The sequence below is a fragment of the Cornus florida genome, unplaced genomic scaffold (assembly GCF_030987335.1).
Source record: "Cornus florida cultivar Cherokee Brave unplaced genomic scaffold, ASM3098733v1 CherokeeBrave_3.0.0_Hap2_Chr10, whole genome shotgun sequence".
Classification (NCBI taxonomy): Eukaryota; Viridiplantae; Streptophyta; class Magnoliopsida; order Cornales; family Cornaceae; genus Cornus; species Cornus florida.
Window position 1 is genome coordinate 96137493 of NW_026775580.1, and position 144179 is coordinate 96281671.

A 144179-nucleotide genomic window follows, 5' to 3' on the forward strand; every position below is an offset into this window, starting at 1 on the left:
TTCGAGCTGCTCATGGTTTACTGAGCAAGTGCTTTAGGAAATTTATGATTTAAATTGTGTCATAGTATTATGGAAAAATAAGCATGACAAGTATGATAACTTTTTGTTATGCTTAATGAGACCTTTGTTGCTAATTTCACAGTAACAGATCATGTAAAGTTTCTGGAGGTTGTGGAATGGTTTTGAATGAACATATTAAATTTGATATTGTAAATTTTATGCTCATAGTGGAACATAGGATGGATTAAATCTATTCTCTGTAATTTAAAATTATTGAAGAACCATGAATCAGTAGGGCAGACCAGCATGTTATATATATTTTGTATACCTGTAATGAATTCTGGTTGCCTGTGTTATGGACTGGTTGATAAATATTTTCATTGTTAATGTTATCAACTGCAGAATAGTTTGGAACAATTGGTAATTACAATTATTACCTGTGTTGTCAACTGTGGATGTTGGATTACATGCACCGGTATGGGACGGTGGCAAGCCTAAGTTTGGATTAGTTTCAAAATACTAAATCCTACCTACACGGAATAAGGGAATGGATATTAACATAAATCCTACTTATAATTGAGTCAAAGAAGCTGCACAAGCTGAATGACTACTTGGATTACTCGTAAGTTATGTTAAGTCAAAGAAGCTGCACAAGCTGAATGACTAACTGGACTTTGTATGGATGTGACGGACTTTAAATATATATATTATGGTACTGCGGTCTGAGCTTGAGTCTCAGAGTCGTCAGTTAGGGAGCGTATATGTAATAGGATGCGTAGCTGGATATGAAAGGTTGAGGTATACCCTGTTAGGTCTAGGTACTCATGCCCACCTTTGGGTACGTTTTCGCATGTTGCCTTTTGTTCAAGTTGAGACCCCCTCTGTAGTCTAGTGAGAGTTCTGTAGTGTGAATATACGTATGTAAAGACTATTAGCTATTGTTGAACTGCTTAGGATGTATATTCGTATCGAGTTTCTGCTTGGATTGTAGTAGGTTAGAACTTGTTTGTGGGCCTGGCCACTTTTATTTTTCAGGTACGCGACAATTCTAGACTTAGACCTGATCGTGCTGAGCAGAGACTACTACTCACTCTTCCGACAACGTGGACTCTCTTCGTAGTTTATTTTTGGATGTTTCTTTCAGTTATCGTTATTTCATTTTGGATTATTATTAGGGGTCCACTATAGATGGATTCCCGAGTTGTTTAAACTATTAGAGGTTTTTGGATTATTGGGATTTAAATATTTCTTTTAAAGAATTTTATTTCAGTTTCTTTCAGCTCATTATATTATTTCTTTAATCACTTTGTATTCCGTGTTCATTTTAACATATTAATTGTTTGATATCCCTCGGGTTTGGGTCTGGGCCTGATCAACCCGTGTCTCGGATCCGAGGGGTATCACAGTTGGTATCAGAGTACTCCAGGTTCAAGTGTCTCTAGGATGTTTCGTATAAGACTTCCGCGTAGCGTTTTCTCTTGATTAGAGCTTAAGTTTAAGATTCATTGTATTCCTTACGGTTCGTTTAGAAATGGTACTGATGTCTGTTCATTCTGTGTTAACAGATGGTTAACGCTAGGAGGGGACGGAACTTGCAAGGGAATAGGCAACAGAGGAGAGTGGCACGTAGGCAACAGGAATGCCTACAACGTCAGCAAATGGAGGAAGAGCAGTAAAGGCTTGGGTTACAGGATGATGATGGTCAGTTTCAGGAGGAGGTTCAGTGAACTCGGGATCAGGGAAGAGATCTAGAGTATCCTCCTCACATCAATGACCTCATTGCTCGGGCTATAGAAGTTGGGGTAATAACTGCATTTCGGAATCAACCTCAGGTACAGCCGGCACCGTTACCAGCACCGGTTGTTCAGACTGATACTTGGGAGAAGGCCAGGAGTTCTTTCACAAAGGGGAGCCCACCTGAGTTCTCAGGCTCCACCGATGCGAGAGCAGCTCACTAGTGGAAACAGGACATCGAGCAACATCTTCGCTTGGTTCAGTGCACGGAGGTTCAGAAGCAGATGTTTGGTACGTTCAAGCTAGTTGGGGATGCACTACAGTGGTGGGAGTCAGTTACTACCACAGAGGAGAGGATGGCATTGACTTACGATCAGTTCAGTGCACGCTTTGATGAAAAGTACTTTCCTTATGCAGTCAAGGCAGCTATGAAGACTGAGTTTCTAAATCTGCAGCAGGGGAATATGACAATGGCAGAGTATGAGCAGTAGTTCACACGCTTGTCTCTCTTTGCACCAGAGGAGGTGGATACAGAAGAGAAGAAGCGCAACAGTTTCGTTAAGGGACTAACGTGGTCTATCAAAAGAGCTATTACAGGTAGTCCAGCCTATACTACCCATGCTCAGGTGGTAGTCGCCGCTCTACAGCAGTATCAGTTGACTGTGGACATCAAACAGGCCAAGGGTGAGAAGTGGGGTGACAGAGACTCTGCTAACCAGTCAGCTGAGAAAGGGAATGGGAACGGACACCGACAGAATGACAAGGGCAGATTCCAGGGACAACAGCCTTGGAAGAAGCACAAAGGTGGTCTAGATGCTCCCAGGGATGTGGCACCTGTTCAGCGACAGCAAAATGGGGAACCACAGACAGGACAGGGTCAACCACAGGCTAACCGACAGAAGAGGCCATTTAGTTCTTTCCAGGGTAGTTGCTATACTTGTGGAGAGTATGGTCACACTTCCAAGCAGTGTCCTTGTGATACCCCTCGGATCCGAGACACGGGTTGATTAGGCCCAAGCCCAAACCCGAGGGAAATATCAAACAATTAATATGTAATACGAACACAGATGACAAAATAAATTTGATAAATAAGGTTTAAGCTGAAAGAAAACTAAATATAAAAACCTTTAATATTAAATATACTTAAATCCCAATAATCTAAAACCTCCATAAGTTAACAACTCGGGAATCCATCTCCAGTGGACCCCTAAAAACCAAACTGAAATGAAAATAAACTGAAGATAAAATCCAAATCAAATATCTGGAAAGAAGTCCTACATCGTCGGTAGAATGGAAGATCTTCTCTGCCTAGCACGAACAAGCTCAAGCCTGGAACTGACGTACACCTGGAAAATAGAAGTGGGTCAGGCCCACGAACAAGTTCTAACCTATTACAATCCAAGCAGAGACTCGATACGCATATACACTCTAACCAACTCAACAATAACTATATAAGTCGTGTATATATATATATATATATATATATATATATATATATATCCATACTATGGACTCTCGCTGGACTATGATATGGGTCTCAACCTGAGTAGAAGGCAACATGCAAAATGCACCTGAGTGGGCATGACTACCTAAGCCTAACAGGGTACACCACAACCAGCATAGCCAGCTACGTATCCTACTGCATATACGCTCCCTAACCGTCGACTCTGAGACTCAAGCTCATGTCACGGTACCATAATAATATATTTAAAATCCGTTCATAACAATCCATAATAAATCTAGGAAGTCGTTCAGCTTATTCAACTGCACAGACTTAACATAGATAACCAGTAATCCAGCTAGTCATTCAGCTTGTGCAGCTTCTTTGACTTAGCCTAAATATAAGTAGGATTTATTTTTAATCCATTCCCTTATTCTGTATAGGTAGGATATAGCAATTTTGAGCCAATCCAAACCTAGTATGTCACCATCCCATACCGGTGCATACAATCCAATCCATCCGGCAGTTAATAGAATAAATAAAAATATAACTATCAACCAATCCATACATTCCACAATTGACAATAAAACATTAAGTACAAATATCAATTGTTCCATATTAAGCATGATAAAATAATTGTCAATTAACAAGCTTAATCCGTACTACTCTGAAATGTCCACTAATTGATATTACAGGTTATATATGTAAACCAATTAATTCTAATCAACCATAACAGAATATAAATGTTCACAGGTTTATTTTTTAGTAATTCTGGAACATGACTAACTGCAAATCATCACTAAGAATTTTAATACCAAAGCTTAAACATCTTGCAGTTCCTCCCATCCAAACTGTAAACCAACTTAGGGCCAAATAAGCATACTAAACCATTTAAATCCACACGCTTATTTTATAACATTGGGATAGGTTTAATTGAGAATTTTATTGCTAAGAATTGCTATTCTAAGTGTTAAGCAATTCTGCATCCTTTCATAACAAAAACACAGTAAACTGATTAATTAAGCATTGTCCACTATCGCACTAAAACAAAGTTGTTTTATTTTGCATAAATCTTCTCTCAAGGATTTTAATCAAGCTTAGACCACCTCTAAACACCTCAGTATAGCTTCCAACAGAAACTGAAAATCCCAAAATCCAAATTCTGTAGCCCACACAGTCGCAGAAAAATTAAAAAACGCACACCCGAGGGAAGAGCCTGCTCCACCAAAAGAAGAGCCTGCTCTTCCCATCTTGGAGCCGGCTCTACTAGAAGAAGAGCCTGCTCCAAGACCCCTAGAGCCGGCTCTACTTAAAAGTAGAGCTTGCTCTTCGTCCGGAAGAGCCTGCTCTTTAAAATAGTGAGCCGTCTCTCTCTCTGTTCTTCATCGTTTTCAATTTCGGTGAGTTTCTGATGAACTGACCTTCATACCTAGGGTTCCTAAGTGTTTAAATCAGGTTCCAACTTATTCCAAAATCCACTAAATTCATTGTTCAGTTACTAAAATCAATTAAAGCATGAATTTTGCATCAAGAGTTTAATACGAGCAGTTTATGCTTTCCCGAACCCCAATTGTTTTAACACACCAAACTTGCAAACTAAATTAATTCCAGTGGTTCCCAACATGGTATAAAACTAATTAAAATCATTACTCATCAACTTATATGATTTAAAACAGAAATAACACAACAAAGAATTCAATACAAACATTAAACAACTTGAACACAAATCCAGTTTTAAGCATTTAAAACATGCAATCCAGTTCAGTTTTTAATTCTTATTAAATCCTGGAATTGTATCAGTCATGCAAAGAACACGAGCCTAAAGGAAAGAGATAGGTTTAGAACTTGCCTTTAGGTCTCAGTTTGAAACCTTGCACCGTTGCTTCCTAAATTCTCCGGCGAACTCCGACTACTGTAAGCCTTCCTCTGTTCTCTCTCTCTGCCTCCACCAACGTGTTTAAGTTCTAAAACCCTAGGTAAAACCTTAATGTATATATTTATAGGATTAAGGTTACCCTAATTCTAGTCCTAATACTAGACAGGAAACTAAGTCGGCTAAAGAAAAATAAAACAAAACCCTAAGTTCAATTAACGAAAAAATAGAAAAATAAAATACCATTTAATAATTAATTCAATTAATGAAAAATAGAAAAATAAAATACAATTTAATAACTAATTAATTAATTCACAAACCACCACTAAATAAATAAAAACAAATAAAGTCACACTTAATCAACAAATTTACAACTAAATAAATAAAAACACAATTTAAATAATTAAATAAATTCCAGAACTATCCTTGTTAAATTAGAGGTATTACAGTCCTACAACAAGACAGGGACAGAGACAAGGACAAGACAGCATGTGCAGCAGGGGCAGAGGGCGCCAATGCCTTTACCAGCTCCACAGGTTCCACGGATTCAAGGACAGACACATCTGGCTTTACCGGTACCATTACAGCCTCAGGGACAGGTACCGCAGCAGTTACATTATGGCAAGGTGTACAATCCTAAGCCACAGGATATGCAGGCACCTCAAGTTGTTGAGGGTAAGTTTCATATACATGGTTTTCATGGACGTGTTTTATTTAATACGGGTGCTACACACTCATTTGTAGCTAGGAATTTTGTTGCTTTGTCTGGGATGATGACTCGGGTATGTAGTAGACCTCAGGGTATTTCTACACCGTTAGGCGATACATCCATTCTTCATGAGAGTGATGGGCCTGTGACACTAGACATTGGCAGACTCAAATTTCTAGCCAATCTATTCGTCCTGGACATGCACATTTATGATGTGATACTTGGGATGGATTGGTTGTCTCACTACCGTGCCCAAGTTAATTGTTTTGATAGGTCTATTGTGTTTACCATACCTGATCAGGACATGTATGTCGTCGCTATGCCACATTCTAACTGGGTCATTAGCACTTATTTGTTCCATGTGGAGGAGGAAACGGAGGAGGGGACTACTGTATCATTGGAGAACATACCGATTGTACACAATTTCCTGGATGTATTTTAGGAGATTCCAGGGTTGCCACCTAGTCGCGAGATCGATTTTGTGATAGACTTAGCTCCAGGCACTGCACCTATTGCTAGGGCACCCTATAGGATGGCACCAGTGGAAATGCGTGAGCTGAGGGATCAGATTCAGTAACTACTCAGCCAAGGTTTCATTCGTCAGAGTACTTCACCCTGGGGAGCACCAGTGCTGTTTGTGAAGAAGAAGGATGGTTCGCTCCGCTTGTGTATAGATTACAGGGAGTTAAACAAGGTTACGGTTCGTAACAAGTATCATTTACCTAGGATTGATGACTTGTTTGATCAGTTGAAGGGAGCTACTTATTTCTCTAAGATTGATCTGCGTTCTGGGTATCATCAACCAGGTTAGGGAGCAGGATGTTCCTAAGACAGCGTTTCTCACGAGATATGGTTCTTATGAGTTTCGTGTCATGCTGTTTGGGACGACTAATGCACCTATAGTGTTCATGGATTTAATGAACAGAGTTTTTCGGGCTTATTTGGATCAGTTTGTCATTGTCTTTATTGATGGTATCTTGATTTATTCTAGGTCTATGGACGACCATGCTAGACATCTTCGCATAGTCTTGCAAATGCTTCATGAGCACCAGTTATATGCCAAGTTTGAGAAGTGTGAATTTTGGCAGCGGGAAGTGAAGTTTCTGGGTCACGTGGTGTCAGAAAGGGGGATAGCGGTTGATCCAGCCAAGGTTTCAGCTGTGGTAGAGTAGGGATAACCCATTTTGCCTACCGAGATTCGGAGTTTTCTCGATTTTGAGGGATATTATCGTCGGTTCATCCAGGGGTTCTCCAAGATAGCAGGACCACTCACTCATCTAACCAAGAAGGGTGTACAGTTCGTGTGGGATGAGCACTGTCAGCGAGCTTTTGATGAGCTGAAAAGGAACTTGACTTCTATACCGGTTCTGGCTACTCCACAGAGTGGGATAGAGTATCTTGTCTACACGGATGCTTCGTTGTAGGGTCTTAGATGTGTTCTGATGCAGGAGGAGCGACCGATTTCTTATGGATCTCGGAAGCTTAAGCCTCATGAGCTTAATTATCCAACACATGATTTGGAATTGGCAGCTGTGGCTTTTTTCTTACGTACTTGGAGGCATTATCTGTTGGGTGAGTCTTTCAGATTATTCAGCGATCACAAGAGTTTGCAGTATTTGTTCACTCAGCGGGAGCTGAATATGAGACAGCGCAGGTGGTTGGAGTTTATGAAAGACTATCATTTTTTTATACAGTATCATCCAGGGAAAGCGAATGTGGTGACGGATGCACTCAGTCGCCGACCTGTTGGTAGTCTTTCTGCTTTATTCACCACTGAGTGGAATGCTTTGAGGAATGTGGATGAGTTATCAGATGTTTTTATGGCTTGCATGGTGGTTACACCTTCTATCATTCGCAAGGTTCTGAAAGCTCAACTCACGGATCAGCAGTGCTTGGACAAGGTTGTAGAGATAGCTTATGAGGAAGTTCCATTTTACTATGTTGGGACTGATGGAGGCTTGAGGTATAAGGGACGCTTAGTAGTGCCTTCTGCTGATGATTTGAGGAAGGATGTGATGACTGAGACTCATCACTCTGAGTTTTCGGTTCATCCAGGAGGCGATAAGATGTATCAGGATATGAAGAGGCAGTTTTGGTGGGCTGGTATGAAGAGGGACATTGCTCTTTTTGTTTCTCAGCGTAGTACTTGTCAAATGGTCAAGATTAATCATCAAAGGCCGCCGGGAGCTCTACAGCTACTACCGATTTCGGAGTGGAAATGAGAGAGCATATCTATGGATTTTATGGAGGGATTGCCAAATTCTTTCAAGGGTTATAACTCCATTTGGGTCATTGTGGATAGGTTGACCAAATTAGCGCATTTCCTACCTATTTGCATTGACTACACCTCGGAGCAGTTGGCAAGGCTTTACATTTCAGAAATTGTGAAGCTACATGGTATTCCATTGTCTATTATATCAGACAGGTATTCGAGCTTTGTGTCTGGCTTTTGGAAGAGTTTTCAGCAGGCTTTGGGTATAGAATTGCACCTTAGCACTGCTTATCATCCTCAGACTGAGAGGGTGAACCAGATTATGGAGGATATGCTTCGGTCCTGTGTTCTTGACTTCAAGGGCCACTGGGAGGATTACTTACCGCTTGTGGAGTTTGCTTATAACAATAGTTTTCAGAAGACTATTGGGATGGCACCATTTGAGGCATCATACGGCCGACCGTGTCGATCGCCTGTTTGTTGGATGGAGGTTGGTGAGAGCAGATTCTTGGGTCCTGAGTTCATCAAGGATACTTTAGAGAAGATTGCTCTTATTCGAGATCGCATGCGTACTGCCCAAAGTAGGCAGAAGAGCTATGCTGATCGTCGCACTCGTGCTTTGGAGTTTAAGGTTGGAGATCAGGTTCTACTCAAAGTATCGCCTATGAAAGGTGTCATGCGCTTTGAGAAGAAAGGAAAGTTGTCACCGCGGTTTGTCGGTCCATTCATGATTACGGATCGAGTGGGAACTGTCGCTTATCGGTTGGCACTTCCGGATAACTTGGATCGCGTACACAACGTATTCCATGTTGAGGAAATTTTTACGAGATGAGGATCAGTATCAGCATATCGATATTGGGGAGATTGAGTTGCAGCCGGATGCAACTTATTTGGAGCCGCCGTGTCGTATTGTAGACCGATGGGATCAAATTCTTCGTAACAAGGTTATTCCTTTGGTCCGTGTTCAATGGAGTCATCACAATGAGGCTGAGTCCACTTGGGAACGGGAGGATGTCATTCATTCGCAGTTTCCTGAAATATTGGAAGAAGGTAAGAGCGAATTCCGAGAACGGAATTCCTTTTGTTAGAGGGGAAGAATGTAATACCCCCAATTTTAAAAGGATATTTCTGGTATTCTGGTATTTAATTTTTGATTTAATTGTCATTTTATTTGATTAATTGTTTACTTGTTTATGGTGTTGATTAAATGACATATATTTTGTTTAATTGTTAATTATTTATTTGTTAATTCTTTGCTTAATTGTTAATTATTTATTTGTTTTAATTATTTAATTAATTGTTAATTATTAATTATTTGTTAAGGGTTGTTTTATTTATTTATTTAATTCATTGTTATTATATTTCTTGTACTTATAAACTTACGTAAGTTCATATAGCCGACACTGTTTTAAACCTAGGTTGTTCAATGGGCCGAGTGAATTGTATTTGGGTTTAATTGAGCCTAGGGTTAGAGTGGTTTATAAATACTCATCTAAGGGATCTGTCTAGGGTTTTAGAGTACCATTACGACACAGTAAGGTTGTGAGAAGTTTTGGAGACGGTTGGGAGGAAACAGAGAGATAAACTAAGGTTTCGCCGGAGAATTTAGACGGGAAAGGCTAAAGGCAAGTTCTAACCTCATCTCTTTCCCTCTTACTCGTGTTCTTTACATGCCTAAGTAGTTCCAGGAAAACATTAAACGGATTTAATTAATTGAATTAATTAACTATACATGTTTAGAACTCTTTATATCAGTATGTATTGAAACTTGTTGTAAACTGCTTATTTTGTGTTCAACTGTGCAACTGCTCTTTTAAAGTACTGTTAATCAACGTATGAAGGGGGTAGATGGGTTTTCTCTGGTTAGATTTGAGCATAAACAAAGGTGTTAGAAGCTGTAACAGAGAGGGACGGAAGTAGTGCAGGCAAACGGAGACGAAACAAGCAGTCAGAGGAGAGGGGGAAGTGGAGGCGGCTCCAAAAGACCATGGAGCTGGCTCTACATGGTTAGGAGCTGGCTCTACCATAGTTTGGAGCTGGCTCAAGCATAGGTGGAGGTGGCTCCACCTTGTGGGAGCCTGCTCTCCTCGTGTGTTTTCCAGTTTTTGAGTTTTCTGTGGGTTCTGGGCTACTGCAGATGGATTTGTAAAGTTTTGGATTGGTTTATGGGTTGTTCTTGGGTGGTTTAGTCTAGTCTAAACTCATATTAATGTCTCAGAAACTATGGTAGTACAGAACATATCATTGGGAGCAAGTATAGGACATAGTAGGAGACCTTTCAGAAAGATGATGTTTTGGTGTGGAGGTGAATGATTCGAGCTGCTCATGGTTTACTGAGCAAGTGCTTTAGGAAATTTATGATTTAAATTGTGTCACAGTATTATGGAAAAATAAGTATGACAAGTATGATAACTTTTTGTTATGCTTAATGAGGCCTTTGTTGCTAATTTCATAGTAACGGATCTTGTAAAGTTTCTGGAGGTTGTGGAATGGTTTTGAATGAACATATTAAATTTGATATTGTAAATTTTATGCTCATAGTGGAACATAGGATGGATTATATCTATTCTCTATAATTTAAAATTATTGAAGAACCATGTATCAGTAGGGCTGACCAACATGTTATATATATTTTGTATACCTGTAATGAATTCTGGTTGCCTGTGTTATGGACAGGTTGATAAATATTTTCATTGTTAATGTTATCAACTGCAGAATAGTTTGGAACAGTTGGTAATTACAATTATTACCTGTGTTGTCAACTGTGGATGTTGGATTACATGCACCGGTATGGGACGGTGGCATGCCTATGTTTGGATTAGTTTCAAAATACTAAATCCTACCTACACGGAATAAGGGAATGGATATTAACATAAATCCTACTTATAATTGAGTCAAATAAGCTGCATAAGCTGAATGACTACTCGGATTACTCGTAAGTTATGTTAAGTCAAAGAAGCTGTACAAGCTGAATGACTAACTGGACTTTGTATGGATGGGACGGACTTTAAATATATATATTATGGTACTGCAGTCTGAGCTTGAGTCTCAGAGTCGTTGGTTAGGTAGCGTATATGCAATAGGATGCGTAACTGGATATGAGAGGTTGAGGTATACCTTGTTAGGTCTAGGTACTCATGCCCACCTTTGGGTGCATTTTCGCATGTTGCCTTCTATTTAGGTTGAGACCCTCTCCGTAGTCCAGTGAGAGTTTTGTAGTATGAATATACTTATGTAAGGACTATTAGCTATTGTTGAACTGCTTAGGATGTATATGCGTATCGAGTTTCTGTTTGGATTGTAGTAGGTTAGAACTTGTTCGTGGGCCTGACCTACTTCTATTTTTCAGGTACGCAACAATTCCAGACTTAGACCTGATCGTGCTGAGCAGAGACTACTACTCACTCTTCCGACGACGTATGACTCTCTTCGTAGTTTATTTTTGGATGTTCTTTCAGTTATCGTTATTTCATTTTGGATTATTATTAGGGGTCCACTAGAGATGGATTCCCGAGTTGTTTAAACTATTGGAGGTTTTTGGATTATTGGGATTTAAATATTTATTTTAAAGAATTTTATTTTAGTTTCTTTTAGCTCATTATATTATTTCTTTAATCACTTTGTATTCCGTGTTCGTTTTAACATATTAATTGTTTGATATCCCTCGGGTTTGGGCCTGGACCTGATCAACCCGTGTCTCAGATCCGAGGGGTATCACAACTTTGCATTTGGTTCCTTACAACTCCATGTTCCTTTTGTCTCATTTGCTTTCCATAGATGTGATCTTGAGTAATGGAATACTTGGAATTGACTTTATGATCTTCATTGAGGTCATCCTTTGAATGTGAATAATCTATAACACTCAATATAAACATTAGTCCTTAAACACCATTAATGGTTTGTTATCATCAAAACTTTTAGATTGTTCTTAGATGAAATCATTAAGGTCAACAATATATATCTATCTTTTATACTATGAAATTATATAGCCAAGTGTACTTTAGGGATTTTGGTAAAAATAGTAGCTGATGTCATTAATTTTCGTCGTTGACTGCCGTTGACTCTAACAGAAGAGAGGTCCGTGTAGGATATTTTCAAAAGTAAGGGAGGTCCAAGTAAATTCCCAAACAGGAGGGGATGTCCCTGTAATTATGGCAAACCATAGGGGAGGTTTGTATAAATTACCCTATATATATATATGGGTTAAGTGCAGAAAATACCCCTGAAGTATACTTACGGTGTATATCACACCCCTCGCGTGCAAAAAACACCCTCAAGTTTCAATTTGATGCAATTAAGTCCCCTGACACATTTAAAATTTAGGGTTAATTACAATGACACCCCCTGAGGTTTGTCATAATGACAATCATATACAAGTTAGCATTTTTTTTAATAATGACACCCCCTGTCAAAATTTTCAACCAAACAAGTCCTTAAAAGGTTGGAAAATACGATATTGCCTTTTAATATATAATTCATTTTAATAATATATATATATATATATATATATCTCAACTTGTAAAATAACAACATTGTCCACACTTATTAGGGTTTTCAAGCCCAGTCGTCCACCCATTCTCTTCCACTCTCTCTGTCGCCACCATCTGTCTTTAACCATAATCACAGCCACCATCTCTCTCACCCAACCCATGGCTACCATCTCGTCGGATTACATCACCTTTTACCACCACTACTTATCATAGCCACCACCACAATATCTAGGAAAAAATTCTCCTATCATTACCACGTGATTAATTGGTGAGACCGCCGCAACCAACAGCACTCCCAGTTGCCCAGTTCGCCGCCTGCCACTGCCATCACCATCTACAAATTCTTAACCGTCAACGAGTACAGATCCATCATTGGTTCCAAGTGCAACATTGTGTATGCCACATAATTTTGTAATTGTTATTTGAATCTTTCACTGGATTCAATGGTAGCTGTTGGGTTTTGCCGAAACTGTTCTCACTGGTTAATAAATTGCTGAAGTTTCTGGGCTCACACCGGCGACACATTGATGAGCTTTCTGGTCTCTCACAGTTATATATATATATCAATTTAGCAGCAACTCTCAAATCTATGTTGCGGTTGTCACCAGTTGGATTTGTCTTCACCGAACCCAGATGTGTTCTAAAGCTCTCACCGCGCTATGTGGACAATCACTAAAGTTATTGGGTTTTTTAGAACCCATGGTTGAGGTCACTGTAGCTCTATGCTCTCATCAAATTAAATAGATCTTCAGTCCTGTAACAATGGAAACTTCAGCTCCGATCAATCCTCAATTCGATCAGGCTTCTTTCCGGCGACAATTAAGACTACAGCTAGTCCGATTGATCTTCAATAACGGCTTTGGCTGACTTGGTTCTCTATATGGGTCTCATGTTGCCAAAGAGAATCAAGATAAAGGGTTCTGTTGTGTCTCTGTTTGATCTTTGGACCTGGTAATGTGGCGGCGCGGATGAGGCAGTGGTGCAAGAAGGAAGGGTGAGTATAATTTGAACTATTTAAAAGGGTAGTTTGGTCTAAGAAAAATAAATTTTAAAGATTAAAAAATAATTAATTCCATATTTCAAATAGGTCAAAGGTAGCAATGTCAATTCGCCATGTGTAGTGACTATTAGGGGTGTCTTTGTTAATTTTATTAAACCTGAGGGGTGTCATTGTTCAAAAATGCGTCAACTTGTTTATGACTGTAAATAAGATAAACTTCGGGGGATGTTATTGTAATTAACCCTAAAATTTAAATTGACCATATTACCCTTATTTAATAATTTTATAAAATATATAAAAATAAATTTTTTTTGTAAAAAGACCAAAAATGACACTATTCTTCCTGACCTAACAACCACAAAGACCCACTGTTAACCCATTTTCTCTTCTCTGCAAAATCATATACACATTATATTTGCTTTATAGTTTTCAATATCTGTTACTTGAAAAAGAAAGCCCAATTGCTCGTGCTAAATCGCCGCCGTCTAGTGTTGCAGTTTAGCCTTGACGGCCACATATTATTTCACCTTTTTCTAATTAAAAAGGTATTCGAACTCATAAAATTAATATCTTTCTCAATTTATTTTTGGTTATGATTATATTTTATCCGCGCTTCTGAAAGCAATTTATAAAGCATAAAAGGAAAATTTTGGTTGAATTTCTTGATATGAGCCAATTCTTATATATATTACAGACTTTCCAGAAAAAAAAAAAATAAATAAAACCCAAACCATCACCACCCATCACCGCCATCAACCCAAATGCCCGGTCCGAAGATCTGCAAATCAACCACCACCGAACTCGCGATTTTTTTACAAGTCTCTGTCCGTCGGTTCGACCATTGCTGTCGGAAATCACATCCCTCACCGGACCCATCAAGCTCACGGCCGATTCAGTTATTCCTTGCCTACCGTTCCTCTCACCGCCGAGCCCTCCCTTACTCGCCGGCTGCCGTTCCGCGCTCTCTACCGCGAATCGTCCTTGTCACCACCGCCCGCCGGATCCGTCCTTGCCAGATCCATCAGCGCCGAGCACCTCCTTGCATCGGTTCTACAGACCCGCTTGGGTCAAAACTAGTAAAACCATCCGACCGATTCATGCTCGTCGGTCTATTATGTCACTGAAAGGATAACGCAGTGGACTGATTCGTAGCTTAGAAGTCACCAAGAATGCTCAATTTCTCTGATGAACTTCGACGGGAAATTCTCGTTCCAATCGCGATAGGTTCATTGCCTTTGCGAGCATGACAGGAGATTTTGATTTTATGGTGTAAATCCAACTTTTTTCACCCCGATTCCATATTGAATTCACCTTTGGCTTGGAGCGTTGAGAACCGAGATTTCATATGGGGTACTGGTGAACCGAGAAAATAGAAGAAGATATTAGGAGTGGAAGGCAGCCTTTGGTTTGGCTTACCACCGAGCAAATAAAAAAGTCAAGATATTTGGGCTCCCCCTACCAGCCTACCCTATGTCATTGATGCTTGAAGCGGATGGATAAGTGGTGGAAACGGCGAGCACGGACGGCAAAGAATGATTGTAGTGAAGAGGGTGATTGCAGGAGCATTTTGGGAAGAATAAAAAGAGCAAAATGGGTATTAGAGAACTAATTTAAGACAGATTTTTGACAAAAGGATAATTTTGCACAATATTAAAAAATTAAGGGTGTTTATTGCACACTTTTTTAAATAGGGATAAAAGTACTACTAAAAGTATATTTTAGGATATTTTTCTACACTTACTCCATATATATATATATAGACAATCTGTCCCGATAAATTTAGTAAAAATATATATATTTTTTCTTTTTTGAATAATAAAATTTGAACTTATAGATCTCTCATCCATGCTATCGACATGAGATTGTAATTTTTGGTTTATTTCATAAATTATTATTGTTTGTTTGATTTTAAACCTTTAATCCACTTGTGCTCTTTGTTGAATGCACATTATATAATTAGTGATATAATTTTTGGTTTATTTCATTAAATATGAAGCATTATGAACATAATTTAACTTTATGTTTTAGCTTCAAGAAATTAAAATTATAATTTTGCTTCCGGGGGAAGCAAAAGCAAGAAACACTTCCTGGTGAACGGGCCCGCCCATGAGTTTTGTTTCATTACATGTTCTGTGATTTTTTTAACATATTGTCAAAATTCAAACACATTGGTTTCTTGAGTTCCCCATGAACATTCATTCCTTAAAAAAAAATTTAAAAAAAAAAAAAAATTGTTTATTTGAATTTAGAGAGAAAAATATGCATATAAACACTTTTCTAAAATTTTGCAAAATTACTTTCGAGTTAATACTGAAGATTAAAATGCTATTTCATAAATAAAAAAACCAACTCGATAATCTTATAAGCTTTACATCCTTTTTGTTGTATTTTTTTAAAATAAAATGTTTATTAAACAGGTGATGTGGGTGAAGATAGGACCAATGCAAGTTCCAAACTTCCAACTTTAATGGATCAAAATCGTCCTCACATCCTCTAAAATCTTATTTTTAAGTAAAATACAGTAACAGATATATATATATATATATATCACAATTTTTTACATCCATAATGTTATATACCGTACATACTTAAAAAATCATGCAAGATTACTTGATGACCTTATATAAAAATGAACATATAATGTGAATAATAAATTATTTTTCACGTATAACCAGTTTATGAAACCGATTACATTTTTTCAATTAGTTGCCTTAATTTGAATTATTTTATATCTATAAATCTATTAAAAACCAAAATTTATGATTTTAATAGTGATTATTAATTATGTATTATTATTATTATTATTTTATATTCTATTTAGAATTGTGTTTACTAAAATTCTATTTTATATTGCTTTATGAGAGGGACGAACAATTCCAATATATCGCAGTTGCAACGACTAGGCTTGGTTATTGGATACGTATAGTTACGTGTTCCAAGATTTAATTATTTCTATTGTCAATTTTTATGAGGAATCTTGTTAGTATATGATTACTCTTTTATCTTATTAACATAATATAAAAGAGAATAACATAATATAAAAGAGAATATTAACTCTTTTATCCTATTAACATAATATTAATTTGGGTTAATTACACCTACACTCCCTAACGTTTGTTTATATTTCATTTACACCCCCTCTACGTTTCATAATTCCACCTACCTCCCTTGAGATTTTAATTTATGTAGCAACTTACTCCCTGTTGTTAAGTAACTGACGGTGTTAGCATGAACAAATCAGTAGAAGGTCAATTTTACCCTTCCAATACTTAAAATGACATTTTTAACCTTATTGACCAATGCAAATTTATAAAATTACCTTTAATTGATCTCAGCCTACACCCATCTTCGATTCTTCTGCATCCAAACCTTCAGTACCACCATCCACAATCACCCTTTGTAAACAACATCACTAGCAGACCCAAGATCCAATTGAGAAAAAAAAAATAATAATAAATTTGGGAGAGCATAATGAAAATTGATGAAGTTGAAGGAGGTATCTAAGTCTTTAACCCAAAATCTAAATCTTGTGAGGAAGTTGTATCGGCAGCAACAAGATCGGACCCGATGGCGGCGCGTGACTGTCGGTGATAACCCAAACCAAGATAGTTCTGCTCGTTATAGCCAAGAGTTTTCAAGTTTCAACAAATGGATAACTCTTGGCCATGAGGTGCACAAGCTTGAAGATAAAGGTGGCGGCTGTTGTAGAGCCGATCCGGTGGAGGCGAATTTGGCAAAAGCAGGGAGGAGTTGGCGGTTTGTGAAGATGTTAATGGCGCCGGCGAAGAGGGAGATGGTTGGGTCCTATCCGGTTGTTGAAGATGACGGGCTGTGAGGATGTTGACGGCGGCGCCGGCGAAGAAGGAGATGGCTGGGTCCGATCCGACTGTTGAAGATGATGGGCTGTGAGGATGTTCATGGCGGCGCCGATGAAGAGGGAGATGGCTGGGTCTGATCCGGCTGTTGAAGATGACGGGTTGTGAGGATGTTGATGGCGGCACCAGTGAATAGGGAGATGGCTTACTGTGAGGATGTTGATGGCGCCGGCGAAAACTAAGTTCGAGGCTGTGATGTCCGGCAGCGGCGAAACTGAGTTCGGCGAGACGGATCCGGCTGAGCCAAGGCAATAAAAGAAGAGAGAAAAGATGTGAAGTTTCACACAGTGACTACAATAGTACAGACTATTGGGGTTCGGTGCTTCTCAATCATCCGGCAACATTCGATACAATGACGATGGATACGGAGACGAAGAAGGAGCTGATTGAAGATCTTGAGAGGTCATAAATGGGAAGGAGTATTACAGAAGAGTTGGGAGGGCTTGGAAGCGTGGGTATTTGTTGTATGGACCACTCGGTACAGGGAAGTCGAGTTTGGTTGTAGCCATGGCTAATTACTTGAAGTTTGATATATATGACTTGGACTTGAGAGAGGTTCAGTGCAATTCAGATCTGAGGAGGCTGTTGATCGGCACGACAAACCGGTCCATACTGGTAATCGAAGACATTGACTGCAATGTTGGGTTGCATTATCGAGATTTTGGGGATGGAACTCAGGATGATAAGATTACATTGTCCGGGTTACTCAACTTCATCGATGGATTGTGGTCGAGCTGTTGAAGATGGCGATGGCTGGATATTGGGGATGATAAGAGCTTATAGATTTTGATTTTTACTAAATTTAAGGAAATGTTAGCTTGGATTGAAAATTTCCTGTGGAGACATTTTATCGGTTTTCAGATCGACGATGTGCAACCATGGACGACACGGATTCTTATCATAGCCGCTGTCTTCCGTTGTGAGCTTCGGCTAACTGAAATGAACTTCACCGGACTTGGGATTGCCATCCGACTTGGGTGAAGCAATCTTCAACAAGTTACAAAGGTGAAGGGATCTCCGTCGTCTGACATGGTCACCAACATTTACATAATGTGTCTCTGTGTAGAGAGAGATAGAGGGCGTTTAAGTCTTTTTATTTAAGTTATAAATTTTAATATATAATTTATGGGCAAAAAAGTAAAATCACACATTTCTGTTAGAAAACTAAACTGTGGTTAATAACAGGGGATGTAGCTGAAATTATAAAACGTAGAGGGGGTCTACGTGAAATATAAGCAAATGTTAAGGCCCCGTTTGGGAAGTGTAGTGTGATGTAGTGTATACTGCTCTAGCCTAGAACAGAACAAGTGTTTTGTAGTGTGATGTTCTGGAATGAGAACAAAACATGTTTGGTGTTCCAAGTTTGCTCTACCGAATCATGAAACAAAAATATGTAGAACATGTTTGGTAATGTATCTTGTTCTAAGAAATATGAGAACAAAACATGTTTGGTTTTCCAAAGTGTAACCAAAATTAATTTGATAAATAAAATAATTAAATATGTTGGATTAAAAATGTTTTTAAATAATATTTTTTTTCAATACATTTTTTCTAACGTTATTGTATAAAGTTACAAAAAATAATTGTATTATGCCGGACATATTGTTCCTCCATTTATATTAATTTATTATAATAACCATATAAATAAATTAAAAAATTCCAAATATGGAATTGAAATAAAGTTTCAAAAGATCATAGTTTCATGAATTTTAATATATTACATACATGAGTATAAAAAATATTACAGCATTCGCCAACAGTCACAATAAAAGTTCATGAAATAAAATTAAACTTTCAATACAACATCATTTCTCAACAGCGGCAATAATAAACAACAACAACATGAGCAAAATCAACAAAAATATAGTTATAGTAAGACAACAACAACATTCTTAGATAATGTAGTTTTGCCGATTTTGTTGAGCTTGCATAACAGCAACTACATCCTCCAATTCTTCTTGCACATGACCGCCCACTTACAGACGTTGGTGCATGTCATCCAACCATATAAATGCACGATCTTGTGACTAAATTAGAAAAAAGAGTTGTACATTATCAAAATGCACCTGTAACACTAAGATGTATTTAAAATATTCTTATTAATGCAAAGAAAATTGTATACCTCCCAAGCTGGATATCTATAGAATGATCGTCCATAATTCTTAGATTTTCCAACCGTATAAAGAATCATGCGACCCCTCCCACATGCACAAGGTGGCCCATCACCCTTTATCTTATACATGACTGCATATGCAAACTATAAGACTGATCCAAAGAAGTTAATAAAAAAAGATAAAGTTAATCAAAATAGTTATTACAGTTATCCTGATTGTAAAAAAGAAAAACAATAAAGTAATTGTTACAGTTATGCAAATACTAACAAATGGAACAAGTATAAAGTAATTATTACAGTTATCCAAACATGGTAAACATGTAAATCCTATTTCAAGGGTGATGACTTGCATGCCATATAGTATCGGCAATATAATCGCGTACAATATCCATTGGTCACGAGCGAGACTGCGACACATTAGGTTGAACATCAACTTCATCATCTCCAAAACTTTCATCCATCATTGCCTCCATAGTTGCATCATTAAATATTGGATCCACATGCGCCTCCTTTCTTATAAAGTTATGAAGTGTGCAGCAAGCTAAAACAATAGCAACTTGAGCTTCAAACTTATAAGGGGGCATTTGCTTCAAGATGGGGAATCTCATTTTAAGCATCCCAAAACAACGCTCAATTATATTTCGTAATGACGAGTGCCTGTGATTATAAATTTTCTCTCTACCTTGCGGCTGCCAATGAGCTCTACGGTACTCTTGGAAGTGGTACCGTTGGCCCCTGTAGGGAGCCAAAAAACCCGTTGGTTGGCATACCCGGAGTCAACCAAATAATATTTCCCTGCCATTTTACAAACTATAAGACACGTTTGGGAACCATGATATTTAAAATAAGTATTGCAAAATTATTAGATAAATGACATTTACCTTCTAGAGGTATTGGGAAATGCAAATCCTCATTATTAATTGTCTCATTCAGTATCTTAGAATCATTAGCAGACCCCTCCCATCCAGCTACGACGTACATGAACATCATATCAAAATCACAAACAACCATTACATTTTGTGTGGTATCCCCCTTCCTACTACGAAATGGTATTTGTTGGTCCACAGGCACGTTCGCATGGACATGAGTTCCATCAATTGCCCCAACGCAACCCTTAAAAAAAGGGTGGTATTTTTTTGACTTCCTTATATGGTTAGGAACTTCGGTAAAATCTAGGGCGACAATAATCTGTTTCCCTAAATCACAGATTTTTTGTAAAACCGCATGGAAGTATTTTGAAATTGTATACGTAGAGTGTTGAAATCTTTCTGCGACCACACGATTCCTTTCATTATGAGCTAAAGTAAGCAAGAATATGCCAACTTGTTCATAAACACTTACACCTGTTGAGTCTTTCAACCCTAATGACTTAAGCTCCCCACACAACTTCAAAAAAATAGGGATGGACATCCTGAAATTTTCAAAACATCTATTTTCATGTCCATGCAATATCTCCATTATATATGCTTCCCCGGTTAAAAGAGAATTCCTACAAGGTTGTTTCTCGTAATGTTTCTTATAATAGTCCAACATACATGCCATTATGATGACACATTCATTTTCCTCATCACCATCATCATACAAGTCAATTATTGTCCTAATATCCATCTGTATAGTACAACATTTAACAAACATTATAAATTACAATAATCTCAAGCTTTGTTAAACAAAATAAAAATTATTAGGGCAAGGCAACAACTAAAATCAAAACAAACGAAATAGTTATATTGTCATTATACTGAAACCAAATAACATACCAACGAGTGTACTTAATATTACAATCACCCAAAGTCATAGCAAAAGATAATAACAAATAAAAGCGACACACAGAAAGTCATAATACGTAGTAATACAGTCATCCAAATTCATAATAAAACCAACATGCTAAGTCAAATTTCATTGATCCAACCAACCCTCTTTTCATCCGGAAGGTCATTAAGAAAGAAATCCCTCCAAAGTTCATCATTACGTAACATCTGGGTGACCTTAGCATATTGTTTCATATCAACGCTCTCCAACTTATTCAGAATGTAACAACATAATTTAAAATCACCCTTTGTCTTATCCGGAGAATTTACTTCAACCTGCCCAGCTTCCTGCCCTGTTTTCATATTAGATGATGAAGAAGCGACTATGGCCCTTTCAATTCGATCTGTTTTCTCTCTACTAGCCTCAATCATTTTCTCCATGACACGATCCATTGTGGAGGCAAAACTCTCTCTCCTTGGTTTCTTACCACGAGGGTCAGGAGAAGGACTGAACTCATGACCGCCTAACTCAGCAAAATCATCATTAAGGTCAAATGAGGTATGTGTGCCTTCATGGTGTGCGAGGGTTTGGTTGAGAATGGGTGGACTGTAGGAAGTATGGACATGTGCACCTGTAGCGTGTGTGCCTCCAAATACGGTTGTGAGCTTATCAAAATGATTGCATGGCTTCTTTCAATACTTACCATATTGGGAATTCACCTACAAATTATTAAATTACTATTAATATTAATTGAAGTATAATTTTTTGTAAAATCAACATAAATTTATTTAAAAAACTAACCTTGATCAATCTAGTCCATATTTCATTTTCAACTATAACCATGCCCGTCTCAGCATTGTATCCCACGCCTGTTTCTCCTAACAAACTCATAAAGGCTCTGTAGTCTACCCTCAGGTGGTTGAATTTGCTCTTAAGTTGTTTCAGTTCATAGTTCTTGCCTGTACGGCTAGTCATGCCTTTCTGTATATTTTTCCAATCATTTGGAGTAAAAATTGTGTTATTCCGATTACCGGCATAGACTTCTTCCTCCATACAGATGATGAAAGCTTCAAGATGGGAATCATCCCATACTAGTTTTCCATCATCGGTATTCTCTGTAAGGTCCTCTATTTCTGAGTCCATCACATTGTTAGCATTGATATCCATCTAATTACATAGTTTTAATAAAAATGTGTTAAAAGGGTCATTAACAACTGTAATCTTAGCCAATAACATCGTCTTAACTACACAATTATCATCACGCCATTAAATGAAAAAACAATTTGAGTTGTGATACTTACATAGTCCTATAATTAGACACATCCTATTATACTCACGTAAGTTGGGAATGATGTCATCGGATATACCATTTTTCTTTCATATTTATCTCAACATTAAAGCAAACATATATGCCTTTTTGTCTAGGCCGAGACTCGAACCTCAAGTTATACAACTACTCCAAAAGCAAAAAAAAAAAAAAATTGATCTTTCATTGTTAAAATGTATAAGATAGAATCCAAAAATATTATACAAGGGGTTAGATCTACGAATCATGTTTTTCATACTCCTTATTTCAATTCATTCCTTATTTTTAATCAAACATTTCTTTTTCCCCAGGTCTTCTATAGTTTTGTCTTTATGACCTCATCAAAAGTTTTACAATCATTAATCATATGTGTTATGTCCACTAATTAAGAATGGTAATTTTTTTTATTTTTGCGAGGTTGGTCCATGATAACATCTCATCTTTTATTGTCAGTCAGTAAATTCTTCTTACTAAAATAATGACACAATTGAACACACTCATTAGTCATTTCACACTTGTTTTGTTGAATGATATATAGATATATAGAGAGAGGAATATGTGTGGCTCAATTCAAGTAAAGAAGAGCATGAGGTCGCCTGATTAACGTGATATAATCACTGGAAGACAACAATTTTTTTTTATGAAGTATTCAAGTAAATTCAAAACAGGTATCAATCTGTGCCTATATATAATTAATTATATAATATGCATTCCAGACTAAAATATGTTATCAGTCAAAGCAACCCATGACTTGTCATATAGACATGGTCCAACCGGTTTGAACGCATGATATTTCTCAGTCCTATGTTTACATATTCAGTCAAAGAAAAATCTCATGGATTGAAATAAATAAATAAATAAATAGAGAAATTACAAAAAACAACTCAAAGATTTTTATAATCTGTTCCTTCAACAGTCCACTGGCAATTTTTTGAACATTCCACCACAAAATCGTCAACAAATCAGGCAACAAGCAAACAAAGTAAAGAGATACAAGCATTAAGGTCTAGCGAAGCCATAGTACACCATAAATACAGAGATACAATTGTGCATTCCTCAACAAATCAGGCAACAAGGTCTTCATAATTAATTCTTTTTTTCAAGCAAACAAAAAATTAACTCACTTGGTGTCGACGATGAAGGTAAATAGACCGAGAATCTGAGAGTGCAGTGAGCAGCGGTGTGAGGTTAGGTTCGCCGGAAAATGCAGAGGTCACAAAGGGGAATTTTATCTTCAGATCTGCATACACAGTGGAACACCGACAAGCCCGATCTTGATTATACATGTGACTAAATTTAGACAGAACACAATGACTCCATTTATGAAGAAGACGCATTTTGGGAACTCATCGGTGAGAAGAAGACGTTGCCGAGAAGCTTCGTATTTACATCAATGGTGTCGATTTCAACCCAAGATCTCGGAAAGCTTCAGTACCTCCCAAGGGTACACTGTGAATCACCTCAGTCGTAGAGAGAACCCTAGAACAAGATAGACTGAACAAGTATAAAGTGTTTTCAGTGTTCCAACCGGATGGGCTATTGTTCTCCATTCTACAATGAAAAGTAGGCCTTGCACAATTTGGGAACACTTTGGAACATGATTTTTTTGTTCCGGAAATTGGCCCAAAAACTGAATTTGTTCTACAACTGTTGGACACAATACAGCCCATACCAAACAACCAAGTTTGCTCAATAGTGCCCATTTACACTGTAGGGAAGCGCATAGAACAAGATGGAGCATGCCCCAAACAGGGCCTAAGGAATGTAGGTGGAATTAACCCTATTAATTTTTATGGGTAATCTTGTTAGTGTTATTCATGCCATTATTAACTCTTTTATCCTATTAACGGAATGTTAATTTTTATGGGAAATCTTGTTAGTGTTATTCGGGCCAGGCCCAACCAATAAGCAAGCACGTTGGTCTGGTGCGCTGATTGGCCCAATACATGACGGCTCAGTTTAAATATTTTTTCCTTTTACCTTCGTTTTTTTTTACCCGATAATTGGGCTTTGGCCTGCATTTTGATTAATCTTACTTTTACAGTTTTACTATGTAGTGGTAATTTTTTTTTCCTATAATTGGAAATTATCAAATTCACTGGAAAATTATTATTTTCACCTAAAGTAAATTTTCTTTGAGACCCGTTTCACGTGGGTTGTGGTCATGTGGTGGTGGTGTTCATACAATACCGGAAATAATTTTGAAATATATATTATCCAAGCTCAAAAAGTTAATGACAACATATAATCCCATAGCAAATAAAAGAATTACCAGAGATGATTTGGTCATGTATTTTGCAAATTCCAACACTGACGCCATTTACATTTAAATTTCACCACAAGTAGAAAGCGTAAGACGGGATGACAAGAAGTCTCAGAAAATTATAACAGCTACAATTGAATGAAATTAATAATTAATAAATTTAATATTTATTTTTTAGTATTACTCATGAAATTTTTAACAATCCCTCCACATGAATAAAAGACAAATGTAAACTAATAGCTAGTGGTGGTGAAAAGTCATGCATGCCAAAATATATTATATGATTTGGGATTACAAATTTGTTTACATGTCGAGTTGTGATTGGTTAAAACCATGCAGTCCCGCTGAAAGATAAAATTTCCAGAGCCCACAAAATTATTAGTACTAAATGCCAAACCTTATCAGTCCTGCGCAGAGCCGGCGGCAGGAACCATGTTTAAAGCCTTCAGTATAAAAACATGATTGAAGGCTTCTTCTTGGAGCTTCTCAAACCTGCAACCAGCAAAAAACTCACATATTAATCACACACAGGATTCGTAACAGAAAATGCCAGAACTAAAGCCTTTTCCCTCTTCGGTTCATCTACAACAGAACATTCTAAAAAGCCCAAATAGGAGGACTTAATAGTGGAGATTTATGGTTTGGAATAGAAATTGGTAGAGTTCAAAACGGGTCCAAAGGCCATTTACCAATGTCCCTCACCGGCTTCACCCAATGCGACCCTGTTAATCAATGATGCTAGGAGGGACAGGCTATGTAGGGTAATGGACATAACCTTCGACATTATTTACAGCATTTACTTTTACACAAAGCAAATATTGGTTCTTAACAAAAAAAATTAATAGTACAATAAATAAATAAATAAAAATTTAAAGAAAAAGAATAAGAATTAGTTGAAGCCGTCCAGAAAAATATATAGTTGCTTCCTTTAATAGAGAAAGAATGGGCACAAGAAAGAATCCAAACCAATTAGGATGTACAAGAAGGAAACTAAAAAACCAAAGCAAAAATAAACACTAAATCACAAACACAGTCCACAAATTTATTTATTTTTTGTTATGTTGTAATCATTAAATACATTGTAGTATGGTTATGGATAAATAATATGGCTGTCTTAAGCCTTCCTTTTCCATTTTTATTCCCCTCCACCCTATTTTCCTTACTCAAATGATCTAAAAGGAAATGCGTGCATATGTTTCTTGACTACTACGGGATTCATCAAAAGGGTGGTTTGTAAAGCAAATAATACGCTAAGTGACAAATTATTAAGGACTACCAGCAAAGTGCAAATAGTAAAACAACTCCACTATAGAACATGTCTCCCTTTTATATGTACATACACACATATATAGATCCCATGTAATAGAAAAAGAAAACAGGATTGAAAGAAATGATTAAAATTTGGTCAAAGCTGTGAGAAAAAATATATAGTTACTCATGTTAATAGAGAGAATGGGCACAAGAATCCAAGCCAATAAGGATGGGCAAGAAGAAAAACTAAACAATAAAAGCAAAAACAATCAATAATTCGCAAACAAATATACAGACTTTTTCTTTTCTCCCATTATTTTTATTATTAAACACAATGTACTATGGTTAGATACTTAGATAAATGATCTGGCTGCCTCAATTTTTTTTTTTTTTTTCCTTTCTTTCTCGTTTTATCTTCCTTTTGCTACCTAAGTCATCTAAATGGAATTGCATATATATATATTTCTTGACTGCTACGGGATTCATCAAAAGGTTGATTCATAATGAGAACTTTGCGCTAAAAAGTGACAAATTTTCATGACTAGCTGTAAATAGTGAACAATTTTCTGTTCGTAAAACAACTTCACTATAAAATTTGTCTCGGTTCTATATATACACATATTGACCAATAAGCTTTTTATTTGCCTTCTGCGTATTCAATGACATGAAAAAGCAAGGCCCAATACCCAAAGAGTACCTAACTGAGACTGCCTCCAAAAGTTGGGTTTATTTGATAAATGAATTTTCAACTTGTTGAATTTGAACAGCTAAATAATTTTAGGATTTCTTATCCATGAGAATGGAATAAACATTAATGCAAGGTATGATAGTACAGTTCAAGCCACCATTCAAGCTCATGTTCATTTTCTCAACCTTGATAGAACTATATAACCATTCTCTCTTGCCTCTTCATTCTGCTCTACCCTATAAGTTCACTTCAAAAACCGGTCTTGCCTAAAACCTATAGATCCCAACAAGAATTAGGTCTATAATCAGTTTTACCTTCTAACCCTGTGATCACTACACCTTTTGGAAAATTTTAAGTTTTTAACCCCTAAATGCAGAAAGATGAAAAGTGAATGGCTTAAGGTAAGGGCTTAACCAGAAAGAAAAAATAAATAAATAAAGTCAAAATATTACCTTCCTGACTTTGAAAAGTGCCCAGCACTGAATTCACACTTGAACAACAGCACATTATCATCAAGTTTCATCTCTCACAACTTTGCTACAAACTTAGCAGGTTCTGAATACAGAACACGTGAATCTGTTGCAACATAAAAGATATTAGAATGAAAACTATGAGAAGGAATTTTGCATCAGACATGAGAACAAAATGGTCCATCCTCCAATCTATTCACAATGCAAGTCACATTGCGAATCAGCATCCACTGTTCAATGGAGCCCACCAAGCAAACCTTCTGCCAAATTATTAAAAATATACAATAATATTGCCCCATGTTTACATTAATAAGAATAATATTGCCCCATTTATATTCTTCCCTCTGCACCATCTTATATTGGAAAGGGCACCCTCTACTAATATTGAAGAAACTAAAATACAAAAGCTTTTCAACTAACTTACCATTTAAACCAGTTTTAAAAAGAATGGTTGGATAATTTTGTGCTTTGATCTGCACAAAATAAAGATAGAGTACACTTTACAATCGCTAATAGCAGATTCAGGGTCAAATAAACTACAGAAATAAAAAATTACTTCAAATGGTGCCAATTTTGGCCACTATCAGCTTGCTGGTTTTTAGGAAACTCACAAAAGCAAAATTAAAGGAACGGAGTTACTTAATGCTCACATTATCAACAGGGGAGAATGACTTCATGTAGAAGTAAAACTCTTCTTTACGAGGATCACCCCATTCCTACAAGGCTACAACAATAAGAAGGAATAAGCTATCAATTTCTATAAATACTGAACTACAACTTCAAATGAAAAAGCATCAGGTTTACACACAGCCTCTGAAATAGCTTAAGATTTTGAACTAGGGACCAAGATGAGAATGTTAAGGTAGAAAATTGTTAAAAATCTCAAGAACTGGTTTGTAGGGCCTCAAACTTGGCTGATCCCATTCGAGGAGATATTACAAGTCAAAAAGTGAAAGATGACATTAAGGCTGCAACTTGGGCAGATTTGGTCGGGTTGATGTCGGACCCCGGACCAAGCAAAGTGTTGGACAAAAAATTATATTTCCTTTCATAAGTACAATGTTAGACTTCCTCTCATTTGGTTGGAAAATTTCATGCAAAGTGTGTTGCAATTTTTTAATTTTACCTTTTTTGTTGTTTTTGGTCAAAAAGAAAGTTGATTAAGGTTACAAGTGTTGATCAAATTATTTGTCATATTCAACTAATATTGGATGGTGATCACGAGGTGATTGCAATGGTTTTGTATTAAGGGTTGATTTTGACTTTGCTCGTACACATTAGAATAAGCTAAATTTTTGTAAGCTAAATCTAATTTGATTTAGTTTAAGATTGTTTTTGATATTTCTGAACACGTTGTTTTTAGTAAAAATAGTGTCTTATAAAGTTTTGAGTCGCTAAAATCTTGTTTATTACAAAATAGGACAAGCGGAAAAAAATTTCCTCCAATTTTCATGCAAAACAGTGAGTTATGCACAGTTTTATGCACTGATGAATAACACTCCAAAAGAATCACGCAATGGTAAACAACATCATGCACCATGCATACAGTAGCAGGATTCAAAAATTACAAAGTATTTGGAATAAATATTGGTTCTAGGATTAACGTGATGCTGTGTCCAGAACTCTTGAATGACACGAGGAAATGTAAGAATTATTTCAAATCAATAAGATATGCCTTCTTTTTAACCAAAAAAAAGAAAAGATATGCCTTCTTATATTTGTTTTTATAGTTTTAAAAGTAACTAGAGTATATGATGTAGAACAGCTCGCTCACGATTATCTGAGCATACATGACCATCGCAAATAAGGGAGGCTGAAAAGGTAAGAAGAGTAAAAGGAAATAAATAAGGAAAAGTCAAAAGAATCATCGCAAATCAGGGGAGGCTGAAAGGGTAAGGAGAATAGAAGAAAATAAATAAATAAGAAAAAATCAAAAGGAGATTTGGTGTAGTTGCCAGCAATAGGAAATATTATTCTCCATTACAAGATTTAAGGAGGATTCTACTCCATCAAATCTCAGATTTCCTCTTTAATATTATTTCACGCATGCTTTCTTTTTTTATTTTATTTTTGACTTGCCTATATAAAGGCAAGAGATGTAAGTATACAAACATCATCATTATCAATATAATTTCAATTTGTCTCTTGTGAGTGTGTTCTTTGTGAGTTCAAGGGTTTAACACTGTTCTTTATTGTTTCCGCTACGTTAGTTGGTATCAGAGCAAGGTTCCGAATCCAAGATTCGCTTTTGTTTTCGATGGCCGGTTCACGAGATGGAAGCAACGCCTCCAGCGACGGTGATCGTGATGGAGTAGCTCTTTTGAGGGCTGAGTTTACCAAGTTCCAGACCAACGTTAATCAAACCTTGCTTGATATGCATGAGACTATGCGTCAAGTATTGGCGAGATTGACAACGGTAGAACTTAACCGCGAGAACAGCAGGCTGCCCAACGACAGTGATCATGGACATCCTGCTAGTAATCGCAACCCAAACCCACCGAATAGGCAACTAGCCGATGAGGAAAATGTCGGTTTTGGTAACCACCTAGCCGTACAGGTGTTTGGAGATAATCGAGGTCAGTGGGAAATTGATGATTCCAAGGATCTTCGTATGAAGATTGACCTACCCACCTTTCAAGGTCATCTTCATATTGAAGAATTCTGGACTAGATTAGTGAAGTTGAACGTTTCTTTAACTATATGAAAATCCAGGAGGAGAAGCAAGTCAAACTCGTGGCTTATAAGTTGAAAGGCGGCGCATCAGCATAGTGGGATCAAGTGCAAACCCGTGCACGTGAGGGCAAGGATCCGGTATGTACATGGCTTAAGATGAAGAAGTTGATGAAAGCTCGATTTTTACCCCCTGATTACGAACAGGTCCTTTATCAAAAATATCAGTCCTGCACGCAGGGAAGTAGAACGATTGCTGAATATGCTGAAGAATTTTATCGGTTATCATCCCGTAACAACTTGGTGGAACCCGAATTTAGCATGGTGGCCCGTTTCAAAGGTGGGTTGCGATAGGATATTGAAGAGAAAATGGCGCTGTAACCGTTATTCAAACTGTCTGAGATTGTCACGACAGCAGAAAGAGCAGAATCGTTACTAAGGAAGTCAAAGAATCGGTCTCGTGGTTCATATAATACCCTACGTCCTACATATGACATGGGTAAACAGACCGCGGTAGCCCCTGTTCTAATGACGTGGCGAGGCATTGGAGATGGTCCAACAAAGGCTAAACCCGCAGCTCCTATAGGCCTTGCTGGAAGCGGAGCCCTAGGTGTGAATCCCTATGCATACCCAAGTATGGGCAAGTGTTTTTGATGTGGAGAACCTGGCAATAAATCCAACAATCGCCTCAAGTGACCGATAGTAAATCTGGTCGAGCACGAGAAAGGCGAGGGTGAGGAAGGCGAGTTCCTTACCTTTGAAGAAGAAGAGGTGACTGAAGGAGACAATGGCGAGTTATTGTCCCGCTTTTTAGTCATGAGGAGGTTGATGTTCACACCAAAGAAAGAGGAGCACCTGCAGCGCTATAATGTGTTCCGTACACATTGCACTGTCAACCATAAGGTATGTGACGTTATTATTGATAGCGGCAGTAGTGAGAACATTGTTTCCTTAACAATGGTTCGAAAATTAGGGCTTAGAACAGAGAAGCTGTAACGCCCCTAAACTGATACCAAATCAAAAAATAAAAATAAAAATAAATAAATAAATAAATAAAAATTCGGCATGACCTCCCCTAAAAAAGGTCCTACCACAACCTGTTCAAATGAAAAAAAAAATGCGATGACCTTTCAAGACCTATCCAACCTGTCCTAACACACAATACAAAAAAAAAAAATATAATACATTCCCCAATACCACAACATCAACAACATCCCCAAGTTAGCCCATCATCGTCATCCTATTCAACTTAAGCATTTACATAGTCTTGCATCCCTTCAAAATATCAACAAGAGTTATGATTTATAATACATGACCTTGTCTTGCAAAAATGAACACACGACATTTTAGTTTTGAGACTATACAAAAAAAAATGGGCTAAGATACAAAAGGTAACAAAATACAACTCCTAATCTTCTTCAAGCTTGCGAGGGATTTTCATCCGCCACTTCTTTCCCATTTCTTGAAAAAAAAAATTTAAATAAATGGGGTGAGCATATTGCTCAATAGGTGGCACCTAAGACACACCTCTTGTGTCCCCGTGAATTCATACAAAGAATAGAGTAATAGGAATCCGGGTCATACTATGTCGAAAAAGTACAACATCACATCCAAACTCAACATCAACAATACAATACAATGGAATGCAATGTGTGTCACATGTCGCTCCCCATTTTCAAAATCATTCATCTGTCACTTTCCAAACTGTTAATGTAACCCCCTTTGGTACCCCCGCAGCGCCGAGAGAAGGATTGGCTACTGTCCCTAGACCTTTGGTGACTCCGCAGCGTCATCGAGAGGCCTAAATAGCTCAACCACGCTAGGGCAATCTCCCCAATTCCCTCTAGGCTACACTAACCTACCGGCCCGTTGGTGACTCCGCAGCGACCGGGTTTTCTCAAAATTCTTTTTATCAAAAACTTATTTCCCAAAATTCCCTTTTTTTTGTTTTCAAAACATTTTCCCTTTTTCCTTCATGCCCAATGCCATGGATACATAATGCACACCCATTTTATACTATGGAAATTGAGGGAACTATCATTACACAATTAACATAGATCCATACAAATTTCCTGACAATTTATCAATCATCATAGTCATGGAAAATTCACATATCAAGTATGCTCTCCACATAAATTAACAATTACACATATATAGGCATAATTTTCTAATTCAACAATTGTATCACTTTCAAGGTAATTAATTTAAATAAGGCATGCTTTCCACATAACAAATTCTACCAAGTTACAAACACACAAGCATGTAAAATCAACATCTAAACATGTTTATTTCACAAATCCACATATACACATAAATATGAATCTCACATACAAAATCACATCATTTTAGAGGCAATCAACTTAATTAAACATGTTAATCATCAATTTAAACACATTTAACCACAATTAACAAGGAATAACTCACAAGGGAGCAAGAACACATGGATTAGGAACCCCTACCTCTTAGAATGCAAAAACCCTCAAAGTGGGTCTCAAAATTCGAACTCCAAAGGGTGCACGAAATCTGCAATTGCTGGTATGGATGTGTAGAGTTCGTCGTGGGCTTCGTTTTGCCTCAAACGGCACCTTAATCCGGCATGAAATGAGAAAGAAATCTTGTTTCAAAGATTGGTTGTCAAGTGGAAGAAAAAAGAGAAGAGAAACTGAGAGAGAAAAGAATTGGACGGGGAGAGAGAAAGAAATGAAGGGAAAATGGTCTCTAGACCATAAATTGGGTAGTGGTGGGTCCTACCACTATCCTTTGACCTTTCCTTTTTCCATTTGATTTAATTTACTCCACATATGACTACATAGTGCACCACCATGCAAATACTACATAAGTCGCATGAAATAAATGCACCAAAAACAATTGGACTCAACCAAAATCCCACCCGTAAAAGTGAAATAACCAAAATACCCTTGCGGCAACAAAATCCCAGAAAATTGAAAAAAGGCTGAAAATCGGAAACGTTACAATCTACCCTCCTTAAAGAGATTTCGTCCTCGAAATCTACCCTCCTTAAAGAAAGAGGCCCACAACCACACTCTTTCAGAGAACACCTCACAAAATCCCGGGATTAGGAATTCAACAACTATACTGCCTTTGACACCAACGCCAACAGGCAATCACACACTGCCGCCAGAAAACCCAATGATCACCACTCCCATGAGGGAACTCATCACTCACAACATCATGCACAAAACCCACTGAATCCTATACTCAACTTAAGACTAACACCGGTCTCCTCTACACTGCTACATAATACTTCAGAGTTTGAAGAAGAATAGTCACAAGACCCCGGAACATGAAGACATCCTATCACACTCATCCTTCTAAAGGGCAACTCAGACCCCAAATAAGAAACCTCATCCAATACATAATCAGACTCAAACCCAATCTACACGTCACTGTCCAACCAATACTCGTCATCCAACATACATCTATACTCCTACAAAATCATATAATGACCACTAATCACACTAGCCAATAACTATAATATTGGTCAACCTTAAGATAACTAAATGATGAATCCCCCAACAATTATTCAATCATGAGTCACCAAAACAATAAAATGTACTACTCTGTATTCTGAACACAAGTCCTCAAAACGAGATTCTCTATAATCAATGATTGTACTACTAACTTGTTATCAAACACCCAATACCACTAACACATTTCATCACTCAAGATAAATCAGGTAAGTCCACATTGCCACACCAACACAACATACAGTACCATACTCTTACTATCACTAACAAGTCGGAACGATCGTTGACCTTTGACCCGATATCGTGCCAAAGAAGGATTGATTCAGGAGAAATGGTTGGCCAGGCCATTCTCATCCTCAATCCGATCTCGACACAGACATCGTTCCTATCCTCAGGTCTAAAACTCAAACACAACCCCATATAGTCCACAAAACAACCACAAGATCCACTCTCTAATCAATCCATCGCTTTACAGAACCCCAACAACCATACAATCATAAACCTATCCTCCCCAATCATATCTCGATCACACAACCAATTACATTAATCGTCAACTAGCTCATAAGATCCCTGATCTCTTCATAACACCATACCACACAAATAACTCTCTAAGATCATTCAATTCAATTCTTACTTCTTCAAAACACCCAATATGACCGTCTCATACCTGAAACCTCAAAACAAGAGTCAGTTATCCATACTATTCTCCAATGGAATCCCATAATCATTTTCTAACTGTATAACACCCAAGCAATATGAACATTTATCCTTAAGTCACTACTAAAATCAATCACCTCTACAATCATCTGAATACATAAGTCATATCACATCACTTGATTATTCTCAAATTGCAATTCATGACACATTCCCTAGCTACCACCACGAATAACAAACATTAGAAATACAAACCTCATTTGGCAACTCATGCCTCAAATTCTACCTGTCAAAACCATCCTCAAAACAAGGACTACAAAACTAAAGGCTATACCTCCTTCCGTGGAAGTAAGTCGACCCCTTCAATCAAAACCTCAATCGACGAACTCTAACAGAGTAACACTCATTCGCGATTCCGTCCTTCCACGGACGCACACAACTCCTAGACAGAGACAAGACTCACAACAATTAACATGTGATGTTTCTGATTTTTTCAGCATTTTCATTTTTCCAATAATTTGTGGAGACAAGGGTATTTTTGTCTTTTCGCATGTTGTGTTCGGGATTGTGGTTGGGTTCATTTGCATTGTGCATTTTAATTTGTGTGGGTTGAGTAGTATTTTTATGTAGTGGTTCACTTGTGTGTGTATGTGATGTAAAATTAGAGCAAAAAGAAAATGGAAAATAAAATTGGAAATTGGAGGGACCCACCATTAACCACAAAGTGGTCTAGAGACCACATTTCTTCATTCTCATTCCTCTTTCCCGTAACTTTCTTCTCTCTCTCATTTCCATTTCTTTCTTCCTTCCATTTGAGAAGCAAACTTTGGATCTTGGTAACTTCTTCAATTCTTGGGGTTTTTAAGAGCCGTTTGAGGCAAAACGGAGAGCACGACAAGCTCTACGCGTGAGTAACATCAATTCCACCTTTGAGCCTCCCTAGGGAATTAGAAATTGAGACCCATCTTTAGGGTTTTGGTGCAAACTTGAGGTAGGGACCCTTTATTCATGATATTCTTGCTCTTTTGTGAATTTTATCTTCTTTGTGTAATAAATATGCTTAAATTGAGAATTAATTGTTTTAATGTTGTGTAAGTGATGTCTAGAGAATTTCACAATCTTGAATATGACTTATTCTATGTGAAAAGTATGTTTAGATGATGCTTTGTTTATTATGTTGATGACCTTTCTAGAAATGTTGAACATGATATATGTTTGATTGGGTGTTGTAATTCTTTAAATGCCATAATATTGAATGTATGGAATATATGTGCATACATGTATCATTGGGTTGCATGAAATGGGAGAAATTTGTTTCGAAATGAAATTGGGAATTTCGGGAAAGTGTTTTGGATAAAATGGTTTTATGCAAACCCGGTTGCTGCGGGGTTACCAACGGGCCGGAGGTTAATATAGCCTAGAGGGGACTAGGGAGTCGCCCTAGCATGGTTGAGCTAGCTGGGCCCCATAATGACGCCGTGGGGTTACCAAGGGTCAGGGACACTAGCCAATCCTCCTCTCGTGTCACAGCAGGGTCACTAAAGGGCGGGCTGTATTAATAGTTGAAAGTGATGATTTTGAGAATGAAAATAGGGAGTGACATTGGCATGCATTCGCATTCCACGGCATAACATTCTTTGTATTCTAATTTGGTTAGAATGATGTATTAATTCCCTATATTGCATGCTCCCTATTTCCCATTGGCCTATGCTTTGATTGGATTCACGGGGACACAAGACGCAAGTCTTAAGTGTCACCTACTGAGCATATAGCTCACCCTACTATATATTTTTTTTTTTTCAGGTCTTGGAAAAGAACCGGCGGATGCCAATCCACCTCAAAATTGAAAGTTGTTAGAAGATGATTTTTGCTATTTTGTATTCGGCCATTTCATGTATAATCATAGTTTTTGGAGAATGTAAATAAGTTTGCAAATGTTGGCCATTGAATAATGTAATTAAGTTTTATTCAAACATAAGCCTTTTGTGTACTTAAGTAACGTGTGGTGATTCATGTTGTTGATGGTTGTTGTAGTTTTATTTGATGTTAAAATGTAATTAACTTTTAATTACACTAAATCCTCTAGTGTATTTTAGTGACGTGTGGTAAATTATGTTAATAACGTGGTTGTTGTACTCGAATTTATTGTTGAAATGTATTAATTTTGCACGTAAGTGATGTGACGTGGGTGGTTGAACGATTAAAAGTTGGAGTACAGGGTCACACAGGACAGTGGAAAGTGGGAGTGAAGATTTTCTTGAACCAGTCGACGTTTAACCTAAACCGGTCGACCGGTATCTTCACAGTATGTTTGAGCAATTCACGTCCCAAACCAGTCGACGGGTATCCTTTGTAACTTATGTTCAGAACCAGTCGACTAGTATCCAAACCAGTTGACCGGTATCATGGCAGTGGGTTTTCCCACTGTTCATATCCCAAACCAGTCGACGTATAAGGAGTATACGTTGACCGGTTCTGCCTTTTCATGTAATTACCAATTTAAGTTCTTAAAATTACACTTTGGCATCATTTGAAGTTGAAATTAATTATTTTTATGACCCAATTAAATGTCGTAATTATATTTTTGCCCCAAAAGGACTATTTTACCCCGGACCTTATTTTAATTATTGTGTGATGCACGTAAATGACTATGACGTCCTTTGGGTCTTAATTTATTGAAATATAGCAAATTACCATCTTACCCTTTTTAGAACTCAACATTTTAATTTAACGTGAAATTACCGTTTCACCCTTGGACCTTTTTGGGTCGGGTTAGGACCCGTTTAATGATCTGGATCCATGAAGAGCTGGGTCGTTACATAACACCCTTGCCAAGACTAAAACAAACGGAAGAGTAACAAGCCCCGCTCTCACAAGAGACCAACAACTTGCACCTGTATGCACCCGACACCCTATTACACGTTACTCATCAACTGTCCAACCATGGACCCCCACTCGCTCCTGAGATGAAATGAACTTCCTATGCACTAGGAAAAGAACTGACTAGTAACACACAGAGAACTATGAACACCAATCTAGGCGACCTCACCACAAACAAACTGTCACACTCTATTAACACAAATGCCTCGCACACACTTCTCCGCAACACTACGCTAACCAAAACTAGCCAGATAAAAGCACCAACGCCCTTAATATACTAACAATAAGAAACATTGCTGTAAGTTGGACACCGCGTCCCCTCTTACCCGATAATCTCTAAATGAGAAACTCTGTGAAATATAACGACACCTTACTGTCCACTTCAACCATACCAACCCAGGCGACATTGCCTCGGTCATCGTACACACTGGATTCGTAACTTCAATCACAATAATCCACTGACTCCTCAAAAGAAAAAGTATTTATCTGGCAGCACCGCTCTTGCCGGCTCTAAGAACTAAGCCGTCCACAATCGCTTTAACTGGCGCACAATCTCATCATTAACCTGACAACGTACAATAACACTTCTAATTCTAATCCATCCTTGAATCATGCCTAAAACCATTATGCTCATCAATGCAAAATATCACGCCATAATGCCTCTACTGCCACTCATTCGAAACAACGGTTCAAACCTACCAACCCGCCAGACCATTAAGCCACCACTAAGCGACTTTTCCTCAAACATCCTTAAGACAATACCACTATAACAAAAGAATAAACATTACTCTCGATACTCCCCATAATGATCACTGCCTACTACTAGAAAGGAGCTTTAAAACTAATGAATCCTCAAAACAAAAATGAGCATAAAACCCAAAATACCTAACACCCAACTGTCACCTTAATACCATGAATGTTGCCATCAATCATTAACGCTCAACCGACCACCTAATCCACTCCCTCTAAGGCAATCCACGTGACTAAACAAGAAAACCTCATGTCCTAGGTTCAACATCATTACTATAACCATCACTATTTCCATTACTCGTTAGATCAAACACTTACCCAAAAGGAAACACCAATAAAATGCTAAAAATTAATGCAATTACATACATTTGACTACAGGAAGTCTCTCTGGTGATTCAACAGGTAAAACAACGAGGTTGACTATACAATCCTGAGTCTGCCATTTATGTGACTCTCCAAGCTGAACACCGATTTGTGATATTGAAGGTCGAGTCGGTCCTTACCCTGAACCTACCTCGCCAACTGGAATTCCACCTCTTTTGGGACAATCCTTCTTCCTATAATCAGGCTGACCACATTTAAAACAAACTCCAGAACTAGGCCGATCCCAAGGGCACTCTGCTCTCAAATGACCTATCTGCTTGCACTTATAGCAAGCCTTCTCAATCTTAGGGGATGTCTCCAGTGATGATGTAAAAACAATGGGGGAATGAAAAGAATCACCCTTTAACACCTTTCGTACATGACTTTTGGACAACATCTCCACTTCCTTAACCTGATTCCACAAATCCCTATCTCCTGATCCGTCCTTTCTCTATAACTGTACCATCGACCTCTGAGTTTCCATGACTACTGCACGTACAAAGTTTGTCGTAACCTCAACTAAATTCTTAACCAAAAGATTCCCTTTAAAGAGCTCGCCCTACTCCCCATCATTATCTGCTTCTCTACGTCTCTTAGGAGGCATGACTCTAAAATGGAAAGAAAAAAGATCAGTACAATACAATCATGCGGCCTTGACTGAAAGCTATGAACACCCTCACACAATAAAAACACCTAGCCATGAATATGAACTTGTTCTACCGTCGTGCTCTAAGCGCTTCACCAAATGCAACATGAAAATAAAAATGATTGCACACAAAATAACTCAATCCGCGAGCTAGAAACCCATGCAATAGTTCGACAAGAACCAACACCCAAATAACCTTGGAGCAACCGAGCTCCTCACCTTCTCAGGTCAAAACACACAACTATCCTATGCTTGACCGCATACATGCATAAAGGTACATAAGTATACATACAAGGCATACGCATATATATATAGCTGAAATAACACTTTTGACACGACCGTGTCCTATCACATAAGTTTAAACTACGAATTTACTAAATTATTATGTGAAATTAATTATCCCTTCTATTCTCATCATCGTTTCCCCATACTACACACTTGCACAATCCGCACTTACAACTCGCCATTAACATGCTCGTCGTACTTATCATCATATCAAAATCAACATGCTTTCAATCATTATCTTGGTAATAGTATACATTATTTTAAACACATAAACATGTGATCATATAAGCATGTAAACAAATAAACATGCTTCTTCAAATATCAAAACACACAACAAATGATCTCATACGGAAAGCAAACAACTTCCCATGTAATCCTACATAGGCCTCTACCCGTCGTCCTAAGGTTTTCGAACCATCGCTCTGATACCAAATTTGTAACGCCCCTAAACTGATACCCAAAAAAAAAAAAAAAAATCGGCATGACCTCCCCTAAAAAGGGTACTACCACAACTTGTTCAAATGAAAAAAATGCGATGGCCTTTCAAGACCTATCCAACATGTCCCAACACACAATACAAAAGAAATATAATACATTCCCCAATACCACAACATCAACAACCTCCCCAAGTTAGCCCATCACCGTCATCCCATTCAACTTAAGCATTTACATAGTCTTGCATCCCTTCAAAATATCAACAAGAGTTATGATTTATAATACATGACCTTGTCTTGCAAAAATGAACACACGACATTTTAGTTTTGAGACTATACAAAAAAAATGGGCTAAGATACAAAAGGTAACAAAATACAACTCCTAATCTTCTTCAAGCTTGCGGGGGATTTTCATCCGCCACTTCTTTCCCATTTCCTGAAAAAAAAGTTAAATAAATGGGGTCAGCATATTGCTCAGTAGCTGGCACCTAAGACACACCTCTTGTATCCCCGTGAATTCATACAAAGAATAGAGGGAATCGGGGTCATACTATGTCAGAAAAGTACAACATCACATCCAAACTTAACATCAACAATACAATACAATGGAATGCAATGCATGTCACATTTCGCTCCCTATTTTCAAAATCATTCATCTGTCACTTTCCAAACTGTTAATGTAACCCCCTTTGGTACCCCCACAGCGCCGAGAGAAGGATTGGCTACTGTCCCTAGACCTTTGGTGACTCCGCAGTGTCATCGAGGGGTCCAAATAGCTCAACCATGCTAGGGCAATCTCCCTAATTCCCTCTAGGCTACATTAACCTACCTGCCCGTTGGTGACTCCGCAACGACCGGGTTTTCTCAAAATTCTTTTTATTAAAAACTTATTTCCCAAAATTCCCTTTTTTTTGTTTTCAAAACATTTTCCTTTTTTCCTTCATGCCCAATGCCATGAATGCATAATGCACACCCATTTTATACTATGGAAATGGAGGGAACTATCATTACACAATTAACATAGATCCACACAAATTTCCTGACAATTTATTAATCATCATAGTCATGGAAAATTCACATATCAAGCATGCTCTCCACATAAATTAACAATTACACATATATAGGCATAATTTTCTAATTCAACAATTGTATCACTTTCAAGGTAATTAATTTAAATAAGGCATGCTTTCCACATAACAAATTTTACCAAGTTACAAACACACAAGCTTGTAAAATCAACATCTAAACATGTTTATTTCACAAATCCACATATACACATAAATATGAATCTCACATAAAAATCACATCATTTTAGAGGCAATCAATTTAATTAAACATCTTAATCATCAATTTAAACACATTTAACCACAATTAACAAGGAATAACTCACAAGGGAGCAAGAACACATGGGTTAGGAACCCCTACCTCTTAAAATGCAAAAACCCTCAAAGTAGGTCTCAAAATTCAAACTCCAAAGGGTGCACGAAATCTGCAATTGCTGGTATGGATGTGTAGAGTTCGTCGTGGGCTTCGTTTTGCCTCAAAAGACACCTTAATCCGGCATGAAATGAGAAAGAAATCTTGTTTCAAAGATTGGTTGTCAAGTGCAAGAAAAAAGAGAAGAGAAACTGAAAGAGAAAAGAATTGGACCAGGAGATAGAAAGAAATGAAGGGAAAATGGTCTCTAGACCATAAATTGGGCAGTGGTGGGTCCCACCACTATCCTTTGACTTTTCATTTTTCCATTTGATTTAATTTACTCCACATATGAATACATAGTGCACCACCATGCAAATACTACATAAGTCACATGAAAATAAATGCACCAAAAACAATTGGACTCAACCAAAATCCCACGCGTAAAAATGAAATGACCAAAATACCCTTGCGGCAACAAAATCCCAAAAAATTGAAAAAAGGCAAAAAATCGGAAACATTACAGAAACATCTCCATCCATACAAAATTGGATGGATCAAGAAAGGCTCATAAACGCGAGTAACTGAAACGTGCACCGTTCCATTCTCAATTGGGAAAACATATGTAAAGGAGGTGCGTTGTGATATAGTCGACATGGATGCATGCCATATGATATTAGGCAGACCATGGCAATTTGATGTCGATGCCACTCACCGTGGTAGAGACAATGTGTATATTCTATACAAGAATGGTCAAAAGATTGTTTTGGGTCCGATAAAAGAAGCCGAATTTCCCAAAGGAAATTTAATTATGTTGATCAACAGTCAGGAATTTATAGGCGAAGTAACAACTACCCTTAAAATCTTTGTTGTTATGTGCAAGGGGAAAGTAGTTAAACAACCTCATTTATAGTACCAGCAATAGTGCAGCCATTACTGCAGGAGTTTAGTGAGTTGGTGCCGGAAGACTTACCTGATAGTCTCCCTCCCATGAGGAACATTCAACACCACATTGACTTGGTGCCCAAGGCCAGCCTGCCAAATCTACCACATTACCGAATGAGTCCCAACGAGAGTCAGATCTTACAAGAGCAAGTGGAAGAGTTATTATGGAAAGGGTTGATTCAGGAGAGCATGAGCCCATATGCCATTCCGGCCTTACTAGTACCGAAGAAAGATGGTAGTTGGAGAATGTGCGTTGATAGTCGCGCAATTAACAGAATCACTGTCAAGTACAGATTTCCCATTCCACGGTTGGATGATATGCTGGATATGTTGGCGGGATCAAAAGTCTTCACCAAAGTGGACGTCAAGAGTGGATACCATCAGATCAGAATCCGCCCTGGGGATAAGTGGAAAACGGCGTTCAAAACAAAAGAAGGACTGTATGAGTGGTTAGTCATGCCATTTGGATTATCCAACACGCCAAGTACTTTCATGCGGTTGATGAATCAGGTACTCAAACCATTTATTGGTCGATTTGTAGTTGTTTATTTCAACGATATTCTGGTTTACAGTCAAACAGAGGCAGAACACCTTTTGCACTTGAGAGAGGTATTAACAGCTTTGAAGAAGAATAAACTGTTCATTAATCTGAAGAAATTTAGCTTTGTGACCCTAAGCCTAGTATTCCTCGGCTCTGTGGTTTGTAGTGATGGCATTCGGGTAGACGAGGAGAAGGTGAGGGCCATTTGAGAGTGGCCTACGCCGAAGAATGTGGGAGAAGTACACAGTTTCCATAGCTTAGCCACATTCTTCCGAAGGTTCATCAAGAACTTCAGTAATATTATGGCTCCCATCACAGAATGCATGAAGAAAGGAAAATTCCAATGGGAAAGGGATATGACGACCCAAACCTGGAGGTCCGAACCGTTAGCCGGGTCTTTGCTCGAACCCGAGGTCATCTACGTCAAACCTATCATTTCAAGCATCAAAACATCATCACTTCACTGGGTTCAAACTCCCAAACAATGCCATGGGTATTGAAACGCACAAGGTAACCAAAATCCCGGAAGAAGGATGAAGCCAACAGCACAATCTCATTTCGGTCGACCGAAGTGGAGCATCGGTCGTCCGAAGCTCTGTTTCGGTAGACCAAAATTGAGATGCCGAGAGCAACAAGATGGTTTGGTTAACCGAACCTCATTTCGGTCGACCGAAATGAAGATACCGAGAGTGAGAGATTTGTTTCGGTCGACCGATGCATCATTTCGGTCGACCGAAATGGCTTTCCTGGGCCCAAAATCTGAAGCTGAAGCACCGCAATTGCTGAATTGAATGATAGTTGAGATGGGAACCTGGGAATGAGTTGTACTCGACTTAAACGATTAAAAACATGCCATTCTATAATCATAAACTAAAGTACCAACACTTGATCCTACAAAACATCATTTGATTACAATTACATAAGGTTATACATCAAGGTTACATTGATCCCATTTACATCAAATGAAAGTTAAACCTCGTGTTTAAGTTACAAGGCCTAAGATGTCAATATAGTTACATTTCCAAAACATTGAATACACAAAAGTATGGCCGGATACAAAAGTGATAAAATGTTCTTCTAGTGACTCTCAAGCTTGCGGTGGATTATCATCTGCCGGCTCCTTTCCATGACCTAAAAAATATTAGATATGATGGGGTGAGCAATATGCTCAGTAAGTGGTGCCTAAGATGCACCTCTTGAATCCTCGTGAATCCAAACAAAGAATAGACCGATAGGAATCGGGGTCATACAATATCGGGAGGAATACAACATGGTTTTCCAATCTCAATATGAATAATATGATGCAATGGGGATGTAATGCATGTTGATGTCGCTCCCCATTTTCACATTTAAAACTTTCACTTTCAAACTATTAATGTAACCCCCTTTGGTGACCCCTGAACGCCGAGAGAAGGATTGGCTACTGTCCCTAGACCGTTGGTAACCCGCAGCGTCATCGAAGGGCCCAAACAGCTCAACCACGCTAGGGCGACTCCCTAGTTTTCTCTAGATTACATTAACCTACCGGCCCTTTGGTAACCCTACGGCAATCGGGTTTTTTCTCAAAACCAATTCAAAACAACTTCTCCCAAAAATCCCCTTTTCTTTATTCAAAACATTTCCCATCATGCAACCCAATGATTTACATGCATGACTCATACTTTTAATGCTTTTACAATGAGAGATTTTCACATCACACAATAAAGCATGCTTTCACACATCATTCATAGCATATAGACAACATAATATGCATAAATTCATCATATAAACATGTTTTTCACAAAACATAATCAGGTCAAGTCCTCATATACTCACATATATGCATTCAAGACATTTTAAGCTACAATTAACATAAATAAGCATGCTTAAACACAATTCAAGTAGACTAACTCACTAAGGTGCAAGAATATACGGATTAGGAAGCACCTACCTCAAGATTGGACAAAACCCTTGAAATGGGTTCCAAATTTCGAAATCCAAGGAGGGCACCAAAGCTGGAATTTCTGGTACTAGTGCGTAGAGCTTGTCGTGCTCTTCGTTTTGCCTCAAATGGCACCTTAATCCGGTAAGAATTGAGAGAGTAATCTTGACTCAAAGCTTGAAGCAAAAAAGGAAGAAAAATGAAGAAGAAATAGAGGAAGAAAGAAAATAACAAGGAGAGAGAGAAAGTGAGAGGGGATGTGGTCTTTAGACCACTTAAATCTTGGTAGTGGGTCCCTCCACTTCTAATTTTATTTTCTCTTTTCCTTTAAACTTCCATCTACACCACTTATAATTGCTACATAAATCACATGAAAATAAATGCACCAAAAACAATTGGACTCAACCAAAATCCCGCACGTAGAAATGAAATGACCAAAATACCCTTGCAGTAACAAAATTCCAGAAAAATGAAAATTGCTGAAAATCAAAAACATCACAATCTCCCCAACTTAAAAAGGATTTCGTCCCTGAAATCAAGCCATACCTAGGGAAGAAAACAACTCTGGGTACCTGGAGCGAACCTGATGTTCAAGCTCCCAAGAAGCTTCCTCGACTCCGTGGTGTCGTCAAAGAACCTTTACTAACTGCACTATTTTGCCCCTTCACACCTTTTGTCGTGTGTCAAGGATCTGCATTGGTCTCTCTTCATAGGAGACATCTTCATCAATGTCCACGTCAACCCAATCCAGAACATGAGATGGATCTGGTTCATACTTTCGTAGCATCGACACATGAAAAACATTGTGAACCTTATCCATCTGTGGTGGTAAAGTGAGTCTGTAGGCAACCTCTTCTACATGGTTCAGAATCTCGAACGGTCCAATGAAACGTGACGACAACTTGCCACTCTTTCCAAATCTCATCAATCCCTTCTGTGGAGAAACCCGTAGAAAAATATGGTCTCCGACCTCAAAAGATAGCGGTCGTCTCCGCTTATCTGCATAGCTCTTCTATCGACTCTGAGCTATGAGCAATCTCTGTCTAATCAGCTTAATCTTCTCAGTAGTCTCGAGTATAATGTCGGGTCCTAAGGTAGCTGTCTCGCCTACCTCAGTCCAACAAACTGGAGATCCTACATGGTCTGCTATACAATGCCTCAAATGGAGCCATCTCAATGCTTGCCTGATAACTGTTGTTGTAGGCAAACTCGATGAGTAGAATGTGATCCTCCCAACTGCCTCCCAAATCAAGCACACATGCCCGAAGCATATCTTCCAAGATCTGGATAGTACGTTCTGATTGGCCGTCCGTCTATGGATGGAATGGCGTACTAAGGTGCAACGCTGAACCAAACGCTGCTTGAAGTCCTTCCCAAAACTTCGAAGTAAACTTAGCATCCCTATCCGAGACAATGGTTACTGGAACTCCATGTAACCTTACAATCTCTTTTACATATAGAACACCAAGTACTTCTGCATCATCTGTTGCCTTAATAGGCAAAAAAGTGAGCTGTCTTGGTCAATCTGTCAACGATGACCCATACGGCTTCGTTACCTCTCCGTGACCTTGGAAGACCTGTCATACAATCTATAGCGACATGTTCCCATTTCCATTGCGCTACAGGCAATGGTTGCAACAACCCAGCCGGTTTTTGATGCTCGGCCTTCACCTGTTGATAGGTAAAGCATCTAGCCATAAACTGTGCAACATCCTTCTTCATCCCGTTCAACCAATACTGGCGCCTCAAATTGTGATACATCTTAGTACCACCTGGATGAACTGCAAAGCGAGAAGTGTGAAACTCCCTTAAGACGTCCTCCCAACAAACTATGGGAACCACTAACAAACCCCTGAACTGTAAACCCCCATCTGCATGCAAGGTCCAATCATTCACTATCTCACCATTAGAAATTAAAGCGTGGATGGCGTCTAAATCTGAGTCCTGTCTCTGTGACTCAATCACTCTTATAATGAGAGTAGGCTGAGCCACAAGACTAAACAGAAATGCCGACTTACTGCAACCATCGTTGTCGACACAATACAATCCCATCTCTGCCAGGTCATTAAGCATTTTCCACTTCCATTTGCCAAAGTTCCACGAGATTTCCGACTTAAGGCATCAGCTACTATATTTGCCTTGCCCGGATGATACTGCAAATCAAGATTATAATCCTCTAAGTACTCAACCCATCGTCCCTGCCTGTTGTTCAAGTCCTTTTAAGAGAAAAGGTACTTGAGACTCTTATGGTCTGAGAACACCTCGAATTTCTCACCATACAAGTAGTGTCTCCAACACTTCAAAGCAAACACGATTGCCGCTAACTCCAGATCATGAGTAGGGTAGTTGTACTCATGAGTCGTCAATTGCCGAGACCCATAAGCTACTACTCTACCATCTTACATCAACACACATCCCAAACCATCGTGTGAAGCATCACAATAAATCACATAACCCAAGCCATGCTCAGGTATCACAAACACTAGAGCCGTAGTCAACCTTGTCTTCAACTCTTGAAAGGATGACTCACAGGCTTCATTCCACACAAACTTGATCCCTTTCCGGGTCAAACGGGTCATAGGAGCTGCCAAACGGGAGAAATCCTTCACAAATCTTCGATAGTAACCCGCTAAACCAAGAAAACTGCGGATCTCAAACACATTCTTGGGTTGCTTCAAATTTAAAACTGCTTAACCTTTAATGGGTCCACTGACATTCCACCTTCTGAAATAACATGCTTCAAAAATTTCACCTCCTGTAACCAAAATTCACACTTCTTGTATTTGGCATACAATCGGTGTTCTCGCAAAATCTGTAAAACAGTACTCAAATGGACCTCATGCTCCTCCCAAGTCCGTGAGTACACAAGAATGTCATCCACGAAAACTACCACAAACTGGTCCAAGTAATCGTGAAAGACGCGGTTCATTAAGTCCATAAATGCCACTGGCGCATTAGTCAAGCCAAAAGGCATAACAAGGAACTCATAGTGTCCATACCGTGTACGGAATGCTGTCTTTGGGATATCCTCATCCCTTACCCGCAACTGATAATAGCCAGACCTCAAGTCAATCTTCGAGAAACAATTGGCTCCCCTCAACTGATCAAACAAATCATCTATCCTTGGCAAAGGATACTTGTTCTTGATGGTGACATGATTCAACTTCCGGTAGTCAATACACAACCTCAAAGAACCATATTTCTTCTTAGCGAACAAGACCGGTGCGCCCCACAGTGACACACTCGGTCGGATGAAACGTTTCATCCTTAAATCATCAAGCTGTTTCTTCAACTCTTCCAACTCAACTGGTGCCATACGATTCGGTGCCATAGAAATCGGCGCTGTATCTGGCATCAAGTCAATATTAAACTCCACTTCTCAGTGTAGAGGCAATTCTATCAAATCTTCTGGAAACACATCGAGAAAATTAAGAACTACTTTCGGATAGTCTTGTCCTACCACATCATCTTTTTTGGCTAAAAGGCTAGCCAAGAAGCAATCACCACGACTCCGTCCACGAATTCCATACAACGATGAAGGCTGGGAATCACTCCGATCTCCAACGAAAAAGAAACAGTCTCCCTCGGGAGTGCAAACTGTAACCCTTCCTTTGTAACAATTGATCGTGGCATGAAAGAAAGCTAACCAATCCATCTCGGTCGACGTATGGGAAGCCATACGTCGACTGGTTTGGAACGTATGCCATAATGACCCATTCTGCCAAGATACTGGTCGACGCATGGGAGGCCACACGTCGACCGGTTCTGGGAAATTTGCACTTCCACTTCCCACTGTCCAGTGATAAATCAATTACACCAACATTTGGTAATTAACCACCCCCGCTACTACATTCACGTACAAAATTAAATACATTTCAACACTAAATTGTAATAATAACAACCACGTTGTTAACGTAATTTGCCACACGTTACTTAAAATACACAAACTGATTTTGAGTGAGTAAAACTTAATTACATTCTCTCAAATAACCATATACACAATGAACCTCAATACAATACACATTGCAAAAATAATACACCTTGAGTTAGTACTTTACAAAATTAGGTTATTTTACAAAAGATAGGAAAAGAGGCATTTCTCTACTCCAAGCTAAGGCTAAATTGGATTATCGTCAGCTACTTCTTTTCCATGACCTGAAAAATGTAGAATGTGATGGGGTGAGCCATATGCTCAGTAGGTGACACTTAAGACACGTCTCTTGTGTCCCCGTGAATCCAACCAAAGAATAGGATAATAGGAATGGGGATCATACATTGTCGGAATAACACAACATAATAACAAGTCTCATTATAAATAATAGAACGTTATGGGATGCAATGCATGCCGATGTCGCTCCCCATTTTCAAAACCATCACTTTTAAAACGTTAATGTAACCCCCTTTGGTGACTCCGCAGCGCCGAGGGAAGGATTGGCTACTGTCCCTAGACCATTGGTGACTCCGCAGCGTCATCGTGGGGCCCAGATAGCTAAACCACGCTAAGGCAATCTCCCTAGTTCCCTCTAGGTTACATTAACCTACCGGCTCGTTGGTGACTCCACAGCGACCGGGTTTTATCAAAACACTTTTATCAATACATTCTATCCTAAAACTTCCCTTTTTCATTTCAAAATCAATTCTTCCCATTTCTTGCCCAATGTAAATGCATAAATGCATTTATGTCATGCCAATATTCATCATTTCACAATTAGCTCAATTAGCAAGACACAATTCATAAAATTTCTAAGGAAGCTACAACATGCTTTCATACAATAGCATCTAGCATGATAGGCATATAAAGAATCATCATATAGGCATACTCTTCACATAGACCATTTATCACACATAATTACACAAAATTTACAAGTATACATCACAACTAATTAATTGGCTAGAGACTATACACATTGAGCATGCTAAACAATCATTTAAGAGAGATTAACTCACAAAAGCACAAGAACTCATGGATTAAGAGCCCCTACCTAAGATCAAACCCCCTTTTTTTTTTTTTCACCATTACCAATCTCTAAGAGAAAGACTCATAGTGGAACAACGCATTCAGATCAAACCGGACTCAGAAGATTGTGCTATTCACCTCACCCTTGCTCACAATGCTGATACTTACCTAAGTCATAGGTGATAACTCACAGAATTAATACAACACAGAAGTGCGCATACTGAACAATTACATATTGAAACCATAACACCTATTCATGGATCACTTAAGTCAGCGTTACACACATATATCATATAAGCATGCGATCACATAAGCAAATTTACACGTAGACAGTTAAACAGGTAAGCAAGTAAACAAGTAAGCATGCTGCTTAAACATTTAAACACTTTAACATGTAACACATAGATAAGTAAACAATTTAGCATGCTTCTCCAAATATCAAAACACGTAACAAATAATCTTATAATTAATGCAAACAACTTCTCACATAATCCTACATAGGCCTCTACCCGTCGTCCTAAGGTTTTCGAACCATCGCTCTGATACCATTCTGTAACGACCCAGCTCCTCATGGATCCGGATCATTAAACGGGTCCAACCCAAAAACATCTAAGGGTAATAAGGTCATTTCACATTAAGTTTAAATATCAAAACCCAAAAAGGACAAGATGGTAATTTGCCACAATTCACTAAATTAAGACTCAAAGGGTATAATAGTCCTTTACTTGTACCACATAATAAATAAAATAAGGTTCGGGGCAATATAGTCTTTTGGGTGGTTGAAATATAATTATTTCATTTTGGTGGGTCATAAAATAATTACGTGTAACATCACTTGGGTGCTAAAGTGAAATTTTAAGAACTTAAAATTGTAATTACACATGTGACGTAAACCGACGTATATGCATCAAATTTTGACTAGTTTGGGTATGAACAGTGGTAATAACCACTGCCAAGATACCAGTCGACGTGTGGAAGCCACACGTCGACTGGTTTGGGACGTGATACCGGTCGGCGTATGGGAAGCCATGCGTCGACTGGTTTGGAACGTATACCATAATGACCCATTCTGCCAAGATACCGGTCGACGTATGGGAGGCCACACGTGGACCGGTTCTAGGAAATTTGCACTTCCACTTCCCACTGTCCAATGATAACTCAATTACACCAACATTTGGTAATTATCCACCCCAGCCACTATATTCACGTACAAAATTAAATACATTTCAACACTAAATTGTAATAATAACAACCACGTTGTTAACGTAATTTGCCACACGTTACTTAAAATACACAAACTGATTTTAAGTGAGTAAAACTTAATTACATTCTCTCAAATAACCATATACACAATGAACCTCAATACAACACACATTGCAAAAATAATACACCTTGAGTTAGTACTTTCCAAAATTAGGTTCTTTTACAAAAGATAGGAAAAGAGGCATTTCTCTACCCCAAGCTAAGGCTAAATTGGATTATCGTCAGCTACTTATTTTCTATGAGCTGAAAAATGTAGAATGTGATGGGGTGAGCAATATGCTTAGTAGGTGACACTTAAGACACGTCTCTTGTGTCCCCGTGAATCCAACCAAAGAATAGGACAATAGGAATGGGGATCATACATTGTCGGAATAACACAACATAACAACAAGTCTCATTATAAACAATAGAACGCTATGGGATGCAATGCATGCCGATATCACTCCCCATTTTCAAAACCATCACTTTCAAACCGTTAATATAACCCCCTTTGGTGACTCCGCAGCGCCGAGGGAAGGATTGGCTACTGTCTCTAGACCATTGGTGACTCCATAGCGTCATCATGGGGCCTAGATAGCTCAACCACGCTAGGACAATCTCCCTAGTTCCCTCTAGGTTACATTAACCTACCGGCTCGTTGGTGACTCCGCAGCTACCGGGTTTTATCAAAACACTTTCATCAATACATTCTATCCCAAAACTCCCCTTTTTCATTTCAAAATCAATTCTTCCCATTTCTTGCCCAATGTAAATGCATAAATGCATTTATGTCATGCCAATATTCATCATTTCACAATTAGCTCAAATTTAATTAGCAAGACACAATTCATAAAATTTTTAAGGAAGCTACAACATACTTTCATACAATATCATCTAGCATGATAGGCATATAAAGAATCATCATATAGGCATGTTATTCACTTAGACCATTTATCACACATAATTACACAAAATTTACAAGTATACATCACAACTAATCAATTGGCTAGAGACTATACACATTGAGCATGCTAAACAATCATTTAAGAGAGATTAACTCATAAAAGCACAAAAACTCATGGATTAAGAGCCCCTACCTCTTAATTGCGCAAAGTCCTCAAAATGGCCTAGATTTTTGAAGTTGCTAGGGAGATCCAAATCTGAAATTGTTGGTATCAATGCGTAGAGCTCATCTTGTTCTCCGTTTTACCTCAAACGGAACTTAAAACTTCCATGAATTGAGTGAGTAATCAAGATCCAAAGCTTGCTTCTCAATTTGAAAGAAAAAGGAAGAGGAAATGAGAGAGAGACAAAAGCCACGGGGAGAGAGAAAAATGGGTGAGAATTGTGGTCTTTAGACCACTTAGAGGTGTGAGTGGTGGGCCCCACAATTTTATTTTCTTTTCCCTTTTTCTTTATTCTTTCATTTTACACCTCATACACATAAATGCACCACATACAAATACCACTTAACCCACATAAATTAAAATGCACAAATGCAATTGGGCTCTACTACAATCCCCGCACGCAAGACATGAAAAGATGAAAATGCCCTTGCGGCGACAGAATCTCCGAAAAAATAAAAAATGCCAAAAATTGGAAACGTTACAAGCCGCAATCTTAGTCCTTCTAGATTTTGAGAAGCTATTTCAGGTAGATTGTGATATCTCAATAGTGGGAATCGGAGCAATTCTATCACAAGAAGGATGGCCAGTAGCGTTTTACAGTGAGAAGTTGAATGAAGCACGCAAGAAATGAACCACCTATGAGTTGGGATTCTATGCGGTGGTGCAAGCTTTGCATACATGGGAGTATTGTCTTATCTAGTGAGAGTTTGTGCTGTTTATAGATCACCAAGCACTGAAATCCATTAACAATCAAAACAGTGTCAATCAGATGCACGCGTGATGGGCGGCTTATATCCAGCGATTCACCTTCTCGCTAAAACACAAGTCCGGCCAACAGAACAAATTTGCAGATGCACTAAGTCAGAGAGCAGCTTTCTTAGTAACTATAAAGGCTAAAATCACAGGGTTCGAATGCCTGAAAGAGTTATATGAGGCTGACGAAGATTTTGGACAAGCCTGGGCGGCATGTAAAACGAGCCAATCCTTTAAAGGGTTGCACATGCAGGAAGGATTTCTCTTTAAGGGAAATCAGTTGTGTATTCCATGGAGATCTTTGCGGGAGCAAGTGGTTCGTGAATTGCATGGAGGAGGATTAGGAAGACATTTGGGGCGTGATAAGATGCGAGAACTGGTAGAAAAACGGTATTATTAGCCACAACTCAAGCGTGACGTGGAGAACCATGTGTGGTATTATCTGCCAAACTAATGAAGGCCAATCTCAGAATACTCGTCTTTACACACCGCTGCCTATTCCAGATGCTCCATGGGAGGATTTATCCATGGATTTTGTTCTAGGGTTGCCGAGGACGCAGCGAGGAGCAGACTCTGTTTTTGCAGTGGTCGATCTATTTTCCAAGATGTCCCATTTTATGGCATGCAAGAAGAAGAATGATGTAGTCCAAATGGCTAATCTGTTCTTTAAGGAGGTGGTTCGTTTACATGGGGTGTTGTGCCATTACCTCAGATCGTGACACCAAGTTTTTATCTCACTTTTGGCGGACTTTATGCAAGAGATTCGATACCTCTCTTAATTTCAGTAGCACCAGTCACCCCAAGACTGATGGCCAAACAGAGGTGGTGAATAGGACCCTTGGAAATCTAATTCGCTGTATTTCAGGAGAGAAACCAAAACAGTGGGATCTTGCTCTTGCCCAGGTAGAATTTGCTTACAATTGCATGGTTAATAGGTCTACTGGAAAATCCCCATTTGAGGTTGTGTATTGTTGTCCTCCAAAAGTTGCTTTGGATTTAGTATCCTTATCGAAGTTGTTGGGGAAGAGTGTTGCTGCAGAAAAAATGGCTGAGCACATTAAGACCATTCAGGAGAGTGTCAAGAAACATCTAGAGGAAACTTACGCCAAATACAAGGTTGCAGCTAACAAGAGACGAAGGAAAAGAGTATTTGAAGAAGGGGACCTGGTTATGGTGTATCTAAGAAAAGAGGGGTTTCTAGGGGGAACATACAACAAGTTGCAGGTCAAGAAATATGGTCCATACCAGATTCTAAACAAATTCAACGACAATGCCTATGTGATTGATTTACCTACTAACATGACCATTTCTTCTACCTTCAATGTGGCTGACATATATGAATATTATCCGCCAAATTCAAGTAACTCGGGGACGAGTTCTTTTTACGCAGGGAACACTGATGTAGAACAGCTCGCTCACGATTATCTGAGCATACAGGATCATCGCAAATCAAGGAGGTTGAAAAGGTAAGAAGAGTAGAAGGAAATAAATAAATAAGGAAAAGTCAAAAGAATCATCGCAAATCAGGGAGGCTGAAAGGGTAAGGAGAATAAAAGGAAATAAATAAATAAATAAAAGTCAAAAGGAGATTTGGCGTAGTTGCCAGCAATAGAAGATATTATTCTCCATTGCAAGGTTTAAGGAGGATTCTACTCCATCAAATCTTAGATCTCCCCTTTAATATTATTTCACGCATACTTTCTTTTTTTATTTTATTTTTGACTTGCCTATATAAAGGCAAGAGATGTAAGTCTACAAATATCATCATTATCAATATAATTTCAATTTCTCTCTTGTGAGTGTGTTCTTTGTGAGTTCAAGGGTTTAACCCTGTTCTTTATCGTTTCCACGACGTTAGTATAGAATAATTCAAAATAAAAAATTAAGCACACATGATATGCTTGAACTATTTGACAAAGTTTTACAAAGCATTATGGGCCTCGAAGTTTGCTTAGGTTACAAAAAATGACAATGAACTTTATCAAAACATGCCTCTGGTTAGGTTGAGCTAGGGTCCAACGACTCCAACCTGCTGGAGTTGCACACATAGTGACATCAACCATAACAAACTACTCTTCTAATATTTCTGCTATCTTTAAAATTTGAACAAATGCACTTACTACATGTAACCAGTCGGTTCTTCGCTGAGAAGATTATAGTTGGAGGGATAAGTGACGAATACACCAAACTATTGATCCGTCACTTGTATGGCAGGATTGCTGCCAAATACGACGGGATCAAATGTTGACACATATCTTCTCTTACAAAAGCAAAATTCATGATATTTTGTTTCCCTTTTTTTTGGGGGGGGGGGGAGGGGTGGCGTCTGTATATTTGATGAATATGTGGATTATCTGATAATAAATATGCAGACATATTTATATAATATGTATTTGCATATCTGAATCCAATCCTATAATATTGTTGGACATTTATCCAACCGTTCACCTTCAGCACATATCTGAATTCTAATAATGATATGTGGCTATATGCCTAGTCAAGGAAGCACACAGCAATGGCTTATGAATTCCCGCATCTACTTTGAACACTACTTAAATCCACTTCCCTGACAAACCTACAATCATAGGTACAGGACTTTTGGTTCAACTATTGTGAGCCACGAGCAGTAAGGGATCCATAATCTGGTGGCCCCTGCCAAAATGATGTCCGAGACCACAAGGTCACAAACATCAGATTATGACGATCTGATTCATATACACTTTTCCTTTTGGGCTGTAAAATGTGATGGAGGTCAGATTAATGAAGACTTCATTCTACCTATCAAACTTTAGCACCAATCCTCTACACAAATCTTCTGAATGGAAAACAAAATTTCAAGCCAATTCGCCACCAATGCAGTTCTGACTGTTTTTAAGGACAACAAGTTCAAGTGATTAAATTTAACAGAAAAAGAGATTACCTCCCACTCTGAAGGAGTAAGAGGAATAGTTGGATCAAGCATTGTAGTCAAAACACCAACGAATGGTACTTCGGCTATGGCAGCCTTGAATAAATCCGGTCGCATGTTAATAACAGCACCCATTAGCAATCCCCCCGCACTTCCTCCATTGATGCAAAGTTTTTCCTTAGAGCAGTATTTTTTCTCTATCAGATACTCTGCGCAAGCAATAAAATCTGTGAAAGTATTTTTCTTTTTCAAAAGTTTCCCATTTTCATACCACTGCCCCCCATTTCACCACCCCCACGAATGTGGGCAATTGCATAAATAAAGCCCCGGTCTAACAATGACAGCATTGACAAGCTGAAAGTGGGATCTGTGCAACTCTGTTGAAGAAAACAACATTAAAAGCAATATTAAAAGCATTCACCAAGTAATTTAAACAAGAATCCTGAAATACAAGCAAGACAAGAAGAAACGTTTGGGAAAACTAACCATTCAGAAATATATAACAAACTGAGCATGAAAAATATCTATGTTCTATCTTGAGAGGGAGTGTTGGGATTTAATATAATTGACAAAATAGTGGGGGCATTATTGTAATTATCAAAACTTTCATTCTTAATAATTTGAGAGAATAGGCAGAGGTAGAGCACAGTGTTCTTTGTTCTTTCTTTCGTTCTCCTTATTTCTCCTCTTCCATTTCTTCTTCTTCTTTTGCTTTTCTTCATCTGCAGCAATATTCTATAATTTGCTGGGAAAGCACCTTCTTATCCTTAATACTAATCTCCAGTCAAGTGTTTAAGCTGATGGTACTCTTACATTCCAGTAATTACATTGGAGTCTCTAGGGCAATTGTCATTTAGTGTTCACTTGATCATATGAGAATATAAGAGTGTCAAACACTTGCCCCAAAATTGAAAACTAATTGAAAAAACCGTAAATCAAGAGATCCAGGGCAATATCTACTAACAATCTATATCAAGTATCAAACAACACTTTAATACTGTTATAACTTCTTCTTTTATATATATATATAAATAATAAATAAAAAAAAAGCCTTGAAAAATCGAAATCTTACTGCCAAGATAAAAGGTTGGAGTGGTTTTAGTCAACGATTTAGGCTGAATTTTAGTGTTTTTTAAAATACGATTCACAAATCTAAGGTTTTAATTGAGTTTAGAGTTGATAGAGGGCTGTTATACACATAAAAGTTAAAAAAATGAGGACGAAATACTTCTGCTAGTTTAATAAGTCCACTGCGTACAATCACCCCAAGTCCCTACTGAGTCAAGAGTGTTTCTGCCTGTACATGTAGTAGTTTGATTCATAAATCACGTATCATCTTGTATGAACCATAACCATTAAAGTAGTAATGGATCAGACCCATCAAGCTTCACAAGATGTTTCTGATAAACAATTGATATAGGAATCTGAGTACCATCTGGAGCAGAGGCCCATTGCCTTTCAGTTGCATAATTTGAGGCATCAAACCCTGCCAACACCTGAGCCAAATATTAGAAAATTAAATAAATCCATATTCAATCATACATACCATAAAGAAAAGTAACGACAACAATATAGTTTAATAACCAGAGAAATAATTGTCACCAAATTGATAGGTATCAGTCTCAAATTTCATGCGCTATCTACTATCTGTAGAAGGAAAAATCTAGGGCATGGTGGCATAGCCATGCAGATACTTAGAAGACAAAAAAACAAAACAAAACAAAAAAGTGAAATTGATCTTCCAAAATTTATTGGACGTCTAACTGTAATTCAAAAATATTTCATTTGAAATCAAAAGTTTATATAAAACATAACTAACATTTCCCAAAAACTCCCCTTATCTGTTAGAAATAAAAAGTCAAGGATATGAGTCGTGTGTTGATTATATGCGTCGTGTTGGCAAATTTATTCTCAACAAAATATTTATTTACATTGGAAAGAAGAATGAAAGGTACATGAGTCATGTGTTGTCAAAATCCTACTTAAAACTGGTGTTGTAATGTGTCAAATGTGTTGTCATACAAGGATACTCATGCAAACATGGCAGACACAAAGTGCAAAGAATGTGGCGGAAAATTTAAGTTCTCAATCACGCATCTAGGTCAAAGGTAAATTGACCATAGAAGATCTATTTTTACTTAGTTTGATCTTGGTTGGGCTCATAAACATGTTTCAACAATGTTTTTGAAAAATAACCTTTCAAACCCTAAGTTTGATACATGGTTCAAAACTGATTTTAGAACTGGAAGCAGTGAGCGTCATTCATATGGTTGATCGATCGAGGTGCTTCCGGAATACATCAATCGATCAAGACGTTCCACGAAAAATTTCTTTCATAAACAGAATGCATTGATCAAAGTGTTTCTAGTAGAGTTGGATTGAAGGTTTGATCAATCGAACCTGTCAGATATGCAAAATACAATTTTGCAAGGATTTAACTACCTAAAACTTATGGACTTCTATATTGGCTATAAATATAGGGTTATGGTCAGTCTAGGTTAAGGTTGAGCATCTCTAATCATATAGACAAGAGAAAGTTCTTGAGAGGGAAAACTTTATGTTTTACTCAATTTAGGGTTCCTTAGAAGTATCATCATGTGATTAAGTATTCAGAAAGGAGAAGATTCGTTGATTTTATCCTATTCAGCCGAAAAGGCAAGCAATTACTGGAGAAGCGGATTCATAAGAAGTGGAGAGACTTTCAGGGGAAAACATTGGTGTCATGTTTATGAGCCCAACCAAGATCAAACTAAGTCAAGAGGTAACTAGGGTTCGAGGGTGAGTGAATTTTTAACCTAGTTTAAATCTATTTCTCATATAGTGGATTGTGTATGTCTGGACTAGATCCCGTGGTTTTCTCTTTTGGGGTTTCTACATAAAAGGTCATGTGGTGGAAGGAGGCGGGGGCGGCGGTGGAAGGCGACGGCAATGGCTGTGGAAGATGGCAGTAAGTGGTGGTGGGGAAGGCGGTGCTGGTGGTGGTAGTGAAAGGCGGTGGTGGTGGTGGTGGTGAAAGGATGTGAAGGTGGCGGTGGTGGAAGGCAGCGGAGGTGGTGGTGGTGAAAGGCGGCAGTGGTCTTGGAAGGTGGTGGAAGGCGGTGGCGGTGGCGGTGGCGGTGGAAGGCGGTGGCGGTGGTTTTGGACTTGGAACATGAGGATTTGGGGGGAACATGATTTTTTCACTATTATTTTACTTGGAAATGGAATTGGTCATTCCATTGATTGACATGTGGAATGGATTTTCATTCTTTTCCATTCCAAGGAATGACCTGGAATGGTCCCACTTTAATTTTCCTACCAAACAAAAGAATGGCTGGAATGGGCATTCCATTCTTTTTCATTTCTTCATACCAAATGCAATATAAAATCTATCTATCCTTGCTCATTTTCCAAGCATAGGTGAGAGTCCTGTGCGATTCATGTGTACGAGCAATGTCCTGATCTCCATCAGTAGTAACTAACTCTCTTTGACAAATAAAGAAGTTGAAAAGTATCCACAAATACGGGAAAGAGAATGTGCTAGATAATGAGGCCAAATACGACTGAACTACAATGCAGAGATGTAATATCAACTTACTGGTTGAATTTTCTTCAGAACTGAAATCCCTGTGTTCATATCATAATCGTATATTGAGTGGGGAGTCCTCATTGAGCTATAAGCAAACCGTAAAACGCTGGAAGAAAATTGTGATTCATATGGATCAGCTGAATATATGGTATCAATAAAATCAACAGACCGACACCTTGAAGGTTTTCAAGTGGTTCTCCAACAGCTGGAAGGCAATATATAGTTATTCTGGGCAGACCCATTTCACGCTCATTTACGGCAAGATGGTCATTAAAAAGTTGTACGTCCTGAATCTTTATGCTGGACAAAAACTTAAACTAATTAACTCATGACTGAAATGCCCCTCAAAGAAAAACCTTATGTGATGGTGACCAGAAAAGATACCACATTTCTCTACAAATTACTAAGAATGAATACAAATGTGCATTGAGTTTTGCAGAATGGCAACATCACGCAATACTTACAAGTTAGATGAACAGAGAATGGATGTGTAATTCAATCTGTCCTGATAATTCTTTTTCTTATAGAGAATTACTGGACTTAATTACAACAATCACAACAAAGACAAGCAAACAGAACAACTTTCAGACAGTGAGTTATATGGTTGTGCATTAAAACATACAACACGGATTTTGCCTAGTAAGTTACTAGTTTTCTTAAGGTCATTCCTCAGACAATGAGCTATATGGTGCTTAGGCAGATATGCTTTTCTCAAGATCATTCAATTAAAGCAATTGCATTCAAGAACAAACACTACAATTAGAGTTAGGATGAAGTTTGCCTTCAAGTTTAAGAGAACAAGTACAACAAGTGATCATTATACATAACAAAGCTTGCAAAATTACCATCAAATTATCATAACAGGTTCTCTATTTTTGTGTGCGCACAATTTCAGGTAATAAAATTTTCCCAGTTCTCACTTTTAGGTTGTTATCTACAGTGGAGAACCTAAACATATACACCTTTCCAACGTAAAGAAGAATAATTTGGTACTGGTTAGATAGGAATAAGATCTAAAATACACTTTGGACATATAGTAAATTCAATATTATCTGTGTCAATGATGAGTTGGTAAAAAATAATACTTCTTGAGATAAAAGACCAGAAGTCATCAAGTGTGGATTTGTTCCCAACATTCTTCACCAGTAAAAAATGTAAGCTAACTAAATCCAAACAGACTATCTGAGCTAAACATGTCTGAATAACTAATATAGAAACAGGCATAATTGGTGGACGCATGGTTGTCAAACATACCAGCCAAGCAAGACCTAAGTAAAATAGCTCAAATGTCCATTGGCTCATCAAACATATTTATTTCTCCATTCATTATATGACTTCCACTGTTTCAATATTCTTTAACATTTTTAAATTTGCCTCAGATGCACAAGGAATAATTTGAACGAATCCTCAATTAATTAAAGAACTGACCAGTTTAAAAGACGAAAGGTGAGTTACATTCCTCAGCAGTATACAAAACCAATAACGCATAACAGAGGCGGAGATTTCAAAAAACAGCAAAAGAGAAGATAGAAAAGAGGGGAGGAAAAATATAAGAAATGTTGAGGTTTTTAACCAGACTAGTGGCAAGAGGTTGGAGCTCCCTCGAGTCAGGACCACAGGAACAGAGAAAAAAAACTCTTTTAATTTGATCCACTGCTCCCTCCCTCTCTTTATTGGATCCACTGATCCTCCCTCCCTTCCTTGAGTCAGGACCTTAATGAGAAGAGTGAAGAACCTTTTCATTGGATTCAGTGATTCTTCCTTCCCTATCCCTCTATTGATTGGATCCACTTGTCCTCCCTTCCTCCCTCTCTCATGAGATACATAGTGTTGCGGTAGCCTCACAAGAAACAACAGTATTAAACGTAATCTAATTAGAAAAACAAGACAAACAGAGAGGTTAGGTTGAAGACCAAAACACAATAAAAAATAAGCATATCGTAAACACAATAAAAAAACAAGACAACAGTATTTTGATTGTTCTGATCCCAACCTATGTATCCATACCTGTTAAACGTAATCTAATTAGAAAAACAAGACAAACAGAGAGGTTAGGTTGAAGACCAAAACACAATAAAAAATAAGCATATCGTTTCTTTTGCAGATAAGCTGGACAAGCAGTATGGTATGATTCCTTGGTTTCATTACAACAAGTTAGTCAATAGGCTACAAGCTCAGGATGAGAGTGAAAATATTCGCCTCTCTGGTATTGCATGTTACCAATTATATATTATAATATCTTTTTCCCTTTAGGAAAAATGATTAACCAAATAAGAAAGGAAAAAATCAGCAGGATGGGGACAAAACCCAAGAAGAGCAGGAGAATATAAGAGGAGGGGGGAGGCATATGATGAAGAAGCATTTCAATATGAGTTTTACCATTACACCAACCAATGGCCCTTCATCTTCGCAATTTGGAAAGGCAAATATGAACAAGGGTACATAATTCAGATAAATACATAAACGGGACCATCATGAAATGAAGATGAATGTCATAAGAAGAGTATCTGCACTCAGCTCGAGAAGCCAAAAACTAAAAAAATTAGAAGTTTTCTTTATCTTGTGGTTAGAATGTTGAGGCAGGTGTTGTGCAGGTTGTTGTCAGTAAAATGAGCACATAACGGATTGTATTATCATTCAGTTCTCTAATTCACTTTAAGAGAACCAACCAAAGATCTCTGTGTGGGAACATGGCATATTGATACCAAGTGAGCGAAAAACTCTTTTAACTAAAATAGTACAGGTTAAAAGCGGGGAGAAGGATGTTATTGTAAAGAAGAAGAATAGAGAGAGAGAGAGAGAAACTGCATGGATGAGGAGAAGCAAGGACGGATTCTTCAATGGAAAGAAACAGGGAGACAGCTGAGGCAGGCAGTGGAAGATTTATTCTCAACCATGAGTTAAGCTTAAAAATCATACCTTGTCCGGCCGAAGGATCTCATCCATTGTGATGTAAGCTAAGGCCTCATCACCTGCCCACTCAATATATGATGTCACACCAACTAGAGGCTTCCCAACAGGTGTTAAGGTCTCAGCATCAATTATAGAAACAGTATAAATCTCATTTCCCTTGGTGTCTTCCGCATATGCTACTAGTTTATTATTAGGACTAACCTGGAGAGAAATAAAATGACAGAGGCATGGAGAGTAAAACAAAGAGCAAGGGGAGAGTGAAACAAAGTAATAAGGAATAAACTATTGAAAAGGACAAAGAAATCATATAAAAGCACATGATTTCTTCATGTGCTTATCACAGTGAAGCACATAGGAAAACTTGCTATTACTTTATATGCGCCAACTTGATAAAAGGCATGCTCTTGGGCCTTAATATTCTCATCAAGAATAACATGCTCGGGAGGAGCATCAGGTCCAGTAGGCATAACGTCATAAACAGAAGGTGGAGCACCATCATTAGAAACAAGGCGTCGACAATGCTGAGCATATTCCTTCCCCTCCAAGGTCCTATTATAGTAATAGTAAGCACCCCTGCATGTGGGTGCAGAGATGTCGTCCTCCTTGATTCGTTCTCTAATCTCAGCATAAATCTGATCTTCAAAGTGTTTGGTCCCTGAAAAAGTAATAGAACAGTTATAAACCTAACCTTCTCAAATATGAGAATATTTGAGAATAGGTTGATATATTCAATATTACAATGCATGACGGCTATAGGTGCTTTAATGTGGGATTTTGGAGAGTCTCCAAACCATGATTCATTTCCATCACTTCTATTATAAACAAATAAACTTAACGGGGTCGGCATACATCAATTGGGCCATAATTTTCAATGTCTTTGATTAGTGTCAAGAAAAATTTGTAGTTAGTTATAGGCAAGAAATAGTTAAATTTCATTTTCAAGTTGTTGAAGCTTGGCAACGTGTACACATTTCATAGTGGACTTATAAAGTCAGGTGTGCTAGAAATGTTCAGATATAAGTTTTACATAGCTGCCTATAATTCAATGGGCTTTCCAAGTTTCATTGACTACAAAGCTTAAATTTTCTACAGAAGTGATGTACTCGCAACGAGGAAAAAATTAAATGGTGTGTGATGCATCCTCTCTTAGGTAAGAGTTCCCACAAACAGTGAGGGAATTCTCTTTCTGTTCCCTTCCCTCTACAAAGTAATAAGGAACAAATTACTAATTAATATGAATGATAGAAGAAATAATGAAATTATATAATATAAATAATGTTGGGTTTATTTCCTTCTATATGGAGGAAAGTCCAAGAGATTACAGGAAAATTTTTCAAGTAAAAAATTATTTGTGATCTTGTGGTTTGGTGCGATTGATTTTCTTTTTAATTATTTTAGAATTAGAGATACACTTATATTTGCTTGCATATAGAGAGAAAATTATTCCCCTAATTTGTTTATTGTTATCTCCAAGTTATAACAATGGCGTGTCTATATGTGTGTGTATATACCAGACATTACGAAATCGGTGTAGGTGTTCTCGGCTTCGAGGTGAGAGAGGATCTCACGATCGGAGCGAGAATCGTCGCGTAGCCAGTAGTAGTGGTCGACCCTGACGTCTCCGAACATCTCCATTTCATGCTTCACTTTCTTGGCCGTCGGTGGAGCCATCGTCGATGTCATTGCTGTTGATGATAGACGCGGAATGAAAGATGAGGTTCACTTTTTGTATCGGTGAAAGCAGATCAAAATATTGAAGTGGAAGAAGAAATTGTGATTTTGCCGACTTGAAGAGAGCAATGCAAGTACGCCGATACTCACGCTCCGCCGCGCAAGCAAGGAAGCATTTCTCATTCCATATATATATATATATATATATATATATATATATATTGGAAAGGAATGGAAGTGATATATACATAACCCATTTGGAAATATTTTGGAATTTTTATAAAGAATAGAGCGGCGAATTACAAAAAAAATTCCTCTTAACCATCACTCACTCACAAAAACAAACCCTTTATAAATATGTTTAGCAAGAAACTCCCCGGACATTTTAACTTACATTCATCCTATTTAAATTTTTTGGACGAAATTACTCACTTCGTCAACAGTTCTTTTTTTTTTTTTTTTTTTTTTTTTTTACTCTCTAACCTCTCAATCTCCACCATCCCACTATCACCACCCCAACCCACCTCTGCCATTACCACCACCTCTGTGTACCACCACTACCCTCCTTTGCCGCATCCTCTTAGGCGGTAGCTCAGTCGCCGTACGACCACAAAATCACCACAATTTTATATCCTAAATTAAAGGGTGACTGAACGAGGAAGAAGAATCTTATCTCATGGATATACATATATGGGAAACCTGCTGCAGAATGTTTGGTATTTTATTCTTGGGTTAACTTCGCTTACACCACCTGAAGTTTGCCCTAAATTCAAGGAGACTCCTTCACATTTGCAAAAATTCAGTCAGATCCCTTACTTTTCTGATACACATCAGTCTCCCCCGGATCAACGGTCAAAACTGGTTAGAGACACTTTTTGCCGACATCAGCAAAAAAATTTATTTTAATACCCAAATTGCCCCTCAACTGTTATGTTTGGCTACCGATAGACTATATGCCATCTTTAAATCCCCAAATTAAATTTTATGTTTGGCTACAGATTATGTTTGGCTTCAGATTAAATTTTTACCAGTTTGATTTCTTTTTTTTATCTTGAATCTTCTGTAAAATTAAGCTATATATATATATATATTCTATGCTTAAATATATATAAGAGGAATGTTTTTTTTTTTTAGTTAAAAATATAAAAGGAATGTTGTAGGAGTTCATATGTGTGATCTGATGAATATGTTGAATATATATATTGATTGTATATATATATGTTTTATGCTTAAATATATATAAGAGGAATGTTTTTTTTAGTTAAAAATATAAGAGGAATGTTTCAGGACCTCACATGCGTGATCTTCAACGCATTACGAAGAAGCCGGCCAATATATATTAGGTGACAAATCCACATCTAAATTATTCAAATTCTAGATCTGATGAATATATATATATATATATATATATATATTTATTGATTGTATAGATTAGTTATGCCAACAAATTAAGTATGGGAGTAATAGCATCTGATTCGCCGGAAAGAATGGAGTGGGCAAATCCCCGTAGGCAGCCTGTAGACAGCCAGCACGAGAAAGTTGACGATCCCGCACGGGCAGCAGCAGCACACGGCCGCACAATCCGTCGTCCCACCAAGGACCTCCGCGAATCGCACGTTTCCGCCGCCGGAGCAATTTTACGACGTGGACTTGCTCGCCAGTAAGGGATTACGCTGGTTCAGCGACGGCGATCGAAGTACAATCTACCGAGTCATCTTAACTCACTCCTTTCTCTCTCTAGAATACAATCGATTGAACAAATCACAAATCATCACAAATCTCCCAATCTAGGGCACCAACAAAGTCTAAAAATAAAAATTGATCAGATTGATAGAAATTGGGATTGTGATTGGTGGGCGATTGAGATTAATTTGGAGGAAAATCCAAAAGCTAGAAAGAGGTTCTCCATAGGAGGTGGTAGTGATCGGCGGCGGAGGTAGAAGCGATCGGCGGCGGAGGTAGAAGCAAGACCTCCATAGCAGTGAGTAATGTAAGTTATGAGGGATGAGAGAAGATTAGCAGTGAGTGGCTGTTTTGTTAAAGCTAACCTTGTTGGGAGGAGGGACTGTTTGGTTTTATAGATAAAGCTAATCTTTTTGGGAGTTATAAAACACATTGTATACAGGAAAATGACAAAAAGGTAATTTAGTCATTTCATTCATTTATTTTTGTTAGCCGACAATATCTGACAAAGGGTCTGACTGAATTTTTGTAAACTTGGAAGATCACCTTGTAGATTGGATATACCTCAAGTTAACCCTTTATTCTTTTCTTTTTTCTTTTCCCTCCAATTCACCATGTGCGGAAATTTATTGCAGATGAAACATTTTCCTCAAGCTGGTGAAATATCCAATTACTTGAAATTAAAATTCTAATATTGAATTTCCAAACCAGGAATTACAGCCTGCCTGAATTCATGGAGAAAATGGACCAATTGAAGGTTCTCATAGTCTCAGATTATGGTCTCTGCCCAACTAAACGGAGTAACTTTCCTCTGCTTGGTTCTTTGTCCAGTCCAAAGAGAGTCATACTATAAATATTTCAATTTCTTCCCTTAGTAAATCCACATTACAATTCAGGAATTTGCAGAAGGGAAAGCTATGACACTTGTCCCAAGTTTTGTTGGACAAAAAAAGTCACATTAGATGGTGGATTGTGGTGGTAATGGTGGAGGTCGGGAGGTGGGTTGTGGTAGGGACGGTGGAATGGAAGAGATTGAGAGGTTAGAGAGTTAAAAAAAAAAAGACAAAGAGGGTAATTTCGTTAAAAAAAATTATATAGAGATGGATATTAGTTAAAATGACTCCCTTAATATAGTTAAGGGGGATTTTTTGTTAAAAATATTCATAAAGGAGAGTTTTTTGCAAGTAAGTGATAGTCAAGGGAATTTTTTGCAATTCGCTCAAACTAGAATCTGAATCGTAAAATCAATAGAATTAAACTATGTGAGGATTCAATTCGGCCGTTTTGAGATTTTTTATAATTTAATTTAATATTTATATAAAATTCTATATATATTATAATAGAAAATTCTATTATAATATAATTTATTATTATTTTTTATAATTTGAGTGATTAAAAGATTAATCTTATTATTATAATATTTATATAATACAAAATATATAAATTATATATAATTTATTGAACGGTTCTATTTGAGCTTGTATAAGTTCAAATTATATATTTATAATCGAACCGGTTTATTGATGGTTACATTTTTTAGAACTGCAACCAAATCAAAACTTTGAAAAAACTGAACCAAACCTACAGGTTCAATTCAATTTATCTTTCCAATCGGTTTTTTTTTTTTTACGCCTCTAAAAGAAAAGGGTTCAGTGCATGTGTGTGCAAAAAAAAAAAAAAAAATTGTTTTCCCAAAAAAATAAATAAAACTCATGCTTACTATAAAGAAGCTTTGGTTTCTTGAGAGCATCAACATTTATGTGTTTCTTTGAACTTAATGCTGAGTTTGTCGAAGGATTGGACTCCATGTTTTGAACTTTATAACACTTCTTAAAATTTTAAGAAACTACGTTCGAGTAAATATATATATTTTTAAGTGTTAAAAGTTAAATAGAGTGAAAGCTAGATACTCCGAAGTTCCCTAAAAGTATTAACCCACTCAACTAGTGAGGCATTGCTTTAAAGTTAATACTAAAAATATTAAAATTCCTTTTTATAAATTAAACACCAACTTGATAATATCTTATAAACTCATATAATTTATCATTTCTAATACATGGATATTTTAAAATGAAATGTTTATAAAATGGGATGTTGAGTGTAAAAATGAGATGGAGAATTTTAAACAATGGCGAGTACATGTAACCGATTCAAGTGCTGGATAAAAAAATATATTTGATTGTTACTCGTTGTACACACAACATACTCAAATATTTTTATTTTTATAAAAAAAAAAAAGGTTGATTCTTATTGTTATTGATGAGTAGGTCTAGATAAACAATTTTTTATCAAAACATTTTATACTTTGTTAGACGAAAACAAGATGAGAAAGGCCCTCCACCGGAAACGCAGTCTCATTGTCATCTCTAAAATTACATAGACCAATTCAATTGCGTTTTGATATTTTATTATATTTTGTACGTCTTGAAATAAGAGTTAACACATTTTATGTCTCAAAGTAATTTATCATTGACTTTCAAAATACATTTTAGTATTAGCAAGACTCAAATTACTTCTGGCCATCTCAAATATTATTTTTAAATTAAAACATCAATATTATAAATCTCACAATATTTCTACATTCACAATAATATACATACTTAAAAAATAATGCAAGTTTAATTAACAATCATACATAAAAATGCACACGGCTAATACCTTTTCCAATGCACAATCAATTTTTATATAATCTATTGCTTTTTTAATATATGTATTAATTTTAATTATTTTAAACATGTCAATTGAAAAATCAAAACAATACTGTATAATTAATTTTGAAGTTGTAAAGTTGATTAGAATATATATATATATATATATATATATATATATATAAATAAAAATAAAAATAAAAATAAAAAAAAATAAAAACCAGCTCCCTTGACTCATAAAACTGGATATTTCGTTATTTATCAAATAGGGGAAAAAAAGAGGAATTTTCTATTTAAAAAAAAAAAATCATACAGGCTAAAAATTAGCAAACAATAGAATCTGACTTGACACTGAGTCGGTTACCGCATTTTTGTTTCTTGAAATTTTTTCCTACGCTACCACCTCTCTGGACCCTTTTCTCACGGTCACACCTCACTGCCAACTGCCAGAAGTGGATTATCAGCATAACTAAATCCTCTCTCTATATATATATCTGTACAGACACACACAAATATATAGATATTAATATCCATATTCGTCTCATTGGCCATTCACTTTCTCTGTTCGCATTCTCACTCTTCTCAGTTAACAAAACACGCTTTCTTCTTTGTTTTGGTGGGGTTTCCTTCTATTGGACTGAGAAATTTGAGCTCTGAAACTCTCCGACTCCCCAATCTTGGTAATTAATTTTCTGCTTTGAATAAATACTCAATTTAGATTCCTGATGTTCTTATACCATTCTTGTTCTCTTTGATTTTTTTTCCCTTCCTTCATGTTGTTTCTTGATTCTGATTTAGGGTTATACATGTAATCCAAAAGGACGAACTTGGTGTCTCGTTTTCAATTCCAGTTATAGTTCTAGCCCTTCTTGTCTGTTCTTCCATTTTATACCGTGAACAAACAATTTTATGCGTGTATATGTATATGCATTAGCATATGAGAATTTAATTATTGTTTCGCAGTGTTATAGTTTTTCTTTTGTAGTTGTTGGAGCTTTTTCTTTCACAGAAAGTTGTGTACAAGTAAAGAAGCCTGTTGCTTATCATTGTTCTAGAGCATGCATTATCATTATTGACATACCCATTGGGGACAATTAATTTGTATGATAATGGATAAAGATAACCATCATTTTGTGTTGTCCTCACTGTTGTTGAGCTAATTTGATCCGATTCTTGGTGCTCTTTTCCCCCTTAGTTTCCTGTTATCGCTGTTTACAAATTCTGGCATGCTTTGAGAACCCCGAATCCGTATTCATTTGTGTTTTATTGGGTGCTTTTGAAGGCAAATGTAATTCCACTCACTGTTTATACCTTTTTTTCGGTTTGTATGTAGGGTAAACGCCCGAAATTTCTTTCTGAGGATTTGAAGGAATTGTTGGCTCTTTGGGAGAAGTGATGGCACGACTGCTATCCTCCCGAGAAGATAGAGTAATGATCGGTCCCAAAGGAATGATCAAGAAACAGGAATTTGTTAGAGTCATCACTAGGGGATTGTACTGTCTTGGTTATGAACAGTCTGGGGCCCTTCTACAGGAGGAATCAGGGATTCAGCTGCACTCACCAGCTGCAAGTTTGTTTGTACAGCAAGTTCGGGGCAGAAAATGGGACGAAAGTTTGGTGACATTACGTACAATTGGTCTGATGAAACCATTGTGAAATCAGCATCTTTCTTGATATTGGAACAGAAGTTCTTGGAGCTTTTGACAGAGGAAAGAATCATGGATGCTTTAGGTACTCCGAGGGATGAGATTGTGCCCCTTTCAGTCAATCTGGAAAGAGTTCATGAGCTTGCAGCCTGTGTCATCTTGTCTTCCCAGCACATAGGGCTTGGGCATTCCAGTCAAGATAATGTTAAACAGGCTCTTGATAAATTTGAGAAAGCAGATTCCTTCTCAAACACTGCAGGTTGGGCATGCATTATTGGTTGAAGTTTTCAGCTTTGTCATTGTAGCTTATTCAGTTTCTGCTAGTTTCTTTCATTAATTTGTCTGCCAGCATAAACTGTTCACCTTTCTCGAGCATCTATAAGACGGTAATTGTCGTTTGTTAAGGGCTAATTGTGATGAGCATCTATAAGGGCTCATCACCACCATTACTGTTCCTATTACCATTATGCTCTTCTTCACATCATTATAAATTAAATGTATAGAATGCCTCTTCTCAACCATCTATTATATGCATTTTTTCTTTGATGGTTGCGTACTTAAATGGCTCCTTTTAGTATCTATATATATTTATTCTATTTGCCACTTGTCCAGGCAGTCACTGTTTTTCGTTGCAAACATGCAGGATTGAAATTTTCTTGTGCTTAAGATTTGTGTTTCATTGGCATTTCTGAATGTCATCCATATGTAAGCATGCACTAATATGGATACCAATGCAGCATTGTTTAGCATGGTTTTGTAGAGGAAAATTGTGGAGTAGCCTTATGTTAAGTTGTTTTTGTAAAATTAGAATCAGTTAGCTGACGGGAGCACACAGTTAAATTGTGACCAATTTTGTCGTATACCAATGCTTGCGAAGTAGACTGTAGTACACAGTTAAATTGTGACCACTTTTAAATATGGCAGGCAAGTAAAGTTAGGGTTTTTTTTTTTTTTTTTTGGTGCCTTCATCTTTGCATTGTGTTCTTTTAAGAAGGTGGTTTATGTTTTTTTGGTTTTTTGAGGCCTACAAATTGGCTGGGAAAAAAGAGAGAGACTTGAAGACAAAAAAATAGCTAAGTATTAAATATGACAGGAAGCAAAAGAGTCCTGAGTTTCACTCACCCTACAAGTGCTAGTCACCATCCCTGGTTTTCTTGGGTGCTTGCTGATCAGAGTACTGATGCCCATACACATATCTTGAGATTAGTTGGGCCACAGGTCTGAGTTCCTTGCCTGGAGGAAAAGAAAAGTATAGGAAGTGCTTTTAACTCTCAATGTCCTCTCATCCTCTCTCTTCTCTTCTTGATTAAATTTATTCTTATCTTACAATACTAACCCATAGAACATGATATTTTAAAATGCCTTGGCTCAAAAATAAATAATATCTTAAACAGTAGTGGAACTAAACAAGAGGCATACTTTTCCTAATCATTAAACTTAGAGTCACCTTAAACTAAAACTCAGTTTGATTGGTCCCAAGTTTTCCCCTCTGTGACACTGAACTAATTTCCAAAATTTCTCTCTTCCTTTCAAATTGGTACATTCTTAAGCCCCTTATGGAATACATAGTTAAGGATGCATATATATGTAAATGGACGGAAAATCTGCTGATATCATGATTCATGACCACTGCTGATATATGTAAACTAAGGTGGCAGTGGTGGTGTTGTGATGATGAATTCTTTAAGATTTTGCTTTTGATGGTGGCAGTGATGATGACGAGATATTCCAGGTTGCGCCTTTGGTCTACACAATGATGCCTGGTCTATCTCAAACAGAGCGCACATTTTCTGTTTTAGATTTTACTTTGTTAATTGATTTCATCTAAATATGCAAGAGAACAAGATGGTGAAATCTTAATTTCACATCGACTCATGAAATTTAAGCTTGCTTCTATAATCTATATAATGATGTCTTATATACATTAAATCAAATGCAAAGGTATTTGAATTTTTGTATTACTAAGTACTAATAAAGTGAGAGTTTGAGTTCTTTTCTTCATCAAAATGTAACAGATACTGGAAGCACACAAAGATGAAGTTTGCATTTTGCAATTCTCTCACAGTGGAAAATTTTTGGCCTCATCATCGGCAGTTATTTGGGAGGTAATTTTATTTTTTATTTATTGGGTGTGCTTCAGAATTTGGACCTTTGACAGGGTTCACTATACTATGTGTCTGTATTATGATGATATGTAAGCTCATCAACTAGGATGTGTATAGTGGTCGACTTAATGGAACGTATTTTGACAAATATGCTTAACTTCACAAATATTTTGGCTTGATTCCCAAAGACTAACAAAGTGAAAACTATGGTTACTCATGCATGAGTTTTCATATTCTTAACTTCCATTCGTTAATTGAATTATTTTCAAAAATTCTCCTTATTTTCATGAAATGATAATATATTCATTAATAATTTGACATGTCTCATTCTCTATGGTGCAACATATTCTCAAAGTTGACGTGTTAAAACTTGATATAATTTCAGGAGAAAAGTACTTGCTTTTTGGTCCATTCTGATTCTCCTTTTCCCCCTAGTGGTTATTGTAGGAGCAACCCTGTTAGTTTTCTACCTTAGTTTTCATTCATACTCTAGCTGTGGTCATGTTTGTATTGTGTACTCATCAGGTGAAATAATTATGAGGAAAATTTCTTTGTGAAATTCGAGTGAGGACATCTTCTTTCCTGTCTTCATCAACCACACGTTTTCATGAGTTCTGTTGTCATGATAATTCTCTCCTTATTCTCACGTTATTCCTCCAATTTTAATGGAGTGAAATACATCTAAGTTTTGAGTGGTGTAGTCTGATATGCAGTTTATTGCATTGTTTAAAACTTGAGAAGCTCAACTAGATTTGGAAGTTGTATAATTTCATATTGGTGAGCTTAATCCAACTTGACAATACCTGGAATTTGATTACATCCATGACAACTTGGTGATGCTTAAATCTGCTGAGTTTGTCACGCTTGAGTTGTTATCCAATTAGATTGGGTTGCAGCTTGAGTGGCTTAAAGGTGATCAACCTTACCAGTTGGGGATCTTTAGGATTAAGTTTGAGGTTTGGTTGCGTTTCACGACCTTCAGGTTGTTATTTAACAGAACAACCTCTGGATTGGGTTGGCCATACGCCAACGCCGCACCAAATAACAAATTAGTTCCGACTTTCTTAATCATTATAAATACAGAAGAGTTACCTTTAGCTCTAATTGGTTTTATGGTTTTCCTATGTTTATATTTCCTCGAAGTTTTGTGTAGTGATTTTCTGTGATACTTTCCTAACTTGTTTGCATTATCACATGCCTTGTCTTTTTCCTTATTATTATTATTTTTTATTCTTTTTGCTGTAATTGCTTCGATCCACCCTCTTGGTCAAAAACCATAGTTTGAGGAATTCCATTTGATCCTGATTTGCTTTTCCAAGTTATTGTTACTAATGATGAGGATGCTCACTTTTTCAGGTCAAAGATAATGGTGAAGTATTATTGAAACATGCATTAAATGGTCACCAGAAACTAGTGTCTACGATTTCATGGAGCCCCAATGATTCTCATCTCCTCTCTTGTGGACCGGAGGAGGTCATCATACTGTGGGATGTCATATCTGGTGAATGTCTCCGTGTGTTTGAGAAAGCTGGTGTTGGCCTGATACCATGTGGATGGTTTCCGGATGGTAAGCAAGTAGTCTCTGGTTTGAAAGACAAGAGCATCTGCTCGTGGGATTTGGATGGAAAAGAGTTGCAGTGCAGGAAAGGGCGGCTGATAGTCAATAAAATATCAGACATGGCCATAACTCATGATGGGAAGATTATCATGATCATTTATAAAGAAACTGCAATTCTGTTGTTTGACCGGGAAGCAAAATTTGAAAGACTAATTCAAGAGGACGAAGTGATTACTTCATTCTCACTGTCGGAGGACAACAAATTCTTGCTGGTTAATCTTGTAAACCAAGAAATTCATCTTTGGAGCATAGAGGGAGATCTAAAGAGCGTTTCCAAGTATAAAGGTCATAAACGTACTCGATTCATCATCGGATCTTGTTTCGGTGGATTTGATCATTTGAGCAATCATTTATTGCCAGTGGGAGTGAGGATTCACAGGTACGGTCTTCTTTTCATTTAATTTGACTATAATGGCAATAGGAAAGTTCTATGATCCTGGAACTGACTTTTCTAGATAAAAATAGAAGGACACAGCTTTGTATCTTTTTCTCTCTAAAAGAAAACAAAAAGGAAAATGTCTGCTGCTACATTTTTTGTTAAGAGCATTATGTCTGCTCAAGACAGAAGGTTCATGCTCAGCCCAATTTTTATTCAATTTTAGTTTGAGGTTACACTTGAGGATGGTTTTTGAGTGGCATGTCCATGCTATATGTTGTCTTTGAATGCTGTTGAGCCAGTTCTTTTGAAAGGTTCAGGCTAGGGAACTCTAAAATAATCAGATCAACATGGTCTGACAATAACTATGTGTTAGGCTTGTATGCCTTCAAAAGCCAATATTATTTGTTCTATCTGTTTATTTAAGTATGAATTTTATTACTCCCTCCGTCTCAATAGTGTTTTGCTTTCTTTTTTGGGATGTCAAGTGTCCACTTACTTCTTGTGAAGTTTCCGAATACAAATTTTTTCTTAAATTGTCCACAAGTTCTGATAATATTTTTAATTCAATATAGTAAAAGTTTAAATTTTTGGGTTAGTTTTGTAATTTTGTAAGGGGGCAATGCATTAAAAACTTGTCCCCTTAAAAAGTTTGAGTCCTTTAATACAAGTGTTACATTTTTTTTTTTTTGAAAGGTAAGACAAGTGTTACATTGTCCTCATACATGTGTATACAAGTGTCACATTAACCATGCCCTAAGGTTAAAGTTGTAGAAAAAAACTTAGATGTAATCATTAGAGAATCATAAAGATAAGAAAGTTTTTCTGGTACCTCCATAACCTTATTTTGTTCTTGGTCATGATTGAAGAGATGGACACTTCACTTAAAACCAACATATATCACACTAACAGTCTAACACAGTTATGTAGTGGTATGTCTTAACCATTAGAATACCAGATTCCTATATAGATATATGAATACATATAAGGAGGTCCATGTTTGAAATTATGGACTTTTATTTCCTGTATAATATAAGAATATAAGTATGGAATAAAAATTTTTGAGGTTTGGGAATCCTACTTTGTTACCGGTTAGAGAACTAGTGGGGCCCATAGCTAGAGAGATGGTTCTCCATAAGATCCCCACACATAGGCTCTCTCAAACAACTTCTGCAATTTACATTCTTCTAAATTAGGAGGAATTTACGGTGTGTCTGGGAATGAACGAAGAAGTAGAGAGCAACCATTTCCCTGTTCGAGAAGTTGTGTTAGGAGAAAACTCAAAGAAAGGTGCGCAAATAACTTAGGTTGCAGACTGATTGGGCTCTTAAATTATTTATTTCTTGAATCTTCTGTTGCGATTTATGTGCCCTAGCATAGTAAATTTTTATTTGGATTATAGTGACATATGTTCCTGATATATCTAAAATATTTATGATTTATATAATTGGTGAATTCAATATATTATGTTTCGATTCATTATGGAATTGACAGTGTCCATTTGATCACAACAAATATTTATATATGTATGTGATGGCGATCAATACATGACTATAAATAGCAATCATAAATTGTTCATAATCGGTAATTATGGATGGACTCATTATTAACTAAGACTTGAACTGGATCCGCGTTAGGTTGAGATATATTGCGAGAGCCATCGTATGCAATTGCTCCCTATCACCGTCATGGTATTTGACTCTTAAACGTGAGAGAAGAATAGACTCTTTTATTAATTAGTAATTACTTTGATTTGTTCAGTGGAATCTTCAGAATCCTTAGACCGGCACTTTGGACAATTATGTAATTAATAGTTAGAGAGTTATATTTTCAATATTTGCATAATTGCTATTTGTATTTATTTTGTATTGATTATGGTTGATCACAAAGTAAATTCGAAGGCCTTCGTGTGTTTTTAGACAAAATAATTTATTATATATTTATTTATTTAAATTATTATTTCTGTCAAACAAATGTTTTATTGTGATCAAGTCGGAAATAATCAAAAATACCAAAATAAATATATTAATTAAGTAGTCGAATTGATGGCTTTATTTATCCGATGACTAATTATGCATAGAGTGATCAAAATGCAACGTTGACTTAAAGATTATTTATTATTTAATTGAAGTTCAATTAATTTTTTTTAGTGGAATAGAAATTAATTTATGAATTAATTGAATTCGGTTCATGGATCGGGCCAATTATTAATTCATTGTAGCCAAGAAAATAATAAGCCCAAAGGATTCTCACTCATAACTCAACTTGATATTGGAATCCTATTAGATTTAAGATATGGTAATTAGAGATTGAGAAGGATTTATTATTTCATTTTCTTATCTTTGTGTTGCCTATATATACATGGTCCATGTATATTTTAAGTGTGACTTTTGAAAGAAAAATGAATATCTTCTTTCTCTAGAATTTTAGGGTTAGTGTTCTCATCTAATGGAGGCCCCCACAAGCCTAGTTTTTCCAAGGTCATTCATGAAGGCTTATGGGTGATTCCTAAAGGTAGAACCATTACAAAGAAGATGGAGATTCAAGGAGAAGGCATCTAGAAAAGGGATCTATAATAAGTGAGAACATTCACTTTAGAGGAGAGATCTAAGGTTTACTTAAATCTTGATGTAAGTATTCAATCTATTTGTTGAATGATACATTATATTTTATTTTTGCATAAAACTTGTCTCTATGTGATGGATCAAGATCTATGTATGAAAATCCCTAAGAAAGTTTTTAAAACTTGCACATTTCCCAACAATGATATCAGAGCGTGATTTGATTCATTACTAGAAATCATGTTTTTTTTTTTTTAATCAAAATCATCATTCATTGATCCAAATTATATATATATATATATATATATATATATATATATATATATATATATATATTGATGTATGTTGATATATGATTTAATATGTTGATATATGTTGATACATGATGATATATGTATAATTGTGAATGAATGATGATTTATGTTTGAGCCATGATTTAATATGTTGATATATGTTGATACATGATGATATATGTATAATTGTGAATGCATGATGATTTATGTTTGAGTCATGGATGAAGCTTATAGGTTAATTGAATGTAATTTTATTTTTTGATAAATGTAATTAAGGTTTTGATTTAGCCGTTTGAAATATCAATGATGTAATTTAATTTTTTCCAATGTAATTCAAATTGTAAATATTTATTAAAATCATGTAATTTTTATCAAAGGATACTATGAAACTTCAAGAATGTCCAAAAGGGTTAAATTAGGCTTCAGGAATTTTTTGAAATTTTTCCGGAATTTTTCTGGAATTTGTTGGGCTTAATTTAATTTCTGGGAATTTTTATAATTTTTTTGGCGGTTTTCCGGAGGCCGGAGCGTCGCCGCCAGCGAGGATGGCGTCAGAATGATGGCTGCAAATCCGGTGCAGCGCGGTGAAGTAGAACTCAGTGCAATCGGATCTAGCAGCCCTTGAATCATGATCAAAGGCTGGAAGGAATCCAGTGCTACGCAGATACGGTGGGCACCATGCGCACCAATAGCCAGGCACATGATAACCACGCGTTGGTCATGCCAGCGCTCTTTATGCCATGCGCTGCCACCGTCTCTTGGCGCGTGTAAGCTAGTGCATTGGTGTGTTTGGCGTGTGGGCGCGCGTGAGAGCGCATGTGTGCGCATCAAGGTTGGTTCTTGGCTCCTACATGTTCGCAAGACCTTACGGTGGACCTCCAGGCTTGTTTTTATGATTATTTCGTGCTATTTTCACTAGTTAAAAAGTGAAATATTACCCCAAAGTGGAAATTAAAGTTATTCTCAATTATGTAAAGATAGTGGGAGTTTAATGGGGTGCAATAATTATAGCACTTAGTAGTTATTTAGTTTTTAACATGTTAAAAGCTAAATCTATTGGCCATTTAATTTGTTTTTGTTTATCATTTATTTATTTATGTAATGTATGAAATGTATGGAATAGATAATTGTTAATTAATTATTATTCGTGAATTGGATCCATGATATTTATTTAAATGACTTGACTTATATTAATTAAATTATGAAAATTAATTGGATTCGATTGCTAATTAATTAGAAGGTACTTATTGGGAAACGAAAAATTATTTTTAAAGCATGCCTCAAATTAAATATTAGTGAATCATTTAAAAGTCTAAATATTTTCTAAATTTAATTGGATTAAAATCAAGGCGTTTTGCATACATAATATCATGTATATGAATAAATGAAAATTCCTAATTATAAATAATTAAAAATTGTGTGGGAACGGGGATTTTTATACATTATCACATGGCCTTCGTTATTATAACCATTGTAATTAGATCTTCAAAAATAAGGCCCGACGCATGATTTGAAGAATCTTAATATTACAAGAATGGTTGTCTCATGAAAATAAAAATATTAAATATTTATTATAATTAAATCTTTAAAAATAAGGCCCTACGCATGATTTAAAGAGTCTAAATTATAATAACAAGATATTTAATGTTTTATTTTTTATTAGAGTATTAATAACATTATACACTCAATCTAAAATCATAGTATTAGCTCCCCAACGGCGTGGTCTACACTATGTGATTTTAGAAAAGCTAAACATAATCGGGAATCATTTCATATAGATATACAAGGCATTGTCTCAAGAGATATGGAAATAATGGGATCTGTCAGCCAATAACAATAATGAATTATCCACTGAATAAGTTAGTGGTGTATTGGTTATCTGTTTTTTCATGCAGTGGTTAAGGGACCTACATATTATTTTAATGTAAGTGTTCGCATAATGGCAAATGAATCTCAATAGTAGTAATAATGAACTCCTCTATCAGGATAATTTATTGACGTGTTGATTGTGTGATTTATTATTCTACGAAGTTGAGGGCCCGCATTAATTAAAAGGGATTTTTACCAATAGTGATAATGAATTCATATACTGAAAGTACAAAGAATTTCCCCTAATTACAGAGAGAGAAATTTTTCACTCCCAATTTTTTCTAACCCCTTTTCCCTCTCGATTTCCCTTATTTATAGACAGTTACAACCTCTTTTGGCCTGGGCCTTATCTGCTCCCCTTTGCCTGGACTCAACTTCTCTCATTTTAATATGGGCTTCTGTAATAACTTTATGGATCTGGGCCCATCCAGTGTGAACTTGCTCCATCCTGTCTATCCATACCCGACCCGTCCTTTGCAATACGGATCATACCAAGCCCGGGTCATTTTGGTGTCCTCATCTGCCCCCAATAATCTCTCCCCTCATTAATGAGGGTGAGATTATTGAAAAGACACGATATTGGTCTGACGGCTCGGAGCAATGACTCGAGGAATCAAACTGTTGGCACAAAAACCCAAGCTTCGAGATCTGCAGCGCCACTTTTTGCCTTGACCTTTTGAGTTCCATGTCGCCTTTTCTTTTCTTCTTTAAAAATCCTGGTCTTTCAACCTTTACCCTTCTTCTTATATCTCGCTTCTACTCTCCGCTGCCTTTTCCTCCTCAAGACGAACAAAACCGTCAGCTCTCTCGTTCAGCTAGTCCATGGTCTTTGGCGTATTAACCACCAAACTGGTGTGGAACGGCGTCCCCCAATTCATTGCGAGTTTAAATGCTTGGACTGCTGTGGACGAATGACACTTCATTACCATACTTTTAACGAGGTTGAACCGGGTGAGAAAAGCCCAGAGCCGTTCATCCTCATGCTGCTTCATTGTGAAAAGGTTTGATACATCCTTAGCCGGACGTTTATTCCCGTAGTACTGACTTATGAACTTATCGCATAAATCCTGGAAACTGGCGATTGAGCCCTGAGCCAGATTCTTGAACCAATTAAGAGCTGGTCCAGCCAAGCTCGTAGGGAAGCATTTGCACATCAAAGGATCATTGTTAGTATTCAGAGCCATTTTCAACTAAATATGGTAGATGTGATCGACCGGATCGATTGTTCCGTCAAACAGAATGAAAACCGGCATAGAGAACTTTTTCGGATTCGGCGCGTTCAGAATTTCATTAGTGAACGGAGATACAACGGTTCTTGCTGATGAGCGCAACGCTTCGTTTTCCCTTGAAAACAGTGAAGGAAACCCCCGATCAGCAGATCTCCTTTCTGAACTGTGGTAATCAAATGTTGCTAATGAAGATCGGTAAGGCGAATCGAATGACTTGTCATCCGCAAACTAACTTCGCCATGGTAACGCAACCCTATGTTCATATGCCGGTGCTTCCTCCCTCATAATCTGTTCGCGATATGGTTCCAGATGAATAGATCCTTCCCAATCCTCTACTCGACGGACATTCGGAGGCAGATCACCGATTATAACTTCATCACGACGTGGATCAACACGATTGACACCTTCTGGATCATCTTGACGATCAGCTTGGGACAGTAAAGCTCCCTTTCCCTCAGGAGGTGGCCTCAGAATTGCAGGAGCCTCACGACGCTCCATTTCAGCTCGTAGCTCTGCATTTTCTTTCCTCAAAGCATCGATCACGTTCATCAGCTCATCGAGCTTCGTCTGCTGGCCGTTCTCCAAAGGATTTGAGTTCGCCTCTCCAATCATCATTCTAGATCGGAGCAAAGTCATCAATTGCAGGTTTCTTGATCATATCGGAGTTCCGCTAATGCGCATACACCAGATTTGAACTCACACTTGTTGAATTCAGTCCGCTACTGGCCGGATTTAGTAACCACAACAGATCGCAATTGTGCAGTTCGCCGGATCAAGTACAGATCTGATCTGCTTGGATCGGATGCCAACTTCGCGAAATCAACCGGAGCCTCGACTCATCGAGACAAATCGTATTATTGCCAATGTTGATTCAGCTTTCGCAGATTAATCGTCTTCCTCACAGAGTGCTTTTAATCGAATCGATCTGGAACAACATCAATAAATCCTTCCTGTTCTTCCCACAGACGGCGCCAATTGAAAGTACAAAGAATTTCCCCTAATTACAGAGAGAGAAATTTTTCACTCCCAATTTTTTCTAACCCCTTTTCCCTCTCGATTTCCCTTATTTATAAACAGTTATAACCTCCTCTGGCCTGGGCCTTATCTGCTCCCCTTTGCCTGGACTCAACTTCTCTCATTTTAATATGGGCTTCTGCAATAACTTTATGGATCTGGGCCCATCCAGCGTGAATTTGCTCCATCCTGTCTATCCATACCCGACCCATCCTTTGTAATACGGATCATACCAAGCCCGGGTCATTTTGGTGTCCTCATATACTATTGAGATTTATTATACTATGTGGTTGACAACCTCATTTTAATTTTAAATATGCATAATAATATTAATAATTCACCTTGCATATTGTATGAACACATTTATATTCAGATTTATTATGTCTAATCCATTTTATCTACTTGCTAACATATTCAATGTAATTGGACCTTATTTATACGGACTGGAAAAGGAATTTAGATATTTTATTCACAACGTAAGGGTACAAAATGTATTTTCTACTTCTATACCTAATCCTTTTAATTTAAGATACCTAATTTGACATTAATACTTTTAATAAGTGAAATAAGGCAAATGATATGACTTGGTGCAATATTCTAGAATTTATCTCGAATACGCTCCAAAACTAACATTTGCATTATTTTATTTTCTTCAAGTATCATGTTAAATGTCAATGGGATGTTTTGGTGAAATTAGATAGAGTGTATACCTTACTGTGTCAGGCTTAAATACCATTGAGATAGCTTAAGGAAGTCCAGTAAAAGATCGTATTTTGAAAATGATTGTTTATTATTTAAAAATTAACTAGAGGTCAATGAGGCTGACTTGAGTGGTAAGTTTCAAGTTGACATGATTATCGCCTTGTTATCAAACTCGTTCGGCTCTTTTAGAGTCAACTAAATAAAGAACCAGTTTGAGTTCACACTCGCTGATATTCTTTTAGAGTTGGTAACAAATTAAGGAATAATCAAAAGTATGGGCGTTCCTGTCAATCTAACCTAGTCTCTACCATCTTCTTCTAGGCCCATGTGGAAGGGCAAAAGAAAAGAAGAAGGATAATAATAGAACTAGGCTAGCACAAAACATAGGCATCCAAAAGGTTAAAGGAAATACAGTAGTGTATGTTGAAGGCAAAGAAAATTGTTTCTTTTGTGGCCAACTAAGACACTCAGGGACGAACTGTCTAAGCAATGACGTGGCATAAGAAAATGTATATTTAATCATTAAACCATGTTATGTGGTTGTATTTATTAATTCCTAATGGATAAATTTTAGAGCCACTAAACATGCAATTCGTTGTAAGGATTTCAAGAATCTATAAACGTCAATTATATGGATATGTATTTGTCTTTTGACCTGATGCCAAGGTTATAGCTAAGTCAGTGGGAGTATTACATCTGAAATTAGAGAGTATAAGGATATTAGTATTAGAGAACTATCTTTATGCATAGATGTTAGACGCAATCTCATTCTTGTTTCACTTTTGGTTTATAAAAACTGTGATATTACTTTTGGTAAAACTGCTTTTATAAAATTGAATAGATGTGCGATTGTTTCTGATTCATTGAAGATGGTTAATATACTATAATCACAAGCTCTTAATATTTGCATGATGTAGAAACTAATGTTGTATTTTCTGGATTGAATGTTAAGAGAAAATTTGTTATTCTTGACTCATTGTATTTTTAGTGTCTATTATTGAGTTACAATCAATCAAAATAAGATTCAAAGATTGGTTAAAGAAGGTTTATTACCTAGTGAGGCAGGGGAGCTTAAACCAACTTGTAAACCATGTATTGAATGATAAATAACCCTAAGGGCTTTAATTAGCCAAATGAAATAGATATAAAGAACAATTGGAGTCAGTACACACTGACACGTGTGGTCTTATGAATATCCAAACAAGATTACTCACGTTTTGGATAAATTTACCTGATGCGACACAAGTCTTAAATTATATTCCAAAAGTGTCAAGACTGATGTGAAGCACAGATAAGGTAAACTTATCAAAACACTTTGATCTAATCATGGATATGAGTATTTCTTGGGATAGTGCAAAGACTATATGGTCAATGAACGTGTTGTGTACTAGTTTTTTCGCAATTTTCGCTCAATGAATTGAGGTGTCAAATAAAATTAATAGAATTCTGCTTAACATGGTTAGATCTATGATCAGCTATGCTTCATTATCTCTTCTATTTTAGAGTTTAGCCTTAACGATATCGATGCACATTATGAATTGCATTCCATCTTAGTCTGTCTCAAGGATATCTTTTGAGCTGTGTTTTTTACTAAATCTTAGTTTGAAACACATGCACAAAAAAGGTAGTCTTGTGGTGGGTCTCTATATCTACCAATTATAATCAACCCTTGCAATAGCACAAATCATTGTAAAATAGGGCTATCATAGGGGTAAGTCAAACCACAAGGACTGCAAGTTTATTGCAACCAAGATCTTTAAAATCACTTTATTTGATGAAAGAGGTGTAAAGTTTTTGGTTTTGTTTGTCACTTAGAAACTAGAATTGAAATTTTCATAAAACAATAAATTGAAGGAATTTAAGAGGAGAAAAACTTATGTAGAGAGGATTAGGGAAGTGAATCAACTACCAACCCTATAAACATGCTAGCTTATGATTAATTTGGGAAACAATTTAGATATATGGCAATGATATGTAGCAACACTTGATTGCTACATTATCTTCAAGAAATTCATGAAATGAAGAGGCAAGTATAATCTATCAAAGTTTCACATACTTGAACTACCTAAAATAGGGTGTAGCCTTAGACATGCTCACTAAACTAGAGACTATCAAACCCTCAATCAAATGATAAAAGCACATAAAGTCAAAAACTAAGAATAGTGCATCAAAGGAAGGCCCTAAGCTATAGACTATCAAACTTCTCAAACAACATACCATTAAAAACCATTTCACAATCTCATTTCCATTCTCATTACGAAAATGTAAGCCATACAATTATGAGAAAATACAATCTAAGACAAGATTATAGATTCAACATAATCGTTTTTAGAATTTAAGATAGCCTTAGATTATGAAGCTACCCTATATACATTTCATTTCCCAAATTAAACAAAAGTAAAGCATGCTTACAAAGAAGGGTTTCATCACCTCCCTAGAAAGGGGTTAGTTGCCCATAGAAGCAAGGGAGGAAGGAGGTGAGAGGATCAGCCCCTCCAACCCAAGCTCTTAAGAACGCACTATTTCTCTCTCTAGAAAATCTTACAATGTTGGATATGTCTTTACAACCATTCAAGCCCTTTTTATGAGCCAAAAATTCTACCAAAATCAATAAATCTCAAGGGTAGAAATCCCTAGAAGAGTGCAGAGCCATTCATTCAGTCAAAGGGACAACATTGGGTAAAACAATGGAGTTGGCTACCTGCTGTCTGCAGCTTGGCGTGCACCCGCAGCCAGGGCAGGCACCCGCAGGATGTCACTGCATGGCTTCACATGCTGGCAAAAGGGCCTCATTGGTCTACTGATGGCACTTGGCGGGCGCCTGCAGAAACTAGCGGGGCCCCGCCAAATTTGAAACTTTCTGGAGTTGAGCGCTCGCAATAATTAGCCTGCAGCGGCAGGGGCTGGCAAGCGCCCGCGGTTGGATTTCCTAGGCTCTCAATCTCCTTTATGAGCTGACTTTTGCTCAGCCCGATAGTGCTATCCTTGGTCTTAGCACTTTTTGTAGAGAGTGCCATGAGTTTAATAGATCATTGGCTTTTCAAAACTGTAGGTCCCTTTGACCCGGCATACTTTAATCTTTAATAACTCACCAAAACCTCAATTTTAACCCTTTTTGAGGAACAAACCTGAAAGTCATAAACACATGCAAATGAAGAAAATCTATACAATAGAACCACAAATGGACTTAACTAATGCAAATAAAGGCACTTGAATATGTAATATTCGGCGTTTATCATCTTGCACATGTGTGTTTGATATGGACAAGTAAGTTGGAAGCAGATCATAGGCATACTTGATTTAATGGCTACTCTAAAGGTCATAAGATGGATTATTTTATGATCTCAATGATGAAAGTTGATTATTTACACTCGTTGTTTATCTATAGAAGGATTATATTATGAATCACATACTAGTATCATAATGTTAGAGAATATGGTATGAGTACCAGATGTACCACAAATAAACACACATATTATAGAGATTAAAAATTATAAATGAATTCCCTATTGATACTTCAGCATCAACTAGTACACAAATTCCTGCATCGGTACATTGATATAGTGAGAAGATTATCATCCAATATGACAGAATCATGTTTTTAGGTGAGAACTTTATGGACATCCCTGTTAAACATGAGTTGAACCCAGTCAGCTACACAGAAGTGTGAACCGATATGGATACAGATTGTTTTGGCGAGTTGCTATGAAATCAAAGTTGGAACTATGTATTCTAACAAAATCTGGGATCTTGTAGAACTTTCTAGTAGGGTGATACCTATGAAAAGTAAGTTAATCTACAAAAGGATACCAAAAGATTTCTTAATGAATGAACCATGTGTGTACAAGGTAATGTCATTATTTTTCCTAATTCTATATATTGATGATATCATACTCATTTATAATGACGTGGAAGCTTTGTCATCAGTAAAAAGGTAGTTGTTCAATTATTTTGAAATGAATGATCTTCAATGTAATACCCCTGATTCTCAAAAGGATATAATGGAAATTTAATTATTTGTTTTATGTGCATTTTAATTGATTAATTGATTATTTGTTTTATGTGCATTTAAATGTGACTTTTTTGGCTATGTGTTTAATTGTAATGGTTTATTTATTTTAAATTAATTAGGGTTTAATTGTTTTAATTGTTATTTAATTTAATGATTTGATTAATTGGTGTTTTAATTGATGTTTTTTTTTATTTAATTTAATGATTTGATTAATTGGTGTTTTAATTGATGTGTTTTATTTAATGGCTTATGTGACTTAATTGGTTTATAATTTGTATGTGTCGTAAAGAGTTTAGGGTTTTATTTTATGTAATTAGGTTAGCCGACTTATAATTAAGTTGAAATTAGGGTTAGGTTTTTATAGAAGCCTATATATATATATAAGCTTGGTGTTTGCAAGGGTTTTAGAACCCTTTTCCCGTAACTAGAGGTAGAGAGAAACATAGAGGGTTTGAGGGGAAAAACACAGAGGGAGACTGATAGAACCAGTTAGGTTTTCAGCTATGGACTAAAGGTCGTACCAAGGAGGAAGGAATGGATGACTTGTAGGATTGAAACCGAGCAGTAGCAGTCGTCGGAGAATTTAAAGACGACATTGAAAGGTTTCAAACCGAAACCTAAAGGCAAGTTTCATTCTATTCCTTTCCTGTAAACTTGTGTTCTGTGCATTCTATATGGTCTCCAGGAATTTTTTTAAACCTTTAAAACGGATGTGTTATGCATGATAAATAGACTGATAATTGTCTTACGTTTTGTAACTGAAATTGTTTCTCTTGCATAAACTGGTTCGATTAGGTTTTAAACTTTGGTAAATTAAATCACAAGGGAATGTGAGGACTTTCTAGGACTATATGGATTTAAATTGGACCCTAAGTAGTTTAAAAACAAACGGGACAGAGACTTGAAACTTCGCCGGAAGCGAAGAAAATAAACGGATGAAGCAGAGAGGGGCTCTCAGGAAGAGAGTTGGCTCCCTAATGGAGGGAGCCGGCTCCCTAGGTGAGAGAACCGGCTCTCTATGAAGGAGAGCCGGCTCTGGAAGCTTAAGAACCGGCTCCCCCTTCATGGGAGCCGGCTCCCTTGTTGAAACACCCCTACGGGGTGTTTTATGACATTTTTGTGATTTTAGGGGCTGAATGGAATTTCTGTAATTAAATTGGGGGGGGGGGTTAAAAGATGTTTTGAACCTATTTAAGACCTAGGGATGTTGGTATAGGCTTTGGTAAGAGACATCATGAATTATGAATATTAATATGCATGCTGTCAAGGAAGAAGAAAGATTGAATTGCTAGTTGTTTTAGCAAATTAAATGGACTGATATGAAAAGTTATTTTAGGATTTTATATTAATGATATATATAACATATTTAAGTCCCAGGAATGTTGGTTATACTGTGGTTATGGACATCATGTAATTTTAATTAGTAAGTTGCATGCTGTCAGGAGTTGTAGAAGTTTTAGTTACTAGTTTTGTGTTAGCAAACTAAATGAACTAGTATGGAAATGCTATTGGGAATTCATATAATGTACTCCGTCTAGATTTCTGAGTGTCATTATATCATGTGTAGGATTTTTATATTGAGATTAAATGGACGTCATGAGATTTAAATATTAATTTGCATGCCGTCAAGGATTGAGGAGGATTTAATTACTAGTCTTTGTTTTAATAATTTAAATGAACTAATATGAAATTATGGTTTGGGAATTCTAATATAATGTGCTCAGTTCATAATTCTGATAATCATTATATCATACTATTGATGTTAATTGATGAACTGTTATAATTTCTGTTTTGTCAATTGGATGGATATGGATGGTTTAAATTGTTTATCGTTACTTTAGCAATTTAAACGGAAGTTCTATAATTATAATCATATATTGGATGCATAATAAGATCTTGTCTATTTTTTATTTCTATTATGTTTGTCACTGGATGTATTTTATGTTCATTTGAGTGTGCATCATTTATAGATCATATGCATTATATGCACCAGTATGGGACGGTAGCATATTAGGGATGGATTAGATCAAAACGCTAAGTCCTACCCCTTCATACATACGGAATGGATTAACTAAAACAGTTAAATCCTACATGGATGCATGTCCTACCAACTAAAACTGTTGAACGACATAACGGATGGTTGTGTTTACTTTTCTGTATTAAGAAGGATTTATATATATACTTATGGTACTGTGACATGAGCTTGAGTCTCAAGATCATGGTTAGGGTGCGTATATCGCAAATGATGGGTAATTGGATATTGCTGATGTTCCCTGATAAGTCTAGGGCGCATGCACACCGTAATGTGTGATTTACATGTTACCTTCTACTCAGACTGAACTACACATAGGCTAGTGAGCATCCTATAGTGTGTATTTATATCTATATGGACTATTTTAGTTATTGCCGAGTTGTCTAGGATGTATCTACGTATAAGGTTTATGTATGGATTGTAGTAGGATGGAACTTGCATATACGCCTGACCTACTCTTATTTTTCAGGTATTCGTCTATACCAGGCTTAGAGCTTGATCGTGATGAAGCAAATACAGTCACTCACTCTTCCGACTACATAGAATTTCTTTTTGTATTTTAACTTTGTAAATTGGTTCTGTAATTTATTTTCATTTGGAATTATTAGGGGTCCACTTGATGGATTCCCGAGTTATACGGATTGGAAATATTAAATTATATTAATCTATTATTTTTAAAAAAATTTATATATTTAGAATTCTTTTTAGCGTATTATTTTATTTTTTAATTCTTTTGTACTCTTACTTGTTTACATATTGATTGTCTGATATCCCTCGGATCTGTGCTCGGACTTGATCACCCGTGACTCTAGAATCGAGGGGTATCACATTCAAAATGTAAGCTATATTCCTAGGATTAAGCTTTTGCAAGATTAGGTTAAAAGAAAAATAGGCTTATCTTAATAATCCTACATTAATTAAGTTTTGACCAGGTTTAGTATGCAAAACTCAAAGAACGAGTTCTTACTTTATTGATATGAATTGCTCTCTCTAGTAAGTAGTTTTCCAAGACTAGCAGAGGAGATTGAACAAATGACACTGGAGCAATATGGTTCAGCATATGGGAGTCTCATATATGCCATGGTTTATACCAAACAGGATATCCGCTACATGATAGGGATAGTCAGTAGATATTAATCCAAACTCAGACTTGATAATTGGTCTGTTGTGAAAAATATCATTAAGTACTTTAGGAGAACCAATGATCTCATACTCATTTATGGATGTGATGATATGGTCCAGTCAAGTTTGTTGATTCTGATTTTAAATCAGTTATAGATATAATAAGGTCCATGACTTGGTGTATGTTTACTCAATGGAAGAGAAATCAATTGGTAGATTGTTAAGTAGATTTCAACTGCTGACTGAAACCTGAAAGTGAGTACATTGCATCCTTAAAGACAGCAAAGGAAGCCTTTTGGTTTGATCTCACTGATTTAGAGGTTGTAGAGCATACTAACTTGCCTATCGAGCTATATTGTGACAATAGTGCAGAAACAGTCCAAACCAATTACCCAAGGTTCCATATAAGAACAAGGTACACTGAGAGAAAGTATCTACATGATATTATCCGGTAAGAAAATGTACTCGTGGCTAGAACATTGCATTAGAACACAACTTTGTTGATCCATTAACAAAGGTGTCATCGATCATTAGTTTTGATCATCACCTGGATAACATTGGATTTAGATGCAATTAGAATTGACTATGATGGCAAGTAGGAGCTGTTGCGATTTATATGCCCTGGTATAGCAAATTCCTATTTGGATTATAGTGATATATGTTCCTGACATATTTGAAATATTTATGATTTATATAATTAGTAAATTCAATATATTATGTTTCGATTCATTATGGAATTAATAGTGTCCATTTGATTACAAGAGATATATATATATATATATATATATATATATAAATATATCTATGTGTGTGTGTGTGTGTGATGGCGATCAATACATGAATATAAATAATAATCATAAATTGTTCATAGTCGGTAATTATAAATGGACTCATTATTAACTAAGACTTGAACTAAATCCACGTCAGGTTGAGATATATTGTGAGAGCCGTCGTATGTAATTGCTCTCTATCACCGTTATGGCATTTGACTCTTAAGTATGAGAAAATTATAGACTCTTTTATTAATTAGTAATTATTTTGATTTGTTCGGCGAAATCTTCGGAATCCTTAGACCGGCACTTTGGGTAATTATGTAATTAATAGTTATAAGGTTATATTTTCAATATTTGCATCACTGCTACTTGTATTTATTTTGTATTGATTATGGTTGATCACAAAGTACATTCGAAGGCCTTCATGTGTTTTTAGACAAAATGATTTATTATATATTTATTTATTTAAATTATTATTTTTGTCAAACAAATGTTTTATTGTGATCAAGCCGGAAATAATTAAAGGTACCAAAATAAATATATTAATTAATTAGTCGGATTGATGGCTTTATTTATGCGATAACTAATTATGCATAGAGGGGTTAAAATGCAAAATTGACTTAAAGGTTATTTATTATTTAATTGGAGTTCAATTAATTTCTTTTAGTGGAGTAGAAATTAATTGAATTGGGTCCAATATATCGAGCCAATTATTAATTCATTGTAGCCAAGAAAATAATAAGCCCAAAGGATTCTCACTCATAACCCAAGATATTGGAATCCTATTAAATTTGAGATATGGTAATTAGAGATTGAGAATAATTTATTATTTCATTTTCTTATCTTTATGTTGCCTATATATACATGATCCATGTATATTTTAGGTGTGACTTTTGGAAGAAAAAGAAATATTTTCTCTCTCTAGAATTTTAGGATTAGTGTTCTCATCTAATGGAGGCTCCCACAAGCCTAGTTTTTCTAAGGTCATGGAGGCTTATGGATGATTCCTAAAGATAAAATCATTACTAAGAAGACGGAGATCCAAAGAAAATGTATTTAAGAAAGGGATCTATAATAAATGAGAACATTCAGTTTAGAAGAGAGATCTAAGGTTTACTCAAACCTTGATGTAAGTATTCAATCTATTTATTGAATGATATATCATATTTTATTTTCACATAAAATTTATCTCTATGTGATGAATCAAGATCTATGTATGAAAATCCCTCAGAAAGTTTTTAAAACTTGCACATTTCCCAACATCTTCTTTTCGAGAATTCATAAAAGATTTGAGATACGATCTTGAAGAAATAAATCAAAGAAAGAAAAATATCATTTCTCCATGTTTTTTCGATGTTATTTAGACTAGCTGAAGTGGGTGTCTTAATTGTCATTTATGGCCCCACTTGTTCATTATTCTTAGAAGTGGGATTGTTTAGATTATTATTTATTTTAAGATTGAAATGGGAAGATGACAAATGAGAATAACTAATGAGTAGCTGAAGTGAAAAGATTGTCTGAAAACTCAATCACTTTGTCATTTATAGAAAGGATGAAGGATGAGAGTAACTTATAGGCAGCTGAGCAATTGAGTGGCATGATTGTGTGCAACTTCAAGCACTCATCATTCATGTTTCAATTTGATTAATTAATAGAAAGAGCAGCCCTATAGTGCACAGATGAACTCATTGAACTTTTTGCACCACTGGGATCTAGAAATTTAATTAATTCAGAAGGTGGGCTATCAATTAATGAGATAGGTGTTGGATGTGAATGACAAAACTTAATTGGGCTATTCCAGCAAAAAATGGGGAACAACTTCCTTCAAAGAAGGAGAAGCCCCATTTCTCTCTCACATACACACACACACGCAAACAAATACATTTGCGCATTCACAGGTATTGTTTAAATTGTTTCTCATGTTCTTCCTTGTTGTAGGTATATATAAGGCACAGAGGCACTGGATAACTCATTGTAGTGCTGCTTGGCCATATTGGATCTGTTAATTGTGTCAGTTGGAATCCCAAAAAACCCCATATGTTGGCTTCTGCCAGTGGTGATCGTACCATCCGAATATGGGGTATGAAGATTTGAAGCGCAAAGGTACTCCTAGCGATGACACTGCTCACCAACCCTAATGGAAGCACTTGAAACAATCCTTCTAAAAGATAAAAAAGTTACTCTTACATGTGATAGAGCTATATCATTTTGATACTCCCCAATTCTAGAGCCACGGATGATCAAGTCCGAGCACAGAATACAAGGGATATCAAACAATTAATATTTAAACAAGCATTAGAACACAAGAGGAATTAAGAATAAATAAATAAGTTGAAAAGAAAACTAAATAAATAGTCCTCAAATAAAAATAATTAAAAATCCAATAATAAAATCCTCCAATCCTCGGATACTCGTAATTAATTAAACTACAATTTGGGAATCCATACTGTGGACCCCTAATAAAATCCTAACTGAAATAACTGAGCTGAAATAAAACTAATAACTAAAACATGAAAAAGAGTTCTACGTAGAGTCGGAAGAGTGAATGACTGTCTCTGTTCAGCACGAACAATCTCTAAGACTGGAACTGACGAACACCTAAAAAATATTGGTGGGTCAAACCCACATACAAGTTATAATCTATTACATCCCAAACAGAGACCCGATACACATATACATCCTAATTAATTCAACAATAACTAAATAGTCTATAAATAGATATATGCACACTAAAGGAACCTCACTACACTATAGAGTTGTCTCAACCTGAATAGTTGGCAACATGCAAAACGCACATATAGTTGGCATGAGTACATAGACCTACCAGGATACACAACTACACTATATCTAGCTACACATCCCAACAATATACGTACCCTAACCACTGATCTTGAGACTCAAGCTCATATCATGGCGTATAATTGTATATGTAAAATCCATCCTATCCAACCATCAAAATAACCTATCCAAATACTATTTTAATAATATATCATCCAATTGTTCCGTTGACCTGATAGGAAAATAAGTAGGACTTAACTTTATTAGTTAATCCATTCCCTTATATGCCCCCATCCCATAATGGTGCATTAATCCATAATATAACTATATAAAGGTTTACATATACATAAAAACATGCAAACAACATCTATATCTAATAATCCACACAAACATGATATAAATCATATATATATCTTTTACATTTAATTGAGCCAAAAATAACGACTCTAAGTATCGTGCAATTAATTAACCTCACAAGAAATTAACATGCATCTCAATTAATTGTACTCCTCCACAATCTGAGTAAATTTATTTAATTCTAAATAATTGATTTAAATAATTTAACCCAACCCTATTTAATTAATTTAATCTTTTAAATTAAATTTCATACTTAGCATGAGTACTTTAAATCATGCAATCCAATTTTTAATGAATCTACTTAAATTAAATAAATATTTAATACAAACCCATCATTCAAAAATAATAAATATTAATTTAATTTAATTATTAATATCAATCATCAATCATGCTCATTTAGAAAGGAAAAAAACAAATCATGATATCAATCCTTGCTTTTAAAAAACAAATCATGACATCAATCATTACCAATCATTACTTACTTTAAAAAAAACAAATCATGACTTCAATCATTACCAATCATTACTTACCTAGAAAACCCACAATTTGAATTCACATTACCCAACTTATACTATGCCTCGTTCGGCGTGCTTACATATATATATATATATATACATAATTCTGATTTCCCTCACACAGCAATAAACTGATTCATATTTATACAATTTCCTCATTCGGTGAAGAAAACACAGACTGTTTTCATCTAATATATATAAACTATTTCATGCTTAAAAACAAAATAAACTCCTTGTTCGGCGCACACATTGTGAACCCAATTTAATTTCATCTAAGTTATATAAATTACTCCACACTAAACCCATAATATATTACAACATAATTAAAACACATACTATATTATAACACATGAAAATTTAATTTATTAAAATATGAAAATTATCACAAACCCATTATTAAAACACATGAACTGAAATTTTCAATAAATTCATGTATTTAGATTCAATTAATTTATTTAAATAACCTAGAATTAATCTAGCATGCATAGGGTACGAATCAAAGGAGAAGAGAAGAATTAAAACTTACCTTTAGGGATTTGATAAAAACTCTAACCTCCTTCTTCCTTCTTTCTCTTACTTCGTCTTCCTTCTTTCTCTCTTTTAAATATATTACGTGATTATTTTCTAACCCCTTTTATTAACCTATAGCTATATATTTATAGGCTAAATAAAATAACATAATCATTTTCCCAAGTCAAACTAATAATAATAAATGAATAAAATTTAAATACTAAAAAGGTAACTAAAATATATGTTACGTATCATCTATGTATATTCTTTTTTATATATAATATATATATATACATCAAATTATTACTAAAGGACTTTCCTTATATATATATATATTTATTATATATACATATACAACTATCCACGGGTAATTATCTGTACCCATTAAACCCCTTATCCAAGTAGTTCATGGGACCCAATTAGTTGGTCCATTACTACTATCTATATCCAATTCCTTAAAAAAAAATATAAAAATAAAAATAAAACAAAAAATTAAATTCCTAAACAAATACACATCATCACACACAATTTTATTTAAACAAAGAAATCGAATACACGTTTTAGCACACAAGTTTATTTAAATAAATAATTTAATTAACACATAAATAAGTAAATCAATTAAATAAGTAAACAATTAACCAAGAAATCAAATAAATAATTAAAATGTAATTAAAATAATTAAAAATAATACCGAGACTATTCTTTTAAAATTAGGAGTATTACAATCATCCACCATCGTGTAAATTCTCCTCCTGTTTTTGACTTTGTTTTCAGCATCCATGGCAAGCAAAACACCCTGCTATCTGCCACTTAACTGTGCAAGTCAGTGATCATTGTTTTACTTGTATGAACTGTTCTCTTCCATTCTTTTATCATGAAAAGGGTAAACAAATGTACAAATGAGAAAGAATTATGGGAAACCTTGTTGCAGTTGGACAAAGTCTCTTTGGAATCTTTTTTGAACTAGCTGTGAACTACTTGTGTCCTTTCTAGTTTGGTTTGGTCTAAAATCATTTGGGTATCTCAGGAACTTGTGAGCATTTGAAGCGACCTCCAAAGGAATTTGATTTTAGATATTTTTAATTCAATAGTTGTGACAAAGCGTTCAACTATTGAATTAATCTGACTTCATTTATGTGAGCAAATGATGTCATCAATCATAATAATGTTATGATGATGGTATTCCTAACTCATATAAAATAGGTGGATGAATAAATGTACTATGTATATAATTGTTTATGTGAGTGGAATGACATTATTAAATGTGATATCTGGTTTTTTATTCACATAATTTTAGTTGGATATGTTCAACTCTCAAATTATGTATCACTACTTTAGTTAAGTTGGTCCGAGAGATTCTAGAGCTCTGTATCACTACTTTAGTCGGCTTAGTTGGAGTGGGTCTTAGACTAATCATTTTTCCTTTTTATTTTTTATTTTAGTGGAGGTTGGGAGAGTGCTGAGATTGTTGGCTAAATTGCAGATATTTTACCAGTTTACCCCCAATTTTGGTCAACTCCAGATTTTTCCCTTGACCTTTTCTAATTTTGTCCACCAAGTTGATCTGGATTTTGTTATTTTCAAATTAAAAAATTGAAAATTGTATCGAGTGTTTGATAGACCTGAAAGCCTTTCTTTTGTAGGCAACTTGGGAGGTGGTGTAAAAAAATTAAAATAACAATAATGACTTAGAAAATGACGAATACCCTGATTATCTCACTACTTGCAAATGGCAATAAGGAAGGCCACTTTTTCCTTTTGTCAGTATATTTTTACTCTTTATTTATTTATTGTAAAATTTTATATGTAAAAAATAATTTTCATTTTTACCATTTTTTTTTTTTTTTACTTCAGCGATGCGGTCCTAGTAGTTATGATGTAAGAAGGTAGTAAAAGAAAATTGGGTTAATTACAACGACACCCCCTGAGGTTGGTCGTATTGACAACGATTTATAACTTAACTGTTTTTTAAACAAAGAGACCCCTTAGTTTTGAAGAAGTTAACAAAGACACCTCAATGGTCGTGAATTGACATTATTGTCCTTTGACATATTCAATTACCAATATATCCAATACAATTCTTTTTTATTGACCAAAATACCCTAAAAACCCTACTTCACACCCACTACCATATTTCACAGCCCTACCATAGCCGCCGCCACCTCAACCACGATGGTGCTAAAAAATAAAGCTATCAAATATCACAAAATACAAAATAGAAAGTGCAAAGATCAACTCCTAGTCTCTCCTAAAATAACAATCCAATTTGTTTTTGGAAGCCTGACTATCCGAGAATCGATATTTTACTGAGCATCGTAGCCTTTGAAGTGAGAAAGAATTAAACATTTTGATTTGATTTGCACGAATCTCGACTCTTGTTCAATACCTTGATTAATGACTCTGTATAATAAACAGGCATATACGTGTATAATATCCATCTGCTTCCCCAAATCCACTTCCCCCAAATTCCTATAATCTATCTTTTTCCTATGTATACATGTGTATATAGATCACAAGCTTTTGTTTGGTGGTAGGTTAGCGTTGGTGCGATGGTGGCGGCTGTGGTTGTTGGGGAGAGGCGACGGTGGCTGTTGTTGGCGTTGGTGCGATGGTGGCGGCTGTGGATGAGAAGTGGTGGCGACGTGTAATGACCCGGATTTTCACAGATATTTTTTTTCCGTTGTCTTTCCTTTCTGAGTTCAGTTCCTCTTCGCTTAGTGTCGTCTCGAGTGCTCTGGAGTGATTTTCGAGACTTTTTTTGTGGATTGACAACTTCCTTTGAGGACCGAGTCGTTTCCACATTTTTCGTTTTTTACACTATTCACTTTTCGTCCTTTTCCCTATTTCGTCCTTTTCCCTATTTTGTCTTTTCCCCGTTTGACACTTTGTTGGCGTAACCACACTTTTTGTATTCGAAGTTGGTTTTTGACTTTATGTATCTCCATCTTGAATGGTTTCCACGAAATACGTATCTTTACTTTTGCAAAAAAGTACTCTGGTTGCTCCCAATGTCCATAGGGGCATAGATGTAAAGTTCTTTGAAATTATTTTCTTTTCTTGGGGTGTTTTTCATAAATATCTTTTAAATATATTTTATTTTAGGGGTTTTTAAGAAAATATTTTTGAAAGATATTTTCATTCTGGGCCATAAGTGCAGTTTTCACTTTTTGGAGGGGCCATTGTGCAATTAATGAAAGTTTTGCAAAATGTCTTGTTTTGAGCCTAGATCCTTGTACGGGATTCATTTTCATATTTCGTCGAGTTGTGTACTCTTGGAATTTCCTCCTGGTCGATATTTTCCAGTTTCAGGGTTTCTGGCCCCAGTTTGCGCCAAACTTGTTTTGGGCATAACTTTCTGCTCGGGACTCAGTTTTTAACGCTGTTTCTTCCGTTGTTCACATTTTATCATCTTAAATCTTTTTTGTTCACAAAGTTTTGTCATTTAAGTGCATCTGCTCAAATTTTACTTTTTCGGACCCGGCGAGGCCCGTTCGGGGCACTTTTTGAGATTTCTATAAAAGGAGGTGAGATATTTCATTTTTCATCTTCTCCCCTCTTCATGCACGACCTGGTGCTCCCATGGCAGCCCAAGGGGTGCTGCCATCTTCTCTCTCCTCTTTTGGTTCACTTTTCCTTATTGGAAAGTCTTCGGCCTTAACGTTTGTTGTTCCCCTCACCATGCTCTACCTTTCCCCCTTATTAGAATTCAGTTTTGACCATTTCTTGAGTTTGGTTTTGAGGTCAAGTTATGATTTTTATGGGGTTTTCATGGGGGTTATGTTCACTGCGTTGTCCTCGACAAAACCTAGTAGTTTCGTCGGATTTGGAGCCGTTCCATTTTGATGGCTTTTGAGATTTTCATCTCAAATTGAGGTAGGAAATGTTTTAGGATTTATATGTGTTGTATTGAGTGTTTCTCATGATTATACAACTTATATGTATGCCTTGTATCAAATTTAGAAAGTTGGTAATTTTTATTTCTTTGTATAAGATTTAAAATTCATGATGATATATAACTTTGATTTGAATTGTGGCATGTTAGAAAATTATGTTTTAATATGTTTGTTAACATATATTAAATTGGTATTGATTGAATAAAAATTGCATATTTTATTTAATATTTATCTTTTGTGAAAGATTAAATCCCATAGCCGTACCTTGCATGAAATTGACTTGTGATATACTTTTAAATTAAGTCTTGGCATGTTGTTTAACATACTTTAATTTGAGAGCATTTGGACAAGTATGAAAATCTAGAGATTTTAATTAAAATGATTAATTAAAATCTAATTAAGGGTTCCATTGGCCTAATTAAGTGTTTAACTTGATATTTGTGATAACTATGACTTATGTTCTAGCATATGTTAATTTGGAACCATTTGATGTTGTTTTAGAAGTTAAGGATTTGATTATCATGATTTAATTAAATTTCACTTTATTGTTCTTATGGCCTAATCGAGTTTTGATGTGGTGTATGTAATGACCACGCTATATTGTTTATCATGTATTAATTGGAGGCCATTTGATTGAGATTTGAAACCTAGGGGATTTAATTAGTTTATAGATTAAATTCCGTTTCTATGGTACTATTGATTAACTCATGTATTTGACATTGATAGTATGTTTAAAACATGACTTTTGACTTATAATGAATTTATGAGTTTATGTTTTCAATATTGGATTATATTGTTATAGCGTGTAACGAATCGCACTTTAAAGATTTGACATTGTAGGCCATTTGATTGAGATTTGAAACCTAGGGGATTTAATTAGTTTATAGATTAAATTCCGTTTCTATAGTATTATTGATTAACTCATGTATTTGACATTGATAGTATGTTTAAAGCATGACTTTTGACTTATAATGAATTTATGAGTTTATGTTTTCAATATTGGATTATATTGTTATAGCATATAACGAATTGCACTTTAAAGATGCACTTTAATTGGAGGCCATTTGATTGAGATTTGAAACCTAGGGGATTTAATTAGTTTATAGATTAAATTCCGTTTCTATGGTATTATTGATTAACTCATGTATTTGACATTGATAGTATGTTTAAAGCATGACTTTTGACTTATAATGAATTTATGAGTTTATGTTTTCAATATTGGATTATATTGTTATAGCGTGTAACGAATCGCACTTTAAAGATTCGACATTGTCATCCTATAGTAGTTGTGGATTTAGAGCATGTGTTGTGTGGATACAATCTACTTATGCATGGAAGGTGACTTAGTGCGTTATATAAATTACGTATAAGTTGTGAACTTATTTAATTATTTTGGAGTCTTGGGACATTGTTACTGTGATATAGCTAAAGTTCGGCTTTAGTGCGGGAGGTATGAGTTCTCCCCAATTGAGATAGTGCGCACTAGGGTGGTCTTCTCAGCGGGTTAATGCCCGGAATAACCAATTTGTTCTTGGTTTAGTCCGAGACGTGATGTCCAAGTCTTCCACTATTTGTTTTCGCATTCAATTCTAAGTTATCAATCATGTTTATATTGTGACCGTGGTTTTGGCTATTAGCGATTTGATATTGTTAAGTACATCCATACTAAATTGCTATATTTAGTTGATTTAGCATTTAGATTTCAATTTGATAACTTTGAGAATCTATATCTAGTTGCTTTTTGTAAGCATGTTTCTATCTGGTTGCTTTGTGTAAGCATGTTTCTAACTAGTTGCTTTGTGTAAGCATGTTATATCTTGTTATTATGTGTAGCATGCTCTTGTGTTGTTGAAATTGCATAAAGGATGTATTTTATGCTAGAAATGATTTTAGGTAGCTAGGATGCTCCCTGAGTCTCACCTTTAACATAGACATTAGGTGGAATGAACCACAATGATTAAATCATGTACACTTGTAAAACGTAGGTCGATGCATGCTCATTTCCTACGAGTAGCTTTATGTTACTCACCCCTACGATACTGGGGCATATTTCAGGTACAGGAGAGATTTCAATTGCTTGGTGATTTGCTGAGTTGAGCTTCTTTAGAAGTATTCTTGTTCACATGCAAGTGTTAGCATGTTCATGATTTGTCTATGAAATGTAATTTTTCTAACTTGGAGGTTTGACATGTCAAATGTTGTAAATGTATTATAATGAGGCCATAGGCCATTGTAGCACATCTATTTTATCATATTACATATACTTGCATGCTCACTTTGGCAAACAATACCTTCCTTGATGAAACAAAAACTCTAAGTAGCATTTTTAGGGAGTTTTACCCTATTCTGTTCAGGGGCATTTTGGGTATTTCACAATGCTTTTTTTTATTTTGAGGGGGGTTTCTTCTTTGTATTTTTTCATAAAACATCATCTTGGCCCTCAAAAATCAATATTTTTCCGAAAAATCCTTACTGCCAGGTTTTGCAAATTTTTAGTACAACTGTAGTTGGTACTATTCATTGACTTTTTTTTTAAAATCGTCACGACCGATCCAAAACTTCCGGAGGTCTTGTGGGTGCATTTTAAGATTGCATTTTCAATTTAGGCAATTTCAAAACCTTCCGAAACCCTATTTCCAAAACTTGGGCAGCAGCTCGGATTAGTTTTTTTCCTCTTGACCTTATTTTCTTGGGGGCATTCTGGGCATTTTACAATGCATTTTGATAAGTGCTTAAATGTTGCACATTTCAGCACCTAAGTTAGAGTATTTCAGTCTTTGTATCTATCTTAATTTCATGTTTTAGTCCTAATTTATGTTTATGTGTATTTCAGGGCAATAAAGTTAAAATGAGCTAAGAACGGTCCATTAAAGCCTTTTTAGAGTCAAGCAAAGATATTCAGAAAAAGCTCAGAAAATGGCAAAAAGGAGGTCGCAACCCATTGCTCGTATAGTGTGTTTATTCTTCAAAAGCGGTCAATTTCAGGCCTTTGATGATGTTCCCAAAGATGAAGAAGCAAACTAATGAGCTCGGGGCTAAAATGGAGCTAAATAGGGCTTAAAAGAAATTTCCAACTCTGGGAGAATCGATCCCCCAGGGTAGGGGATCGATCCCCCAGGACTTGGCAATATTACAGATTTTTTTTATTGTTTGGGCTTATTTTGTGAACTATTGGGCTTTAATAGGTTGTTACTTAAGGCCCAGTGAGCCATTAGATTAGGGTTAGTATTTATTTTATTTAGGTGAATATTATTAGAATTATTAAGTTTTTTAATTATTATTCTGTATCGTATATTTTATTCTCTCTGGAAAACACGAAGAGGAAAAAGTTAGGGTTCTTGAGAAAAGCTCAGAGAAGAAGAAGAGGAGCCAGATGAATCAAAGGATGGGGCTTGTTAACATCTTGCATCCGTCAACCATGAGTGGCTAATTCTTCAACTTAGGGTTGGATAAACCCTAAGCATGTAACCTAATTCTTAACTCTTAACTTTTGGGGATTAATTTGTGTAATTTATATTATAGCCTTGATATATATACATTAATTCTTTCATTTGATTATCTATGTCAATTTCATATTGTCTTTTATGTTTTTGAATGATAATCAATTTCTACACTTGATTTCTTTGTGACTTGAATCTTGTGATGGCTATACATTGTATTAATTAGATGTAATTGTGTTTTGATTTGATGGAAATTATTTTTATTAGATGGGTTGTACTACAAAATTAGGTTAATGTCTTGTCTAAATAGTTTAATTTCAGGCTTAGTTAGTTTATTTTGAAGTTAATTAATTTAATTGCAATTTAATTCCTAGGTAAGTAGACAATCCATACTAGTGCTTGAAATCCATACTTATTGTCACAATTGCATTACCCTCTCGATTAATGTGTGTTGAAATTGTAACTTAAATTGATGAATCATGCTTTGAATTGGTGAATTACACTACACTTAGTTTAATTGTCATTAGGTAATTGATTCATGCTTGAAATTGATGGTTTATACTTTTTATTGCAATTATTAGCTACATTCTAAATTACACATTTTTATTCCCCAATTAGTTAAAAGTTAATGAGTTAGGGAATGTGCTTAGTGGTGAATCCTACACGCTAAGCCTTTTTCCAATCTTTTATACTCTACTCTATATTTGCATTATTAAGTTTAAAATTAGTCTAATCACAAAACCAAACCTTTTTAGCAATCACATAAGCACTAAAGTAGAATTCAATTCTGGAAAACCTATAATTGTTTAGATCTCTTGTGATGATCCCTGCTCACTTCATACTCCATAGTATAAGTGTTTAGTGGTTTTATAAATTTTAAAATATGGTGCACACTTGACATTATTTCTAAACCTAAAGTGTTGTGCATTATTTTGTGCACACGCTCGGTCGCACCATAGTTTTGGCACCGTTGCCGGGGATCTAACTGTTTTTTTAAAAGAATTGAATTAGAAATTAGTTCTTTGTTGATTGTTTACTTTTAAGTCATTTTTATTTTTATTTTCTCATTTGATTTGTCAATTAGGTACTTGAAGCAAAGTGGAGCAAACGCTGGACTTGGAAGCAATTAAAAAAAAAAAAAAAAAAATTTGAAGTTGCTTAAGGACCATTTGTAAGTTTCTCTTTAATTTTTGTGCTTAATTGTTTACTATTTTACATACTTTGGACAGCCCAATTGGAGGCTTAAATTAAATTGTTTTATTTTTAAGTCCAAGCATACCTTCTTGTAGAAGGCATCGGCCCGTGTGGAGGCATTTATTTGTTTTAAGTGCATTGATATTATTGAGGAGTTTGGGAACATCGTATGTGGAGGTTGAAATTTTGAAATGTTGGCGTGTTGACTTGTTCTAGTGCATGCATGGTCGTAGATCACTTAATCGTCCTCTTGTTCCTGTAAATCAAAATCTCGGAATTTTTCTTCGGCGTTTAAGAAGTAGTACTAGGGATAGTCATCTTAATCTTTCAAATTTTGATCTTCCATTACCTTTAATGGAAGACCCAATAGATCCAATTGAAGATCCCATTGTAGATCTTGGTCATGTGGATAATAATGGTGTGCACTACCCACCACAAGTTCATATTGTGGATCCTCAAGGTGTGCATCCACCCTTGGGAATGCCACAACCAGTTAATTATGCGTGCAACAACCTAATCTAGGGATGCCAAGGCCAAATGTTGTTCCCCCAACTGGTGAACAACAACAACAATATGTTCAATGGCATACCCTCAACAAGGTCAAATGGCATATCATCAACAAGGTCAAATGCCATATCCTCCTCTCAATCCTCTCAATCCTCCAATGGTCCTTAGGGATCGTTACACTCCAAATCAATATAATGCACCCACTTGCATTCAATTGCCAAATTTCCGTGCTCATCATTATGAGATTAAGGCTTCCACCATTAACATGTGCCCCCTTTTCTATGGGTTGAGCAATGAAGAGCCTTATAAACATTTAGATGAGTTCTTGGAAGTTTGTTCCACCGTGAAAATCACTGATGTTCCGGAAGAAGTCCTAAAAATGAAGCTTTTCCCTTTCACTCTTCGGGATAAAGCTAAATATTGGTTTAACAACTTGCAGCCAAATACAATCACCTCTTGGGTACAATTGCAACAAGAGTTCCTAAAGAAGTATTACCCCGCAAGTCGAACCGATGCCATGAGAACTTCCATTCGTGAATTTAAACAACAAGAAGGAGAACCCCTTCATGAAGCATGGGAACGTTTGAATGACTTGCTACGAAAATGTCCACATCATGACATTCCTAAGTGGCAATTAGTTCAATGTTTGTTTTCAAGTTTATCCGATGCCAATAAGGGCATTGTTGATGCTTCTTGTGGCGGAAGCTACATAGAAAGAAATGAAGATGAAATTTGGCTTCTTTTCGAAAAAATGAGTGAAAACTCAATGCATAGATCTTCATCTTCTAGGGGTAGTCACCTAGCAAATATGGGAGGAAAGAAAGCTCTAAATCAAATAGACTCTTCCATGGAAATTGCCGCCAAGGTCAAAAATCTTACTTAAAGATTTGATAAATTCCTTTTGAATCAAGGTCCGGTAATTCAATCTTATTCTCATCCTTCCAATGAAATGTGCATGACTTGTTCTAGTTACACTCACCATACTTCAAATTGCCCTCTTGGACAAGTCATACTAAGTGAGTCTCAAGAACAAGCAAATGCAGCTTTCATTCATCAAGGGAACAACCCTTATTCCAATACTTACAATCCGGGGTGGAAAAATCATCCTAACTTTGCATGGAGAAATAAAGGAAACGGTGCAAACCCTCCTCAAAATGAGCGTGTACACAAAATAATGCACAACACTTTGGTTTTGGAAATGGTATCAAGCGGGCATCATAGTTTACATTTATAAACCGCTAGACACTTATATTATGTAGTATGAAGTGAGAAGGGATCGAACCCAAGAGACCTTTGGCTTGGATTTAAATAAGACAGTTGGTTTTAACAAGTGATTACCATAAGAGAGAAAAATAGAGAATAAAATAGATGGTTGGTTGATTAAGCTAGTGAACAATTAAATTAAAATGCAATGAAAATAAACTAAGTTAGAGTTAGGGGTTTAAGAGATAGAAGAAAATTCTTAGGGTTTATTGGAAGCACCACTAAACTCATGCAATTAACCACTTGTTTTCCATTAATGGGGAGAACATTGTTGTAATTAAAATATAGCTACAATCAATGGCATAATTTGCATATGTAAGCATGATCATCCAATTCATTTGTAATGCATTGCCTACCTAACCAATAAGTAAACTAAATGTAGGACAACACACCAATCTTAAGGCTTAACCTATCTCACCAATCCACAAATGCATCCAATGAGAGCACACATCAATGTGATAACACAAATTTCAATCATGATGATGGATTGATTAATCAAGTGTAGATTGTCTACCTAATAATAAGTAAACTAGGGTGTAGTACAACCTATCAAGACAAAACCATAACCAAACAAATCCATTGACCATTTGCATATAATCTACAATCAAGAAGATGATACAAATTGCATATAATAAGTGTGGAATATCAATTTCAAGTATGAATTGTCTAATCATAACACAACCCATCAAGAATAAAGTATAAACCATCAAACTAGTTAACAATTGCATCCATTAAATACCATGTCATGGTCTTCAAGTATAATTCTCAATTAATAACACATAGACATGAAATTAACATAGAGAATTAATGAAAGAATCAATCTTTAACATCTAATCATGAGTATAAACCCTAGATTGATCACACATAAACATACAACCAAAGATAGAGAAATAATGGAAGGATTAATTAACATAAATCTTGGAACATCCAAGTATGAAAGTCACAAGACCACAACATCAACTACAACAATATATTAATCTCCGCAAAAATAGAAATTACAAAGGTTTAGATTACAAGAAACTTAGGGCTTAACCAAGCCCTAAGTGGAGAGCTAGCCCATCATGGTTGTGGTAGTCAAGGTGTCAACAAGATCCACCTCCATGCTTTGCTCCTTCTTCTTCTTCTTTGATGCTCAAGAGAGATGAGTGTGTAGATATTCTTCCAAACTTGTGCCTCCACTCTTCCCTCTCCTCTTACCCTAGCATGTTCTCTTGAGAGAACGTGATATCTCGGTACAGAAAAAAAAAAGAAAAAAAAAAAAAAGAAAAAAGAAAAAGAAAAGAAAAAATTAAATAAATAATAAAAAAATAACAAAGTTAAATAACAAAAATAATAATAAAAAAAAAATACATAAAATAACATTTTATTCTTCTAAAAAAAAAAATTAAATAAATAAAATAACAATTGAATTGTTGTTAAAAACAATTGCATTGATAATTTTAAAAAAAAAAAAAAAAATTGAATTGATTTATTTTAAATAAAAAAAAATTTCAGTAGCATTCCGTCTTGCTAGAGACGTTAAACTTAGCGTATTATTTATTTATTTATTTTTTAGGTTGTATATACATGTTCTTTTTCTTTGTTTCTTTTAAAATACAATTAAAAAAACAAAACAAACAAATAAATAAATAAATAAATAAATTTCGAAAATATGTGTTCCCGTTATTCCCTTCTGCTTAGTTATGCATGTTTTCATCTTTTATAAAGGGCTTGATATCATATCTCTTTACATCTTATTCTATATTGTTTTGGAATGTATGCTTTACTTATCCCATTTGATATTTGATGTGAGTTGCTAGTGTGGCTTTTCTAGTAGGTTTTTGCATCCAAGTTTGGGGGAGACCTCTTTCGTCATGGATCATTGCCAGGCGTCATTAACTTTTGCCATCATGGTATACTCTTTCCATTTCTTTCATTGTTCACATTACACATTGAGGACAATGTGCAGTTTAAGTTTAGGGGTAAGGTAGTCGTGTTACATTCTACTTTAAGTTGAGCTTTAAATACATAATTGAGATTTGAGATGTGTTTAGTAATGATTTCGAACTTTTGAAACATAGTGCCATTGGAAAGCAAGTTGTTAGAGTCTAATACTTCTTGTATGCACTAGGATGCCATTTTGGGGGAAAATTTTAATTTTTGACATCATATTTGCTTTTGTGGTACACATCATCTTGTTGGTTGAAAATGCTTTAAAAGTTGATTATAGAATTCTACATTTGCACTTGCGCACACTAGCATTCAATTTGTGGGGTACATGCTTAGTTGATTATTGTCTTGGTTTATCCCAATTGAGCTAGTATGCTTTGAAAGCTTTCATTCTTGATAAAATGACCTTGCAAAGAAAAGAAATAAAAGCACTCACCAAAAGTGAGGAATAAAAAATAAATAAATAAATAAAAATAAATAAATAAAACTGCATTCTTTCAACATGTCAACTGATTAAAAAGGAAGACAAGGGAAGAATGTAAGATGTATGATTAGTTTGAGTTCGTAGCCTAACCATTCCGAGTCATTACGCCCTTAGGAGTGTCTTTACACTTAACGCCCTAAGACCATCTGGTTTGGGAGTCGTTGGTTCAACGCTTGTTACATGGGGTGATTAGAGAGCTTAAGGAACTTGGACATTGCACATGGTCATACATAAAAAAAAAAAAAATAATAATAATAAATAAAAAAAATGAAATCAATAAAAAAAGAATGTTTGATTGAATAACAAGGTTCATTCAATGTCTTGAGGATTGGTATTATATCTGTATGCCAGTTTGAGGGTAAGGCAACGCCATTACTTTGATTGCTAGGATAACAACACATTTTGATGCTGGTTCACTCAAAAAGAATGATAGAATTGATTCAATTTGTATGATTAATTGCTTGATGTGTGGAGGACCATTCTTGCTTACATGATGTTGAAATGTTGAGAATAGCTTAGAAATGGCAGAATTTGCATACTTGAGGTAGTCTACTTTCAACGCTTGTTTAATATGTGTCGTTGCTTCTCAAGTAAGAAAGAGCTTTTGATGTTTGTGGGTACCACTTCTGGAAACCCTCACGAGACTTCACTCGTCCACTAGGGGTAACCTAGGGGTTTAAAAGGCTTGTTGCATATGCTAAATGCAACCGTGATCCCTACGAAAGTGGTGTTATCTTTATTTGTTTTATTAGTTTATAGTTGTATATATGTTTATTTCATTTCCATGCTGTAGTTCATTGCTAGAGACTATCAATATCTAAGTTTGGGGGCGTGATAAGTGCTTAAATGTTGCACATTTCAGCACCTAAGTTAGGGTATTTCAGTCTTTGTATCTATCTTAATTTCATGTTTTAGTCCTAATTTATGTTTATGTGTATTTCAGGGTAATAAAGTTAAAATGAGCTAAGAACAGTCCATTAAAGCCTTTTTAGAGTCAAGCAAAGATATTCAGAAAAAGCTCAGAAAATGGCAAAAAGGAGGTCGCAGCCTATTGCTCGTATAGTGTGTTTATTCTTCAAAAGCGGTCAATCTCAGGCCTTTGATGATGTTCCCAAAGATGAAGAAGCAAACTAATGAGCTCGGGACTAAAATGGAGGTAAATAGGGCTTAAAAGAAATTTCCAACTCTGGGAGGATCGATCTCCCAGGGTGGGGGATCGATCCCCCAGGACTTGGCAATATTACAGATTTTTTTTATTGTTTGGGCTTATTTTGTGAACTATTGGGTTTTAATAGGGTTGTTACTTAAGGCCCAGTGAGCCATTAGATTAGGGTTAGTATTTATTTTATTTAGGTGAATATTATTAGAATTATTAAGTTTTTTAATTATTATTCTGTATCGTATATTTTATTCTCTCTGGAAAACACGAAGAGGAAAAAGTTAGGGTTCTTAAGAAAAGCTCAGAGAAGAAGAAGAGGAGCCAGATGAATCAAAGGATGGGGCTTGTTGACATCTTGCATCCGTCAACCATGAGTGGCTGATTCTTCAACTTAGGGTTGGATAAATCTTAAGCATGTAACCTAATTCTTAACTCTTGACTTTTGGGGATTAATTTGTGTAATTTATGTTATAGCCTTGATATATATACATTAATTCTTTCATTTGATTGTCTATGTCAATTTCATATTGTCTTTTATGTTTTTGAATGATAATCAATTTCTACACTTGATTTCTTTGTGACTTGAATCTTGTGATGGCTATACATTGTATTAATTAGATGTAATTGTGTTTTGATTTGATGGAAATTGCTTTTATTAGATGGGTTGTACTACAAAATTAGGTTAATGTCTTATCTAAATAGTTTAATTTCAGGCTTAGTTAGTTTAATTTAAAGTTAATTAATTTAATTGCAATTTAATTCCTAGGTAAGTAGACAATCCATACTAATGCTTGAAATCCATACTTATTGTCACAATTGCATTACCTTCTAGATTAATGTGTGTTGAAATTGTAACTTAAATTGATTAATCATGCTTTGAATTGGTGAATTACACTACACTTAGTTTAATTGTCATTAGGTAGTTGATTCATGCTTGAAATTGATGGTTTATACTTTTTATTGCAATTATTAGCTACATTCTAGATTACACATTTTTATTCCCCAATTAGTAAAAAGTTAATGAGTTAGGGAATGTGCTTAGTGGTGAATCCTACACCCTAAGTCTCTTTCCAATCTTTTATACTCTACTCTTTATTTGCATTATTAAGTTTAAAATTAGTCTAATCACAAAACCAAACATTTTTAGCAATCACATAAGCACTAAAGTAGAATTCAATTCTGGAAAACCTATAATTGTTTAGATCTCTTGGGATGATCCCTGCTCACTTCATACTCCATAATATAAGTGTTTAGTGGTTTATAAATTTTAAAATATGGTGCACACTTGACATTATTTGTAAACTTAAAGTGTTGTGCATTATTTTGTGCACACGCTCGGTCGCACCACATTTGTTTTGCTTCCGTCATTGATCGGGGTAGGAAACTTGATTTTAGGGGGGGTTTCTTCTTTGAGTTTTTCCTAAAAAGTCCGTTTAGATGCCCGTTTTTACTCTCAGTTGTAGCAGTGGTGGGTTGTCCTCGTCGGGCCCCCACGACATTATTTTTGTTTTTGACCTTTCTCCCCTGTCTGGACTCCAAATTGAGTAAACTTTTTTTTGAACTTGACTAATTTATCATTGTCTTTTCCAGCGGTGTGCTCAATAGCACCTGAATCCACTTTTTGCAAAATGACCATTTTGCCCCTAGGTTCTTTTTGTCCGTTTTTGAAACGACACTTCTGCATTTGTTTCCTTTGGGTTCAGTGACCTCATTAAGGGTCACATTGGTGTCTTAGAGACGCGTTGTATCTCTAGAGACCATTGTTTCACCTTTCACTTCCGCATTTCGGATCCATTATCGGGTCATCTTTTGGTCATCACTGACGCACCGGGTTTACAAAACTTGGGCCGTCACACGACGGCTGTGGTTGAGAAGTGGTGGCAGTATAAGAAGGGAGAGGCGGCGGCTGTGGTTGTTGGCTTCGGTGCGATGGCGGCGACTGTAGATGAGAAGTGGTGGCAGCGATTGTGGTTGAGAAGTGGTGGCGGTGGCTGTGGTTGAGAAGGGCAACGACGGCTGTTGTTGATCAAAAAGCGACGGCGACGGCGGCTCAAGAGGCAGCGGCGACGATGGCGGATCAAGACGCAGAGGCGATGAAGGATCAAGATGGCGGCGGTGGCGGATGTGGATGGGTCGGTTCTAGAGGTGGAGGAAGGAGGCTTTGAGATTTGGTTATATATGTATATATATTTATATATGATGTATATATTTGAGATTGGTTATATGTATATATATTGATATATATGATGTATATATGATGGTACTAATGTAATAGTGAATATATATAAGGGCAAATTTGATTTTTCATGAGTTCTGATATTTTACCAAAAAATGAATTAAATATTGAAGGGCAATTTCGTCTTTTCAAGCGTTTTAAAGGTTTGTTTGAATCAGAAATTCTCACAGGGGGTGTCTTTGTTAAAAAAAGGGCTAAGTTGTATATGGCTGTCAATAGGGCAAACCTCAGGGGGTGTCGTTGTAATTAACCCAAGAAAATTTTGTAAGTGGCCACGATAGTTGGGGTCCAAGTCTCCCAAATAAAAAAGAAGACTCGTGCTGTCATGGGGCGGGCAATGAGCACCACTCACTCATGAACAAAGCAATGCCCTAACAGAACAAACAACTCGCAATTTGTTAAATGCAAAATTGGTTCTTATACATCTAATTTATTCTTTTTGGTAAATACGTAGAAATTGTTTAAAACTTATATGCTTCAAATGTTATTTAAGCTGCAACTAACCTAATACTAATATGTCAATTAATAATATGTTAAAAACAATTAATTAAATATTCAATTAAATATTTAATTAAAAATGTAAATTAAAGTAATAAAATAATAATAAAAAATAAAGAACCTGAATTGAAGTTAGTATTAGATGCTATGTTCTTAAGACAATTTACACCCCGTATGGTACTGACGGACTCTGTGGTGCTTGTCTCCCAGAATACAATAGTTTACATCCACTAATAGCAGCACAACAAATTCATGGATATAACGAACCTCTTCTATGTAATACTCTCTCTGATTCATAACTGCATTTATACAAAAAAAAAAAATGATGAAATTGGTACAACTTGAACGGCTCGAACCAATTTTAATATGACTCATCCACATTGTTTTTGGATCTTAGTAACTTGGACCACTTAACTTGTGGCTTGAACTTACAAAGACTTGGATTGGATTCATGTTAAAAGAGAAAGAAGAATGAAAAGTGAACATTTTTATCGTGAATTTCCAATAGAAATGATTGGTTTTATTTATAGAGGTGGTGTCTATTGAGAACGGATGTGTCAGTTCACCAACCATTGCACCTATTTAATCCAATAACTGAATGTCATTCATCAAGCTATTCAGCCATTGACGCAATGTTTCAACGAGTTGTATTGGCTTAACCTACAACTGTCACACCTCTTCGCAAATGTTCGTAAACGTTGACAAGTCTCGCAACTGTTGTTTGGACATCGACAACAATCACAAATTTGACTGGCTTAGACATCGACAAACGGCCCACCCAATACACCTGTCCAGTTTGAAATCGGTAGTCCACCATCCCAAAGCCTAGGGCCGGGTCCATTTAAACCCTAAACTTATTATTAAAACACGTTTAGGCCCGGTCCATTTAAACCCTTAACCCCACACGCATCTGACACATTGTACTTTTGTTTTACTTTCTCTCTCTCCCCAACAGACCCTGTTAGATCCGAACGTGCGGGTCTCCTTCGATGTACCTTCTCTCTCCTCCAATAGAACCAGTTTTGATCTGAATTCGCAGATCTACTCTCTTTCACTCTCTTGTCTCTTTCTTTTCCTGTTTCTCTTCTCAAAGACCTAAGGTATGTTTTGTTCTTGATTTGTATGTATGATTTTTGAAACTCCAATTTCTCAATATTTTCTCCAACTCTCACCCTTTCCCTCAAATTTTGTTCTCATCATTATCAGAATTTTAAACTTACTCATTTTGAAATCCTGATTTCTCATATTGGTATGGTTCCAAACTCGATCCCTTCTTCCGGGCGGGCGATGGCTTTCACCTTTGATCTATTAACAATTAAACAACCCATTATTTCTTCTGGGAAGAAAAATTCTTATTTATTCTTAGCATGCCTTGATTTTAGTAAAATTCCATTGCCTTGGCAGAAAAATTCCTTCTTCTTTTTAAAATTTTATTTCTTCGCAGGAAAATTCAGGATTTTTTTTTTTGTGTGTGGTTTACAGCAACTGTATGTAGCGTTGACTTTTGGGCGGCTACTGTATAAACATTTAGGAAACTGGAATACCTTAGGGTTAGGTCTAGAACTAGATCTAGATATGTAGTTCAATTTTTTTTTTTTTTTTTTTTTTTTTCCCAGCTAGGTCTGTCGTTTTAATTGACCCAATGGTCGGCCCATTTAAGGCCCACTTTAATTATCGGCCCAGAACTAAAGTTTTTTTGGTTGTTTCTTGATGTGGTCGGCCCTTTAATGTTCCTCCTCCTTTTTTAGGCCCACATTGTAATTATAGGTCCAGTTCAAAGTCATGTCCTAGAATTATTTAAATCAAATAAATCAATTTCCAGTCACTGTTTCACATCTTCAGTCACTGTTTCACATCTTTCACTGTCCGTCACTGTTTCACCGTCACTGTTTCACCGTCAGCTCTGTAGTACAGTATGTTTACTAAGTTGTTTTCCAGATTTTACAGCTACGGTGAGAACTTTATTTCTATCTGGAAGATTTGATTTGATGTTTTAGGGTTTGGGATGTAAATTAATTTTAAATTCGTTTATTTCTATCTGGAAGATTTGATGTTTTAGGGTTTGGGATGCAAATTAATTTTAAATTCGTTTTCTACAGTAAAGTCTGAGAGACTGGGTATAAATGATGACCGAGTACGACTTTGGGGTTTTCAGTATGGAAATCTCAGGGACAATTTTATTTATGTCACGTTCAACATCGACAAAATGCTCGAGGTATGTTTGGTGCAACTTGTTTAAAACTCTTTGTTTGAATTTTTTTGAAATAAGTTTAGTAAATAATTGATTGCTAGAACTTTAAATTTCTGAGTATAAAATGTGCTTGAGTGTGTATTGTGTGTGTGTCCTAAGCTATAGTGTGAAATTGGGTTACCTGAAGTTATTATACCGATCAATCAGAGCAAAAGAACATGAGACAAAGATATGGTCTCTGATATCAATCTCTTTCTGTCAAAGAGTCCACCTAGAGGCAAGCTTCATTTTTCGTTTATGCAAGTTGCACATAGAGGGTAGCATATCTAACATCACAAACACTGTTGTAGTTGACCATCTAGGTCTGGTCTTGTTCTAGCACAGAGTATACCACTCCACCTCTTCAGAGGCTTCTCTAACACTATCCCAAGACTTCCCTCCATCCCACAAGAGCTTGTCCTCCCTTTGATGAATCACAACAGAAGTTAGAAACTCTTTAAAAGCTACAAATTCAGTGCTCTGTAGTAGCTGTAAATCCCAAGCCCCTCTCTGAACGATAGAGTTCAGATTAGAATTTCTAGGTAAATTCAGCAACCTTACTAATCTTGCCAAATTTTGAAGCACCTGTTTGTCCTCCACACCAAGGATCCTGAAAAAGAAGTATAGATTGACCATCTCCCACTTGAAAGTGGGGAGAGAGAAGAGGAGTGGAGGGAGGAGGAGGGGTGGAGGGGTAAAGGTGGACTAATGAAGCTTAACATTATGTCATGGAATGTTCGGGGATTAAATGACCCGAACAAAAGGAGGGTAATAAAGGCTTTAATTAGGAAGTGGAAGGCTCAAGTAGTATGCTTACAGGAGACAAAACTGGATAAAGCTGAAAATTTAGTCATGAATAGCTTATGGGGAAGTAGGTTTGTGGATGGGAGGCCATAGATGCAGTGGGGACGGCCGGGGGAATTGCTATGTTTTGGGATAGAAGATGGATCTCAAAAGTTGATGTGTGGAAAGGAAGGTATTCGTTATCCATTATGTTTCAATTTGAAGAAGATGGGTCAAGGTGGTCTTTCTGTGGAGTGTATGGACCAGTGGATGATAAGGAGTGAAGAGACTTATGGGAAGAGCTGAGTAATCTTAGAAGCAGATGGGATGTTCCCTGGTGTATTGGGGGGAGGGGACTTTAATGTTGTACTCAGACCATACAAGAGATCTTCAAGGGGGCCTTTTGATAATGCAATGTTTGAGTTTTCAGACTTTGTGGAGGCTCATGGCTTGCTAGATTTACCGATGGAGGGAGGTATTTTCACATGGTCTAGTGAGCGTGATTTTCCTGTCATGTCTAGGCTGGACAGATTTTTACTTTCAGTGGAGATGGAAGAGAAGTTCCCTGATGTGTCACAGGTGGCCTGTGATAGGGCTGTTTTTGATCATATTCCCATTCTGCTTGACTGTGGAGGGATTAGGAGAGGAAGATCCCCATTCATATTCGAGAATATGTGGCTTCGTGTAGACGACTTCAAGGAAAGGGTTATGAATTGGTGGGGTGAATATGATCTAAGGGGTAGTCCCAGCTTTCAACTAGCAGAAAAATTAAAACACTTGAAGAATGACATTAAAGTATGGAAAAAAAAGGAGTTTGGAAACTTGGAGTGGAGAAAGAACCGTTTACTCATGGAGATATCTGCCTTGGATAGAAAGGAGGGTGAGGTGGGTCTTGACATAATGGATAGAAGTAAAAGGGAGGAGTAAGAAATTGTGCCGATGCAGGGAATCTCACGGAGACAAAAATCTAGAGCATTGTGGCTTAAAGAAGGGGATCGAAATACTAATTTTTTTCCTCGCTTAGTGAATGCTTACAGAAGAGGAAATAGTATTGGGAGGATGATCTTTGATGGGTTTACGGCATCAACAGATGGTGAAATCCGGGCAGGGTTAGTGGAGTACTATAAGAACCTATTTATTGAGTCTGCCAGTTGGAGGCCTCTGCTGGATAATCTAGAATTCAACAGCATCTCGGATGAGGATAATAATTGGCTGGAAAGACCTTTTGGGGAGGAGGAAGTGCTTGAAGCCGTAATGAGCTGTGATGGGGATAAAGCGCCGGGTCTTGACAGATTTACAATGGCATTCTTTCACAAGAATTGGGAGGCGCTGAAGTCGGATGTGATGAAAACTGTGGGTGCTTTTTTCGTTAATGGATACTTTGAGAGAAGCCTGAATGCTACGTTCATCACACTTTTTCCTAAAAAGGGAAGAGCAGTGGAGGCCAAAGATTTCAAACCAGTTAGCTTGGTAGGTTCTGTGTACAAGATCATTGCGAAAATTTTGGCGATTAGGCTAAGAAAGGTTTTGGACGGTGTCATTTCGGAATCCCAAAATGCTTTCGTAGGTGGAAGACAAATTCTTGACCCGGTACTGATTGCTAGTGAATGTATAGATGCTAGATACAAGAGTGGTATTCCGGGTATTGTCTATAAATTAGACATCCAAAAAGCCTTCGACCATGTAAATTGGCACTTTTTGATGTATTTACTGGAAAAGATGGGGTTTGGTTCCAAATGGAGAAGCTGGATCTTTCATTGTATTAGCTCAGCTCGGTTCTCTATCCTCGTGAATGGATCACCAGCAGGCTTCTTTGCAAACACGAGAGGATTACATCAGGGGGATCCCCTCTCCCCATTTTTATTCATTATCGTGATGGAAGCATTTAGTAGGTTGATGAAAAGGGCGGAGTTTCTGGGGTTCATTCATGGTTTCTCAGTAGGGACCATCACTAATCAGATTGCCACATCTCATTTGCTTTTTGTTGACGACACCATTGTGTTTTGTGATGCAACTGTATCTCAGATGAGACATCTGAAATGCATTCTGGCCTGTTTTCAAGTAGTTTCAGGGCTGAAAATTAATGTTGGGAAATGCATTATTGTTCCAGTGGGAGAAGTGCCGCAAATACAAGAGTTAGCTGATATCTTGGGTTGTGGGGTTGAGATGCTGCCGATCTCGTACTTGGGGCTACCTTTGGGATAATCAATGAGGAAAGTTACAGTGTGGGATCTAGTAATTGAGCGCTTCCAAAAGAGGCTTACGGGGTGGAAGAAGCAGTACCTATCAAAAGGTGCTTACCTTGCTGAAAAACACTCTTTCCAATTTACCTACTTATTTCATGTCCTTGTTTCCATTGCCCAGTACAGTTGCACAAAGGCTAAATCAAATTCAGGGGAATTTTCTGTGGGGAGGCATGGGAGAAGAGTTTAAGTATCACCTTGTGAATTGGGAGACAGTGTGTAACCCCATAAAGAAAGGTGGTTTGGGAATTCGTAAGCTGGAATGGGTGAATAAAGCTTTGCTTGGGAAGTGGTTGTGGAGATTTGGGGGCGAGAGGAATGGTTGTGGAGGAGGATTATAGCTTGCAGGTTCAATGAAGAGAGGAGTGGCTGGATGTCTTGTGAGGTATCTATTTCAGCAGGGTTGGGTGTGTGGAAAGGTATCAGGAGTGGCTGGGACGAATTCTCCAGAAGAATAAGATTTAGAGTGGGGAATGGAAGGAACGTTAGGTTTTGGAAGGATTTGTGGTGCGGGGATATTGAATTGGCGAGAAGATTCCCTCGTTTGTTTAGAATTGCCGTAAATAAGCATGCCATGGTTGCAAACTACTATCGTCTTGATAATGGGAGAGTAAATTGGGATGTGATTTTCTGCAGGAATTTTAAAGATTGGGAATTCTTAGAAATTACTGACTTGATGGGCTTATTGTATAACCAAGAGGTGAAGAGGGAGGGAACAGATAGGATGGTGTGGATGGGAAGCTCCAGTGGGGTCTTGGAGGTGAGATCATTTTATCGGAGTCTGTTCATGAGGCTTTTCCTTGGAAAGCTATTTGGAAAACTTCAGCTCGCGTTAAGGTAGCCTTTTTCATATGGACGGCGTCACTTGGAAGAATACTTACTATTGATAACCTAAGGAAAAGACGCCATATTGATGTCAATTGGTGCTTTATGTGCAAAAAGGAGGGGGAATCTGTTAACCATTAGTTGTTGAATCGTCCAATAGCATCGGATATTTGGGCCATTTTCCTTGCTATGTTTAGTGTGAAATGTGTTTGTCAAACGACACATAGGGGATGTTAGAGGCGTGGAGAGGGGGACAAGCGATTAGAAGAGTTAGAGATGCGTGGAGGACAACTCCGCTTTGTATATGGTGGAGCCTGTGGCGAGAGAGGAATTAGAGAGCTTTTGAAGGAGTAGAGTCCCCGATTTGGGTGATTAAATCAAATATTTTACACTCTCTCTACTTCTGGGTGAAAGGAAGAAGTTGCTTCTCTGCGGTTAATCTCATGGAGTTCGTGGACACCTTACATTTGTAGTAGTTTTTTGGTGCCTGCCTTTCTTTTCTAGTTGTTAAGGGTTCGCTCACCCTTTATGGTGCACTTTTATTTTAATGAAAATTCCTTATTTACCTATCAAAAAAAAAAAAAAAACCTGCCACCAGGGATTTCCAAATAACAGAGGTTGAACTTCGAGGAATCACAGACCAATAAATTGCTAGAGGAACATATTTATGTTTAAACCATGAAATCCACAACCTATCCTTACTAGCTAAGAAATCCCAGACGAAAGAGCATCTAGAGGCTACCTGGATGTCCACCAATTTTTGAATGCCTAAGCCACCTTCTGGTTTTGTTATAGTGATACACTCCCACTTCAATGGTCCTTACTACCCCAGAGGAAGTCCCTACATACCTTTTGAAGCTGGTTTATCACAGCCATTGGGATATCAAAAACTGAACACCAATATTGAAAAATAAGGGTAATCACAGCCTTGATCAACTCTACCTTGCCTGCAACAGAAAGAGCTTTAGTACTCCAGCAATTTAACTTGCTAGAAACCTTATCCAGATCCTTACAATGAGATCTCTTTGGACCATTTGGACAAAGAGGCAAGCCTAAGTATTTAATAGGAAAGGAATCCTCTTTGCACTGAAGCACCCCAAGCAATGCAGACTTCCTTCTATCTGCTTTGGAGAAGAACACACTACTTTTCAATTTGCTGACTTGAAGGCCAGTGACTCCTCAAATCTCTGAAACATCATAACTACAAATCTGGCATTATGGATGTTGGCCTTGCAAGCCAAAAGCAATCATCTGCAAAAAATATATGGGAGAGAGATGGTTGGAAGGTATGGACTGACTTGAAGGACAGAAAGTTTTCCCCTTTGGACAACAACAACTATTATGGTTGAAAACAACTCTGTAACCAAAGTGAACAATAGAGGGAACAGAAGACAACCTTGTCTAAGACCTTTGCTAGGTTGAAAAAAACCCTTTGGGAGTGCCATTGAACAAGATTGAGTATCTAGTAGACTTAAAAATAGCATCCACCCATGAGATCCATCTTTCACTAAAACCATAGGAGGCTAAAGCTTTAAACAAAAGTCATATGCCTTCTTAATATCAACCTGCAGAGCGATAACCGGGTGTCTTGGATTATTAGAGCCCCTAACCAATTCATTAGCCATAATCAGAGCTTCCTGAATTTTTCTACCCTTAACAAAAGCACATTGTTCCACCCCTACCAGCTTTGGAAGTACTGTGGCCAACCTGTTTGCCATTATTTTTGTAATAATCTTATAGACAAGATTACATAGAGCAATAGGTCTATAATCCCCCAACTTAGCTGCATTTCCAACCTTTGGGATCAGAGAAATAAAAGAGCGGCTAATCCCCAAAGGCATAGAAATGGAGTTGATGAAATGCTGAACAGCAACTACCACATCCTTCTCAATCACATGCCAATAAGTTTGATAGAACCTTGCAGGAAAACCATCAGGCTCAGGCGATTTATCTGGATGAAAACCATACACAACCACCTTAAACTCCTTATAACCAATAAGAGCTTCCGTCATGGTCGCATCTTCTGCATTCACTGTTTGTCTAGGTAAACCCTCACACTGAGCAGTGCCCCTTCCTCTAGCATAAAGGGTCTAGTAATAGTCCACAAATCACTGACTTATAACCTCCACATTTTGTTAGACCAAAAGGAAATAAAGTTCTTCAAGTTCACTGCAGGCTCAACAAACATAGATAAGGCATAGAACACAAGATGTACAAGGAAACCCTCTCAATAGGGAAAAACCTTGGTTCTTGGCCTCAGCCAATAATAAGCTCCACTAGCTGTATGCAAGTAGTTACACTATATGCTGTCTCACACTTTGCATACCCTTGCATAAGTTGAAACACTAGTTTTCACTGCCTCTACCCACACACTAGCTCAACACAGTGAACACTGCACTCCCCCTGCCCTAAGCACCCTTGCTTGGATCCTGGAAGCTCTCACAGCTCACCAAATACATTAAAATGAATGTATAACAACAATAATCAAGCATACACAAAAGATAAGAATGGTTATGCAACTCGAAACTCCAATCTACAACCTCTAAAGCCCTTTATGCAGAAATTAGGGTTTGAGGGGTAAATATGGAAAATCCTGTCCCAAAAATTCTGAGATCATTTCCATAGCCTTATATCACCATTACAAACATGCTCAGATGATAAACATGAAGAATACAACATGTATATAGCACTATATTCACTAATAAGGCTTGAAAGCAACTGTTCACTTATGAACTTAGGGTTTTGGGAAGTAACCAAAGTTATGTCCAAACTCCAACTTCAACAGCCTTAATTCATTAATATAAACTTGCTAGCAGGTAAATCAAACATAGTATAGTAAGATATAATCAATCTCTACATGAATCACAAGGGTAAACCAGAAAATAGGCTTAATCACAGGTGTGAGAGTAAGAAATCATTTGCAGCAATGTGTAGTTCAAAAGCAAGTGCTCAGCAAATGCAAATAGCTCAAATATACCTGTCTCGACCTTCACTTGGCACCACAACTATTTCAAACTCAATATCATCCTTCAAACCAACCCTTGCACCAGCAACTTTGACAACAGCTCATCCTCCATGGTTAGTACAACAAGAAGGCTTGATTATCTGGTTTGGATTATCATCAAAAACCTTAGAAAACTTTTCTCATTTGAAGCTCTCAAGAGTATTGAAATGCAGGTTACTTTTTAGGGTTTTCAACAAAGGCCTAAACCCTAAAATCACTATAATAGCATATATATCTATATAGTGAAGCTCACTACGCTAGTCCATCTTCAATAAGGATATACACGTGTCACCTTTAGCCAATCATTGCACAGAGAATGTTCTGACTTCTTCATGAGAAAGGACTAATACACCCTTGCCACCTCAGCTGTTTTGTTTCCTAGTGTACCAAAAATTAACAGCCTTTAAAGCCCTTTCTGCAGAAATTAGGGTTTGAGGGATAAATTTGGAAAATCCTGTTCCAAAAATTTAGAGATCACTTTCACAGCCTTATATCACCATTACAAACATGCTCAGATGATAAACATGAAGAGTACAACATATATATATATATATATATATATCACTATATTCACTAATAAGGCTTGATAACAACTGTTCTCTTATGAACTTAGGGTTTTGGTAGGTCAAAACCTGAAGTAACCGAAATTCTGTCCAAACTCCAACTTCAAAAGATTTGATTCATCAATATAAACTTGCTAGCAGGTAAATCAAACATGGTATGGTAAGATATAATCAATCTCTACATGAATAACAAGGCTAAACCAGAAAATAGGCCTAATCATAGGTCTGAGAGTAAGAAATCATTTGCAACAATGTGTAGTTCAAAAACAAGTGCTCAACAAATGCAAATAGCTCAAATATACATGTCTCAACCTTCACTTGGCAGCACCACAGCTACTTCAAACTCAATATCACCCTTCAAACCAGCCCTTGCACCATCAACTTTGACAGCATCTCATCCTCCATGGTTAGTATTGCAACAAGGCTTGATTATCTGGTTTGGATTATCATAAAAAACCTTAGAAAACTTTTCTCATTTGAAGCTCTTGAGAGTATCGAAATGCATGTTACTTCTTAGGGTTTTCAACAAAGGCCTAAACCCTAAAATCACTGTAGTAGCATATATATAGTGAAGCTCACTACACTAGTCCTCCTTCAATAAGGATGTACACCTGTCACCTTTAGCCCAACCATTGCATAGAGAATGTTTTGACATTCTTCATGAGAAAGGACCAATACACCCTTGCCACCTCAGCTGTTTTGTCCTCTAGTGTACCAGAAATTAACAGCCTCTAAAACCCTTTCTGCAGAAATTAGGGTTTGAGGGGAAAATTATGAGATCACTTCCACAACCTTGTATCACCATTACAAACATACTCAGATGATAAATATGAAGAGTACAACATGTATATATCACTATATTCACTAATAAGATTTGACAGCAACAGTTCACTTATGAATTTAAAGTTTTGGTAGGTCAAAACTTGAAGTAACCAAAGTTTTGTCCACAATCCAACTTCAACAGCCTTGATTCATTAATATAAACTTGCTAGCAGGGAAATCAAACATGGTATAACAAGATATAATCAATCTCTACATGAATCACAAGGCTAAACCAGAAAATAGGCCTAATCACAGGTCTGAGAGTAAGAAATCATTTGCAGCAATGTGTAGTTGAAAAACAAGTGCTCAGCAAATGCAAATAGTTTAAATATACCTGTCTCAACCTTCACTTGGCACCACAACTTCTTCAAACTCAATATCACCCTTCAAATTAGCCCTTGCACCAGCAACTTTGACAGCAGCTCGTCCTTCATGGTTAGTGCAACAAGAAGGCTTGATTCAGTGAAGATTTCTGGTTTTGATTATCATAAAAAAACCTCAGAAAACTTTTCTCATTTGAAGCTCTTGAGAGTATTGAAATGCAAGTTACTTTTTAGGGTTTTCAACACACCTGTCACCCTTAGCCAATCATTGCACATAGAATGTTCTGACATTCTTTATGAGAAAGGGGAATACACCCTTGCCACCTCAGTTGTTTTGTTCTCTAGTGTACCAGAAATTATACATCATAGTGATAAGGTTGTAATAGCATTGTCATCCAAAATTAGCCCTTAAGCAATGCAATTGTAGTGAATACAATATCACTCTAGGACCACATCAACGTGTCACATACCTAAGCTCTATGTGGACCAAAATGCCCTTGTAATAGCTATTTGTCACTCTCAGCAAAATACAAGTCCCGAGACTATATAAATAACAATGTAGGCTCAACTACAGTTGTTCAATATAGTGCAGCTATCTGGACATATGTATAAACATATAATACAGTTGTGAAAAGACCATAGTGCCCCTGAAAATCCCTGTAGCCAATTTTCATGTGTTGAACCTCAAATTACACAAGAAAATAGCCTTAGTAGGTATAGTTGTTGCAATGTACCATGTCAAACTCTTGTGTAATTGTGTCACAAGATGGTAAAGGACAATACTATCCCTGTGTGATGATTTAAGCCACTGTGCGCCACAACGCAGGTGGTAGAACCCCATGAAAGCCCTGTAATCACAGTTTTTGACATTAAATAGGCAAACAAACCTTAGGACCAACATTATCTCTTCCAAAGTGTCTAGCAAGACCTCCACCATGAGCGTCAATAATTATGGATTCCCTTAGCAAGCACTCCGGAATACATAAACGATTCTTCAGGAAGAGAAACCCATCTTGTGTTAGAAAGTGCTGAAATAAGCATTCTTTTCGAATCTTTCCAAAGAACGAATCATTTTGGTAAGGCTCCTTGAGGACATCAAAACCTAGGACTTTTACTTGCATTGTGGAAAGCAAAGAGTGCCTACTGTCACGGGCTTAGAGTTTCAGTACCACTCTAGCTGCTCCCGTGCGGCACCAAGACGTTGCTTTCACTCTCGCAAGTACTTGGTCAGCCTAACTCCCGTGCACACCTTAGCCAACACACTCCCCTCGTGCGCTTACTAGTGTTGTAGTTGCCCTCGCCCTCTCCTCACCTGGCTTGCACACTCACACACACTAAGGCACTTAAGTTGGCAAGGAAAGAACACTTCTATTACTTCAAAGAATGCTTTGTACAAGGCTAGCACTCAAGCTCTCTACAAGGCTCTCAAGACTCACTCTAGGACTTGTTCCCTACAAAATGAAGTCCTACCTCTATTTATAGGCATCCCCATCCCTAATGGACGGCTAGGATGCATTCTAACCAACGGTGGAGATTGATTATCTAGAATCTTCTCCCACCTTCTTCACACTTCCATACTTATCTACTAGTATCTACAACATTCTAGAATTCTCCATACTACTCCACACAACTCTGGAGAACTCTAGAACCTTCCACACACTTCTACACATTTCTACACATATCTAGAAACTTCCACATAACTCTAGACTATTCCGGAAGACTCTAGAAACTCCACTTGCCATGCAGTTGCCATGCAGCGTCCTCCTCAGCGTCTGCGTGTCGCCTGCGTGGCACAACCTCCATAGGCGGGGCGTGACATTCTCCCCCACCCATTTCTGTGACGCCCTCGTCACGGTTTCTTCAGCTGACCCAGCCTCTCGCAGGTCATCAGCACTTGCGCATATGTCCTTGGCCCAAACGTACGAGCGCCCTTCGGGAGATGTGAAGTCCTCACGAGCTCCATCGTGTTGACTGCCACCTCTGGACTCTCCTTCCTGCCCACGAGCGGCACCATGCATGCGGCCTTGCCTTCCTCGCCTCCAAGTATCATCAACGCACCAAGGCATGGTAGTGGCGCGGCGTTGTTCCTGTCCATGAACTCCAGCCCCAGCACCATGTCGTGGTCGTCCATCTCCGCAACTTGGAAGTCAGCCTTGCCCTTCCATCCTTGCATGCATAGCTCCACCTCCTTGCACACTCTACTCACGCGTGCCTCCTCGGAGTTGACGGCCTTGATCCAGCCCTCCGTCTTGCGCATCTCCAAGCCAAGTCGTTGCGCCTCCTCCGGGGTAATGAAGTTGTGTGTAGCACCCGTGTCTACCAACGCTTGCACGGCTTTGCCACCAACCTGCGCATCCACATAGCGCACCCCAGCTACCTTCTTTGCCTTGCCCTTCTTCTTGGTGTCATGCGCCATGCTACTCAGCATCTGCATAGCCCCCATGCACCTATCTTCATCGCTGCCCGCATCGTCCACCCTGCCCTTGCCCTTATCCTTCACAAGGGCGCTCATGGTCTTCTTGTTGGGGCAGTGTCGCAATATGTGCGGCCCTTCGCACAAGTAGCACTTCGGCTCCCACTTGCCCTTATCGCGGCGTTCCCCTTTGCCACTAGCCTTAGACCTCTCTCCATGGTCCTTACCTTTATCATGGCGTGGGCGTCTCTCCTCATCGTTGTGCTCATCATCGCTAGACTTGGGCGAGCCCCGTTTCTTGAAGCGCCGGTCTCCCCCACCTTTGCCGTGGTCCCTCTTGGGAGACGTGGCCCTCTTGTCATCGCGCCTAAAGTCTTCGAGGCGCTCCGCTATAGCCATTGCGGATGCCAAGTCTCTAGGCTCCCTCCTCCTTAGCTCCATGGCCACCCAAGACTGCAGCCCATCAATGAACAAGCACACACGTTGCCGCTCTGGCATCTCTGGGATCTCCAGCATCAAGTTGGAGTACTCCTTCACATACTCCCTTATGCTGCCCTTCTGCTTCAGGCGCCTTAGGTTGATCATGGCGAGGTCCTCAACGCACTCGGGATAGAACTGCCTCTTGAGCTGCCTCTTAAACTCCTCCCATGTGTCAACTGCTCTTGCGCCTCTACCGGTGAAGCGCTGCCTCCACCATAGAGCGGCAGTGTCCGTGAGGTACATAGTGCCTGTCTGCACCTTCTCCTCATCATCCTCGATCTCTATGCACTCGAAGTACCGCTCCATGTGCCAGAAGAAGTTGTCAATCTGGCGCGCATTCCTTGCCCCATCGTACTCCTTGGGCTCCGGCGCCTTCTTCTTCCTTGGCTTCACCACGACCTCGCGCGCCTGAGAGAACTCCTTCTTGCACTCGGCAATCTCCATGCGCAAGTCGTCTACCCGATCATGCAAGTCCCTTTCTTTCTCTTGCGCCTTGTTGGCGATGCCATCAATCAGCTCGTAGAGCTCCGCCATCCTTCTCTCGAGCCTATTAAACTTAGTCTCCGTGTAGACCAAGTGTGTGGCAAGCTTCTCCTCCAAGCTCTGCTCTAAGATGTGGACTTGGTGGTCTCCTCCGCTAGCCATGTCTACTCCAACAAAGCTCCCTTGACGAACCTGCTCTGATACCAACTGTCACGGGCTTAGAGTTTCAGTACCACTCTAGCTGCTCCCGTGCGGCACCAAGACGTTGCTTTCACTCTCGCAAGTACTTGGTCAGCCTAACTCCCGTGCACACCTTAGCCAACACACTCCCCTCGTGCGCTTACTAGTGTTGTAGTTGCCCTCGCCCTCTCCTCACCTGGCTTGCACACTCACACACACTAAGGCACTTAAGTTGGCAAGGAAAGAACACTTCTATTACTTCAAAGAATGCTTTGTACAAGGCTAGCACTCAAGCTCTCTACAAGGCTCTCAAGACTCACTCTAGGACTTGTTCCCTACAAAATGAAGTCCTACCTCTATTTATAGGCATCCCCATCCCTAATGGACGGCTAGGATGCATTCTAACCAACGGTGGAGATTGATTATCTAGAATCTTCTCCCACCTTCTTCACACTTCCATACTTATCTACTAGTATCTACAACATTCTAGAATTCTCCATACTACTCCACACAACTCTGGAGAACTCTAGAACCTTCCACACACTTCTACACATTTCTACACATATCTAGAAACTTCCACATAACTCTAGACTATTCCGGAAGACTCTAGAAACTCCACTTGCCATGCAGTTGCCATGCAGCGTCCTCCTCAGCGTCTGCGTGTCGCCTGCGTGGCACAACCTCCATAGGCGGGGCGTGACACTACGGATTAATGCATCAGCCACTTTGTTGAGAATTCCAGATTTATGCTTGATAACAAAATTGAAAGCTTGATTAAACTCAACCCATTTGGCATGCCGATTATTGAGCTTATGTTGAGCGTTCATATACTTTAACACTTCATGATCCGAAAAGAGAATAAATTCTTTTGGTAAGAGATAAGATTGCCAATGATCTAAAGCTCGAACAATGGCATAGTACTCCTTGTAATAGGTAGAGTACTTGCAAGAATTGTTCAACTTTTCGCTATAGAAGGCAATCGGGTTACCTTCTTGGCTAAGAACCTCCCCAATACCCATATTCAAAGCATCACAATCGACTTCAAAAACTTTGTCAAAATCTGGTAGTGTAAGAATAAGAGCCTCTGTCACCTTTTTCTTGATGAGTTCAAAGCTTTTTTGGGCCTATTGTGTCCACTTGAAATTGCCTCCCTTTAAGCATTATATAACAGGAGAAATAAGTTTGTTGAATCCTTTGATGAAGAACCGATAGAATGAGGCTAGCTAGTGAAAACTTCGAATATCATAAAAAGACTTGGGAATTGGCCAGCCTGTAATTGCCTTCACCTTGTTTGGATCCATCTTTATGCCTTCACCCGAGACAACATAGCCCAAAAAGATAGGACTAATTGTCAAGAATTGACATTTCTTCAAATTGTCCTATAACTTTTGTTTCCCTTAGAAGTTCAAAGACTTGTCGAAGATGATCCAGGTGTTGATTTTGATCCTTGCTATAGACAAGAATATCATCAAAGTAAACCACAACAAACTTAGCAATAAAAGGCTTGAAAATGTGATTCATGAGATGTATAAAGGTACTAGGAGCATTGGAGAGCCCAAATGGCATTACCATCCATTCAAAGAGTCCATCCCTTGTCTTGAAAACGGTCTTCCATTCATCTCCAGCTCTCATACAGATTTGATGATATCCTCTTCGAAGATCTATTTTCGAGAAAATAACAGCACCATAGAGTTAGTCAAATAGATCATCAAGGCGAGGGATAGGAAAGCGGTACTTGATGGTTATCTTGTTCACCGCTCTACTATCAACACACATGCGCCTCGATCCATCTTTCTTAGGTACAAGGAGGGCGGGGATAACACATGGACTCATACTTTCCCGTATCAATCCTTTGGTTAGTAACTCATCATCTTGCCTTTGAAGCTCTTCATGTTCTTTAGGATTCATTCGATACGCAACCTTGTTTGGAAGCATGGAGCCGGGTATAAAATCAATACAGTGTTGGATGTCCTTTAGTGGTGGAAGGCCGCGTAGAATCAATATAGTGTTGGTCTTCCAAGAAGCATGTGACAAGTGTCCATGGGGACAACAACACACCATATATCATCTTTATAATTTTTTCCAATAGAAAAATTGAACTAAGCATCTTTTATTTACTTTTACCTCACTTCCCTTGCAAAGCCATGAGAGCTTGTAAGGTTGAGGATGCTCCTCCGTCTTGAGTTGCAACTTTTCCACCATTTTAATAGCTACTACGTTCTCACAACTTCCACCATCAATGATAACATCACACACCTTACCATGAGACGTGCATCGAGTGTGAAAGATGATGTTCCGAAGCCAATCATCTTCCCCCACATGGGCTGCATTAAGACTTCGACGGATGACTAGAGATTCACCTTGGTATCCATAAGTGACATAATCTTCGTCCTTCGATTCTTCCTTGTCAAGTAGTTCTTCCTCCGCTTCTCCTTTGACCTCCTCTTCAATTAATGAGATAATCTTGTGATTAGGACACTCGGAAGCTATATGTCCAAATCCATGGCACTTGAAACATTGACAAGAATTGGAGTTGGACAAACTAGACCTAGTGGAATTAGCCTTGCCATCTTGTTTAGAAGGGGGCTTCGGGTTGGTTGTCTTTGTTGTTGGTGACAACATGGAGAAAAAATGACTATAAATATTTAAATAAGGCCCTCTAACATTACATTAACCAATTAAGTCCATTCCATAAGTTTCCAAGCCATAGGTATTGTTTCCCACATTTACCCACTCTCGGGTTGAAGGAATTCCCGATACTACCTCACTAAAACAGTTATAACTCTCGGTGTAATTGGAACCTGAAGATAGGGCTAGTACCATTGGAAAGCTGACGAAAACTGCTTCAATTTGGGGTCAAGAATGACCTTATTTGGATTTAAAATGAGGGAGTAATGGCCATTTGAAGTTTGGGTTAACAACCAGCGAACATACATGTAAGAGTGCCCGATCGATCGAGTCTAACTCGACCGGTTGTGTCCAAGCTCGAACGGTGGTGGGGCTAAGAGCATGAAATCTAAGGTTTTCTCAATTTTTTTCTTAGTATGGGAGGCTTGATCGACCGAGTGTGGACTCGATTGATCGAGTTGAACCTTGGCCATTGACCTGCAAAGAAGCCTTAGTTGGTTCCTGCATGGAAATTAAGACAATTGGCACCTCAATACACTTAAAATATGTCCCAAAGCAATCATAAAAACATAGATGCACCCCCAAAACATTATCCATACATTATAATGGTTCAAAATTCATCACCAAATTTCATATTGTCCCAAAACTTCAAGGTAAGAACATAGTTGTCATCCTCATCACCTATCTGCCCAAATTGTACAAATAACATCCCAAAAGAATAGAGACCCTTAAGGTCTTAATTACAATGCCTTATACAAAATAAACAAAAAATATCATCTTTACAAAAATAATCGTCATAGCTAAGCATTGTTTACAAAAGACTACAAAAGATGGTTTTGTCAATCTTGACCACACTTGTGGAGGAACGTCATTAACCATTTCCTTGTCGTGACCTGTAAATTGTTAAAGGAAGGGGTAAGCACAAACGCTCAGTAGGAGATGCCTAAGGCGCCAACTTTAGACTCCCTTGAGTAACACAACACACGTTAGGGCTTAAGAAGCAGCAAGATCATACATTGGGGATTTTATGAAATCCGAATCACAGTTCAATCCAATAAATGGCATTAATACAATTTTGCATAGTTTTAAATGAAAATGCAATGCATAATTGTCCTGACCTTGGTCTCGAACCGACCCCAACTCATGCTGAAAACCGTCAACTGACTTTATCGAGGCGAGATTGATTAGCGATCCTTGGTCTAGTAATCAACATTACGCGTCCTATAACCAACACACGCTCCCTCTAGGTCAAGTTAGCACCAGACTCGTGAAATTCGGTTCTTTTATAAAATCCATTTCACACCCATTCTAAAATGACTCAAATATCATACTCAACTAGGCCTTCCCACCATGTCATTCACATGAACAATTTCATCAATTAAATTTCAATTTCATTCACATAACAACAATGGTATAAGCATGGCATCTTCTACAAAAAGAGGCCTTCCCGCCATGTCATTCACATGAATCAATTTCATCAATAAAATTTCAATTTCATTCACATAACAACAATGGCATAAGCATGGCATCTTCTACAAAAAGAACACAAGCATGACATTTTCTATATTTTAACCACAAGCATGCTCATCATAGAAATCATATCAACACAATCATGCTAGCATTTAACATTTAGCATAGAATGTCACAGTTTTCATCATATATAAGCATGCTTTCACATCCATCATTGTACTACTATATTTCATTCAACAAGTTTACATTCAAGAATAGAATTAAGATGAAATCATGTGAAAATACTCAAAGAAAGGCAAAGTTTGAGGCATTAGGAAACCCCTACCTCAATGGAAGACAACCAAACAAGCCCTTAAGCTAGCCCCAATTTTGAAAACTCCCAAGCTCTAGAAATATTGGTCTCAAACGAAAGCCCTTGCCAAACACTCCAACTTCTCCTCCTTGCTTCTCTCATAAATCTCACTCTAAACCCCTCAAATATGGGTTGGAAACATAGAAGACATGTATATCTATATAGATATAGAGAGACAAAGAGAAGAGAGAGAGAGAGAGGGGGTTGGCTGAAATGGGGGGAAGGAAAAAGGGGTTAGCAAGTCTTCATCTTGGTCAAGTGGTCCTCCAAGTGCCATGTCTAATTTTTGTCAAAGTTACTCTTTTGCCCTTATTCATTGCAATGCCAACCAAGTTCTCAAAATATCTTCCTATATATATATATATATAACATGCCAATAATGTTCCTTAAATATATATATATATATATATATATATATATATATATATATATTTGTGTGTATAACATGCCAATAATGCTCCTCAAATAAATTGAGAAAATCGGGAGAAGTTCCCAAGCACGAAAGTCGTCCCGACTCCGAGAAATTCTAAAATCAATCCCGTCAATTCTAATAGGCTCAAAATAATTAAAATTGCATTTCTAAAACTCCCGAGCTCAAGAAACTGTCCCGTACGATCCTTGGGACCTGTGCGGCACTCAAAACGAAGTATGGAAAATAAATAGAATAAAATTACTAAAAAATCTAGAAAAGCCAGGAGAGCTTGTAAGGTTGAGGATGCTCCTCCGTCTTGAGTTGCTACTTTTCCAGCATTTTAGTAGCTACTGCGTTCTCACAACTTCCACCATCAATGATAACATCACACACCTTACCATGAGACGTGCATCGAGTGTGAAAGATGATGTTCTAAAGCCAATCATCTTCCTCCAAGTGAACTGCATTAAGACTTCGACGAATGACTAGAGATTCACCTTGGTCTCCATAAGTGACATAATCTTCGTCCTTCGATTCTTCCTTATCAAGTAGTTCTTCCTCCGCTTCTCCTTTGACCTCCTCTTCAATTAATGAGATAATCTTGCAATTAGGACACTCGGAAGCAATATGTCCAAATCCATGGCACTTGAAACATTGACGAGAATTGGAGTTGGACAAACTAGACCTAGTGGAATAAGCCTTGCCATCTTGTTTAGAAGGGGGCTTCGGGTTGGTTGTCTTTGTTGTTGGTGAATACTTGGGAGGTCGAAATACTCCCTGGGTTGGAAACACCATCACGATTCCAAGTTCGGTTATTTCCTCTTTCCTTGAGTTGCCGCTCAACTTTTATTGCAAGCTTAAAGACATCATTATAGGTCCATTATGGTTTTAATTGGACCATAATGTGAACTTCTGACTTCAGCTCACCAAGGTAGCGAGCAATGGTTTGTTCCTTCGGTTCGGATAAGTCACAACGCATCATGAGATTATCAAATTCAGCTGTGTATTCCTCGGCAAAAACTTTATTCTTGATTCTTTGTTCATCTTTTCCCAAGTAACAATTCTATTCTTTCCTTTACGTACACGTTGCTTCTTGAGATGCTCCCACCAAATTGAGGCATGCTTCTTCAATTTATTGGCTACAAGCTTTACCTTGCGGTCATCCGCAACATTTTTGTAATAAAAAATTCTTTCTACGGTATTAAGCCAATCAATGAATTCATCCCCTTGGATCCTTCCTTCAAATTCTGGAATGTCAACTTTGATGTTGTAATCTCGTGAAAATACTTGGTTCCTTCTAGCTCGACGGCGTAGAGGAGCCTCTACATCTGATGCTTGATCCCTAGCACGGTAAAAGGGGTTAATCTCCTCTTCATTATCTGATAAATCATTCCCTGAATCATGATGTGATCCATCATGTTCCCTGAATCACTTGTCTCCTCAAATCATCTAATTCGATGTCACGAAGGTCTCGTTTGTGTACTGGTGCTTCAACATTTGGAGCCGACGACGACGGTTAGCCATCAAAACCTGGAAGAGTGAGGAGTAAACACAAGTAAACACTCTACGTAACACATTCACACTCAATGGAATCCACCAAAGAGATAGAGCAAAGATAACATGAATACTGGTTCTTTAGAAATTCTGAAATGATCTTCAATCTGCGTTGCTCATTACAAAATTAGGACTTGTATAGATGGTATGGAACATCCCTCCAACCATAGTTACTTGAGCAACAATAAATATTAAATCTAGGAACATGAAAATCAGAAAACTTGAAGGCTTTTGGAATGCAGAAAATGCAATCTCTGTTCTTGGCCTTGCTGCGATCAGTAGATTTATAGTCACGAGATGAGCCATATATCAAAAGAAAGGTCTCGAAGTCTAGTTTTCAGAACATCAAACGGATCGTAAATCGGAGCTTGGTATAGGGAAAGGTGATCATTTTACCAACTGGTGTGCAGGCTGTCTACAAAAACGAAAATGACTCTTTGAGTTTTCCAAAGAACTAATTAGTTATTCTTTGAATGTGTGGCTAAGTTGGGATTGCCAAAGGTTGTTTCAGCATAAAAAATCCTAACCCTATCCCCCTTTTGTCACCATATCTGACTGTGCGGCTTCACCAAATTCCATCTCCACCCAAACATCATCCAACCAAAACTCATTAATACCACAAGCCCTAGCCACCCACTATTTCCTCAGGTCAACCAAAGTCCCAAAAACCTTAATCAGACCTTCGCTGCCCATAAAAAGAAGATGAAGAGGAAGAAAAAAGAAAAGAAATCTTTCAAAATGTGCTTTTTGCCTGTGGTTCTCCACTAAATGTAACTGTGGCTTTGGATGTTAATATATGTTATTTATGTTTTATTTAGTGTTGATTATTAACTAACTGCATTGTTCTGCAGGAAAATGCAATTTATAGACGTGCTGCAAAAGGAGAATTCAAGGAAACTTCCAACGTAAAGGTGTGATTAAAAATAGTTTTATAAAATGTTTGTTTGTGTAATTAGCACTTTTTTTTTTCTCAGAAAATGTTTATTTACGGAATTGTAGTTCCCAGCCAGTGTAAACAATTCTTGGAAGAGTGATTCTTAGAATTAAAATTCCTAATCAAGTCATGCGCAATAATCATAGCATCCCGAATTTTTCTCCCTCTGATGAACTCATTTTACTCTAAGCCAACCAGTCTATTCAAAATCAAAGACAATCTAGAGGCCATAATTTTAGCAATTATCTTTTTTATCATATTACAAAGGGCTATAGGCCTAAAATCAAAGACCTTCAAAGCATTATTCTTTTTTGGAATCAAAGTAATAGATATACCAGTTGGAAGATTTTAGACTCTCTAAAGAATTATTGAACTGTTGTCACTACATCACCACCAATTAAGGACCAAAACTTTTGAAAAAATCTTGCAGTGGTTCATCAGGCCAGGTAACTTATCAGGATGAAATCCCATAACAACATGCTTAACTTCTTCTGCAGTCATTGGTAGTTCAAGAGAAGTTGCTTCAGCGTGAGTAAGAATCTTTCTAGGACTTGAGAATCAATGTCAGCATTTGGCTTAGACTTGGTATGCATTCCTTTATAAAAACCAGCATCATACCTTTAATTTTTTTAGGATCGGAAGACCAAACCCCTTCCTCATTCTGCAACTGAGAAATACTGTTAAAATTCCTATTTAGCATCATTCTTCTATGGAAAAACTAGTGAATCTGTCATTATCATTCAACCAAAGGACTCAAATTAACTTAGATTAAAGGTGATTGACTGATGGTTGACATTTCTCTCAATTTTTTCTATCTTCTTTGACGCCGAGGTCTTCTACTCCGGCGTCCGTCGTTTTTTCTTCTCTTTGGCGCTGGAGCTGTGGTTTTTTGGTTGGATAAGTGTCATGCAACATTCGTATCTCAAACTGGTGACTTTACCACATCTCAATTTCCATGGAGAGATCAAAACCTGTTCAATCGACAGAGATGTGGTTTTTAGGGTTGATCACCAAAGTATTACAGGATGTGAATCCGTCCTCAAATCTTGTTTAGTTGGCCGTTTTGATCGTGATGTGGGGTGTACCAAGGTATTGAGGAGTGGGTGACAAAGTCTTGGAAGGTTTCGTGTGGGGTTGACGGTATCAACCCTACCTGATGGCCTTTTCCTGTTCTAACTACCATCGGAGGCCAAAGCACGTAGGGTCTTGGATGTAGGGAGGAAGAGATGGGGAGAAGCCCTTTTATACATTGACAAGTGGTATTTCGCGATGGGTTGCTCAGCCATGGTTGATCGAGATAGGATACTAAGGGTGGTGTTGTTTGGGTTGCCCCTTCATATCTGGTGCCACAAGTTGTTCGAAGCCATAAGTGATCTCTGCGGATGTTTTGGCGAGTGACGAGAGAGTTCTTCTCTATGTCTCTATTGGAGCTGTGGTGCCGGAGTATGTCTTTGTAAAAGACCAGCTTGTGGCCTTTAAAGTCAATTTGATAGAGGAAACCTCACCTTGCATCCTTCCGAAGTCCTATTATAGTGCTGGTGAGGTTTCCCACCTCACGTCTGGTGGAGAGCTTAACAGTGGATGTTGCTGGCATTTGCAGACTCATTTGGGTTCCCAAGGATAGAGACAAGCGTCCGTCAACGCACCTTCTGCAAGTGGGGAAAGTAGACCCATGAGATGTACGCGTAACGTCCGTCATCAACGCCATTCAAATCCTTGTTTTGATCGCCTTGATGGTAACCAACCACGTGGACGGCTACGTGGCATCATAGGAGACTTTCATGCGCGGTTTCAGATTTGCTTAAGTTTGGCCATGATTTATCCTATGGGCTGCTAAACCCATCAATAGTGGGCTGTTAGTTAGTCATTGGCCACAAGTTACAAAGGATACTAAGAGGAATGTCGTGTGGGGGTCTAGCAATCATTTATCTATTTCTTTCCTAAATGACAAGCCCAACCCACAGTTGCCAAAGCCCATCCGCGACAATGATAAGTCATGAAATGGGCCACCAGATGATTTAAAAAGAAAGGTTTTTTGGGGGCCCAAAAACCAGATCTTTGTTTCTTTCCTTAATACAAAGTCCAATCCATCTACTGAACCCAACTTCGATTATCCACAGAGTCGTCCTCTTCATGTTATTTTTGCAAATTTTTGGACTTCGCCGGAGAAGAGAAGATGGATGAAACTCAATGCCGACGAGGCTAGTGTGGGTATAGACGAGAAGGTTTTTCGTCATTTACAGTGTTGTTCTGATGTTTCAAACACGTCCATACCAATCACTGCTTGGACAAAGGGAAGAAACTCTAGATTTTCATCTCGGGACTCTCACAGACAAGCATGTTTATAGTTGGTCGAGAAAAGATAAACAGAAATGGACCTCTACGAATGACCCAAGTATGTCCTCTGTTATTCACCCCCAGAGATCTCCTACTGCCCCCTTCTTCCTATTCTTCTCCTTCTTGTGGGGCGACGAGAGGCGATGTTGAGACGACAATGGAGAAGAGCAGTGTGCTGTCAATTGTGCCTTCGGCACCTGAAGTTGAGCATGGTCTGGTTACGGAAAGGAAGGTTGCCAATGGCTATAGTTCTAGTTTATGGAAAGGAAGGTTGCCAGTGGACAGAGGTTCTGGAGCAAGATTTATCCTATAGTTCTAGTTTAGAGAAAGGATCTCTAATCATATGCGGTTATAGCAAAAAAGGTTAATCCGGCTTAGCCTTGGTTTTGCTTTTGTGGCTGTGTGGTCACGAGAGCGGTTGTATCAGCTCTCTCTTCCCTGTCTTACTCTCGACTCTTTTAGCAATCTGAAGTAGATGAAAAGGCCTCCTTTCCGGCACAGTCAAAGGCAACAGGAGAGTCTCAAGCAAAGAAAGAGAGAAAAGTCACCGACATTGACCAACTTTCACTCCTCATCTGGTCAATCGGGTCTACCACCAAGCCTAGGATCCGACCTCCCTAGGTCTCTTGTTTAACGCCTCTCGGCCTAAACACAAAATACACCGAATCGTGGTCAGGAATGAAATATGGCCTTAGCTTTGAACGCATTGCTTGGGTGGTTCAACCTTTAGGTAGAGCTATATATGTAGTGTTCCGCTAGTGAGAATGACTTGGTGACTCTAGTGGATTCGAAAAGGCAAATGAGCTTATTTCGCGTTCAAGCCTTCTGTTTCCTATCCTTCGAACAAGAAGAATCTGCCTTCATCTTCGTTTGAGAAATGCCGAAATAGGAGAGCAAAGAACAAGCCCGGGAAGATCCTATTCTTAACTTGCCCTTCTTTCGAGTACGAGATCTCTGGGTAATCCTCTTCCTCGCCCCCCAATCCCAGTATAAAACTCATACCCCAATCATTGCTCAAATCCGTCGAGTTCGGAGCCTATTCCAGTGAGAAAGTCACTTTCTATCCCTTTGCTTTATAGCTCCTCTTTCTGAATCGTGCAACAACACTTCATCACACCCTACTCTTTCAGTAGCAGTTGTTGTGGAAGACATGCTTGGTACCATCCAAATAGAAGCTTTTTGACTCAACAATGCCCAATGGACCAACAAGGCTTCACCTACTATTTTATAGAGTTCCGTTGAATCAATTAATAAGGGAGCTCTTTCGATTGCAAGAGCTTTCACGTTCTCCAAATGAGTGACTTTCTAACTGGTAAAGGGTCCAGGCGTAGAGGGAGGCTTGATGAGCCCCCAACTACGAAGAGATGTTCAATTACGGAATTTTGAGCTTAGATGAATCACAATGAAGAAGTTCGGTTCGCTTTTTCCTTCCGGCTGAAGAGCAAGCTTAATCAAGACCTAATAAAGGATGAATCGCCGAAGCAAGGTTCACGATTGTACTTCTCTAAAGAAAGGGTTGACGCCTCTACCGTGGACCGATCTTCACTTGAACTTGAGAAAAGCCAATTCTAGCTCCAGTCGAATGGCAGGAAGAATGATTGAAGAACCTCCTTAGCCTGAAGGCGAATTGCAAGATCCCCTGCTTTCACTTTGAAGAAGAAAAAGGAAGAACGCCAGTAAGGTAATAAAGTGCAGGTACTATATTAATTGGTCCCTTCAAGTCCGTAGCCAACTGCTGAGTAGAAAGCAACTTCCGGTCTTTCTTTCTTGTGATTGGCCAATGAATTCTATCAGAAGATCTGTACATTGCATTGGTCAATCGCGTTACACGATACAGAGAAACTCAACATGTTATACTGCACTGTTATCAATATCGACAAATCATATTGTACACCAATCAGTATGCAATATCAAAAATCAAATTGTTACATGTTATATTCCTATGCACCTTTCCTGGTTCCCGCTTTTAACAAGCAAAAGAGAAATCAAGAATTTTGCAAAATGACAAAAGGTCTCCATTGTTCTTTATATGTCAAGTTCCAATTCAGTAATTGAGAAAATTTAACCTCAATCATACATCCATACTGCAGAGAGGAATACAGATACATCCGTTGTTATTTCTGCACATTCCTTGTCCAAATAGGGGAAGCCTTGATATAAGCTTGCTATGGATCTAACACCTGATCTATTAATTCTATTAGATGCGCTCCCACATATAGTACTTATTTACAACCACTACATTCTCAAAAAGTAAATAATGCATTTACAGAGCTAAATACAGTTGTGTACCTGTAGATGATTGAGAACAATAAGCTAAAGCTCTTTTCTAGAACCACAGACAACCTTTGCTACACGCTTGAGACCCTATTTTAGTAATAAATTCAGTCATGTATATATTATGCCATTTTATTTTAAATAATATGGATGGTTCAAGTGAGGCAGAGTATACCACTTAACCGAGAGAATTAACTAGAAATTGATGGACTAGTGGACTTATCCGAGCACCGCATAAAAGGCTAAGGAATCCCTCTTGGGGAGTTGAGTCTAGTCCTGTATATAAACAGTAGAGAATGGTGAACAGAAAACAAATAGGGAAAGATGCCATTAAATCATGACAGTTTTCAGCAGTTACCGTGGTCCATTATCAGAGTAGAAAGCGAAGAAAATTTCTCATGAAATGTATGCATTGCATGAGACCATTGTTTACACATGACTGATAGTGATACCCGAATGACTTCAGTTAAATCCTCTATGTTAGAAGCTTGTTGAGCCACCTGGTGAAGCTCATTTTTCCTAGAGTTGGTTGGGGGTTGTGAGGAAGAAAAAATCAAAGAAATTAACTGATAGTTTTATCGAAAGGTCATATAAAATTATAATAGCCTCCAAATAGGACTACTAGAATCATCATCGATTTGGTTAAGCAGAGTAATTTCAGCATTACATACTCTATCTCTATTTTAGTTTTAGTTAAAAAAAAAAAAAAAACTTTAAAATTATCTCTTTTAAGGCAGAAATTACATCAAACATGAATAGCAACTTAAAAAGGAGGGGATATTAAGCTATAATAAATAATCTATAAATGATGAATATTGTTGAAAGGAGGAAGAGGGATAAAACACCATATATTTATTCTCTAAGTTACAAAAGAGTTCACGAGTGCTAAATCAAATAAAGGCAACAAACCCAAGCTCATGTTTAAATGCCAAACTAGTAAAACAGGGCCTACTACTAGAAGAGGATACATCCACAACAAAATTAGACATTTTGGTAACCTAAAAGAGATAAGAGAGAGAGAGAGGTTGCGAACTCTCTGTGGCATATACAATCAAATGACTTATTCTACAAAGGAAATTAAAAAATGATAAATTCGGATTATATATTTTTTTCATAATGGTGACTGATGACGAGTTTGAGCGGTAGAACCTGGTTAACCAGGCGTACGAAGGGGTAAAAGTGCATCTAAACCTTGACTTTCCGACTTCTATGGAACAATGCTTGAGGATGGCTGCTTTCTTCTTGTTGAAGAAGCGGATCTAGCTGACCTTTTTCCGCAGGCAGATTCATAAATTCGATTCTATGGCAATTCTCGTGCCCTTTCAATAGCGTTCTACTGCTTTCTAAGGGTGCCATCTATGCTCCAATCTTTGGTTTCAGATGTTTGATTTCCTTCCGTCATCCGTGTGACATATTTCTTTATAGTACCTTTTTTATAGTACCTCAGCTCCTTCACGGCAAAACTCCTCAAGGCTCAGGTAAGCTCGAATGTGGGAACTAGATAACGGGGCGCTTCGCTTTCTAAGACAAGATTCTCAACTCCAACCGTCATCCTTTGTCTTATGTCATAGCCATCCTCTTCTGCATCCACCACTCATGCAGGATGTGCAAATCTTTCTTTTACCACAGGTTCTTCCTTCGTTCTTGACGCCCGTTGATGTGAATCCTTTCGGTATTTCTTTTGAGAAGAAACAAGCAGCTTGTGGACCTTATAAGCTCATTACGTTGTCACTTGGTGGAGACGGGCAAAGGCACAGAGCAAGAACGCACTTTAGGTCCCCGCTCTTTTTGGGCATCAGCTAGAGAGAGCTCTTTTCTGCAGATGTGTAAGAGAACAACCGAGTCAATTTGCCAAGACAGAGCTGCAGATCGCTCATCCCTGCACGATGAACCAAAAACAGACTTTCATAGTGCCGGCTGGAGGGCTAGGTTAATGAGATACTCCACTAACAAGGAAATAGTGAAATAGAGGACATAAAAGTCAGTGTATTAAGTTGGTTGTTCCATTTCTGTTCCCATTGCCTAGTAAACAGAATGACCAGCTACAGTGCCCCGGCTCCAGATGTCACTTGTGATGGTGGGTGCCCTTGTAATAGCATTCAATCCAAGCCAACAGGGGATCCTCTTTGCTTTTAGTTCCTATTGACTGGGTTGAGAGGCTGCTTTGGGTTGGAACATCTGCGCTTGGAGTCGTTCGGACTCACAGGCAACGTTCGCTAAGGAGTAGCGATCCCAGGAGAAGATAGCAATTTTGTGGACGTAGAAAGGGTTAAAAAACCTGTAAAAGCATAGTCCTCTCAAAAGCTTTCACTCTTGGGCCTCATAAAAGGCTGGAAAACATCAGAGGGACGACTCAATGGAGGACTATAACGCTTTGCTTCACTGTTCCCATTGTCTTAAGTAGTCCTATCTTTCTAAGCCCTCTTTCTTCCCCATGTTAGTGAGTCAGCCAAGCTTCTTGGAAATGACTCTATCTGATGTCTTCTTCTAAATGAGAGAAAGTGCTCTCTCTTTTTAGTAGATACCACTGAAAGTCTTTCACCTGTTGTGACATAGGTACGTGTCTCCAGGACCTCGCCTGAACCCCTTACAGCAGAAGAAAGATGAGGTACTAGAACGAAGGAGAAGCCTTAAGGATGATAAAATTACCCCTCTGAGACGGAGTCTGTTTCTGTAGTTGTAGCATAGCCCGATAAGGTTCCCACTCGCCTGGAATAGACAGAGGTTCTGGTTCACTTAGGTCTCAGCACTATGGCTATAGTTCTAGTTTAAAGGATAATTACAAAATGAAGTAGGGAAAATAAATAGAATAAAATTACCGAAAAATCTAGAAAAATCCGGGACATTACAAAATTTAACTGTGGCTTTGGATGTTAATAATATGTTTTAAAGTTTTGTTAATAATATGTTACAAAGTTTTGTTAATAATATGTTTTAAAGTTTTCTTTAGTGTTGATTATTAACTGCATTGTTTTGCAGGAAAATGCAATATCTGAATGTGAAGCTGAAGGTTGTTTTAGGGCAAATTTGTTTACAAAGGTATGTCACCTATTGTGTGCAACTGCCTTTGTTTCTCAGCATATAGTTGTCTGTCACTTGTGTGCAACTGCCCTCAGCAGAGCTGGTGGCTTTTTTTCTTTTCTTTTTGTTGATTATTAATTATACTGTGCAGATGCAAGATGTGCTATATGCTGGCAGTGCTCACCCACTCTTCTGGGTATCTTCTTACTTTAAGAAAGTGTCATTGTCATTGATGGTTTCTTAAAACGTTTACCTTAAACTTAAAAATATATATTTTTTAGGGAAGAAGGGGACATCCTTCCATCTATGGTTGTCATGTTTTCCGACGTTTGTATTCAACTGGTGAAACTCTATCGGATAAGGTCATATCAAATTTCTTAATTTTCTGTCTTGGATTTCTCCTCTTTTTTCCCCCCCCCCCCCCCCCCCCCCCTTTCTAATTAGTAAAATGTTACAGATCTTGTCCTATTCCAACTTTGATGAACACAAAGAACTTCTTTTGCGTTACAATTCCTTTTTCCCAGTAATCTCAGCAAAGAACAAGTTACCGTATAGGTCTACATACATATCTAAATTGGATTATATGCTGTGGAGTCAAAAAGCTGCATCTAGTCCACGTCAAGCCCTTGTCATTGAGTATTTGTTGACAGCTGATTGGGTGTTTGTAATAGACGTCCAACATTCTTTGTTAAAGGAGAGTATTAAATGCGCGGAAGTGCCTACCTTAGGCAAGGGTTTTACAAGAGTGATGTTTGATGGGTCTTTCAATCCCTCCAACAATACAGGAAGCATCGGAATTGTTTTTGTGAACTGTGAAGGAGAGTTGATTGATTTCATCAGCCAGCCTATTGATACTGTGATAAAGACATCTCTCGAAGCTGAATTTGCTGCCCTCCAAAAAGCTATAGCAATATCCACCAAGGAGAAGAAATTACAGAAACTGGATCTTCTTTCTGATAATGAAGGCATTGTTTTTGAATTGAGTGATGGCGACAAGCTTGATTACATGTATTTACTTATTTTTAAAAGGTTTTAATTTTTTATTAGGAATTTGTTCAACTTTATGATAATGAAGACTCATTGTGTTTTTGTTGTGGAACAGTAATCTGCGCGAGGAATTGAAAAAACACACTACAATTTGGTCTATCCGTCACGTCCACAGGGAGGGCAACTTAGCAGCTGATTACTGTTGCTCCTGTGTATTAAGAGGAGCTTTTTGTGATAAGGAGGTTGTTAAGAATCTAGTTGCTAAAGATTGGTCGAGGCCAGCCTTCGTTTTTAAACAAAAAAAATTGGTCAAGTCGAAGGATGCTAGTGGGGAAGAAATTTGGGTTTCTGCAAGCTGAGCATTTTTTACTGTTGATTCTTTTGTGTTTAACAACTAATGGCTACCTCTACTGCATTTGTTACTGTTGATTATTTAGTGTTGAAACAACTAATGGTTACCTCTACTACATTCGGCTGACTTATTTCAACATGGTTACTGTTGCACGTGTAAAAATCAAATTGGGTCCTCCCACTTCGAATGGGGTCCTCCCACCTAAAAAAAAGTTTCTTTAAGGGCTAATTTGGTATGGTGGAATGAATTGGAATGGAGGTGGAAATGGAATAATGATTCTTCTTCTATCATTTGGTTACACTGTATGTGTAAAAATGGAATGTTCATTCACATTCATGGGTTTGGTAAGAAAGTTGGAATAAAATGAATTTATATTATTTTTTTAAATTACATTTTATTTTTAGTAAAAAAAAATTAACTAAAAAAATTAACAGAGGAAAATAGACAAAAAAAAATAAAAAAAAATCGAAAAGGAAGGATGAGGTCGAAGACTTGGCAAAATAAGGGCTCCAGGTCGTCCTTGCTTCTTTGCCTCAGAGGTGTCTTACCAAACATGAAACTAAGGAAAGAGTGGTTATGGATTGTCTCTCTTGTCAATTGATCTCTAGCCCCCAAACTCTCTCTAACATCACCATCAATCTCAACATTGCCAGCATTATCGTCGTCTGGAAAGTGCTCTGTGTTACGGAATTTCTCAACTGGAAGGTGATCCGACAGAGGAGAGGCGTAGCCTCTCCGCCGGAGAACAACCCCAATCCAATTTTATATTTCTGTCAATATATATATATATATATGAATAGTAAATTGATCCAAATTATTATTATTTTTTTTAAAACAGGTTAAAATAGAAATTTTATAACTCAAAACTACAAAAAGGATTGCAGAATTTTGGTTAAGGTCAGGATGGTTTATTGCCAAATTAGTTAAGGGATGAGTTACCAAAAATTGGTAGTACAGAGTTTCATGTTTTGGCATTTTGCCAAAATAAAATGAAGCACGTAAACTGGGACAGCTCATGCATTTTATTTCCAGGAATAAAAGTGATCCCATCAACGGAATCAAACACACCGCAAATTACATGTGACAAACTATACCCTTCTGTGCGAATATTGCTCTGCACAAAGGATCAAAATATATATGTATATATATATATATATATATATATATATATAACTGATAGCATCTCTCACCAACATAGAACTCGCAATTGTATATAAAATTGATATACATATTTGAATTATGACGCTCTGCAATGCACCAACTTGTTCCTAAGGACAGAACTCTAGTGTTTTTCAACAATTTTCAAACTTCAAAAAACCAAAACAAAAAATAAGGCTCAAAGACAAGCCACGGGAAAATCGTAAAATCTAATTTATCCTTGAGCTGTTCCTCCTCCCCCACCACTTCTTTTTCACCCGGTCAGCGGCCCCTTCTTCATTTCCAAGCTTATTCAAGATTACCTTTGTTTCTCGCAGTCTTACTCCGTAATCATTCTTCCAAGCTTCAAACATCTGTTTTAACCTTCTAAGCTCACGATCTGGGTTCAAACTCGCCTCGACCTGACCTGACTTTACCTCCACCAGGAATTTCGCATCATCACCAAATACTTGACTCCTCTGCTCGAATTCTTCAGCCAATCGGCTTATAACACTCAGACCTGCACTCATTGGTCTCACCCCATTGCTGTCTTGACCTTTGAAATTACTACCCGTTTCCCAGCTGTAGTCTCTGTCATCGTTTATACTGACTGATGCATCAGAATTCCTTGCAGAATCATCAACAGCTAGGCTCTTCTTTGCAATGGATAGGCTTGATTGTAGTGATCTCATTTGTTTCTGCCACACTTCTTCCATGGACTTCATTTTCAGCTCATACTCAGACCAACGGCTCTCATACTGCTGGAGCCTCTGGTGGAGGATGTCATTCTCCTCTTCTTTCTCTCTTAGAGCAGCCTTGGCCTTAAGAACTCGCCGTTGTAGCTCAGCAAGGAAAGATGACTTCACCAACACCTCATCCGACTCATTACCCTGTTTAAGAACAATCATTTTTACCATGTATGAAAAAGGCAAGGGGAATTGCATGCACAACAGAGAGATTGTTAATCACTACATATAACTGTCAGTTGAACACACAGGTAAATTTCAATAGGACAAGAAAACCTATCAATAAAATATGAACACATCATGCTAAGAGCTCAGTTGACCATGAAAATGGTGCAAATCACACTCAAACAATGAACATAGACTACTCAGTTCTCAGAGCTGGCTTTCCATGTAACTCGGTGCGATCAGTTGATCAGGCTTTTCCTATATCTTCCACTCAAATGTATGCCATACTTGTAAGTTCTTCTAACACTCCACTAAAAATTATGAGAGAGAGGACCATAATGATCTGGCTCAAGATATCATAAAAAGTTACAGAGACCACCGTAAAAAGGATACTTGTGTGACAATTGAGAAGGACAACTGTACCAAGTGATTTTGTTAGTCTTGTCTAACAAAATATTTGCAGGTACTTAAAGTCTCCCCATCACAAACTTGTCTAACATGTCACATAAGGGCCGAGTCTTATCAGATTTAGGAATATCATGTGCTGGATCTTTGTTTCAATAAGAATAATACCACCCAAAAATTTGAAAAAGAAAGGAGCATAGATATATTCTTCCTTAGCTTACTGAAGAGATATAAGGAACATGCTCCATGCTTCATAGAAAATTAATTTATAAACGAGCACAAATGTTAGTCTGGAACCTGCCCGGATTAAAGGAAATTAATTTGATTTGCCACTAGAGTTTGTTATAAACGAGCACAAACTTCAAAAAATCAATCATCACACAGTGACTTAAAGCCACTAGCAGAACTAACAAGTACCTTTCTCCCACCGCATTGGAGTAATCCTATGTCTCCTGAGCATCTTCTGATTGACCAGCCCCGAATGACTGTGAAAAAGCTTGATCATTATGATGAACAACATACAATTAATGTAATACTGGTAAACACTAAAGCTTGCAATGTCAGTCCGGAGCCTTTCCAGATTAAAGGAATTTTAGTTAGCATTCCAGACTGATTGTCCCAACCCAACCCAGTTATTCATTTCACAGTTTACCCGATTGTATCAGAATTGATGCATGATAAACATTTGTGAACTTCTTCCTTCCAATCCTGCCTTTCAAATGCTTTTGTATAACTGTAGCTGCTCTATGTCTCTGTAGTAAGACTGCATATTCCTTCCTGTGTCTCTCACCTCGAACAACTGCAAGAAAAAATTTAGAAACATCAATCCTCAAAGACCTTTCGGACAGATTATGGTTTCCACTGAAAAGCAATTGAGAAACTTCAATACACAAGGTGAAAAACAGATATACATGACTGAAGGGTTGCAATTCCTCTCCTAAACTCCTTGAGGTAACGACGAGCTTGATGACCTCTAAAGCAGCTTTGAACACGTAAGATACCAAGGAGGGTATGGTTTCTTGTATCCTCGAGCACCCCGATCTAAATAGATTGTCATTGACAGACAAAGATTTGTCATTAATAAAACACATCAAACATCCAGCAGAAGGTGTAAAAAATTATAAACAATTCATCCAGTCGTAATGTTAACCATTAAGAACTACTATTTGTGGGGGTTATTTTTGCTGCCCCTGTAAATGTGTAATGCAACCCTGTTTTATCACTACCTCTGCCACATTTAGATGTAAGGCTGCCCTCTATTTTATTTGTATAATACTCACATCAAAGATTAGAAAAACATGATA

The 144179-nt window shown here is 37.3% G+C and overlaps 3 protein-coding genes, 1 long non-coding RNA gene, 2 other non-coding genes and 1 pseudogene across 8 annotated transcripts in view; 3 read left to right on the plus strand and 4 right to left on the minus strand.

Moving 5' to 3' along the window:
* The first annotated feature begins 14046 nt into the window (after positions 1 to 14046).
* Positions 14047 to 14134, plus strand: LOC132280659 (small nucleolar RNA U36a). Its single transcript, XR_009471663.1, has one exon. It is a non-coding gene; the product is annotated as a small nucleolar RNA U36a (small nucleolar RNA).
* An 11032-nt stretch (positions 14135 to 25166) lies between these two features.
* LOC132278174 (uncharacterized) lies at positions 25167 to 63318 on the minus strand (annotated as a pseudogene).
* LOC132279749 (uncharacterized) lies at positions 39502 to 40986 on the minus strand. The gene is made up of 2 exons (XR_009471388.1): positions 40770 to 40986; positions 39502 to 39780 (listed from the first exon to the last, which is right to left on the minus strand). It is a non-coding gene; the product is annotated as an uncharacterized LOC132279749 (long non-coding RNA).
* Positions 63319 to 70369: 7051 nt separating the features above from the next.
* LOC132278175 (WD repeat-containing protein 26 homolog) lies at positions 70370 to 73407 on the plus strand. The gene is made up of 5 exons (XM_059779982.1): positions 70370 to 70501; positions 71299 to 71388; positions 71774 to 71845; positions 72273 to 72344; positions 72745 to 73407. The coding sequence occupies exons 1-5, from the start codon at positions 70370 to 70372 to the stop codon at positions 73405 to 73407; spliced, it is 1029 nt and encodes a 342-aa protein (XP_059635965.1).
* A 29290-nt stretch (positions 73408 to 102697) lies between these two features.
* LOC132280288 (small nucleolar RNA R71) lies at positions 102698 to 102804 on the minus strand. Its single transcript, XR_009471537.1, has one exon. It is a non-coding gene; the product is annotated as a small nucleolar RNA R71 (small nucleolar RNA).
* Positions 102805 to 110668: 7864 nt separating this feature from the next.
* LOC132276078 (uncharacterized) lies at positions 110669 to 140552 on the plus strand. 3 transcript variants are annotated; one of them, XM_059777333.1, is made up of 8 exons: positions 110669 to 111704; positions 111852 to 111967; positions 131369 to 131428; positions 139042 to 139101; positions 139235 to 139279; positions 139365 to 139445; positions 139541 to 140091; positions 140186 to 140552. In XM_059777333.1, exons 1-8 carry the CDS (start codon positions 111668 to 111670, stop codon positions 140427 to 140429), a joined length of 1194 nt encoding a protein of 397 aa, XP_059633316.1. In that variant the 5' UTR covers positions 110669 to 111667; the 3' UTR covers positions 140430 to 140552. The 3 variants fall into 3 exon arrangements, with proteins under 3 accessions (XP_059633316.1, XP_059633318.1, XP_059633317.1); XM_059777335.1 differs by having other exon boundaries at positions 110669 to 110852; XM_059777334.1 differs by lacking the exon at positions 131369 to 131428.
* A 1054-nt stretch (positions 140553 to 141606) lies between these two features.
* LOC132278177 (myosin-1-like) overlaps positions 141607 to 144179 on the minus strand; it is a 6330-nt gene continuing 3757 nt past the window's right edge. Inside the window, exons 5-8 of the mRNA XM_059779983.1 lie at positions 143787 to 143916; positions 143528 to 143674; positions 143293 to 143360; positions 141607 to 142449 (exon numbers count right to left, since the gene is read on the minus strand). Of these exons, the coding sequence (XP_059635966.1) occupies positions 141790 to 142449; positions 143293 to 143360; positions 143528 to 143674; positions 143787 to 143916 (1005 nt within the window). The 3' untranslated portion in view covers positions 141607 to 141789. The remainder of the gene's footprint in view (positions 142450 to 143292; positions 143361 to 143527; positions 143675 to 143786; positions 143917 to 144179) is intronic.

Excerpts from the sequence above, each read along its gene's own strand:
- LOC132276078 (XM_059777333.1), top strand. The coding sequence starts at position 111,668 with ATGTTTACTAAGTTGTTTTCCAGATTTTACAGCTACG. Across the intron at positions 139,102-139,234 it reads GGGCAAATTTGTTTACAAAG|ATGCAAGATGTGCTATATGC; the intron begins GTATGTCACCTA and ends TATACTGTGCAG. Across the intron at positions 139,280-139,364 it reads GTGCTCACCCACTCTTCTGG|GGAAGAAGGGGACATCCTTC; the intron begins GTATCTTCTTAC and ends TATATTTTTTAG.
- LOC132278175 (XM_059779982.1), top strand. The coding sequence starts at position 70,370 with ATGACAGGAAGCAAAAGAGTCCTGAGTTTCACTCACCCTACAAGTGCT. Across the intron at positions 71,389-71,773 it reads CATCGGCAGTTATTTGGGAG|GAGAAAAGTACTTGCTTTTT; the intron begins GTAATTTTATTT and ends ATATAATTTCAG. Across the intron at positions 71,846-72,272 it reads GTTATTGTAGGAGCAACCCT|ATTGGGTTGCAGCTTGAGTG; the intron begins GTTAGTTTTCTA and ends TTATCCAATTAG.